The 144179-nt window shown below is 44.1% G+C and overlaps 2 protein-coding genes across 5 annotated transcripts; both read right to left on the minus strand.

Moving 5' to 3' along the window:
- Positions 1-251: 251 nt before the first annotated feature.
- LOC135528569 (cytochrome c1-like) lies at positions 252-10609 on the minus strand. Of its 2 annotated transcripts, XM_064957741.1 has the most exons (4): positions 10164-10607; positions 4233-4565; positions 3825-3933; positions 252-1746 (listed from the first exon to the last, which is right to left on the minus strand). In XM_064957741.1, the coding sequence occupies exons 1-4, from the start codon at positions 10228-10230 to the stop codon at positions 1740-1742; spliced, it is 516 nt and encodes a 171-aa protein (XP_064813813.1). In that variant the 5' UTR covers positions 10231-10607; the 3' UTR covers positions 252-1739. The 2 variants fall into 2 exon arrangements, with proteins under 2 accessions (XP_064813813.1, XP_064813814.1); XM_064957742.1 differs by lacking the exon at positions 252-1746 and having other exon boundaries at positions 3821-3933; positions 10164-10609.
- A 4446-nt stretch (positions 10610-15055) lies between these two features.
- Positions 15056-104048, minus strand: LOC135528570 (forkhead box protein J3-like). Of its 3 annotated transcripts, XM_064957743.1 has the most exons (13): positions 103797-104048; positions 80063-80166; positions 76529-76953; positions 55177-55251; positions 43325-43408; positions 37640-37732; positions 37415-37534; positions 31266-31458; positions 29022-29330; positions 25801-25902; positions 20108-20296; positions 19729-19830; positions 15056-19649 (listed from the first exon to the last, which is right to left on the minus strand). In XM_064957743.1, the coding sequence occupies exons 3-13, from the start codon at positions 76853-76855 to the stop codon at positions 19537-19539; spliced, it is 1707 nt and encodes a 568-aa protein (XP_064813815.1). In that variant the 5' UTR covers positions 76856-76953; positions 80063-80166; positions 103797-104048; the 3' UTR covers positions 15056-19536. The 3 variants fall into 3 exon arrangements, with proteins under 3 accessions (XP_064813815.1, XP_064813817.1, XP_064813816.1); XM_064957745.1 differs by lacking the exon at positions 29022-29330; XM_064957744.1 differs by lacking the exon at positions 15056-19649 and having other exon boundaries at positions 19728-19830; positions 20108-20288.
- Positions 104049-144179: the final 40131 nt, after the last annotated feature.

Below are 144179 nucleotides of genomic sequence, written 5' to 3' on the forward strand. Positions count from 1 at the left end.
CATGCTGGGTAGTGGTGTGTGCTAATTTTACACTAAAGATTGTGGGGAAACAGTTGTGTAAAAAGCAGTGTCATGAGATAATGAATTACTTCCTGTGTCAGCACCTCGTTTGGCTTGAGATTTTTGGGAAAATTACTTGGGGAATCTGACTTTAGACAGTGTCATGAAAACGTGATTTGATGAGCAACAAAGACAATACAACGTCTGAATTCTACCAACACACACAAATAAAAACATGTCTCAAGCCAGTGTATATTTGGAGTGTTTTCACTTGTTTATTGAAACAGTATGAACAAAAACACTGCAATTAAATAAAAGGACAAAAAAAATCTGACAAAATGAAAGACCTAGATTTGATAATATGGAGCAAAAGCAGAAACAAACATCGTTGCAAACGATTGCAGTGTCTAAAGTGGATCCATTAAACAATTGTCATCCCTCATTCAGTGCACTTATTAACAGAGTTCTTAAAGCAAGCGGAGCTAAGCTGAGACTGAATAATTTTTACACCCATTAATGTCCACTAACGATTATGAAGAAAATGTGCCAAAAACTGGGTGCAACCATGAAAGTCAAAACATCCTTTGCATGCATTCAGGGGGGAACCTGTATTTAAAGATTGTGTGTGCTTGCTTGGTATACTCATCCAAACTAAATTAAGCAGAAGTACAGTGAATACATTGTAAAGGACAATGCTAGCAGAATGGGGGCTGATGACTTGTACCTGTATACGGAACACATGATTTTGTGAGAACCTGAAGTTGTCAAAGCTGTCCTATTGGAATGGGTGACAGTTAAAGTACAGTCCATTCACATTAATGCACTTTAATAAAAGTAAAATCTCCAAACTATCCAGGGAATACCAGAGACAGTGGCACAAACCCTTCTGCAAAATTTCACAGATCTGTATTAGGTTTTTATGTCAGTGTTAAAGCTGGCAGAATGTCACGTTACACTTGCAAATGAGGTGTCTTTTCATTAGCCCCTCGCTAACCCTCAGAACATGAGCACAATGTCGAGACAACTTCTGCATACAGTGCTTCATATAGTTGTTGAACATTTTGGTAGGTAGGGACTCATTGGCTAGGTGTTAAGGTGAGAAAATACTATGTGGATGTTTTTGGCTGCTTTCCAATGTCCCATTAACTGAATGCTATAGTGAGCAACTGCAACATATAATCAAGTACTAACCGTAGTCCCTTTGCATGGTATATACACCCTATTAAATTCACCACATTCTCTCCCGCCTTTCCCCCCCTCTGTATTCAACTTTTAATTTCCATTTTCTGTTTCTTTTGTGTCGTGTTTCTAGGTCGTCTTCAACTTAAATGCAAATTGGAATTAATGTACACACCACTGCATAAGAGAGCGTTTTCTACCACAAGTTAAATAATCCCTTACTTCCTTTCTTTTTTACAAACACATAAAAAATCCTGAAATTCACTGACATCCTGTGGGTCACTGTGGATGTCAGTGGGGGGTGGGTCATCCCCCTGTTTGGAAATTAGCGTGGAGGGTTGCTGTGTGGTTAGGCAGGGCCATTGATATCAATGGCTCTGTCTGGGGGTTGGGGGAGAAACATTCTTCTCCCCCCCCCCCCCACCCCTCCTTTTGGCAACAGTAGATCTTGGTTAGGTTCGTGCTGGTAGCATGCTTGTTTAATGACAGGAAATTACGTAGTTCAGCAGTTCAGAATTGCCAGAACTTTTTTGGGACTTCCTGTCTTGCAGCCTTTCTCCTCAGGGGCTGAGGGATGAAGAGAAGGAGAAAGAGTAAAACACACAGGCCAACACACAACTGAATCTGCTCATGGCTCATACATTTCAGATGATTGAAAAAAATGGTTTGGATAAATGAGATTAAAAAGCTGCTTGGTTTATGATTTTAAAAGATACCACAGCACATGGAGAACATTACTTTTAGTAAATGTTTCATGAAATGTGATAATTCGTAGAGGGGGAGACCCCAAAATTAGGAAATAAATACATGGGTGATTGTAACTGAATTAATTCCAGTCACTCATATACTGCATGCTGTCTTAGTTATGGGCACTACAGCCATTCGGGAAGTTTAAGGACATAGTTAGTTTTGAATGATTTAAAGGAGAAACAGACTTAACATAATGGTATTTATTTAATACATGTACTAAACTTGACAGTTGAGGTCAAGTTGGTACAATAAAAAACAAAAAAGTGATTCAAAACGGACCAACAACAAATCTGTGTTATCCTGATAACTAATTAATTCAAGATGACAGCCTTGAGTTGCTACTCCGCTTCGAACTATTATGCCATTGAGACAGCCAGCCTAATCAATCAGAACTGATGTAAAGCCAAACAGCTGGGAAACCGTTTGTCAATGGACCCACTAAGTCCATACATGAGCCCTTTGACTGAAATTGAAGTGCAAATAACGCCACTTGTTTCACTGAATGAACAATGCCTGATGGCTCATTGGCCCATGAGTGGATGTCTCAGAGAGCAGTAGCAACCAACAGCCTGTCGATCGGCGATGGACAGACACAAAGTCTGCATCCTAAATGGCATTCTCCTTTATGGAGCACTACTTTTGACCAGGGCCCTAAAAAAGGAATAGGGTTCAATATGAGACGCATCATTTGTTTTGTGTCTGTGACTTTGGACCACAGAGAGTCATGGGGTTAAGATGATTAACTGGGAAAACAATCAAAGAGAAAATGACAGAAACCAAGATGCTCTCTTTTGTGGCAGCCTTTTTCTTAGCAGCAGCCCTATGGCATAATTTTTTTCTCTCCCTGTTAGCAGGCAAGCACATCCCCAAACATAACAATATTTTCAGAGGAAAAAGGTGTGCGGTGTGGTAAGCAGCTGTCGTGTCCAATATTGGAAGACACTTCTTGTTCCCATTTAAAACATCTATAGATACATTTAAAAAATGACCAGCCGGCTGCGACAGCCTGGACTCGGAACTCTAGTGGCACAGCTAGCACTGCAGTGCCTTAGACCACTGCGCCACTCGGGAGGCCAAAACATATTTTTTTAAAGGAATACAGACACTTCTATTTGAATCTATGATTCAAATGTGTTATTTTCAGAGGACCAATTATGGTTGACAAGTGATGCAGGTTGTCTTATCTATTAAACCATGTGCTTCATAACACCAATTGCACCCACTTCACCATAGTATTTTGGCAATGAAGCCCTTTATCTACTTCCCCAGAGTCAGATGAACATGTGGATGACTAACAGTGTAGGCTGCTGAGGGCAGGACAGCTGATAATAATGGCTGGAATGGCATCAAACACACGGAAACCATGTTTTTACGCATTTGATACCATTCCACTCCAGCCATTACCACAAGCCCATCCTCCCCAATTAAGGTGCCACTAACCTCCTGTGATAGCAAATGTTATGTCTCTGCGTCCAGTATAACGGATGCTAACTGATGTCGTAGACTTTCAGGGTTTGCACATAGCTAGTTAGCATTGGCTTGCTAAACTACCTCCAACCTCCCTCATACTGGATGCAGAGGGAAAAATGGTTAAAAAAATGATTCATCTGCCTCTGGGAAAGTAGATAATGGGCTTAATTTCCAAAATCCTAAACTAGCCCTTTAAACATGTATAAGTTGTGAAAATGAGAGTATAGCTTCATGCTTCTACAGCATGCTTAGTCCTCTAAGATCACAAGGCAAACAGGACATGCAGAGTGTGTGTACATGTGCACATGAGTGTGTGTGTGTGTGTGTGTGTGTGTGTGTGTGTGTGTGTGTGTGTGTGTGTATATATTCATAGAAATAAATTGACCAATTCTAGTTCAATGGGTGTATCCCTTGGAGGAACTTACGAGTATTTGCCCATTCTCCTCACCAAGGCGATCACCACGGCGATGACAATGATCACTGCCACCAATGCGCCAATCACAATACCCACCACTTGTCCAGAGCCAGTGCCCTCTGTGGAAGGAACACAAAGACCAAATTACCCAACCAGACTGACCTTGATAGGGAATCAACAACCCGTTTGGTGAAACAGGAAGGAAACTGAGAGAAGGGGAAAAAATTATGGAAATGGGGAGAGAGACAATTGACTAAAAGGCAAGGATAGAAATTTAGAGACTGGGGGGCAGAGCAATTTCATCTTGAGCTCTACACATATCCTTGCCCTCTTTGATTCCCGCCTATGGGAGCACCTACAGACTGTAGCATTGACATTCATGATCTCTACATCTGTAGCTGACATCTCCTATCCTTACCCTCCTCCACCACCAACTCCTCCTCCTCAGCCTCTGCAGCTGCCGTGGCTTCGGGATTCGCCGGGGCCATGGTGGCAACAGCAGGGGCCTCCGTTGTGGCCGCCTCCTGCCCGGCAGCCTCAGTGGCCTCGGTCTCCGTGGGAGCGGCCTCTGTCACATTCGGGGCAGCCTCATCGACCTGAGTAGTGACGGGTTTATCGGTGGCAGGGGCTTTCGTTACGACCTCATCGGTCGCAGTCTTGGGTTCAGCCGTGGGGGCATCGGTGGCGCCTTCGAGGATATCGGTGGCAGCAGGGATATCCGACACCCTTTCTAATGGGGTCACTAGTGTGCCTGGGGGGCAGCAAAGAGGTCAGAGACTGCTAGAGGCAAATTAACAATATTCACACACGCTGAAGAGAAGGGCTACCACTTGTGATTGGATACATGACAACTGAGGTGAATTACTTTGAGTATGACCATAAAAATTGACTGTCATTTCACAATCGTTTTGAAATGTATTCGCTGGAAAGAGGGAACAGTTAGAAAGTCCCTCATTGCAAGGGCATTGTGGGAAAACTAAAGAAAAACGACAAATATGAGCTCGTCCTTGACATTTTTTTATTTCTCTCCCAGCCTATAGCTTAACACATCAGTAGCAGTAAGAACATGGCTGCCACAACCCATGACTAAACAAATGTTGGTCCTCCCTCCTCCTCCCCAGTCCCATCCACCTTGCCCCTTTCCATCCTGTCTTGGGCCGTGTTTGTGCACTCATGCCTCATCTGCTGCCTCATTTCCTGTTCATGGAGTCTCCGCCATAACAGCCCCTGGATGGGGATGGCAGGAAGTCAGCATATGAGGCCATACCATTAAAGCATAGTCACTAAGAGAGGAAAGAGGGGGAGGCAACAATGGACAATTCAGGGTAAAACAACACAACTGGGTATATAACATAACGGGATCCAAATTACATGGATGTGTTGAAATTGGTTGTTCGTGATATTACGAGAGACCAAAGACCAACATGAATCTCAACTTCAAAACATCCTCTCATCAGGCCATTTTTGGATGGCAATAAGAGTTGTAAAGGAAGCTCTGAGTTCAGTGGACTGTTTATAAATGCGATTATTTTACCAGTTAAGTTGACTGAGAACACATTCTCATTTACAGCAACGACCTGGGGATAGTTACAGGGGAGAGGGGATGAATGAGCCAATTGGAAGCTGGGGATGATTAGGTGTCCATGATGGTATGAGGGCCAGATTGGGAATTTAGCCAGGACACCGGGGTTAACACCTCTACTCTCTACGATAAGTGCCATGGGATCTTTAGTGACCAGAGAATCAGGACACCCTTTTAATGTCCATCCGAAAGACGGCACCCTAAACAGGGCAATGTCCCCAATCACTGCCCTAGGGCATTGGATATTTTTGTAGACCAGGGGAAAGAGTGCCTCCTACTGGCCACTTCAACACCACTTCCAGCAGCTTCTGGTGTCCCATCCAGGGACCTACCCTGCTTAGCTTCAGGGGCAAGCCAGCAGTGTGATGCAGGGTGGTATACTGTTGTCAATGCTTGAAGTGAAATCTACCATCATCTATCCTATAATTGAATGAAACCCTCTTGTAATAAGAATAGCCTCTTTGATCAAAGGGTTGGACCGCAAAGTACAAGCTGAGTGAGACCTTAATGTTGTGCTCTACAACACGTCCTATCTGTGCCTGTTGGAAATATTCCCCTCCACACCACAACTGAAAGCTTTGCTTGGACAGCGCAGCTTCGAAATTAAGAAGCAGAAGTCAATTTCAGTGAAGGACTGAAATTATGGTTAACTTGCAAACTGGCAACATGTCCTTTTGCAATCCCTCCTTTTTCCTGAAAGTACTTTTTGCCCTTTTCGAATGTGCAGTTCAAAACTTCTCCCAACTCCAGAAATAAGAAGCTGAGTGATCGGTCTAAACTTAGAACCTGACATAATTTCTTCGTCCTTTTCCCTGATTGTTTGAGACCTTTCGTAATAGAGAATGCTTTACGAGTTAAATAACATTGAATGGAGATCTCTCTCTCTCTCATTCTTAGTTCCCTATTTGCTCTAGCATTCATTAGAAACAAGCAGGTTTAAATATAACAAAGCAGTTGTTCTCCCACTATGGATCATGAAGCACTTGAAACTGCAACGTTTATCATCACAGACATTCCAAACAAACAAAGTGCCTTGCGCTATATGTATTCATGTCCCCCCCCAGACCGCTAACAATTGCTTCATTATGTCTGCTGTGCTCACAATTAGCTCTAAGTACCATTTCCTTTCCACTGTTGGCTAATACAGATGCGCTAGTGAGTAAGAGAACACGACATCTCTCTCCCACCATACTTCTCTCTCCAACCCTACCACTCTCCCCCTATCTTCTCTCTGCCCCGCCTCACCCCGTGGATTAAGTTGTCCTGATAAAGGTTTTGGGAATGCTGTAGCTCTGCAAGAGGAGAGTGGTGTAAAAGGGTGGAGGGAAGCCCAAAGGGAACGGTATGTTTTTTACTTAGAGGGGAGAGCTCAGCGGCAGCCCATTCCATTATTTTGCTCTCTAGCTATTTTGTGAACAGGGGCCTAGTCCCAGTCTGTCTCTGATTTAATGTCCCATGATAGCCTGACCTCAGAGCAGATGTGTGCATGTGTGAGTGCGTGCATGCTTGAGTTTGAGTGTGTCATCAGCTCCCTTAACCACCGCTGGGCATTAAGTCTCTCAATCGCCCTGCATTCAAATTTCTCTCAAACAAGCTCTTTGGAGAGAAGGGGAGCATACAAGGCAGGCAGGCAAAGGGGCGAGAGTGAAAAGTGAGAATACAGCAAAGGGCCAGGAGAAGCGGTGGGGCCCGTATGGGGTGGAGACCCTGCCTGTCGGACAGTAATGGCATCGTGAGAGAGAAGAGAGGGGGAGAGAGAAAGATAGTGTGAGAGCGAAGGAGGGAGCAGGACACATCCATCACCATCACAATCAGCTGCCACTGAGGCTCCCCTGTGTGTGCATATGAGAGTGTGTGTGTAAGTCTGTGCTAAGCTGTCTGTAGACAGGAAGGGCCCATCTCAGACTTGTGAGGGAGTGTGTGTCTGCTGTGGCCCCGGAGCCCAAGAATGTTGTTCCTTAGCTGGGGAGGGATGTATCTGCCCATCTCATCACAGTATGCAGCACAGCTAGCCTCCCACGCTAGCTGTAGGAGTCACGCATAAGCATGTAGCGCGGCACCTCGCTGCCTGGCACTTTGAGTTGAGTGGGAGAGGTCCCATAGAATATTCCACTCTGGCTAACTGGCTCTTATCTTAGACACAATAGTGTCCACATACAGGCCGTGTTTATTTTCTCATGAGTGGAGATACAGGCCATTAAATGTTTATCTTCTGGACAACATCACTGAGGCAACCAATGGCGCAAGACTTCTTCGACACGATGGGCCTATATGAAATGTACTTGAACAATATATTAGGCAAACAATAATCAATAACAGACTTGTGAAATATCAATTAATCACAGAAATAGGCCAATTTATTAGATACACCACCCCATTCACTAATGTTCGCTCCTACAGTGAGTCACGTGGCCGTGGCTTATTAAGCAGGCAGACAGGCGTTCAGTTACAGTTTGATTGAACGTTACAATGGGCAAAACAAGTGACCTAAGCGACTTTGAGCATGGTGCGATCAACGGTGCACTGGACAATTGAGTTGTGGAAAAACATTGGTCCGACAAATCCTGGTTCCTGTTGCATCATGCTGATGGCAGAGTCAGGATTTGGAGTAAGCAGCATGAGTCCATGGCCCCATCCTGCCTGATGTCAGCGGTACAGGTTGGTGGCAGTGGTGTAATGGTTTGGGGAATGTTTTCCTGGCACATGTTAGGTCTCTTGAGCAACATTTGAATGCCGCACCTTGTAGAACCCACGCCACTAAGAATTCAGGCTGTTCTGGAGGCAAAGTGGGGTCCAACCCCGGTACTAAATGAGTGAACCTAAAACTGGCCACTGAGTGTATAGAGAAAAATATATTCCGTGAAACTCAATCTATTATTCATTACAGCAAAAATGAATTGAGATTACTTAAAAAGGGAGCCACAATAAATATCATGGAACATTAGTAATATATCAAATTATTCTCAGTTCACTGGTGTATATGTTTCTATGCAGCCCTGTGGATTTTTCTTCTTCGCTCCTTGTCTGTCACAGTGGCATAGGTGCTAGAGACGTTCATGCTGACAGTGAAGACACACAAACCCTTGGTTCGGCCATGTTGTGGGAGTGCCCCCTTGATCTAATGGCAGGGCTGAATTACCCTCTGTCTGTGCCTGCCACACCAACCCTACAACTACGTCTGGGGCTATCTCGTTCGTGAGCTAAAATGGCCTCTGCCTGGGCTGACTCAAAAAGACGTTTGTTTTCTCAACGCACAGATTTTTCTTTACAGAGGTAGGCTTACAACTTTCAACTCTACATTTTGGATGGCTATTTTTTTTTTTAATCGATGTAAGCAATGCTTTTCCTGAGTGGATTTTACATCGTACGCCTCATATTTGGCGAATGAGCACACACATGAGTCACTTTACAAGCCGGCACGGACAGTGAGCATTGACCCGTGTCTGCAGCCAGATGTGCTGGATGGGGTCTTTTAAAAAGGGGAGTGGCTCAGACAAAGCTCATTATGAGCTGGAATGGGCGTCGGCGAGGAATGTAGGGGAGTCAAGAATCAACAGGCTTTGTTCGGAGTGTGTGCAAGTTGTTATATTTGTTTATTTTTGTCAGGGCATGGAGCAGAGAGGAGAAGCTTGAGGAGTTAACACTCTTTCCAATGAAGGCCTGTTTGTAAGAGGCACGTCTGGACGGTAAAGGTTGCCGTTTAAAAATAAATCCCACCAACTTCCTCCGCCCCTAGACTTATCAACCGGGAGTAGGGGGAATAGAATCAGGGGGCGGCCGGAATGAGGGGTGAAGGGGGCCTGTAAAGCTTGATACCCTGCCAAAGATGGGTAAATGTGGAGGGGGCGGTGGGTCCTGGCAGTCTAACAACATGTGGTAGGGGTGGGGCAGCAGCAGCCCTCACTGTTAAGCCCTCACGTGTTCGCTCTCCCTGTCCCATCCATATGGCAGTCTTAAAATATAGAGCCACCCTCTATTAATACCCACACGCAAACCGGCCCTGCCCTGCAGCACTCAGTCTCTGCCCCCTCTTCTCCTTCCCTCCCACCCCATGGGGAAGGTCTTTGGAACCCAGGATTGGCGAGGGAGAGTGGGAAAGAGAGAGCGATGGAGAGGTGTAAGCTTTCCGATAAACGTGTACAGTGTGTATATTTGTCGAGTCAGACCCGAGCACTATTTGGGAGCCTTCCAAAGGATATTCCTTTCACTCCCTGCCGGGAGCCAAGAACTCATGTGCACGAGGCACAAGACCTAGCACCATTACATCACATTCCCCCTAGTCTCCAAATCAAACTTTTCCTCCTCTGCGAGGCTTTGGGGGGGGGCGATCCACCCAGTCGGCCCTCTGTATTACATTAACACTCTCAGCCAAGGCTGGTCTTTTTCCATCCAGGATGAGCGAAATAAATTCACTGCTAAATTAACTTCAACCTAGAGGAGTATACATGTGTCCTATACCATAACTGAGCAAATGTTAAATGACAAAGACTACTGTGAAGAATAAAATAAAACCAACATCAAACAAACCAAAGAGAACATGTGTAAGCTCTTCCTTGAGAGTGGAACTTTTGAACTAAGGACAAGGAGCTAAGAGCAGCCCGAGATTCAAATTCAGAACGCTCCCGGATACAAGCCATACAGACAAAGGGTGTGTGAGTATGGGAAGAGACGTGTGGTGTGTGTAAGTAAGTGTGAGAGCCGAGCAGAGTGACCGGACAGAGAGGACACGGTGTGCTAGGAGGGCTCGAGCCCTGGATGTTGACTTACTTGAGTGTGCGACAGCACAGAAGGGGCCGACCAGGCCCAGCAAGAGCAGCAGCTGAACTTTGATCATGGTGACAAGTAGTCTTCTCCTCCGGTCAACAGCGTACAGAGACCCCGAGGGCGAAGAGCAACACTAGCCCCTATCACACACAGCACAACCCACACTGGAGTCTCAAGGGAGGTAGCAAAAAAAAAGTAATTGAGGAAAAAGTTTCTGAAAAAGTCCCAGGAAACTTGTTGAAGATTGACGGTCCAAGTCTGTCTGAGGCGGCGAGGGCAGACGGCCACGGCTGAGGAGGCTGAGGGAGAAAGGCGTGGAAAGGCGAGGGATGTCGACAGGGCAGAAGAAGAGAGGTCTGGCTGGCTGCTTGGTAGAATGGAGAGAGACAGGCACAGGGCAAGGGAGAGAGAGTGTGAGTGTGTCGGGAGTGGAGGAGGGGTGCTGGTGGAGGGTGTGATGGGTGGGTGGGGGGCGGGCGGGCTAAGCAGTGTAAGGTGGTCTCAGCCCCGGTCCTGCCTCCCTACTTGAACAGGCCAGTCCTGAGTGAGCCCCAATCTTCATGTAGTCCACCCCTCTCCAGTCCACTGAGGCTGCTGACTGCCTTGCAATACCAGCAGCATACACACAAATACTGTACGTAAATAAATACACCAATATATTTATACACACAAGGTAGACACCACAAAAACATAAGCAATATGTTACATACAAATATACCCTCAAAACAAACACAAAACCTTTACAGTGAGTGGAGAAACACATTCTCAAATGTTTTTGTTTGTTTGAATTCACCATCTAATGATATGCAAGCAATCCAATTGGATCAAATTACACCAGGAAATAAGTGACCATGTACTTAATCAGATTGTGATTTTAGATTCAGCTAATGGTGAGTTTTCCCCAATATACATAAATACATTTGACTAAAAGGAGTGCCCATTAGTTCTATAGAGAAGTCTATAGGCATTACACTACTGTTTTAATAGATTTATCTTGTGGTTTCACTAAATGGTTTAGGTTAACTTACAGGCATTGTTGACAGAGTGGCCTCCACAGTAAATGCAGTTGGAACACTATGTGACTTTAACACATGCGGTCATGGTGGTCCAAAGAGTTGACGAAAGTGCAAACATGCTCCAGCTTTGCACACTAGTGACATCTGTTGGATGAAAAAGCAGCATGGTGTGTAAAATGTAGGAAATAAATAATCAAATCAAATGTTATTTGTCACATGCAGCGAATACAACAGGTGTAGTAGACCTTAAAGTGAAATGCTTACTTGCAAGCCCTTAACCAACAATGCAGAAAAATAAGAGTTAAAGAAAATATGTACTAAATAAAAGAGCAACAATAACATAACAAAGCTATATACAGGGGGTACAGGTACCTAGCCAATATGTGGGGGTACAGGTTAATCAAGGTAATATGTACACTACCGGTCAAAGTTTTAGAACACCTACTCATTCAAGGGTTTTTCTTTATTTTTTTTTTAGCATTTTTAACATTGTAGATTAATAGTGAAGACATCAAAACTATGAAACACATATGGAATCATGTATTTTATATTTGAGATTCTTCAAATAGCCACCCTTCGCCTTGATGACAGATTTGCACACTCTGGCATTCTCTCAACCTGCTTCATGAGGTAGTCTCCTGGAACGCATTTCAATTAACAGGTGTGCCTTCTTAAAAGTTAAAATTGTGCAATTTATTTCCTTCTTAATGCGTTTGAGCCATCAGTTGTGTTGTGACAAGGTAGGGGGTATACAGAAGATGGTCTTTTACCAAATAAGGCTAAGTCCATATTATGGCAAGAATGTTTCTTCAAATGCACAAAAACCATCAAGCGATATGACGAAACGTTCTCTCATGAGGACCCCCACAGGAATGGAAGACCCAGAGTTACCTCTGCTGCAGAGGATAAGTTCTTTAGACTTACCAGACTCAAATAAATGCTTGAGAGTTCAAGTAACAGACGTCAACATCAACTGTTCAAAGGAGACACTGAATCAGGCCTTCGTGGTCAAATTCCTGCAAAGAAACCACTACTAAAGGACACCGATAAGAAGAGACTTGCTTGGGCCAAGAAACACAAGCAATGAACATTAGACCAGTGGAAGTGTGTCCTTTGATCTGGAGTCCAAACGTGAGATTTTTGTTCCAACCTCTGTCTTTGTGAGACACGGTGTGGGTGAACGGAATTACTCCGCATGTGTATTTCCCACCGTAAAGCATGGAAGAGGAGGTGTTATGGTGTGGGGGTGCTATGCTGGTGACACTGTCTGATTTATTTAGAATTCAAGGCACACTTAACCCAGCATGGCTACCATGCCGTGCCCTTTTCACAACTGTCTTGGTGTGTTTGGACCATGATAGTTTGGTGACGTGAACACCAAGGAACTTTTTCCTGTAGTCCACAATCATCTCCTTTGTCTTGATCACGTTGAGGGAGGGGTTTTTATCCTGGCACCACACTGCCAGTTCTCTGACCACCTCCCTATAGGCTCTCTCAACGTTGTGTCGTCAGCAAACTTAATGATGGTGTTGGAGTTACGTTTGGCTACGCAGTCATGGGTGAACAGGTAGTGCAGGAGGGGACCAAGCCTGCAGCCCTGAGGGGCCCCCGTGTTGAGGATTTGTGTGGCAGATGTTGCCTATCCTTACCACCTGGGGGTGATCAGGAAGTCCAGGATTCAGTTGCAGAGGGAGGTGTTTACTCCCAGGGTGATGAACAGCATTCTCACGTAGGTGTTCCTTTTGTCCAGGTGGGAAAGGGCAGTGTTGAGTGCAAGAGACTGCGTCATTTGTGGATCGATTGGGACGGTATGCAAATTGGAGTTGGTCTAGGGTTTCTGGGATGATGGTGTTGTGAGCCATGACCAGCCATTCAAAGCACTTCATGGCTACAGACGTGAGTGCTATGGTTCGGTAGTCATTTAGGCAGGTTACCTTGGTGTTCTTGGGCACTGGGACTATGGTGGTTTGCTTGAAACATGTTGGTATTACAGACGCGGCCAGGGACAGGTTGAAAATGTCAGTGAAGACACTTGTCAGCTGGTCAGTGCATGCTCAGAGTACATGTCCTGGTAATCTATCTGGCCCTGCGGCCTTGTGAATGTTGACCTGTTTAAAAGGTCTTACTCACATTGGCTACGGAGAACGTGATCACACAGCTGGCACGTTCATGTATGCGTCAGAGTTGCTTGCCTCGAAGCGCGCATAGAAGTGGTTTTGCTCATCTGGTAGGCTTGTGTCACTAGGCAGCTCGCAGCTGGGCTTCCTTTGTAGTCCATAATAGTTTGCAAGCCCTGCCACATTCGACAAGCATCAGAGCTGGTGTAGTAGGATTCAATCTTAGTCCTGTATTTATAATTTGCCAGTTTGTCCAAGGGCATAGTGCAATTTCTTATAAGTGTCTGGGTTAGAGTCCTGCTCCTTGAAAGCAGCAGCTCTACCCTTTAGCTCAGTGCAGATGTTTCCTCTAAACCATGGCTTTTGGTTGGGGTACGTACGGTCACTGTGGGGACAACGTCGTCGATGCACTTATTGATGAAGCCAGTGACTGATGTGATATACTCCTCAATGCCATTGGATGAGTCCCAGAACATATTCCAGTCTGTGCTAAGACATACAGTACAAGTTGACAAACTCATTCCAGAGTTTCTTTATTTGTATTATATTCTACATTGTAGAATAATGGTGAAGATATCAAAACTATGAAATAACACATATGGAATCATGTAGTAACCAAAAAAAGTGTTAAATCAAAATATATGTTATATTTGAGGTTCTTCAAAGTAGCCACCCTTTGCCTTGATGGCGACAGCTTTGCACATTCAGGCCAAAGAGTTCAATCTTGGTTTCATCAGACCAAAGAATCTTGTTTATCATTGTCTGAGAGTTATGTGCCTTTCGGCAAACTCCAAGCGGGCGGTCATGTGCCTTTTTACTGAGGAGTGGCTTCCGTCTGGCCACTAACATAAAGGCCTGATTGGTGGACTGCTGCAGAGATGGTTGTCCTTCTGAAAGGTTCTCCCATCGCCACAGAAGAACTCTGGAGCTCTGTCAGAGTGACCTCTTGTTCACCTTCCTGACCAAGGCCCTGCTCCCCCGATTGCTCAGTTTGGCCAGGCGACCAGTTGTAGGAAGATTCTTGCTGGTTTCAAACTTCTTTCATTTAAGAATGATGGACACCACTGTGTTCTTGGGTACACTTCCCCAGATCTGTGCCTCGACACAATCCTGTCTCGGAGATCTACAGGTAATTCCTTCGACCTCATTATTGGGTATTGTGTGTAGATTACATACATTACAGCCTTATTCTACAATTGTAACAAAATGTGGAAAAAGTCAAAAGGGTCTGAATACTTTCTGAATGGACTGTATTGGATAATTTCTTGTGAGCAAGAATCATTCCTATGTCTCCCGAGTGGTGTAAGGCACTGCATCGCAGTGCTAGCTGTGCCACTAGAAATCCTGGTTCCAGGCTCTGTCGCAGCCGGCCGTGACAGGGAGACCCATGGGGCGGCGCACAATTGGCCCAGCGTTGTCCAGGTTAGGGGAGGGTTTGGCCGGCAGGGATGTTCTTGTCCCATCGTGCACTAGCGACTCCTGTGGCGGGCCGGGCGGAGTTCGCGCTGACACGGTTCCAGGTGTACAGCGTTTCCTCCGACACATTGGTGTGGCTGGCTTCCGGGTTAAGCAGGCGTTGTGTCAAGGAGTAGTGCGGCTTGGCTGGGTTGTGTCAAGGAGGACGCACGGCTCTCGATCTTCGCCTCTCCCGAGTCCATACGGGAGTTGCAGCGATGGGACAAGACTAACTACCAACTGGATACCACGGAATTGGGGAGAAAAAGGGGAGAGAACATTTTTTGGCCCAAAAAGACAATTTAAGTAAAATTGATCAATACCATTTTAATAAACATTTAACTAAGACACAGTACAAGGAAGAGTGTCACAAAAAAGCCAATGCATTTGATCACATTTATATATACACACACAAGGTTTCTCTCTTGAAAGAACAAAATACTACCCCTCCCTCCATTTGTTTCATTCATGAGTCATCATTCACTGATGATTTGAAATGACATACAGTCAGCACAATAACACACTGACATACAATATATTGTTTCTGCTCGTCATCAAAAACCAGCACGTGACAGAAATCAGGAATCAGAAATCTTGACCATAGATGCGGTAAAGAGGTCAATGGAAATGCCATATAAACATATGGGGAACATTCCCGAATCTCATCATTACCCCCCAGCAAAATGATACGACACTTAAGTGTGAAATACACATGTAAACAATAGCCTATGTCGAGGTAAAAATTGGAGTACCATGCTTGTATGGATGTCAAGCCCAATGCATGTCCATTCATCGTCACCAGTCAAGTGCATTATGCATTATACACTGCTCAAAAAAATAAAGGGAACACTAAAATAACACATCCTAGATCTGAATGAATTAAATACTTTTCTTTACATAGTTGAATGTGCTGACAACAAAAATCACGCAAAAATTATCAATGGAAATCAAATTTATCAACCCATGGAGGTCTGGATTTGGAGTCACACTCAAAATTAAAGTGGAAAACCACACTACAGGCTGATCCAACTTTGATGTAATGTCCTTAAAACATGTCAAAATGAGGCTCAGTAGTGTGTGTGGCCTCCACGTGCCGGTAGGACCTCCCTACAACGCTTGGGCATGCTCCTGATGAGGTGGCGGATGGTCTCCTGAGGGATCTCCTCCCAGACCTGGACAGTCTGTGGTGCAACCTGGCGTTGGTGGTTGGAGCGAGACATGATATCCCAGATGTGCTCAATTGGAATCAGGTCTGGGGAACGGGCGGGCTAGTCCATAGCATCAATGCCTTCCTCTTGCAGGAACTGCTGACACACTCCAGCCACATGAGGTCTAGCATTGTCTTGCATTAGGAGGAACCCATGGCCAACTGCCTCAGCATATGGTCTCACAAGGAGTCTGAGGATCTCATCTCGGTACCTAATGGCAGTCAGGCTACCTCTGGCGAGCACATGGAGGGCTGTGCGGCCCCCCAAAGAAATGCCACCCCACACCATGACTGACCCACCGCCAAAGCAGTCATGCTGGAGGCTGTTGCAGGCAGCAGAACGTTCTCCACTGCATCTCCAGACTGTCACGTCTGTCTCATGTGCTCAGTGTGAACCTGCTTTCATCTGTGAAGAGCACAGGGCACCAGTGGTGAATTTGCCAAACTTGGTGTTCTCTGGCAAATGACAAACGTCCTGCACGGCGTTGGGCTGTAAGCACAACCCCCACCTGTGGACGTCGGGCCCTCATACCACTCTCATGGAGTCTGTTTCTGACCATTTGAGCAGACACATGCACATTTGTGGCCTGCTGGAGGTCATTTTGCAGGGCTCTGGCAGTGCTCCTCCTTGCACAAAGGCGGAGGTAGCGGTCCTGCTGCTGGGTTGTTGCCCTCCTACGGCCTCCTCCATGTCTCCTGATGTACTGGCCTGTCTCCTGGTAGCGCCTCCATGCTCTGGACACTACGCTGACAGACACAGCAAACCTTCTTGCCACATCTCGCATTGATGCGCCATCCTGGATGAGCTCCACTACCTGAGCCACTTGTGTGGGTTGTAGACTCCGTCTCATGCTACCACTAGAGTGAAAGCACCACCAGCATTCAAAAATGACCAGAACATCCCCACCTGCAGAACCACTCCTTTATTGGGGGTGTCTTGCTAAATGCCTATAATTTCCACCTGTTGTGAATTCCATTTGCACAACAGCATGTGAAATGTATTGTCAATCAGTGTTGCTTCCTAAGTGGACAGTTTGATTTCACAGAAGTGTGATTGACTTGGAGTTACATTGTGTTGTTGAAGTGTTCCCTTTATTTTTTTGAGCAGTGTAGTTAAAAACGACTAACACCACCGATTTCACTCATAAACGTGAGCTAGCATTTAGCAGTCACTTCTTCTAAACCTGAAAAGGGACTACTTCCAAATGGTATGTAAAAACATCCAAATATATCTAAATATTTCTAAATCTTACTGATTGTGAGCCTGTTACAATAAATCCATCATTGCGGATTTGCCGAATATCCACTTTGTTAGAACAGATTTGTTGAACGTGAGGCAATTGGCCTCTTTACCGCATTTATAAATCATTTGAGTTCTTTAAAAGACACGAGCACTTTGGGTCCCGTTTAATAATCATCCCTGTATATATTCAGTTAAATACTGATTTACATTGTTCAATGGATATGATTTCCATTATGGAACTGTAGGTATACTAAATGGTTACAGAGAGAACAAGACACTGAAAATTGTAAGTATCACAGTTCAAATGCAGCTCATTAGATCATTTTGTCTGTTTATTTATTGTTTCTACTGCATTGTCCACCACACTCTTTCCCTCACTGAGCTCTTTTTACGATTTTTTCCCCCCAGAAGATAGGGACAGGTTAGGCCCACCAGTCTAACCATTTTCTCTACTTGATGCTACCGTACCCAGTACACGGCTTACCCTCTCCCATCCTATGACTAGGCACCTTGGAATCATCTGTGTCCCCGTCCATTCTGATTCTCTACCCTCCAAAAGTGTACACTCATTCACCCCCCCCACATAACTGGATTGGTGCAAGTTAATTCCTTTTAAATCTATGAGGGGCAATTCAAGGATACGATTGCACACTTCGGGAGAATGGGAATGTAGCCAATCTGTAACCATGTGATCATTTTGAACAGGAGGACTACATGTTATTTATTGTCAGGCCAAAGACTAAAGTCACGTTATAGTAGTCTCGTTCACCTGGCACACGAGTCTACTATATACTGTAAGTCCTAAAGTCCTAAATCCACATTATTTCACTTAATTTAGCTTATAATGTAGTACATTGGGTGTACCTTTCCGCCACAGTTGTCAAAGCACCTGCCAACAGGTACATTAAACCACACATACCCATTTCACCTTTGACGTTTTGGTAATGCTAAGAAAGGAAATAGGGGTTATGCATTATTCTGAAATAATAGGAAACAGGGACCCGGAGGCCTTCGTACCATGGAGCTAGTAACAGGACAGTCCTGATGAACGCTAACACATACTTGCACACTCTCACACAGGCACAGGCGCATGCACGCACACAGACACAGAGCTAGATAAAACTGTAGACACCATAACACCACCAGTAAGGGATTGACAGGCGATACATACATAGCATTGGCCCAGCGTCACAATTTTTTTCATGAGCACAGAGTTAAGTGGTGACATACGAAGCACAAAATAACCGCTGCAGTGGAAGTGTTTTGTTCATCAAACCATTGAAAGATAAAGCAAGTTACGTAGACATTAAGGATAAAAAATAAAAATATAAGGGTGCAATTCATACATGGATTCAAATCATATATAAAACTTCAGCTGTGCTTGATTTAGCATGCCCTTTGCGATGGAACCAATAGAACCGTCCTTAAAGTGCAAGCCCCGCCCATCTGGCACTCAAGGCGGGCTGAAACAAATGCTCAAAGAATTTGAATGATTTCAAAAAATCATTTGAACCGACATCTGGTGCAATGTGATTTCTCCTCTGACCAAATACGGTCAATTCCCTCTGCAATATAAGCCTGCAACCACAAGATGGTGCTCAATTCCATACAGTTGGCATTGTTTGAGTCAGTCAAAGAGATCAGACACTTGTTGGAATGAGCATCCTTATCTGGTCTTTCCTTATCAAATTTCAAACTAAATTTATTTCTTGGAAGTGGCGAAAGTATCATTCCATGGATCACTCCTGTCAGATAGGTGAGGGGTGCTACATTGAGGGACAAGGAGTTGCAATACTGTCCGGACTAACTGGCAAGATGCCAGATGTCTGTGTAGTGATGGAACAAAAATGTATCACTTTGAGACAAGTCTTGTTCATATGTATACTAGCACTTATCTTTTTCATCCGCGCCCATTCCTTTCAGTTGTGGCAGGCGGTCATCCCTTGAAAACAAAGTTATTGTGAATCACAAACTCTAGCTTCCAATGTCAGCTTTCAGTGGAAAGAAACGAGAATAGAAGCATGAATACAAAAATATATACTTCACCGACACTTGTAAAACTGTTGGCCCTCGGAACATTGAGATGAGACAATGCAAACCATTCTAAAAGTGTTTGTTTCTCGAATGTGACCATCCGACTTGTCGACTGGCAAACGCTGACTTGTCTCCTTCTGTATGATTGTCGTCAAAGTCACTCTCTATACTCTCGTATAAAAAGACCAAGATCATGGGATTGATATTCCTCTTCTGGAATGTCTTTTTTCTGGGCAGGTGGTCGTTTCCTCTCTTCTCACATCCTCTCCCTATCCCTCCTTTCCTTCCTCTTTTCAGGGAGATCCTAAACGATGGCGTCCCAGTCAAAGTCGTCCTGGATGTCGTTGGTGGGCAGCCTCCTCATCTGGTAGTGCCCGGGTGGCATCATGTGCTGCTGGTTCATCTGGTCATGGTGCCCTGAGAATGGAGGTAGATGTGTAAGGCAGCTGGACGCATACACACACTACAAGAGGGTCTGAGTAGTTAGCAGTAGTACCTGTCACCGTGGAGCCTGCATTGCTCATGGGGGGCATGTGGGGGTAACCCGGGGGTCCCATCATTGAAGACATGTTCTGTCTGGAGTCCATGTACAGATTACCTACAGGTGATGAAGACATCCAACAGGAAGCAACAGTCATTCAGTTCTTACCTCACAACTCCATTGACCTATACACTGTTATAAGATCAGTAAAAGGAGACTTAGTTTTAAGCAATCCAACCCTTTCAGATCTAAGGGACGCACGTCAGAGGTTGCCCTTAGGCATAGACCTAGGATTAGCTACCGTCCTCAATTCTGACAGTTACCATAGGGGAAACCGCAAAACTTAACTTCGATCAGTGTCTAGTGAGGCAACGCCATCCTAATGGCCACTTACCCGTGTTGATGTGCTGGCTGGGCTTGCTGGTGTGCATGGGGTTGTGGCAGGTGGGCATGGGTGGCCCCTGTGGTGGGATGATCCCGGTGCGTGTGAAGAACTGGTTGATGGAGGAGCATAGGTCTGCTATCTGGGCCAGGTCCAGGGACCAGTTGTTCAGCTCCGCCTGCCTCATGCTCTCCTTCAGTCCTGTCATAGATACACAGACAGGGGGTCGTTCTCATTTCAATAGACCATAGTGGTTTCCTCTTCTCCTAGTCTCCTTTCCCCCACCTGCACGACAATCATACCCATAGCATGATGCTGCCACCACAATACTTGAAAACACAAGTGTTTCACTCTGTTGTATTTGATCCAAACCTGTAGTTTAATTTAGCCAATTCACATCCTTGTACTTTGTTTAGAACAATATCAAAATGCACTTAGACAATTCACATTGACGTTTTAAGACTGTCATTATCTATCATACTTTCAGTGTCAAAGTTGCGATTGAGAAAATGAAGAAAAAAATGTTAAAACAACATGTAATGTATCATGAGCTGAAATAAAAGATCCCAGACATTTTTTAATATGCACAAAAAGCTTATTCCTCAACTTTTGTACACATTTGTTTACATCCCTGTTAGTGAGCATTTCTCCTTTGCCAAGATAATCCATCCACCTGACAGGTGTGGTATATCAAGAAGCTGGTCAAAAAGCATGATCATTACACAGCTGCACCTTGTGCTGGGGACAATAAAAATGTTCAGTTTTGTCACAACATGATGCCACAGATGTCAAGTTGAGGGAGCGTGCAATTGGAAGAGAATTTGAATGTACGTCCAACCGGCCTCACAACCGCAGACCATGTGTTTTTTTATATTTTTTAAATCTTTATTTAACTAGGCAAGTCAGTTAAGAACAAATTCTTATTTTCAATGACGGCCTAGGAACAGTGGGTTAACTGCCTGTTCAGGTGCAGAATGACAGATTTGTACCTTGTCAGCTCGGGGATTTGAACTTGCAACCTTTCGGTTACTAGTCCAATGCTCTAACCACTAGACAGCTGATGAAACTGTTGGTTGGCACAAGCGAAGAATTTCTGCACAAACCATCTAAGGGAAGCTCATCTGAGTGCTTGTCATCCTCACCAGGGTCTTGACCTGACTGCAGTTCGACATCAGTGGGCAAATGCTCACCTTTGATGGCCACTGGAACGCTTGTGAAGTGTGCTCTTCACGGATAAATCCCGGTTTCAACTGTACCGGGCAGATGGCGTGTATGGTGTTGTGTGGGCGAGCGGTTTGCTGATGTCAACATTGTGAACCTCTCCAAGGTGTTGGAAAAAGTGGTTGCCGTACAGCTCCAGGATCATCCCAATCGAAACAACCTGTTTGAGAAGTTCCAGTATTTGCACACAATGCAAATAGTCTGGGTAACCATTTGGTTACCGGTTCAGGAATCTTATTGGTTTGGGGGTAAAAACTGTTGAAGCCTTTTTGTCCTAGACTTGGCACTCCGGTACCCCTTGCCATACGGTAGTAGAGAGAACAGTCTATGACTGGGGTGGCTGGGGTCTTTGACAATATTTAGGGCCTTCCTCTGACACCGCCTGGTGTAGAGGTCCTGGATGGCAGGCAGCTTTGACCCAGTCATGTACTGGGCCATACGCACTACCCTCGGAAGTGCTTTGCGGTTCGGAGGCCGAGCAATTGCCGTACCAGGCAGTGATGCAACCGGTCAGGATGCTTTCGATGTTGCAGCTGTAAAACCTTTTGAGGATCTCAGGACCCATGCCAAAACTTTTTAGTTTCCTGAGGGGGAATAGGCTTTGTTGTGCCCTCTTCATGACTGTCTTGGTGTGTTTGGACCAATCTAGTTTGTTGTTGATGTGGACACCAAGGAATTTGAAGCTCTCAACCTGCTCCACTACAGCCCCGTCGATGAGAATGGGGACGTGCTCGGTGCTCCTTTTCCTGTAGTCCACAATCTCCTTAGTCATGTTGAGGGATAGGTTGTTATTCTGGCACCACCCGGCCATGTCTCTGACCTCCTCCCTATAGGCTGTGCCGTCGTTGTAGGTGATCAGGCATACCACTATTGTGTCGTCAGCAAACTTGGTGTTGGAGTCATGCCTGGCCATGCAGTCATGGGTGAACAGGGAGTACAGGAGGGGACTGAGCACCCCTGGGGAGCTCAAGGGGTTGAGGATCAGCGTGGCAGATGTGTTGCTACCTACCCTCACCACCTGGGGGCAGCCTGTCAGGAAGTCCAGGATCCAGTTGAAGAGGGTGGTGTTTAGTCCCATGATCCTTAGCTTGGTGATGAGCTTTGAGGGTACTATGGTGTTGAACCCTGAGCTGTAGTCAATGAACAGCATTCTCACATAGGTGTTCCTTTCGTCCAGGTGGGAAAGGGCAGTGTGGAGTGCAAAAGCGACTATGGTGGTCTGCTTGAAGCATGTTGGTATTACAGACTCGATTAGGGACATGTTGAAAATGTCAGTGAAGACACCTGCCTGTTGGTCAGCACATGCCCGGAGCACACGTCCTGGTAATCCATCTAGCCCCGCAGCCTTGTGTATGTTGACCTGTTTAAAAGGTCTTACTCACATTGGCTATGGAGAGCGTGATCACACAGTCGTCCGGAACTTCTGATGCTCTCATGCATGCCTCAGTGTTGCTTGCCTCGAAGCGAGCATAGAAGGGATGTAGCTCGTCTGGTAGGCTCGTATCACTGGGCAGCTCGCGGCTGTGCTTCCCTTTGTAGTCTGTAATAGTTTGTAAGCCCTGCCACATCCGACGAGCGTCGGAAACGGTGTAGTATGATTCAATATTAGCCCTGTATTAACGCTTTGCCTGTTTGATGGTTTGTTGGCAGGGCATAGCGGGATTTCTTGTAAGCTTCCAGGTTAGAGTCCCGCACCTTGAAAGCGGCAGCTCTACCCTTTAGCTCAGTGCGAATGTTGCCTGTAATCCATGGCTTCTGGTTGGGGTATGTACGTACAGTCATTGTGGGGACGACGTCCTCAATGCACTTACTGATAAAGCCAGTGACTGATGTGGTGTATTCCTCAATGTCATCGGAAGAATCCCGGAACATGTTCCAGTCTGTGATAGCAAGGCAGTCCTGAAGTTTAGCATCTGCTTCATCTGACCATTTTTTTAATAGACCGAGTCACTGGTGCTTCCTGCTTTAATTTTTGCTTGTAAGCAGGAATCAGGAGGATAGCGTTGTGGTCAGATTTACCAAATGGAGGGCGAGGGAGAGCTTTGTACGCATCTCTGTGTGTGGAGTACAGGTGATCTAGAATTCTTTTCCCTCTGGTTGCACATTTAACATGTTGATAGAGATTTGGTAGAACTGATTTAAGTTTCCCTGCATTAAAGTCTCTGGCCACTAGGAGCCCCGCCTTGGTGAGTGGTTTCCTCTTTGCTTATTTCCTTATACAGCTGACTGAGTGCGGTGCCAGCATCTGTCTGTGGTGGTAAATAAACAGCCACGAGAAGTATAGCTGAGAACCCTAGGCACGTAGTGTGGCCTGCAGTTTATCACAATATACTCTACTTTAGGCGAGCAAAATCTAGAGACTTAGATTTCGTGCACCAGCTGTTTACAAATATGCATCTTTTCGGAGTGTGCTGTTCTATCCTGTCGGTGAAGCGTGTATCCCGCTAGCTGAATATCCATGTCGTCATTTAGCCACAATTCCGTGAAGCATAGGATATTACAGTTTTTGATCTCCCGTTGGTAGGATAGTCGTGATCGTACCTCATCTAGTTTATTGTCCAATGATTGCACGTTGGCGAGTAATATTGACGGTAACGGCAGCTTTCCTAGTTGCCTTCTGCATGTCTGGACGAGGCATCCGGCTCTTCGTCCTCTGTGTCGCTTCCTTTTGCGAATAATTGGGATGTCTGCCCTGTGGGGTGTTTGGAGAATATCATGTGAGTCCTGCTTACTGCTGTTGTTGTTGAAGAAATCTTTGTGTACTCCGAGGTGAGTGATCGCTGTCCTGATATCCAGAAGCATTACATACAAAATAATTTACAAATATCGCGAAAAACCCCTACATAATAGCACAATTGGTTAGGATACCGTAAAACGGCGGCCATCTCCTCCTCATTCTTCCATTCCACTACTATGCTGATGTAAAAACTGCCCCAAGTCCCTCTGCTGCGTGTGCCTGTCTGAACACCTGCCTTGAGTAGGGATGGCAATTTGAAATAATTTAATACAACATTTTCAGATACCCGGTTACTCAAATCGATGTAAAGAAGCTAGCTAAGATAGCTAGCCGGCGAGTTGAGGCTATTTGGCTGCACTCCCCATCCTTGTCTACAGCAACTCCATTCAGATTAAACAGCCTACCTGTCGGTTGCTCATTGTAGCATACTCCTTCCATTTAGCTAACTTAATGCCATAATTTTAACTCTGTTGCATTGATTAGAGATCTACCAAGTCATGTTGCTACACATTTTTTTATTTTATTTTACTAGGCAAGTCAGTTAAGAACAAATTCTTATTTTCAATGACGGCCTAGGAACAGTGGGTTAACTGCCTGTTCAGGGGCAGAACGACAGATTTGTACCTTGTCAGCTCGGGGATTTGAACTTGCAACCTTTCGGTTACTAATCCAACGCTCTAACCACTAGGCTACCCTGCCATGGAGCCTCTGACCAGTGCCAACAATAAGCTACTGTACATGCGGTCCAGCACTCACCCATAACACACCTCACCATTGCAGGCCAGAATATTGATCTCATCCTCAGTCTAAAATCTGGGTGTTAAGCTCGATTCCTCTCTGACCTTTGACGAGCACATAAAGCATAATTCTTTCACCTTAATAACATTGCCAAACTCCGTCACACCATTACTCAGTCTTATGCTGAGAAGATCATCCACGTCTTTAGATGCCAGGATGGGGGCGAAATGTTAGTGTTCATGCCCTCATCAGGATCCTGGCAGCACTATTCTGAATATACTGGAGCTTTTGGAGACTCCTGATCCCGATGAAGTGTGTGTAACAATAGTCCAGCTTGAGGAGACAAAGCATCTCTGGACTGGCTCCCCGTCTCAATCAGAATCAAGTTCAAAACACTCCTGCTGACATTGCATCCATTTTTTTTAAACCTTTATTTGACTAGGCAAGTCAGTTAAAAACAAATTATTTTTATTATTTTGACGTCCTACCCATGGCAATGCTCCTCCATAGCTCAAAGAATTGTTCGTATCCCATAACCCCACCTGTAATCTCAGAGCGATAGCCTGCTCCTCTACGTTCAAGCTTTGCTCCATGGGGGGAAAAAAACACAAAAAAATCTGCTTTCTGCTCGACTGCCCCCCCGCCTCTGGAATGCACTCTCAGACCACCTGAAGGCATCAGACTCCCTTAAAAAACACTCGTTAGGAAGGCCTTCATTAGATATTGCGGTGTTCCTTGTTGTCCTTGACCCTTGCACCGTCAGCTATGTTCTTTGTGTAAGATGCCCTGCCTAGTTGTGTCCTTTGTCTATGTCTTGTTTTTATTTATTGTAATGCATTCACTGTAGGACTTTGAGAAAGTTTTTCAATGAAAAGTGAGTTATAAATTCAATGCATTATTATTATTACTCTTGAGTGTTACAGACGTTATAATAGCATTATACACATGGTGGTCCAAAGAAAGCGTTACCACCATTTCCTCACTTTAGGATAATGCAAGTCTTTGTTACCTTGGAATGGAGAGAGGTCCACGTCAGCCCAATTGTAGCTGCTGGCAATGCGACAGCTCTCCTTCAGCCAGTCCAGGTTGGGGTACCAGTTGGCGGACAGACCTGCGCAGGCAGGCAGAAACAGACACACACCATGCAGTGATTCCTCCTGATTTCTTCTAAGACAAATTATTTCAGGTAAGGGGAGTGGGTAAGAGCGCTAAATGGGCTAGGCAGGAAGACCCAACTAAGTAACGGTAGGGGAAATGTTAGTCTTGTCCACCAGCCAGCTCTCTATAACATTGTAGCAATTACCCTGGGGACGAGGTTAGGGAAATGTTGACAAGAGCACAGTGCTGTAATCAACAGAGTGACATTCAAGGACCAACAGAAGTAATGTCATGTTTGAGTCAGATGCAGTGATGCTTTTGACCACAAGATGTAATTTCACGTCACAGACATTAGTGAAGAGGAATGATTTTCTGCCTTTCATCACAAACCCAAATGGCAACACATTTGAAGCTATGGATCTAAGACGGGGATTGCTTTTATTCATCCCAGCCATTGTGGAGGGAGAACTAACCCAGATAATGGAGCGTCTATTTGTATAGGGCTTTTCTCTGAGCCGAAAGCACAGTGCAGGGACACAGTAAAAACAAAGTCTAGGCAAATGAAAAAAGTCGGCGAGGTTCAGAAATGCCCGTCTCTGAATTTGTCAGCTTCACACAGCGTAATGCGAGTTTGGGGAGTAGCAGAAAAGCAAACGACAGTAACTTGCAAAAGTATTCATCCCCCTTGGCATTTTTCCTATTTAAAAAAAAATTACAATCTGTAATTTAATGGATTTTTATTTGAATTTCATGGAATGGACATAACCAATTTGGACTATTTTGTGTAAGTGAAATGGAAAAAATTACTTGTTTAAAAAAATGTAACTGAAAAGTGGTGCGTGCATATGTATTCACACCCGTTGCTATGAAGCCCCTAAATAAGATCTGGTGCAACCAATTACCTTCAGAAGTCACAATTAGTTAAATAAAGTCCACCTGTGTGCAATCTAAGTGTCACTGTCACGTGGTCTCAGTATACATATGTACACACATACACACACACACACACACACGTTCTGAAAGGCCCCAGAGTCTGCAACACCACTACACAAGGGGAACCACCAACCTAGCGACACCGTGGAGACCAAGGAGCTCTCTAAACAGGTCAGGGACAAAGTTGTGGAAAAGTACAGATCAGGGTTGGGTTATAAAAAAAATATCAGAAATGTTGAACATCCCACAGAGCACCATTAAATCCATTATTTTTTAAAAATGGAAAGAATATGGCACTACAACAAACCTGCCAAGAAAGGGTTTCCAACCAAAACTCATGGACCAGGCAAGAGGGCATTAATCAGCAGTGCAACAAAGAAACCAAAGATAACCCTGATGGAGCTGCAAAGCTCCACAGCGGGGATTAGAGTATCTGTCCATAGGACCACTTGAAGCCGTACACTCCACAGAGCTGGGCTTTACAGAAGAGTGGCCAGAAAAAAGCCATTGCTTACAGAAAAAAATAAGCAAACGCGTTTGGTGTTTGCCAAAAGGCATGTGGAAGAAGGTACTCTGGTCAGATGAGACTAAAATTTAGCTTTTTGGCCATCAAGAAAAACACTGTCTGGCGCAAACCCAACACCTCTCATCACCCCAAGAACACCCCCCCACAGTGAAGCATGGTGGTGGCAGCATCATGCTGTGGGGATGTTTTTCCATCGGCAGGGACTGGGAAACTGGTCAGAATTGAAGCAATGATGGATGGCGCTAAATGCAGGGAAATTCTTGAGGGAATCCTGTTTCAGTCTTCCAGAGATTTGAGACTGGGTCGGAGGTTCACCTTCCAGCAGGACAATGCCCCAAGGCTTTCTGCTAAAGCAACACTAGAGCAGTTTAAGGGGAAACATTTAAATGTCTTGGAAAGGCATAGTCAAAGCACAGACCTCAATCCAATTGAGAATCTGTGGTATGACTTAAAATGGCTGTACACCAGCAGAACCCATTCAACGTGAAAGAGCTGGAGCAGTTTTGCTTTGAATAATGGGCAAAAATCCCAGTGGCTAGATGTGCCAAGCATATAGAGGCATAACCCAAGAGACATGCAGCTGTAATTGCTGCAAAAGGTGGCTCTACAAAATATTGACTTGGGGGAAGGGGGGGGTGAATAGTTATGCACGCTCAAGTTTTCTGTTTTGTCTTATTTCTTGTCTGTTTCACAATAAAAAAATGGTAGGCATGTTGTGTAAATCAAATGATACAAACCCCCCCAAAAATTTTATTTAATTCCAGGTTGTAAGGCAACAAAATAGGAAAAATGCCAAGCGGGGTGAATACTTTCACAAGCCACTGTAATATAATCAGTGTTGGAGAGTATGAAACTACATTTTGTTCAACTTGCTACATTATGCAGTAGCTTGATGGTAGTTCAGCTAAATTCAAATCTAGGTCCTGTTTTCAGTAGTTAATTACTTTTTTTTATTACCATGTAGCGGTGTAGCAAACTACTGGAACTAAACACTACTGTTTTACCATGTTGCAGTGTAGATAACGACTATAATTACACTACTGTTTTTGCACAAAAAAAATGAAAATCTGGGCAATGTAGAATTTCCTTTTTCTGTATCAGACCTGCTTAATTCTCACTTTAAACAGTGTGTTTAATAGGCTAAATTACACATTCTGTTAACATATGATCCCAAAGTGTTCTGTTCTTGCAATTTATAGTCTGACATTTCAGATTTTGATATGACCATTTTTCACAAAGTAGTTTGGATGTAATGAACTACTTTTTAAAGTAAACAACATTTTTCTTAGGGGTAGCTTTAGTGTAGTTTAACTTCTTACAGTGTGAAGTAATTGGTAGCTTGATAAACTATTTTCAGAGTAGCTTCCCCTACACTGAATATAAAGGAATCCATGTAGATATCAATGCTATATATAGTAAGGGACTAGCATTTAAAGATAGTCACTGTTCCTGAGGCCTGCCTGTAACTCCAGACACACCGCAACGATGAACAGCTAAAAGCTGCTGGGTGACGACAAGTGGTGGTTGTTTGCGCTGATGATTCAACATATAGAATCAGCGGGAAATTAACGGAAAACTATGGCCAATAGTCTAGCCAGAGGCACTCTGCTGTCTATCGTTTGCTCTCTGATAGTACAGTAGTGTGTAGTGTGCACTGTACTGTCATGTCTTACAAGTGTTAGTGCAGGTTATCTGTGGTGGCTGGCCAGTATGGTGCTGGGACTGCTGCCCACTGTTGGGGTGCTGGCTGTGTTGAGGGTGCTGCCCATGTTGAGTGTTCGGATGAGGTTGATGTTGGTTGTGAGTCAAGTGGGGAGAGAGGTGCTGTGAGAGAGGCGGGTGGTGGTGGGGGTGGTTATGAACGTGACCGTGGTTGTGTTGGTGGCTGTGGGCACTGTTGCTGTTGCCCACACAGGGGGAGTGCTGATAGGAGCACGACGTCCGCGGCTGCTGGCTCAATTCACGGGGCATACCCGTGATACCTGCAGGGCCAAACACACACAAGGACAGACAGACAATTAACTAACCATTCTGCCTACCTGTAAATCATTTTGCTTATGCATTTTCCTTGACTCTCCTTTTTTTCTTCAGTGTTTGTTGTTTGCAGTAACGTCTGTTGTAAAATCGCAAACAGACATGGCAGTTTCACCATTAAGGATTCCAGCTTTTAAACTATGTTTATAACAAAACAAATGCTACTATAGTGCAGCATGTGACTGACAGCTGCAGAGATGTTACCTCCATTAAATAATACTGAAGCAAACCAGAGGGATTTCATTCAGATGGTTTTAAGGGAATTTACTCTTAAAATAGAACACAGAGCAACAATTTCTTCACACAAAAGTGCAGATTGGTGAAAAAAATATACCATAAACCTAATCTTGATCTGGCAACGTGATTTAATTTGTAACATTTAAATGTATATAATATTAATATTAAGGAGGCGATTTATTTAACTCGACCAGTTTACCAAACCGAGTAATGCATAAATAGTTGCCTCTTTAAATTAATGCACATTAACGCTAGGGGTGTAACGGTACACATATTTATATTCTGAATACATTTTTTGACTGCACTGGGCCTTTAACCTCAGTCATTGTATCATCTAAAATCCAAAGTGCTGGAGTACTTACCTGACAACTCAAACTGAATTTATCCTCTGCTCTATCATTAGCTACATACTTCAGTCTGAGACTGCCATAATTGAAGTTGTTTGAGGTTGCATCAAAATGAGGGGTGTTGTACAAAAAAAAAAGTAATCAGCGATTGGATGATCTCTAACCAATCAGAGTATCAAAGCCAATGATTAACGTTCAAAATGCTGCTTTAGTCAAGTGTGTTATGGCTCTGGCCCAACACATCAGTTTCTGGGACCAATCACATCTAGAAAGGATTTCCATTCTAGAAATTGCCTGGAAGGCAGACTCATTGCGGAGAAGAAACTAATGTCCATGGGCGTAGTGTAGCGGTTGGCCCGAGCAAGGAGTTTGGGTAGCCAAGCAACTGGAGTACAGAGCCAAAACAACAACAAAATGTGTCAACTACTTTTGAACCTCACTGTATGTGTTTTTTGCATGATACATTTCCCCATATTGTATGGTGGGAGTACAGCAAACTGCCAATTCACAAAAAAGGGGCTTGGACCTTATACACTGCAGGATGGAGCGCTATCGTTGCAGTGCCATTCCAGCCATTGGGTTTCAATGCTCCCTAGAATGTGTCAGTGTTATTTATTCTCGTAGTGATGTATATTTGTTAAGTTTTGATATTTCATAATTGTATTGCTGTACACAATTCAGCTCGTTGCTGCGACTTAAATTATTTTTAAAAAGGTTGATTTCAGGCAACAGTGAGACGATCGACAGAGCGTGTCCATGTCTGGGGTTAAAAAGGTGGGTCGTAATAGAAGCAGGAGGAAGGCTGTTGACCCAATAGGAAGCAATTACAGAGAAGCGTCACAATCTAATTAGCAAGTTTCAAAGCTACTCCCACATCCACTGCACTTTACTCCAACTCAAGTGTCAATACAATGTTTTGTTCTCCAAATTCGCCTCACTCGTTTGACTGAGTAACGCAACGATTGTAGATATGTGGCACAATTCATTATTTGTATATGCAAGTACAAAAGAGGAATACACACAAATGCTTTTAAGTGTCCAATCTGTGGTGTAGGAGATTATCTTATAGGTTAGCTAAAAGCACAAGGTAAATATTCCCACTGGTGTTAGCCATACTGTTTTCTCATCAACCGGATATGACGTTTGCTGTGCACATGCTTGTTTTCTTTCAAATACTTTGAAGACGTTTGATAGAGCTTGATTGGTTGCAAAATGCACCCATCTGTCACACCAAGCAGGCTCATCGAAAACACTATTTCAACCCCTGTCCGCTTCAGAGTACTGTTTCCCATGACCCACCTTGCTGGCTGAAGGACTGCTGAAAGACAGACTTATAGAGGTTTTGGAACGAGACACTGAGGTCCTCGAAATCAGAGAAGAGGAGCTGCTTGTCCTGCTCGGCCACACTGCACTGGGGTTGCGGAGGAGTAGAGGGAGGGGGAGGAGGCTGCTGTAGACTTAGAGACTGGGAGGGCTCCAAGTTACTACTGACCTACAGAGAGAAAGAGAGAGTCACTTATTTTCATTATTTTAGGTCCAATCACTAAAAAGGCTGAATTCTAACTTGAGATATCCACACTGTCTGTTTTGGGCATGGTAAACGGGTATTCAGTATGCCTGTGTCCTTGATGGTCATTCACCCTTCTAACCCGAGCGCCCAGGCCGATTGTACCTACAGTATAGTCATGGGCGCCTGACTGTCTTAAAGTGGTGATACAAATATATATTTTTTATTTTTAGGGTTTGCCACAAATTATATTGAAATAGAGTACTCAAAAAAAAAATCTCATCCAGAAAAATAAATGCTGCATTTATCTATATGACAACACTGCACAACAATGCCTAATTTATCATAACTATTACAGGGATCGAATTACTAAAATGCCCCATACACACATATATATGGAGTTACATTGTGTTGTTTAAGTGTTCCCTTTATTTTTTTTGAGCAGTGTATATACACACACAGCAGGGCTGCCTAACCCTCTTTCTGGAGATCTACCATCCTGTGGGTTTTCAGTTGAAACCTAATTCAACACACTGGATTCTATTAAAATGTATATATCCTGGAGATATACTGTTCTGTAGGTTTTCATTCCAACCCTAATTTAGCTTATCTGATTCTACTAGTTAAGGTCTTGTTGAGCAGCTAATTAATAGAATCCAGTGTGTAAATAAATTTCACATGCTGTTGTGCAAATGGAAGACAAAACAGGTGGAAATTATAGGCATTTAGCAAGACACCCCCAATAAAGGAGTGGTTCTGCAGGTGATAACCACAGACCACTTCTCAGTTCCTATGCTTCCAGGCTGATGTTTTGGTCACTTGAATGCTGGCGGTGCTTTCACTCTAGTGGTAGCATGAGACGGAGTATACAACCCACACAAGTGGCTCAGGTAGTGCAGCTTATCCAGGATGGGACATCAATGCGAGCTGTGGCAAGAAGGTTTGCTGTGTGTGTCAGCGTAGTGTCCAGAGCAAGGAGGCGCTACCAGGAGACAGGCCAGTATATCAGGAGACGTGGAGGAGGCCGTAGGAGGGCAACAACCCAGCAGCAGGACCGCTACCTCCGCCTTTGTGCAAGGAGCAGCAGGAGGAGCACTGCCAGAGCCCTGCAAAATTACCTCCAGCAGGCCACAAATGTGCATGTGTCTGCTCAAACGGTCAGAAACCGACTCCATGAGGGTGGTATGAGGGCCTGACGTCCACAGGTGGGGGTTGTGCTTACAGCCCAACACCGTGCAGGACTTTTGGCATTTGCCAGAGAACACCAAGTATGGTAAATTCACCACTGGCGCCCTGTGCTCTTCACAGATGAAAGCAGGTTCACACTGAGCACATGTGACAGTCTGGAGACGCCGTGGAGTACGTTCTGCTGTCTGCAACAGCCTCCAGCATGACCGATTTGGCGGTGGGTCAGTCATGGTGTGGGGTGGCATTTCTTTGGGGGGCCCCACAGCCCTCCATGTGCTTGCCAGAGGTAGCCTGACTGCCATTAGGTACCGAGATGAGATCCTCAGATCCCTTGTGAGACCATATGCTGGTGCGGTTGGCCCTGGAACCTGAATCCAATTGAGCACATCTGGGACATCATGTCTCGCTCCATCCACCAACGCCACGTTGCACCACAGACTGTCCAGGAGTTGGCAGATGCTTTAGTCCAGGTCTGGGAGGAGATCCCTCAGGAGACCATCCGCCACCTCATCAGGTGCATGCCCAGGTGTTGTAGGGAGGTCATACAGGCACGTGGAGGCCACACACACACACACACTACTGAGCCTCATTGACTTGTTTTAAGGACATTACATCAAAGTTGGATCAGCCTGTAGTGTGGTTTTACACTTTCATTTTGAGTTTGACTCCAAATCCAGACCTCCATGGGTTGATACATTTGATTTCCATTGATAATTTGAGTGATTTTGTTGACAGCACATTCAACTATGTAAAGAAAAAAGTATTTAATAAGAATATTTCATTCATTCAGATCTAGGATGGTGTTATTTTAGTGTTCCCTTTTTTTTTTTGAGCAGTATATATGTATATATATGTATACATATGTATATATATGTATATATATAAAACCTACAGGACAGTAGATCTCCGAGCACATTGTCTATGCCAGGTGCAATTGGGCCTCATTTGCTTGAAAACAGCTTAAACAAATGCAGCTACTTTGCTGTTATTCTGGCTGCACTTTTTAACATGACTAAGTTAACCCTTGCTTGCTAGCTAGCCAACTATGGCTAAGAACGTTAACAGCCAGTATGGCAATGGAACATTTAGAATCAACGACTGGGTCGCGTCCATAGATACAGGACAAAAATTGAATGACTGGGTCGTGTGTCTAGCTGGATACCGCCCAACCGTAGCTGGCAACTCCAATGGCCTCTCTTTTCCATCGTCTCCCTATTCCTCTTATAACTCTTGAATCAGTAGCCTAGCACAACGCACGTCCCAGTAGTAGCAATATAGTTTGGCCACTTATTTTGAGCAATTCAAAATAAATAAATAAATAAAATAAATATATATATATATATATATATATATATATTTTGAGCAATTCAATAGCAATATATATATATATTTATTTTGAGCAATTCAATAGCAATACACATATATATATATATATATATATAAATAAATGCTGGCGGTATATATATATATATATTTTCAAGGAAAGAAACACCTTGCTCTTCCTTGCTGGATATAAAGTAGGCTACAGTGTTCACAATGAACTGACAGGGAAGTTTGAATGGCGAGAGCTTCTCTGATGTGCTGTGATCACATTGCCTTGTGGTAAAAATGCAATGAACAGGAATCCTCTGTTCTCCACACAACCAATGTTAAAATGTTTCAAATTAAGTTAGAACATATTCTTATCAGTCTACTTTGCATAAACATTGATTGGATGATGTGAGGGTTATCGAATCAGGATCAAATCCTTTGAACTCCTCGAGCTCATTAATGATAGAATGTTCAGAATTTAAGATTGCCGAAAGGCCAGTGTCTTTGGCAAATGGCAAGAAGCGGAATATAATAGCTGAACAGAAACAGCAACCAGGCTAAGGAGGGTGGGTGGGTGGGGGGCAGTGATTGGTAAACAAAAAGGTGCTCAGCTACCTCGTCCACTCAAAAAATGGTCTAAAGCAAAGAATTCAGTCAGGTCCACATTGTCTACTCAGTCACACAGACCCGATGACCTTTTCTGAAAACCAAAAAACAGATTGGTTTCCACACGGTGGCAAAAATAGTCTATTATGTACTAAGTCTTTGGGGTTAATTTCTTTGGCTGACACTACAGGCAACGAGAGTCACAGTAGACAAACACCACAATGCCACAGGAGTGCCTTAGTATAAATAAACTGCCTGTGGCAATCCTGAGGGCACCGAAGAGTTGAGGTGCTGGAAAGTATCTGTAGAGTGTGAGGGGAAAGAGGAGACAAGCAACGGCATAAAGTTGCGTCTTAAACACGTTCAAGAACACAAAATACTGGGGCAGGTATTAGGGGATGGTTTCCTGGAAACCGGGCCTACCGTAAGTGCTCCGTGCTGGTAAGGCAGAAGAACATTAGGCCTACTGAAGATTTAAGTTTCCGGGTGCCCGGTGTAGAATAAAACACAGGCTCTCAGGAGCATTTTTTCTGTATGTTTTCTACCCCGTAATTCCCTAAATAAACGGTCTTTGCCTCAGTAGGTATTGCCACATGGTGTGTGCGACCTGGAATAGATCAGGGGTTGTGTGTAGTGACTGTCACAATGCCGTGGCCTCAGACAAACAATAACACAGCCTTAGACAAGCAGCATTGCCGCAATTACCACTGAGGTAGTGAGTCAGCAAACACTGATTCAAGACGAAGTTCAAGTACAGCAGTAAAGGTCGACTAATATAGTACTACATTATGAATCATAATACCCATAAAACCTAGCGTTCAAACAAGAAAATGGTTCCAATCGTTTTTCCATTATACATGTTTCCCATAGGAAAGAAAGAAACACTTAAAATAAGGACTGTGTTTTGTGACGTTTTGATAAGTGTCAATCTAGGACAAGGTGACTTATCAATTTATTTTCCTGTATTTACCCCCACAAAATGAAATGCTAATTAGCTGCTAATGTGGCATCATAAAGAACTACAAATGCCAAAATGATCTGGACGAGATTGCCGAATCGAGGCAAAGGTAAGAATCTTTGGATTAAACTAACTAATATTAGCTACATTTTGTAATTAATAAACTGGCAACATTTATTTAAATAACTAATTGTGTGAAGGTCTTGTGCAAGCTAGAGATGACGTGCAGGAGCTTGTAGGGATTTGTAGTCTTGCTTTGATACTAATGAGCATTTTTCAATCAGAGAGTAAATAGAGCCGACTATATTGATTAAAGTCTCCTTGTCCGAGAGAGATTTACATGGTTATCAAAACTTCATGCCATGGTAAGCCTACATGAAACACAGCCCATATTTTAAGTGTTTCTAAAATTCTCTATGGGAAAAATGAACGATGGAAACACGATTGGAAACGTTTCGCTGTTTGACCGCTAGATTTTATGGGACACAACCACTGTGGGGCTCTATAGCAACAATGGACAAATAAAATAAAATGAGCAGGGGGCTCTCAAAGCTACAATAAACAAAAATATAAACGCAACATGCAAAGTGTTGGTCCCATGTTTCATGAGCTGAAATAAATAAAATAAAAATCACAAAATGTTCCATACGCACAAAAAGCTTAATAATAAAAAAAAAATACACAACTTTGTTTACATCCCTGGTAGTGAGCATTTCTCCTTGGCCAAGTTAATCCATCCACCTGCGAGTTTGTGGCATATCAAGATGCGAATCAAACAGCATGATCATTACACAGGTGTACCTTGTGCGGGGGAAAATAAAAGGCCACTGAAATGTGCAGTTTTGTCACACAATGCCACATATGTATCAAGTTTTGAGGGAGCATGCAGTTGGCATGCAGACTGCAGGAATGTCCACCAGAGCTGTTTCCAGAGAATTGAATGTTAATTTGGCAGTGCGTCCAACCTGCCTCAACCACAGACCACATGCATGGCGTAGTGTGGTCGAGCGGTTTGCGGATGTGAACGTTGTGAACAGAGTGCCCCATGGTGGCGATGGGGTTATGGTATGTGCAGGCATAAGCTACGGACAATGGAACACAATTGCATTTTATTGATGGCAATTTGAATGCACAGAGATAGCGTGACGAAATCCCGAGGCCCATGTCGCAAGGACCTGTACACAATTCCTGGAAGTGGAAAATGTTCCAGTTCTTCCATGGCCTGCACTCACCAGACATATCAACCATTGATCATGTGTGGGATGCTCTGGACCGACGTGTACGACAGAGAGTTCCAGTTCCCGACAATATCCAGCAACTTCCCACAGCCATTGAAGAGGAGTGGGGCAACATTCCATAAGCCTCAATCCATAGCCTGATCAACTCTATGCGAAGGAGAAGTGTCGCGCTGCATGAGGCAAATGGTGGTCACGCCAGATACTGACTGATTTTCTGATACACACGCCTACTTTTTTTTTAAGGTGTCTGTGACCAACAGATGCATATCTGTATTCCCAGTCATGTGAAATAAATAGATTAGGGCCTAATGAATTTAATTCAATTGACTGATTTCCTTATATGAACTAATTCCTTAATCTTTGAAATTTTTGAAATTGATGCATTTTGCATTTATATTTTATATAGTTTGGGTTACATGTTCCCTACCTCTACAAGTTGACAACACTAATTGTGTGTCCCAAATGGTACTCTATTCCTTAGATCGGCATTGGTCAAAAGTAGTGCACTATGAAGGGAATAGAGTGCCATTTGGGAGTATCATCTTAGTATATCTATCTACCTCCTCCTCAAGAAGTTGTACATGAAACATCCTGTTGTGGCAGTGGTTAGTGGTGACTCCTAAATGGAGGCGTGACGTACCGGGGTGTAGCGGTGCATGCTGTTGAGGTTGACGGAGGCAAGGCTCTGGTCTGAGAGGCTGTTATTGAGGCTGCTCCGGGGGCTATCACTGCCCTTATTCTCTGTCTTGTACAACGCTACCTGGAACAAAGATGGTCGACGTTAATATATCACTTGCTGGTATAACGATGGCCACCATTAACATATTGACAAAGAGGTTTGCATGTCATTATGACAGACGATTACCTTGTTAGTTACTGTGTTGATTGCCAGAGTGGGAGAGGCATCTCCATACATTATACAGTCCATTCGCAGGGTCTCCGATTCTAGGCTGTACGCCTGGAGAGAAGAGGAGACATATGAGAGCGCTCTGCAGAACATTGATGGAATGGGATAGCATCTAATCTGGAGTAGGTACCACCCTCAGAGTCTGAGGCTGTGTTATACAGTAAACCATCACATTAATATACAGTACATTTAGATACATTTGTGCATAAGGGAAAAATCTGACGGCCCGACAGTCAGTTGTCTCCCAAAACTGCTAACTGAAAGAAGATTGCATTGTTGCAAACCAATCTTTATGATAAACTCTAAAAGAGAGGTGCGGGTTGAAGCTTCCCTGACAGGTGCATATATAGAATTAAGGGAACGGCTTGACTCAAGTTGTATGAACATAGGAGCAAATGCAGGAGGAAAGAAGGAAGGAGACAGTGAGAATTAGTGCTACTGTATATTTGCGAGAGGATGGCAGTTGGTGTTAACTCAAAATGACGACGACAAGGTTCCAGTTTAACAACGTTTACTCTACCGTATTAGCACAATACATGGTTGCCATTGCACTCATCTACAACGAGACTCCTGCGCAGGCGCACTAATAACAGAGTGATCGCCCTGTAATAAGGGATACTTAAAACATGAACTTAACAATCTCCCACTTTAAAACATTAAAAACATAATTAAACTGTCCCAAGTATTATTTAAGTTACCCATTACAAAATGGGTTGTGTGACAAAGTTTTTATTTGTATTACTCAAGCTGCTACTTTCCATTACTGAATGCCTTTAGGAGCACAAGACCGGGTGCTCCCTTTTTAGTCAGACAGTCAGCAAGCTGTTCCTTTGTGGCCGACCACAGAATCCGCTGGATTCTCTGTGCTTGAATAAATTCCTTGATGCTGCTAATCTCAAGACAAAGTCTTTTCTCTGTGACAGACTTGGTTGACTTCACAGCATCAACTAAGGAGTAGTTGTCAGTGACACAAACTACAGGTAGAATGTGCCGTTTTGTCACACCAGTGGTAAGCTCAGAACAGAGTTGCAGGTAGAATGTGCCGTTTTGTCACACCAGTGGTAAGCTCAGAACAGAGTTGCAAGAAAGATAGCAATGTCAATTCCATCCGCAAGAGCAAGTGTTTCTCCAGCAAGTGTGCTTCGGACAACCCTTCTGATGCTTTTTGACTGCCAACTGATCAGTGAGAATCTATTAACACGATTAGATGTCCACCTTGTGTGCCTCCATCTGCAAGGTTCCCTAGAGAAGCATCACTGAAGGCAACTCATTTCAGAGAGTCACCTTTACCAACATGCTGAAACTTTTTAGTCACTTGTTATTTCAGTTGACGAACAACTGTTTTCCTCATGAATGGTTTGTACAGTGGCGTGTTTTTCCAATTGGTAGTTACAGTCTTGTCTCGCCGCTGCAACTCCCGTACGGACTCGGGAGAAGTCAAGAACCGTGCGTCCCCGAAACACAACCCAACCAAGCTACACTGCTTCTTGACACAATGCACACTTAACTCGGAAGCCAGCCACACCAACACGTCTGAGGAAACACCGTGCACCTGGCGATCATGTCAGCATGCACTGCGTCCGGCCCACCACAGGAGTCACTAGTGAACGTTGGGACAAGGACATCCCTGCTGGCCAAAACCTTGCCTAACCCGGACGACGCTGGGCCAATTGTGCGCCGCTTCATGGGTCTCCCGGTCGCGGCCGGGTGCGACAGAGTGTTCCTTCACTCTTAGCTTCAGGCAGAGGTCCGATGTGAATGTCCCTTGACAGCTCGGTTTCCTGCAAAAATGCAGATTTGATGTCTATGGAATGAAGGTTCCATTTTTTCTGGTGGATCACGGTCAGCGGCAATGAGTAACTAAGGCGCATGTCAGTGAATCTTTTGGGAGTTCTTTAGCAGCCAGCTCCTCAAAACCTCTAGATGTGCTTTTGGCACTATTCCAGTTAAGGATTCTTTAAGGGTGCAAACCCACCCTGTTGAGACACATTTTTGGCCAATGTCTTTGACTTCCTCAAACACTCATTTTTTCCCTCCAATTACTGAGCTCGTCTAGCTTAGCTGAGTCAAATGACACATCCTTTATTTCATTCAATTTTGAATGTCATTCTGCTTTTCTCAATTTTCCATTAGTTCAATTCTGAGATGATCTACAAGTGACAGGTCAGCTGACCCTGTTGTACCAGAAAGTGTAGCTGGTTCAGAGTACTGCAAATAGTACCAGTTCTGGTGGTTTCCTTTGGCTTTTCCTGCTCGTCCAATGACGGTCGTGGCCAAAAGTTTTGAGAATGACACAAATATATTTAGATATTTTTGCCAGATGTTACTAAGGAATACTGAAGTATAATTACAAGCATTTCATAAGTATCAAAGGCTTTTATTGACAATTACATGAAGTTGATGCAGAGTCAATATTTGCAGTGTCGACCCTTCTTTTTCAAGACCTCTGCAATCTGCCCTGGTATGCTGTCAATTAACTTCTGGGGTGCAGCCTGACTGATGGCAGCCCATTCTTGCATAAGGATATCCCTGCTGGCCAAAACCTCGCGAAACCTGGATGGCGCTGGGCCAATTGTGTGCCACTCCATGGGTCTCCCGGTCGCAGCCAGGTGAGAGAGCCTGGACTCGAACCCAGAATCTCTAACATATGTGGCCGTTGTTGAATGTTTTCCTCATTTGAACGCTTAACAGTATTACTTGTGTCATGGTTGAAGGTCTCTCTTCCATTTTAAATGTCAGTCTCAGTGTCCATATCCTTGGATGCGACATCTGGTAGGTTTGTGTCTGTTAATGTGTCCTTTTCATAAGGCAACAGCGCCCCATCTTGTTGATCATTACTTTCTACACATCACCACTATCTTGGCTAATGACTACTCCCGGTCCTTTCCACTCTTGTCAGTCAACTTGTTTGTAGTAAACTTCATTTCCAGTCTCGTTCTTCTTATCAGTGGGTCGAAGCTGTTGACCCTGCACATTCTCTCAGAACACTCTGCTTCAGTGAATCGTTTTCTCGCTGCATGTAGAGCTGAGAGGTGCCGTCCCACCCATGCACACAGACCGGTCCTTTCTAGTGCTGAAGATTAGGGTTCTGCCCGAACACTAGTTGGTATGGGCTGTAGCCATGAACATTGTGCCATCAAAGCCAAATCTAGGGCCGTTTTCTAGTCACATCCATCGTCTTGCTTCACTTTCAGCATAATCTGTGAGTGTTTGATTATGTCTCTCCAGAAGTCCATTGCTCCATGGACTGTATGCAGCAGTTGTCTTTTCTCTTATTCCATTATTATTGAATTCTCCTCCATTGTCACTGTACAATTTCTAGGGTGGGCCATTGCACACTTATCCAGGAATGAATGAAGTGCTTAACGATTTCACTGGGTTTCTTTGTATTCACAGTGCTTCAAGCACTGAAGAGTGTGAAGTGGTCAATTATGTCAAGGTACCACACACTTGGTCCCAGATCATATAGATCTACAGCCACTGTTTCATTGTACTTGGAAGCCAGTGGCAAACCAACAGCTGGTCTGGGCTTAGGTTTGCTGTATCTGACATGGTCTCACAACTGTTAACCATCTGCCATAGAATGGAAATACTCATTATTCCCAGAACTGCTGAGTAATTTCTGAAGTCTGTCAACTGTAGCATGTACTCCACTTAGCACAATACACGGTTGCCAATGCACTCAGGCCAGGTTATTCTACAACGAGACTCCAGCGCAGGCGCATTAATAACAGAGTGATAGCCCCGTTATAACAGAAATATAGGGATACTTAAAACATGAACTTAACAGTTGGTGCCTCAAGCCCAACAACCTGTCAGTTTTAACACTTTGAATACACCATTAGAACTTGTAACCTTATATTAAAACAATGACTAGGACATGTTACTATAGACTTGTCACCTTATATTAAAACGATGGTTAGGACATGCATGTTGTGGATATATACCCTACCAGTCTCGACGTCAACAGTGAAGAGTTCCTCTGTCCAGTGTCTGTGTTCTTTTGCCCATCTTTATCTTATCTTTTTATTGGCCAGTCTGACATATGGCTTTTTCTTTGCAACTCTGAGGCCAGCATCCCGGAGTCGCCTCTTCACTGTTGACATTGAGACTGGTGTTTTGCAGGTACCATTTAGTAGTAGTACACAGCATTGTACGAGATCTTCAGTTTCTTGACAATTTCTCACATGGAATAGCCTTCATTTCTCAGATCAAGAACAGACTGACGAGTTTCAGAAGTTTCTGTTTCTGGCCATTTTGAGCCTGTAATCAAACCCACAAATGCTGATGTCCCAGACACTCAACTAGTCTAAAGGACTGTTTTATTGCTTATTTAAATAAGCAACAGTTTATATGTGCTAACATAATTGCAAAAGTTTTCTAATGATAAATTAGCTTTTTAAAATGATAAACTTAGATTAGCTAACACAACGTGCCATTGGAACACAGGGGTGATGGCTGATTTAAAAAAAATAAGTATGGAATATCTACAGAGGCCCATTCTCAGCAGCCATTTCCAGCTACAACCGTCATTTACAACATTAACATTGTCTACACTGTACTTCTGATCAATTTGATGTTATTTTAAAAATGGACAAAAAAGTGCTTTTTTCTCAAAAACAAGGACATTTCTAAATGACCCCAAACGTTTGAACAGTAGTGTACATGTATTCAATTGGAAACCAGACTAAAGGCTTTGTCTGTGGCCAATTGGTCTAGAGAAAACCAGTAAGAACACACATTCTCTTTTGACAGTGAAAGAAAGCTATATTTCTGAGTAAAGCAAAGTACTCTTCCTGCGAGACAATGTAACAAGCAAGTCTTCCCAGAAATGCAACCAAAGCGCAATAAGAGAGTTGAAGGGCTTGCATGTAAAAAATAAAATAAATAAAAAAGGACAAGGCTCTGAATTAATGAATGTTTGTGATCAAAAAATAATTCCAGAAGAAAATACTGTATGTCTAAATGGCAGCCTAGGGCCTTGTGTGGGGTAATTAACTAGAACAGAAGCCTATAATACTCTCTCCCCCATTTCCTTTTCTCTCACCCTCTTCTGCTAGCTCTCCCTTCCCTTTCTCTCTCTCTCTCTTCCTCCCTATACCTGCCCACCCCTCTTCCTCTTTTCGTTGGGCTGCGATGATTGTGCACTTTGCCGCTCCATGCATCCTTTGTTTCCGTGGTGATGGGTAGGGCAGAGGCAGTGGTAGATGCGTAGGGGGAGAATGGGTCTGCTGCTTCTCGGTGCTCAGTCAGGCTGATCAGACTGATTCAGATCACTGAATGCCAGTAGTGTAGTGCTAATTCTTTCGAGACGTGATTTTTCATGGCATGTCATCATCATCTCAAAGAAGATAGGGGATGACTGTAGGCCGAGATGAGACAGCATCATGAGTCGTTTAAAATTAAGCCAATAATGCAATGCTCAATGACATAGTTCAGAGTAGTCTGGCCGTGATGTGATGCTTTATTTTAGCTGACTCCCCCGGTCAATCTGGGATATTTTGTTGCTCAACCTGCTATCCCGCAACATTTGTACACGCAGTGGGTGACCATTAAATCGGAACAGTGTAAATTGTATGTCGGCCCATGCTGGAAAAGGTCGACGTTGTCGAAAGCAAGGTTTGACACCAGTCCAGTACTCACCCTTTCTCCAGAGTGTGGCCTCTTCTTTGGCCTGGTGGGAAGTGTGTCCTCTTTACGGTTGGTGTCTATAGCCCAGTAGGAACCCTGGAGACGACAACAAACCAGATATTAACACTAGGGCCATACAAATGCTATTAGTGGTTTACCAGATTCCCTGTTTGACAATCCACCCACTTGATGTTAAATAGTAAGCACTAATAAAAAGAATGTTGCAATGAAGTCATCCCACAAAAATCACTCTGCTACATATAGCAATAATACATCACTTATTTTCTACACCAACCCAGCAGCATCCCAGAGCAACAAGACATAAGTGGAGTAAATCAATTACTGTCTGCATCCCAAATGGCACTTTATTCCCCATATAGTGCACGACCTTTGACCGTCGTCCATAAGGCCCAAAATTAATGCACTATATAGAGCACAGCGTGCCCCTATATCTTTCCCTCTGTTCTCCCTTGTTCTCTCCCTAGGAGGCCCACTGCGCCTGACGGAATGAATTTCATATAGGAACACAAACATGGATTATCTGCGCTCGTCTCTTTGCGAATCTCCTCTCTTTCTAACCCTCTTTTTCCCCTCAGCATCACAACCCAGGGAGGTGGGCTACAGAACAAGTTGATAACGTGAGTACATGATGTAGATATCGTTATATCTCAGAGGTTCTCCAGTGTATAACAGGATAAATGTATGGCTATCCTCATGTTGCACATTGGGTTTCCCTTGTAGTTTTATTGATTGGTTCGACCTGTTGTGCGAGTTAAGGCTCTGGTCAGGTCCACGTAGAGCTAATCAGGTGAGAACCTCCGTGTCAAACTACAGGCCTCGGCTGCGGATTCCAGCTGAATTATTGAGTTGATTTCCTCTCAATTCATTTTTCAACGGTTCACATCCCTATGGCCATGAGAAACACTCTGGTGAAAACAAAATTGGTAAAACTTATAAAGAATGGTAGCATGGAATTCAGACTCAAAGCGCAGCACGAGGCAGATCACAGTAATTACGAGTACAGATACAGTACACTTGTCACAGTAAAAAAATAAAAATAAGATACATATACAATTTCTTAAAAACAGCACAAACAAGGTCTATAGAAACCTCTTCTATCAAACACTTTTCCTGGCACAGCAATTTCACTTTACCTTTCCAACCACTTCATAATTCATGTTGAAAAGAAGTGCCGGTTTAAACTAGAGACAATGACGCAGTAGAAGACATACTCAAGTCACTAATTTATTGCTACAAACACACACAGCATTGAATCATAGAAGTAGTAGTTGAAGTACTTTTTTTTTTTGCATTGACCCACTAGCACCATACCATGTTAGGAAAAGTGTCCAGTAAGTTTGTAGTCCGGTATGCACTACTCAGTTAAAATTGGAATCCACGTATCTGTTGGAAGAACTCTGCACTAAAGCCAGGTTAGGGTGGAACAATGTTTTTATAGTTGTCCCTGCCCATTGGCCTGGGGCCAGGTCAAAGGTGGTGATGGACAGATCAAGAGGTCCAATGAAAGATCACTGGGGAGACATGCCCTAACATGTTATTAGAGCAGAGGGCAAGCTTATCACCCCTCTAGCAGGCCTTGCACCTCAAAAGAATAAACAAGTCTCCTGAATAGAAGGACAATTTTCTACAGCCACCCCAAATTTTTACTTTGTCGGATTTACTGCGTTAGAATTTTACCAGGTTACTTGACTGCATCTCTGGAAGTGCTGCACCGCCCCGTGTGATCGGGGTTACCACATGCTGGTGTCCATTACCTGGATAGCTGCCATGTGAAAGGGTAGCAGGGTGGGTTTCATTTTCTGTGGGGCATCCATGTCTGGTGGATGCGGTCATCAGTCTTCGAGTCAGGATGCTGGTGAGCAGACAATGGAGGTGCTGGCCATCAGATGTCACAGTCTCCTGAGGATGCACCGAGCATCAGGGTGCAACCGGCCGCACCGCAGACAGTGTTTCTTGTCCTTCAGCCACTTGAGCTTCTGCTTGACAGTCATTGAGGTGAATCTCTCACACTTGAGGTAGCGGTCCCTGCCTTTGTACAGGGAGCAGTAAGCCTCTGACTTGGCCCCTGCTGTGGGCTGTGCAGGTGGTAGTTCCTGTGGAAGAGGCGCTGTTGCCCCAGAGCGTTTCTGCTGAAAGGCTGCAGGCTTCTCGTGTTGGGTATGGGCACTGGCTGCTCTGCAGCCGCTCTGGCAGTCTGCCGCCATCTTCAGCCATTGTGCTAGGTACAGCACGGTGTGGTGAGCTTGTGGCTATGTGGTGTAAATATGCCTTTTGAATTTGGCATTGTTCTGTGAGGGGAGCTGAGACAACGCAGAAGAGCTTGGTTACGGCGGGGACAATGGCTGTTGAAGTGAGTATGTGTAGGCTGCGGCACTGGATAAAACTGCTGGCCTCGGGTGCTGCCAGTCTCTGCTGGGGCTGCTGCTGGCTCAGGGGCTGTACTGGATGCTTAGCTTAGGTGGATATGTGAAGACCACAGCAGCTGCATCCGGCTGTTAAGAGTACACCCCTGGGTCCGGCCCTGAGTAGTACATTGAGGGCTGGTTACTCCTGAGCCGGATAAGCCAGGGCAGGGTGACCTGTAGCTGAGTAAGCTGGAGATGAGTAGCCAGTAGCCGGGTCCAGGTAGATTGCTGACATGGGACAAGCCGAGTAGCCAGATGCCAGGGCAGGGTGGCGGGGAGAAGTTTTCCCTGGAAGGGGAACAGTGTCCAGGTGTGGGCATAGAGGTCTGTGGCATCTGGAGGGGTTGCTCGTACAGGTACCTAGGCAGAGCTTTCCGTCCTGTATCCTGGGCCCTTGTGCGCTGTAAGCAATTGCCCATTGTCTATGTTGCTCAGCATATCTAGAAGATCTGGACGTTCGACTGAAGCCTGAGACTTGGGCTGTGAGCCTTCTGAGGATTGGGGGGCTTAACACCTTCCATCCTCTTACCGGTGTGTGCCTGTCTAACTCTGATCAGGACTACTCTAGTCCAAGACGAGGAGTTGATTGAGTTGACTTTATTAGGATCCCATTAGCTACTGCACATGCAGCAGCTACTCTCCCTGGGGTCTACATAAAATGTACAAATACAAGACAAAGTACAGAACAGCAATAGACAAGAACATTAGACATACATAAGAAAATAAGAGTTATACATTGGAAAGAACAAAAATATTAGTCATATACTATTCCTACAGTATATACAAATTCATATTCTTATATACAGGACAGTTAAATCAAATCTTTAGAAAGAGGACAGGTGCTGAGATAGAATTTTATCCATTTTTGCCTGAGTACCCTCTGGTGGCAGAGCATTCACGATGACATGGAAAGGGTATACCTAGCCAGTAGCACAACTGAATGCATTCAACCAAAATGTATCTTCCGCCTTAATCGACGTCCACGTTGTCAGCGCCTGGAGCCTAGAGAACAGTTGTTGGGGGGTTAACTGCCTTACTCACGGGCAGAATGGCAGATTTTTCCACCTTGATGGCTCGGGGAATCGAACGAGCGACCCTTTGGTTACTGGCCAACGTTTTTCCTAAACATAACTCATAGCGACGCAATAAATCTGTTTTTGGTTTGGGTACTGTGAAGAAACTCAGTGGCATGTCTGTTGGGGTATGGACAGTGTCTTCAGAAAGTGTTCATACACTGACATTTCATATTTGGTTGTGTTACAGCCTGAATTCAAAATTGATTAAATTAATGACAAAATGAAAACATACACTGCTCAAAAAAATAAAGGCAACACGAAAATAACACATCCTAGATCTGAAAGAATGAAATATTCTCATTAAATACTTTTTTCTTTACACAGTTGAATGTGCTGACAACAAAATCACACAAAAATTATCAATGGAAATCAAATTTATCAACCCATGGAGGTCTGGATTTGGAGTGACACTCAAAATTAAAAGTGGAAAACCACACTACAGGCTGATACAACTTTGATGTAATGTCCTTAAAACAAGTCTAAATGAGGCTCAGTAGTGTGTGTGGCCTCCACGTGCCTGTAGGACCTCCCTACAATGCCTGGGCATGCTCCTGATGCGGAGGCGGATGGTCTCCTGAGGGATCTCCTCCCAGACCTGGACTAAAGCATCCGCCAACTCCTGGACAGTCTGTGGTGCAACGTGGTGTTGGTGGATGGAGCGAGACATGACTAGCACTAGGGTCCTGTGTGGCTCAGTCGGTAGAGCATGGCGCTTGCAACGCCAAGCGTCGTGGGTTCGATTCCCGCTGGGGCCACCCATATGTAAAAGTAGTGGCCCCAGCCGACTTGTAAGTCGCTTTGGACAAAAGCGTCTGCTAAATGGGATGTATGTATATGTCCCAGATGTGCTCAATTGGATTCAGGTCTGGGGAACGGGCGGGCCAGTCCATAGCATCAACGCCTTCCTCTTGCAGGAACTGCTGACACACTCCAGCCACATGAGGTCTAGCATTGTCTTGCATTAGGAGGAACCCAGGGCCAACAGCACCAGCATATGGTCTCACAAGGGGTCTGAGGATCTCATCTCGGTACCGGATGGCAGTCAGGCTACCTCTGGCAAGCACATGGAGGGCTGTGGGGCCCCCCAAAGAAATGCCACCGCACACCATGACTGACCCGCCAAACTGGTCATGCTGGAGGATGTTGCAGGCAGCAGAACGTTCTCCACGGCATCTCCAGACTCTGTCACGTCTGTCACGTCTGTCACATGTGCTCAGTGTGAACCTGCTTTCATCTGTGAAGAGCACAGGGCGCCAGTGGTGAATTTGCCAATCTTGGTGTTCTCTGGCAAATGCCAAACGTACTGCACGGTGTTGGGCTGTAAGCACAACCCCCACCTGTGGACGTCGGGCCCTCATACCACCCTCATGGAGTCTGTTTCTGACCATTTGAGCAGACACATGCACATTCGGGCCTGCTGGAGGTCATTTTGCAGGGCTCTGGCAGTGCTCCTCCTGCTCCTCCTTGCACAAAGGCGGAGGTAGCGGTCCTGCTGCTGGGTTGTTGCCCTCCTCCACATCTCCTGATGTACTGGTCTGTCTCCTGGTAGCGCCTCCATGCTCTGGACACTACGCTGACAGACACAGCAAACCTTCTTGCCAGAGCTCGCATTGATGTGCCATCCTGGATGAGCTGCACTACCTGAGCCACTTGGTGTGGGTTGTAGACTCAGTCTCATGCTACCACTAGAGTGAAAGCACCGCCAGCATTCAAAAGTGACCAAAACAGCCAGGACGCATAGGAACTGAGAAGAGGTCTGTGGTTAACACCTGCAGAACCTTTGGGGGTGTCTTGCTAAATGCCTATAATTTCCACCGGTTATCTATTCCATTTGCACAACAGCATGTGACATTTATTGTCAATCAGTGTTGCTTCCGAAGTGGACAGTTTGATTTCACAGAAGTGTGATTGACTTGGAGTTAAATTGTGTTGTTTAAGTGTTCCCTTTATTTTTTTGAGCAGTGTATATTTAGAAATGTTCCCAAATGAAATACACTATATATACAAAAGTATGTAGACACCCCTTCAATTTAGTGGATTTGGCTAGTTCAACCACACCCGTTGCTGACAGGTGTATAACATCGAGCACACAGCCATGAAATCTCCATAGATAAACATTTGCAGTAGAATGGACTTACTGAAGAGCTCAGTGACTTTCAACGTGGCACCGTCATAGGATGCCACTTTTCCAACAAGTCAGTTCGTCAAATTTCTGCCCTGCTAGAGTTGCCCCGGTCAACTGTAAGTGGTGTTATTGTGAAGTGGAAACGTCTAGGAGCAACAACAGCTCAGCCGTGAAGTAGTACGCCACACTAGCTCACAGAACAGGAGCACGTAGAGTGTCCTCGGTTGCAACACTCATTCCCGAGTTCCAAACTGCCTCAATGTCAGCACAAAAACTGTTCGTCGGGAGCTTCATGAAATGGATTTTCATGGCCGAACATCCGCACACAAGCCTAAGATCACCATGCGCAGCGACAAGCGTCGGCTGGAGTGGTGCAATTCTCGCCGCCATTGGACTCTGGAGTGGAAACACGTTCTCTGGAGTGATTAATTGCACTTCACCATATGGCAGACGGACGAATCTGGGTTTGGCGGAAGCCAGGAGAACGCTACCTGGCCGAACGCATAGTTTCAACTGCAAAGACTACATCCGGCGCCGACAGAGATGGCCGCCTCGCTTCGCGTTCCTAGGAAACTGCAGTTTGTTTTTTCTTACATTGGTACCCCAGGTCATCTTAGGTTTCATTACATACAGTCGAGAAGAACTACTGAACATAAGAGCAGCGTCAACTCACCATCAGTTCGACCAAGAATATGACTTTCGCGAAGCGGATCCTGTGTTCTGCCTTTCACCCAGGACAACGGAATGGATCCCAGCCGGCAACCCAAAAAACGACTTCGTAAAAGGGGGAAACGAAACAGTCTTCTGGTCAGGCTCCGGAGACAGGTACATCGCGCGCCACTCCCTAGCATTCTACTCGCCAATGTCCAGTCTCTTGACAACAAGGTTGATGAAATCCGAGCAAGGGTAGCATTCCAGAGGGACATCAGAGACTAACGTTCTTTGCTTCACGGAAACATGGCTCACTGGAGAGACGCTAATCGGAGTCGGTGCAGCCAGCTGGTTTCTCCACACATCGCGCCGACAGAAACAAACATCTTTCTGGTAAGAAGAGGGGCGGGGGCGTATGCTTCATGGTTAACGAGACGTGGTGTGGTCACAACAACATACAGGAACTCAAGTCCTTCTGTTCACCTGATTTAGAATTCCTCACAATCAAATGTCGACCGCATTATCTACCAAGGGAATTCTCTTCGATTATAATCACAGCCGTATATATTCCCCCCCAAGCAGACACAGATGGCTCTGAACGAACTTTATTTGACTCTTTGCAAACTGGAATCCATACATCCTGAGGCTGCATTCATTGTAGCTGGGGATTTTAACAAGGCTAATCTGAAAACAAGACTCCCTAAATTGTACCAGCATATCGATTGCGCAACCTGGGCTGGCAAAACCTTGGATCATTGCTATTCTAACTTCCGCGATGCATATAAGGCCCTGCCCCGCTCTCCTTTCGGAAAAGCTGACCACGGCTCCATTTTGTTGATCCCTGCCTACAGACAGAAACTAAAACAAGAAGCTCCCGCGCTGAGGTCTGTTCAACACTGGTCCGACCAATCTGATTCCACACTCCAAGACTGCTTCCATCACGTGGACTGGGATATGTTTCGTATTGCATCAAACAACAACATTGACGAATACGCTGATTCGGTGAGCGAGTTCATTAGAACGTGCGTTGAATATGTCGTTCCCATAGCAATGATTAAAACATTCCCAAACCAGAAACCGTGGATTGATGGCAGCATTCGCGTGAAACTGAAAGCGCAAACCACTGCTTTTAATCAGGGCAAGGTGACCGGAAACATGACCGAATAGAAACAGTGTAGCTATTCCCTCTGCAAGGCAATCAAACAAGCTAAGCATCAGTATAGAGACAAAGTAGAATCTCAATTCAACGGCTCAGACACAAGAGGTATGTGGCAGGGTATGTGAGACAAGGTAAGCAATTAAGACGGTGACAAATCTGTGATTGTTGTTATAATTTAAAGATAGATGACACAGGAACACAAGACTAAAGAAGAAGAGGTATGTTGTTCCTTGGGAGATTCTCATTTGATTGTGTTGGAGTGTTTGTATTGTCAGAAATCTCTCAATAGAGAACTGTGTTCAATCAAGAAAACCTACTCCTGACTCGTTTATTCCACCGTTCCGCTTTAGAGTGACACCAAATTACTTGGTCCCATTACTTGCTCTCATTGGTGGAGAATGCGGGCATTAGGTGGACGAGTGACAAGAATAAGTGAGCAAATCAACGGCGATTAGTCAACAACCTACAGGGAGGAGGTAAGAGACTTAACAGTGTGGTGCCAGGACAACCACCTCTCCCTCAACATCAGTAAGACTAAGGAGCTGATCGTGGACTATAGGAGAAAGAGGGGAGAGCACACCCACATCCACATGGCTGATGTGGAGCGAGTCGAGAGCTTTCAGTTCCTTGACATCCACATCACTAAGGACTTAATATGGTCCACATAAACCCCGCACAGTCGTGAAGAGGGAACGGCACTGCCTCTTCGCTCTCAAGAGGCTCAAAAAGTTCTACAGCTGCACCATCGAAAGCATAATGCCAGTCTGCAACACCGCTAAGAATTGCAATTGCACTGCCCTTGACCGCAAAGCGCTACCAAAAGGTCTGTGTGGACAGCCAAGTACATCACTGGGGCTGAGCTCCCTGGCATCCAGGACCTTTATATCAGGCGGTGTCAGAGGAAGGCCCGAAAACAAACCATAGACTGTTCACTCTGCTACGGTCTGGCAAATGTTACCGGAGCATCAGCTCTCGGACCAACTGGCTCCGACACAGCTTCTACCCCCAAGCAATAAGACTGGGTACAATTAATTGACAATTTAGCAAACTATCTTGCACTGACCCTACGCCTACACACACACATACATTCTTTACACAGTCAAACACAACACACACACACACACACACACACACAATTAAAACACTCATAATTTGCTGCTTCTACTCTTATCTATCCAGATGCCTAATCACTTTACCCTGCCTTCATGTAGATATCTACCTCTGCACACTGATCTGGTACTCCCTGTATATAGCTCCATTCTTGTGTATTTTATGTATTAATCTTGTGTTAGATACTATTTTATTTGGGATTATTATTTTAGAAACTGCATCGTTGGGGAAAGGTTTGTAAGCAAGCATTTCACTGTAAAGTCTATACCAGTATACGGCGCATGTGATACATCATGGTTTCATCCAATAAAACAAAATAAATGTATGACAGAATTGGGTGTTGCATGCAATTGTGTTTGAATTTCTTCGTGTGTCAGCAAAGTTGCTTAAGATGTCACACAAATTGTGTCCAAATTTCTTTTTTGACACAGGCTTAAGAGTGTCTCAATTAGCAAATTACTAATTTTTGTTTCTGAGACTACATATATTTACATGAGCTAAATTGAACCCTTTCCAGGGTAACTTATCTAAATCTGAACTCAATGATAATAGGCTGTAATTCTAATAATTCTATTTCTGATACTTACAAAAAAGGAATTCATGGATTTGTTGAATATTATGTTCTGCAGATGCCTTCTCTGGTTTAGGTCAGCTGCAGTAGGGTGCTCTATTCTAAACATTGTCCGAGAACACACAGCGTCTAGACACCTCAGCACTGTTGCTCTGAATAATGTGGAAGGGCACAACACGGGCAACACGGCGGAAATAGTGATTTTGGTATTAGGAAATCTCTGCAGCTCTGGCTGCCACTTGCTGCATTGCAGGAGCTACATGTCCTCTCATTGCCCTCAATCATTAGAACATGTGTGAATTACAATATGTCCAGATCCATTTAAGTTGTTGCTTGACAGACTAAGGCATTTGCTGTTGTTGTGCACCATATACTGATTGACATGCCAGTGAATAGCAGTTGATCTCAAAGAAATTTCCCCATTGGAGTCACATATTTTGTCAGCAGCTGGTTGTCAAGCAAATAACTGTCAGTCTCACGGTAATTGACCGTTAATTAACAAACAAAGCATATCCTGGCTTCCACACTACATGCCACTGATGCAGACCTTTGGAGCATCTACATTTTCAAAATTCTAATAAATCCATATAATATTGCTTACACCTTCACAATAAATCCATTATTTATTTCAGACAAGTCTAAAGACACATGATGTGAAGAAAATGTAGACTTTCAGAAGAACAGAATAGCATACTTGGAGTTGTCCTTATGTTAGGTCCTGATCTGGCTTTGCCATATGGCTGTGGGCTACACTAGTTCATTTAGCGGAGAAGATTTGCTTAAATTTGGTAGCATTATTTTATAGTATGAAGAATACAATTGAACAATGTTGAAAAAAATAAAGGATATTATCTCCAAATGAGTGCACACATGCGGCTATTCTGTGTTGAGCGGGTAACAAAGAAATAGGTTCTCTATGCGCTTAATTTGTAAGTATTAATTTAACTTTATTTGTTCTACATGTTTTAATTTGAAATACATTGTAAGGCTGTATGATGCGACTAATGATGATTTGAAAAAAGTCGCTTGAAAGGCATGAGCTCTGCTTTGTTTATTGCACAGCTTGTACGCACTTCGTCAGTCTCTCATTCAGTCTCTCATTCTCTCATTTGAGAAGCTCTTGATAATGTCTTGAATTTCCTGGCAGCATCCCCTTTGTGGCTGTAATTCACCCTAAAAAAATCCATGCCTTCTGCAGCCCTTCTCCTTGAGTGCTGCCTGCACCTGCACCTCTCACGGTTCTCCATCACGTGATCGGGTTCTTTCTCACAGGCTACAAGTGAAGACAGACACATCGGGGGCGCAACTGTGCACATCCTTATGCAATTCCGAGGTGCATATTGAAGATATTGGAAGAACTGTCCACATTTACTTTGTCAGCCAACACGATGAGTAGGCCTAACGAACTGCAAAAGCACAAGCCTATGTCAGTCTACTTCCCCATAGTATGAAAGTTGACCTATTCTGTGCGAGAAATACATATTCCAAACAGTCTGGAACAGTTGTTGGATGCGATAGATCAAATTAATACAACCACTAGCATTAAAAAAAAATGTACGCAATGAGGCTGACGCAACAGTTCTGTACGCATTACTTAAAACATTGATAAACTATTAGGCTATTTCTTCACATTATAGAGTGGCAAGAAAAAGTATGTGATCCCTTTGGAATTATCTGGATTTCTACATAAATTGGTCATAAAATTCACAACAAAAAAACACAGGTTCCCTGTTATTTAGACTGGTTTATGGAATGAGTTTGGCTGTGGATGTGTTCCGTGTGATGCATGGATGATGCATTTATCTTTTACAATAAAGTGTAACATTGTGGAATACATTTTAAGACCTATTTTCCATCAGTACCAAAACATATTTAGATGCTGTTCAGACAATGGTGTTTAGGCGCATTTGTTGCATCATACGTTATGTTACTACTGTTCCAATCACATATGAGATCGTAAGCTGCAGGGATCACTCAACAATGATCACAAATATGTGATTGTACGCGTCAAAGGGTTAATGGTGAAGAGTTGATTATCAGGCTCCTCTTCAAATACCAAGATCTGTCGAAACATTAGTGATTCCTCCCTTTCTGGCATGGCCAAAGTACCTACATGCGGCAGAATACCAAGCAGCAGTATGCATTGTATAGAAGAGCAGGTCAGAGATTTAATTCTTGTCTCCAATTAGGGTATAATCAGCAATTGTCTCTGGGTTTTCCCTTAGCATCACAAACAAACGCTGCTGTTTAGAATGTTCAGAGTTCTTTTCAGCTGGTAAATCAAATGGAAAGCTCCTGCAACTGCTGCCAATATTATTTTTAGAATTTGTTTTCATTAGAGTTGATTATCATTAATGCATGCACTTATTCAAATAATGCACCGATTTTAAACAATGCACTTTTTAGCTATTAAATGTGTATTTTAGTGTAATTAACACTGTCCACATCAGTTACAATGTCCCGTATGATTCTACTTCACCTTTATGTGCTTTTGTTTGTTGTTTTTTTCTTCTTATCAGTACCGTCTTTCCTCCAGAAATCCTCAAACAATTCCTCTTTCCATTGGTTTTCCTCATTCTTCTCGTTGTACATGGAGGAGTGTGAACATGTCGAAATGACGCATCATTTTCAACCTCATTTGTGGGCGATTTGATAGAAAACACACTAGACTCTTTTCTCCTACCAAAACATGTGGTCATTTGAGATGAAATATGTACTCAGACGATAGTGGTCAGGGAATACTTACTTTTCCAGGGTCATCTTTAGAGCGAGGCACTTTGAGAAAACACTTGTTCAGGGACAGATTATGCCGTATTGAGTTCTGGGAGGGATGAGAGAGAGAGAAGAGAACAGGGAGGGCTGTTAAGCATGTCTTCACAGCAACATTGTTATTTTAATATGATTTCACCTTTAACCAGGTAAGCTAGTTTAGAACAAGTTCTCATTTACAACTGCGACCTGGCCAAGATAAAGCAAAGCAGTGTGACAAACAACAGAGTTACACGTGGAATAAAGAAGTGTACAGTCAATAACAATAGAAGAACATAAGTCCATATACAGTGTGTGCAAATAGCGTGAAGAGGTAAGGCAATAAAATAGGCCATAGTAGCGAAGTAATTACAGTTTAGCAAATTTACACTGGAGTGATGAGCAGATGATGATGTGCAAGTAGAAATACTGGTGTGCTAAAGAACAGCAAAGTAAATAAAGACTATGGGGATGAAGTAGATAGATTGGATGGGCTATTTACATATGTACAACTGCAGCGATCGGTTAGTTGCTCAGATAGCTGATGTTTAAAGTTAGGGAAATATAAGTCTCCAGCTTCAGCAATTTTTGCAATTCGTTCCAGTCATTGGCAACAGAGAACTGGAAGAAAAGGCGGCCAAAGGAGGTGTTGGCTTTGGGGATGACCAGTGAGATATACCTGCTGGAGCGCGAGCTACGGGTGGGTGTTGTATTCGTGACCAGTGAGCTGAGATAAGGCGGAGCTTTACCTAGCAAAGACTTTGATGACCTGGAGCCAGTGGGCCTGGCAATGAATATGTAGTGAGGGCCAGCCGACGAGAGCATACAGGTCAGAGTGGTGGGTGGTATAAGGGGCTTTGGTGACAAAACGGATGGCACTGTGATAGACTGCATCCAGTTTGCTGAGTAGAGTATTGGAAGCTATTTTGTAAATGACGTCGCTGAAGTCGAGGATAGGTAGGATAGTCAGTTTTACGAGGCTGTTTTTGGCGGCGTGAGTGAAGGAGGCTTTGTTGCGAAATAGGACAGTATCATTTTTCACTCTGTCTGTATGATTAAAACAAGTAAATATTTTACTTCAGGGCACATTACCTGCCACACACCCTCCCAGGCACCTGTTAGTTAGGCCAACTAAAACTATTTCGCTGTGCTCTATTGTTTTCCAGGTCAAGAAAAGTCAAACAGTATTAGATGGTTGATTATGCAATGGCGACAGTGCATTTGTGATACAGTATGTGATTAAGCAGTACTAAAACATAAAGCATGCCATGGCTAGCATCACTGAATATAATTGGATTTTGGATATATATATATATATATATATATATATAATTTTAAAAAAACACACTGAGTGTACAAAACATTAGGTACTGCTCTTTCCATGACAGACTGACCTGTTAAATCCACTTCAATCCGTTTAGATGGAGAGGAGACAGGTTAAAGAAGGATTTTTAAGCCTTGAGACATGGAGTGTGTATGTGTGTCATTCAGGACTGCTGGGCAAGACAATGATTTAAGTGCCTTTGAACGGGGTATGGTACCAGGCGCACCGGTTTGAGTGTGTCAAGAACTGAATCACTGCTGGGTTTTTCCAGCTCAACAGTTTCCCGTGTGCATCAAGAATGGTCCACCACCCAAAGGACATTCAGCCAACTTGAGACAACTTTGGGAAGCATTGGAGTCAACATGGGTAACGCTTGACACCTTCTAGAGCCCATGCCCCAAAAAATTGAGACTGTTCTGGGGGTAAAAAGGTGCACATCTCAATGCTAGGAAGGTGTTCCTAACGTTTTCTTTATATCAAACAAGATGTGCATTTGTTGGTGTGTAGCCCCTGTACCTACATTATAACACAGTAAAGCTCCAGTGCGGCTGACATGAACGGTCTCCTCCCTCAGGGCTCCTAATAATACCACTGGGGAGAGAAGACGGAGTACTGAGCTCTCGCTCTATTTCCCATTTCTCCCTCCCGCTCTATCAACAGTTGGGTCTTCATTTGCTCCTCACTGTCTCAATCCTCTCTCCACCTCTTATGTGAGCTGAACGCCTATGGTACGAAGAGGAAAAGGAGTTGGAGTAAGGCCGAGTTTGAGAAAGAGTGAAGTATGTGTCCTTTACTTGAGAATGCAGCAGAGTGACTACCTGAAATAAATTAATTTATGTCCATGGCATCCTATGCTGGACAGTTTTCCAAAGAGATTAAACCATGATCCAAAACACACACACAGACGCAAATATCCCTGTATTAAAAACCACCAGGCTTCTCACACACAAGACGACAGCTTTGTCTACTACTCCAAGTGGTGACATCATTGGTCCCCCAGAAGACAGATATAGAAAGCTGAAGACTGAGCACCTCTCCACAATGAGGCCTCTTCACCAGTCACTTTACTGTGGAAAGCCAGCCCCCCCCCAGCTGTACCAGAGCATAAACCTTTACCACGACGAGAGACAGTGCCGCTCTCACGGAATGGGCTGATTTTGTCATAACCCGACACGATGGCATTGACAATAATGCACTGAGTGGCTACAACGGGAATAGAGCTAATGTGATTCGCTGCCGCATCCGCCCATTCATGATGGAGTTGAGTGAATAAGTAGCTTATTGGGCACACCTGGGGCTTTGCTACTGCCCAGCTTCTAAATTAATCTTGGTGAAAGGCGGCATAAGGTGGAAAAGCAGATTGTCGAATTTACATCATAGGCTACTTCCTCGTTCTCTGGATACTTCCTCGTTCTCTGGATACATTTGGGTTTGTGGGGATTCGAGATTATAATCAGTGACTATTATTAGCTAGAACTCTGCTTTAGTAATATCTATGAAGAGTAAAGGGTTGCAGGCTGTTACGTAAGGCTTAAGCATGACAAGAGCCAGTTTGAAAAATGTGGGGTTTTCAGATGCACAAAAAGAGAGGCTGGAGCTTTTCTGCAGATGGCTCAAGGATATAGGCCAGAAGGTGACATAAGCGTGCTGGAGCTATTAGCTAAGAGTGCAATGTGTACAGTGCTTTTGGGGATTGACAGTATAATAGGGCCCTATAAAAAAATTGCCCAGGTTTCCATTGTCCCTTGTTTTTTCAGGTTCACTCAAAAATCACACTTTTTTAAAATAGTAAAACAACTAAATTCGATGTTTAAGTCCACAGCAATTGGATTGATGCAAATAATCATGATACTATCATTCTGCCAGGTATGTATAGACTACTTTGTAGTTAACATTTCATTGACGAGGTTTAAGGGGAAGCCTTTCCATCTTTTCCAAGATTTTTTATTAGCATCATCGCTAACGGCTACACAAAGTGGTAGCAGCGTGCACAGCACATACACAGACGGGGAATTCTCATTGCCTCAGAAAGTTGCAAGAAATACAAATCACTGATGCCTTCTGTTCATGTCTTGTGATCAACTGGGCAAATTAATACATTTAGTTGATTCAATACAGTTTTGAATATTGTTGATTTCCGTTTTATTGTCTGGATTCTGTGATTCCGTCCGCCTTCTGTATATCGCAGATTTTACAGGGCCCTAACCTAGTCAAAGTGAATGGGAGCGCTGGAGATTTATAGGTCTAAGAGAGTGATGTGTGGGCTTATGGTGAAGATAAAGGGTCTACACTGAGTGTACAAAACAATAGGAACACCTGTTCTTTCCATGACAGATTGACCTGGTTAATCAAGGTGTTGGATTCTAACTTTAAATATATACTTATTCATGTTACTATTCATGTATAATGTAATTGTTAAATCTCATGGATCTTATGGAGAGGACAAAAGGGCAACAGTCTGGTTTCAGTCACTGAGAAGGTTGGATAGCTGTGGATTAGGGAGGAGTGAACAATGTGGGCTGAGGTCAGGTCAGATGAAGTGACAAGGAACAGTTCTATTACACACACACACACACACGTTCCTGCCTAACAACAGAGATGTATTGGCTGCCTATATGTGCAAGGAGGAGACTAACAGGAGGGTATAAATAATGGGGCTGGTGGAACCATATCTTTGTCTTTTCAAATGTTTGACCCATTGGGTGAATAAACCTGGTTTGAGCTTTGACTAGTTGTCAGTGTTTCACTCTGTCTGAACCAAACAGTTGGCATTGTCAGCAGGATTTTCCACGATTAACAGTCAAACTGGAGAGTCCGAATCAGTAGAGCAGGAGCGGGCGCAAAAAAACAAAGGTAGGCACAGTTCCTACACTCATTCTGACATCTTGGGGAGGTGAGTCATAGGATAAATAACTAATATAGGATATATATAGGATACAAATCTAAAAGCTTGAGTTTATTCAGTAGTCCCATTGTGTTACGACCGATCGTGGATAAAGGGTAAGTCCAGGACAGGGTGGTCCCTGTGGAGGGCAATTTACTAATTAATAGGCACAAATACCATAACTACTCTCCGGGGAAGTGGGTATTACTATCTTCGAAAATAGTTAGTAGAGGGTGTGTATTAGAGCCGTGAATGAGGAAATCCAAACACCATAAAAAACGTTGAGGGAGGCGCAGAAATAGCCACCATTGGAATGGCATCCGTGGTTTCTGACACTCCCGAAAAGGGGGAATATAAGAGGAAAACTATAGTAAAGCCATGGATGCACTAAAAGAAGTGCACAATCAAACTAGCAATTCGGCTCAAGTAATGGTTAAATTGAGCAAAGTGGATAAAATTGGTCAGCACTTCCATGCTGACGAAAAATTAAAATCTAATAATGAATTCAGAGATGCTGTTGTGAGTTGGCACAATGACAAAGGAAAAATCAAAAGTTCAATAGAGCAGCAAACCTGTTATCAAAACGGCTATTGCGGGGGTAGTGGATGAACAGAATTGCTTATGTTTTGTTTGGAATTAAAACCTGTGTGTTGTTGATTAAGATTTAGCATATTGAATACCAATGACATCTTCTCTTCCAGGAGAGGGTGGGGTGTCCTCATCTCTCGTTGAAATTCTTCCCGAGGCTGTTGTCTTTGGAGAGCAGTTAGTGAAATTCTGCAGTGTTATAAAGTATAAAAGTACCCGGATCCGGCCATAAAGGGAGCTTTATTTTAACCACACACACAACCCAAAAGTTATGAATATTTGTTAAGTGGTGTTAACCTTTTCATACGAGAGTTCCAAATATCGCTAACGGTTGCTCCAGCGTGAGTTGTTTTATGCATGTGATGTCAGAATGCACTCACTGTTCCAAAATGTGATTGTTACGCAACAGGACAGTTAGCCTATAGATGATTGGCAGGCAGCGTGGGTTGTTTCAACTTGCCAATTTCAAATTATTTTCTAACAAGTTGTATTTTTAACAGTTTGAATTGAGGGGTGTTCCGCCTCATTAATTCGCATAGAAATAGCTCATTTCAGTGTTGGACAATTTTATGTTTGAGGCTTTACTGAGCAGGACAAACTTTGCGAGGAGAGCCCTTCCCCATTTTTTCCGCACATCAAGTTAGCAGACATTTGCGCAGTCTTGCATGAACTGGCAAATTTTTTGGCTGGTGCTCGTTTTGCCTCCATTGTTGTTTTCCTTACAAATAATAACTTTGGACATGGGTGTGTTCCAATTCTGTAAATTGTGTTGTCATTTCTAATGTAGCGTTATGTATGCATGTATGCATTTACAGTATAATTCACGTTTTCAAGTACTAGTGACAAATAATGCATTTCGATTATTGCATAGATTGTAATGGACACCAATGTGTGTAAAATACTTTTTTGATGGTTGTACTGATTGTAATGAGCTAATGCTAAGCTATTTGCCAGCTATGTGTGGTGCCATGTTTGGTGCCATGTTTGTTGACATTATACAATGCATTATGGGTGTCACGTAAACGCCGGTCAGACAAAATGTTATAATGGAGGTGGAATGGTTCCCTGATCAGTCGGGTAAACTTCTGGAAGTGAATGATCGTAGACCATACACCCCCTTCAACATGCATACTGCAAACAGCCCAAACGCATCTGGTCTCCTCTTATCTTTGGTTGATGCGAAAAACAAACATGGCGGTGCGTACAAACTAACCATCATCGGATTAATTTCAATTTCTAGAAAGTGTTTTAGTCAATTATTTCCATCAATGTTGAGCTCAACCGAGATGTGATGAATTATAAAATAGTAATTACTATTAGCTAATTCATATTGTGGTTTCTGTCAGCCGAGAGTTTTCTAAATATGTGTTAAATCAATATTTCCTCAGTTAGCGCTAGGACAAATGTAGCTTACATTTTCCAGTTTGGATGACTGGGTATGCTGTTGCTACTTCTGTGAATGTCTGAACATTGTATCCAAAAATAAACTGGTCACATTCAGGACATAACTTTGTAAGGACTGTGTTTGTGCAAAATGTGAAAAAAAGGGGGGGGGGGGGAGTGTGACTAGCTCAAACGCTGATCAAAGCTGGACGTCCTAAATAAGTGTTCTAGTCAAACTGGTTTGAGCGTAAGCTGCAGGGACCACTGTAGAATGATCACACCCGTTTGTTGGTACATGTGAAAAGGTTAATACAGTGTCTGATTTAATTGTGTGGGGTCTTTTAATTTGGTTTCTGTAGGGTCTTCACAGGTTAGAAAGGATGCACCTTAAAGGGAACACACATGACATTTTCTGAGGTATCTATTGTTCGAATGTTGGTTGCACCCACGTAAATTCTCCTGATAAAGGTACAGTACTGAATAATACAATGTAAACCAGGTATGCAGAATGATGGAAATGTTTGATTTTTTTTTTAAATAAGTCGTCTGAAGTACAGTGAAAGAAAGGGAAAAGAAAATACTTGGTGTTGAATAACCCTTGTCTTGACTTTCTGGCGAGGCCTGACCCTCACTAGAAAGGATAGAGACATTGGGAGAGATTTAAGTATGATATGAATGAGTATCGCTGCTGTTTTGTAGTTTTGTTTCAATACAAATCTTACCAGATTTCTTCCTAAGTGTTAGCCCTCTACCTCCCTGACCCTGTAACTATACGGTGAGGTCGCCAATATGATAAGGGAGTGTAAGACAATTTGAAAAATGGTTTCAACAGTGTTGGTACACTGACATTTGTCTTCGGAATTTTGTATTGAGAAAATTGGGAATGTAATAAGTGTTGTACAGTGAATAGTTGTTTGGACTTTCTGAAGTTGAAATGCCTTAAAGTGTCTCAAAGTTGAGGCAATATTATCTAGAAACCATCTGGAGTCACTAACTAGTGAGGACAGTGTGAGCTTCACACCCTCTAACTGGCTGAAGTAATGGCGACAAAGGTGTTCACTACAGCCTCGTCTTTCACCACTCCTACCCGAGACCGAACCAGCAACCTATGTACAAGTGTCAGGAGTGCGGCATGGGTCCTGAGAGTGCACTTGTGAAGTGAGCATGGAGAGAGATAATGCCCAAACTCTTATCATGCTGCTGATGCACTGGTAGGAAAATGGACGAGACACAATGGAGGTGGAGGCTCACGTGAGAGATTCAGATTATTCCCCAGATTTTGAAATTGGGATATCAAAAAGGCATGAGTTACATATGTGCCATTGGGAGATGAACTGCAATGCCGTCTGAGGAAGAAAATTAAGAGACAGCAGAATAATGACTCCCGGGAAGGAGGGGGGTGGTCAACTCTGCCCGTAAATTGATTTAGGGTTGCCCTAAACTGTTTATTTGGGGTATCAGGTTGATTGTGTTGGTCTGCACACTGGGAAATGTATTGTAATTTAGATAAAAAATGCATTGAGATACCGATCTGTCATTAACATGCCACTCACGACAGTGTAAGACAGGGATAAACGGTGGTTGTGATGAGAAGTTACTGCTGGTAATATAAATATTAAACTGTCTATATATTGTCCCCTTTTTGTAAATGTACATTCTAACAGTGTCGGTGTGTGCTAAATTGGGGGTCTTATATCCGAGTGATAGACTCAACGTGAAGCACTAAGGACTGGCCTTCTAAATTTGGGTTGGATAATTGATCAATTGTTTTAATTATGATTCAGGAAAGGGGAGAAGGAGAGAGAGAGCGCTGCCCCTAAGCTGTGGGGAGAGCACAAAGAGAGGGGAGAGTGCACTGCTCGAAGCTATTGAGTCTAGGGAGGGTTTCTTCTCAGGAAACTTAATCTTTTAGTGTCCTCAAGCGGGAGGTGATCAGAGACCCCAGCAACTCCTGTCCTCAAGGGCCTGATTGGTGTCACACTTTTTCTCCATCCTTAGCAAAACACAGCTGATTAATCAAATTGCATTCTAAACTGAAGATCATGATTAGGTGATTATTGGAGTACGGTATGTTAGCTGGGGCAAAACTGGGACACCAATCAGGCCCGAGGACTGGAATTGCCCACCCCTGCACTAGATGGTAGTTTGGGTTAACCATGATGGGGATCTTGATAGTAGGGGTTTTGTTTCACCAGGTCATCAAAATGATGTTAAAACACATCAATACATATGGCTTTCTGGATGATACAGTACAATTAACTACATACAAGGCTTGTAGTCTGCATCTCACTTTGACACCCGAGGATGAGGATGAAGGAGACTGGCATGGAGAAGGCATCCCACTGGCATAGAACAGAACGGATAGATAGTCCTGGTCCCAATTTCATCAAGGGTGGTGTGAAATTATTAAACATGTATTCCCTCTTCCCAGTTCAAGTCAATATTTTTTCTGGAACATGAGTGATCATTGTTCCAGGGGGATTGTTGGAAACTGACTAATTGACACGAGCATGTTTTAGGATGCTTATAACTATATAAGTGGCCTAGCAGTAGTTATGGCTTGGATGGAATGATTTATGCGCAAATGTATTTGTGGCTAGAGGCAAAGGACATATGGAGCGGGGCCTGTGTTTGAGACAATGTTTGCATAAATGGCGTTAGTTGCAGACTCTGGCAGGACCGACATTGGTGTATTCGATGGAGTAAAAACAAGGTATTAACGTCACAGGGAATTGGGAAAGCAGAATTGAATATGACTGGGGCGGAGATTTGAAAGGCTCAGATTAAGGAAGTGGGTATTAGAGGCTCTGGGGAACAATATCACTCCACTGTGTATAGTGATACAAGGGATAGCGCGCAGTAGATGAAGGACAGCTAACTGTGCACAACAGAGGTTACACCGAAGTCAAGTTGAACGTCACACATACCCAGATCATGGTGGGTCCGGCGACAAAAATGGCGCTGGAGGAGATGGCCGCCGTTTTACGGTCTCCTAACCAATTGTGCTGTTGTGTTTTTTGTGTGCAATATTTGTAAATTATTTTGTACATAATGTTTCTGCAACCGTATCTTACGGCAGAAAAGAGCTTCTAGATAGATATCAGGACAGCGGATTAGACAAAGATTGTTTCAACAACAAGAGCAGCAAGCAGGACTTCTCCAAACACCACACAGGGCAGACATCCCAATTATTCGCAAAAGGAAGCAACGCAGAAGAAGAAGAGCCGGATGCCTCGTCCGGACCCACAGAAGGCAACTAGGAAAGCTGCCATTACCGTAAATATTACTCGCCAACATGCAATCATTGGACAAGAAACTAGACGAGGTACGATCATGAATATCCTACCAACGAGACATCAAAAACTGTAATGTCCTATGTTTCACGGAATTGTGGCTGAATGACGGCCGGGATACACGCTGCACCGACAGGATAGAACAGCACACTCCGGTAAGACCAGGGGGGGCGGTCTGTGCATATTCGTAAACAACAGCTGGTGCACGAAATCTAAGGAAGTCTCTAGATTTTGCTCGCCTGAAGTAGGGTATATTATGATATATTGCAGGCCACACTACATGCCTAGAGAGTTCTCAGCTATACTTTCGTGGCTGTTTATTTACCACCACAGACAGATGCCAGCACTAAGACTGCACTCAGCCAGCTGTATAAGGAAATAAGCAAACAACTCACCCAGTGGTGCAGGGAAACTTAAAATCAGTTCTACCAAATCTCTATCAACATGTTAAATGTGCAACCAGAGGGGAAAAAAAAAATCTAGATCACCTGCACTCCACACACAGATGTGTACAGAGCTCTCCCTCGCCCTCCATTTGGTAAATCCGACCACAACTCTATCCTCCCGATTCCTGCTGACAAGCAAAAAATTAAAGCAGGAAGCACCAGTGACTCGGTCTATAAAAAAAATTGTCAGATAAAGTTTGATGCTAAACTACAGGACTACTTTGCTATCACAGACTGGAACATGTTCACAGATCACAGATGATGCAATCTCTATTGCACTCCACACTGCCCTTTCCCACCTGGACAAAAAGGGACACCGATGTGAGAATGCCATTCATTGACTACAGCTCAGCGTTCAACACCATAGTACCCTCAAAGCTCATCACTAAGCTAAGGAACCTGGGACTAAACACCTCCCTCTGCAACTGGATCCTGGACCTCCTGACGGGCTGCCCCCAGGTGGTGAGGGTAGGTAGCAAAACATCTGCCACGCTGATCCTCAACACTGGAGCTCCCCAGGGGTGAGTGCTCATTCCCCTCCTGTCCTCCCTGTTCACCCACGACTGCATGGCCAGGCACAACTCCAACACCATCATTAAGTTTGCTGACGACAACAGTGGTAGGCCTGATCACAGACAACGACGAGACAGCCTACAGGGAGGAGATCAGAGACCTGGCCGGGTGGTGCCAGAATAACAACCTATCCCACAACGTAACCAAGACTAAGGAGATGATTGTGGACGACAGGAAAAGGAGCACTGAGCACAACTGCAAAGCACTTCAGAGGGTAGTGCGTACGGCCCAGTACATCACTGGGGCAAAGCTGCCTGCCATCCAGGAACTCTACACCAGGCGGTGTCAGAGAAAGAACCTGAAAATTGTCAAAGACCCCAGCCAGACTGTTTTCTCTACTACCGCATGGCAAGCAGTACCGGAGTGCCAAGTCTAGAACAAAAAGGCTTCTCAACAGTTTTTACCCCCAAGCCATAAGACTCCTGAACAGGTAGCCAAATGGTTACCCAGACTATTTACATTGTGTGCCCCCCAACCCCTCTTTTACGCTGCTGCTACTCTGTTCATCATATATGCATAATCACTATAACTATACATTCATGGACATACTACATCAATTGGCCCGACCAAGCAGTGCTCCCGCACATTGGCTAACCGGGCTATCTGCATTGTGTCCCACCACCCACCAACACCTCTTTTTACGCTACTGCTACTCTCTGTTCATCATATATGTATAGTCACTTCGACCACACCCACATGTACATACTACCTCAATAAGCCTGACTAACCGGTATATAGCCTTGCTACTCTTATTTTCAAATGTCTTTTTGCTGTTGTTTTATTTCTTTACTTACACACTTTCTTCTCCGCACTATTGGTTAGAGCCTGTAAGTAAGGATTTCACTGTAAGGTCTACACCTGTTGTATTCGGCACACGTGACAAATAAACTTTGATTTGAGTAGCAGAGATAGAGTTGTCATTTCAGACACTAAATTGTCAACGTTCAGGGAGGGTTTTTTCGCTGTAATAATATAGTCACATCTCCTGAAGAGTGTGATTAAGAAACATGTGACTCAGAGTTTTGTAAGGTTGGACACTCTTCCAACCCCACTAATCTCTCCCCCATTCCTAACCACCAGCAGTGGGACTGAGTGACGACAACAGGAAAGCATCAGAAGGTGGCTGCTTAGCAACTGTTGGGACTCAAATGTTTACACTGTAACGAGGGTGTTCACAAAAGGGGTGTAGATCATGCTTGGGGTGCGAGATGTGTACCTAACCAGAGCACAAGGAAGTATTATCCAACAGATAACGACTGCAGCAGAACATAGGATGTCATTAGAGATGTTGCTGGCTAGAAAACCGGGTAGAAATATGGAGATCCTGTCCTAGCTCTATCAGTGAAACACAAAGGCAATAGGAGATTAGGAGCAGGAGACACAATCAATGCAAAAGCTATTCTCAAGGCAGTCTGCATGGACAGTAACTGAAGAAGCAGTAGTCGTTGTGAAGGATGCTATAGTAACCAAATGGAACAGGACTACAACACAAAATGAGGGGTATTTTGAAGTGTGCTCCATGGGCAGTGTTAGTTGTAGCAGGGGTTACCTTGGTAGCATTGCTGGGATATCACCTGAGGGCACTGATGTTGAAATGTACACTACCGTTCAAAAGTTTTGGGTCACTTAGAAATGTTTGTTTTTGAAAGAAAAGCACATTTTTTGTCCATTAAAATAACATCAAATTGATCAGAAATACAGTGTAGATGTTAATATTGTAGATGATTATTGTAGCTGGAAACGGTTGTTTTTTAATGGAATATCTACATAGGCATACAGAGGCCCATTATCAGCAACTATCACTCCTGTGTTCCAATGGCATGTTGTGTTAGCTATTCCAAGTTTATAATTTTATGCTGGCCTTCTAGGCAGAGTTGCAAAGAAAAAGTAATATCCCAGACTGGACAATAAAAATAAAAAGATTAAGATGGTCAAAAGAACACAAGACAGTGGACAGAGGAACTCTGCCTAGAAGGCCAGCATCCCGGAGTCGCCTCTTCACTGTTGAGACTGGTGTTTTGCGGGTACTATTTAATGAAGCTGCCAGTTGAGGACTTCAGGCGTCTGTTTCTCAAACTAGACACTAATGTACTTGTCCTCTTACTCAGTTGTGCACCAGGGCCTCCGACTCTTTCTATTCTGGTTAGAGCCTGTTTGCACTGTTCTGTGACGGGAGCAGTACACAGCGTTGTACGAGATCTTCAGTTTGACAATTTCTCACATGGAATAGCCTTCATTTCTCAGAACAAGAATATACTGACGAGTTTCAGAAGAAAGATCTTTGTTTCTGGCCATATTGAGCCTGTAATCGAACCCACAAATGCTGATGCTCCAGATACTCAACTACTCTAAGGAAGGCCAGTTCAGCTGTGCTAACATAATTACAAAAGGGTTTTCTAATGATCAATTAGCTATTCCAAGTTTATCATTTTAAAAGTCTAACACAATGTTCCATTGGAACACAGGAGTGATAGTTGCTGATAATGGGCTTCTTTACGCCTATGTAGATATTCCAATAAAAATCAGCATGTTTCGGGCTACACTAGTCATTTGCAACCTTCAAATGTCTACACTGTATTTTATCAATTTGATGTCATTTTAAAAAATGGACAAAAAGTGTTTTTCTTTCAAAAACAAGGACATTTCTAAGTGAGCCCAAACTTTTGAACGGTAGTGTATATACACAGTGCTGATTTGCCTCAAGATGAGGTAAAGTTGATTAAGGTCACTGCACGTGTATATTAGGTGGCTATGGAGAAAGAAGATGGGGAGCAAAGTGAAAATTATATGGCGTTAGAACATCTTTTGTAACCTGTGGCCTAACGGGGAGGACTGGGTGAAAGAATGAGGTTTTTTAGGGCCTTCATTTTTCTGGACCCCAGCAGAAAAGTATCCCGAAGGTATAGAGACTAAGAGTGGGACTTAAAGTTGTCAAACTTTGATTTCTTTGCATATATAATTATTAATAGCTTAACACATTAACTTCTTGAGTGTAGGGGGCAGGATTTTCGCTTTTGGCTAAAAAAAACGTACCCATTTGAAACTGCCTATTTCTCAGCCCCAGAAACTATAATATGCATATAATTGTCAGATTAGGATAGAAAACTCCAAATATTGTCTGTGAGTATAACAGAACTGATATTGCAGGCGAAACCTGAGGAAAATCCAACAAGGAAGTGCTGTTTTTCCTGAAAGCTCTCTGTTCCATTGGATGCCTTGCCTCCATGTAAAGAGATATCAACCAGATTCCTTTTCCTATGGCTTCCTCAAGGTGTCAGTCTTTAGACATAGTTTCAGGCTTTAATTTTGAAAAATGAGCAAGAAAGATCACATCGCGTCAGTGGATAGCTGGGTGTTCGCAGAGTTTTGCTTGCGCAACAGTGGGGCAGCCATTGTCTCTCCCATTGAAAAAGCTACAGTCCCGGTTGATATATTATCGATTATATATTTTAAAAACAACCTGAGGATTGATTATAAAAAATGTTTGACATGTTTCTGTGGATATTACGGATACTATTTGGAATTTTCGTCTGCAACGTCGTGACCGCTCGAGCCTGTGGATTTCTGAACATAACGCGCCAAACAAATGGAGGTATTTTGGATATAAAAATAATCTTTATGGTACAAAAGGAACATTTAGTGTAACTGGGAGTCTCGTGAGTGCAAACATCCGAAGATAATCAAAGGTAAGCGATTTAATTTATTGCTTTTCTGACCAATCTACTTGGCTGCTAGCTGTTTGTAATATTTTATCTACTGAGAGAGATGTTCTTACATAAACGCTTGTTATGCTTCCGCCGAAAAGCTGTATTGAAATCTGACACGCCAGGTGGATTAACAACAAGCTACGCTGTGTTTTTCTATATTGCACTTGTCATTTCATGAAAATTAAATAATTTTAGTAATTTAATTTGGCGCGCTGCAATTCAGTGGGTGTTGATGAGAATTATCCCGCTAACGGGATGGGTGCGTCAAGAAGTTAATACTGATTACATGTTGTGTTTCCTTTTGCTTTATGCGATCACTCTCTTAGGAACCTGAAGGAGGAAGTCAAAAGCTCCAGCTGAAATGGAGAAAAATCAAAAGCTCCAGTTGAAATGCCACTATCAGTTGTACAATAGGGAGGGGGAATAAGATTGTGGATAGTGTGATTATAGATCAGAGCCCATAAGTCTCAGAAGAGTAAATGTACAAATCAACTGTGAACGTTAATCATGTTTTAGTCATTTAAAAGTTCATGTAATGTATGTAATGTAACAGTATGTTCAAAAAGGAAGGACTGTTGGTTTCTAGCTTGAAATATATACTTATTCCTGTTACTATACTAGAACTACTTTACATGTATAATGTAATTGTCTTATGGAGAGGACAAATGGGCAACAGTCTGGTTTCAGTCGCTGAGAAGGTTGGATAGCTGTGGATTAGGGAGGAGTGAACAATGTGGGCCGAGGTCAGGTCAGGTCAGGTCAGATGAAGTGACAAGGAACAGTTCTATTACACACACACACACCACGTTCCTGCCTAGCAACAGAGATATATTGGCTGCCTATATGTGCAAGGAGGAGACTAATAGGAGGGTATAAATACTTGTGCTGGTGGAACCACATCTTTGTCTTTTCAGCCGTTTGACCCAGTGGGTGAATAAACCTGGTTTGAGCTTTGACTAGTTGTCAAAGCTTAAACCAAGTTTAGGAAAGCTATGATCCCTTATTGATGGCATCTGTAAAATCCACTTCAAAATCAGTGTAGATGAAGGGGAAGAGACAGGTTAAAACCTCTTGGTGTTAGGGGGCAGTATTTTCATTTTTTTGGAGAAAAAAACGTTCCCGTTTTAAAACGGGATATTTTGTCAGGAAAAGATGCTAGAGTATGCATATAATTGACAGCTTTGGATAGAAAACACTAACGTTTCCAAAACTGTAAAGATATACTCACAGACTAACAGAACAGATGTTGCAGGCGAAAGCCTGAGAAAAATCCAATACGGACGTGCCCCAGGTTTTGAAAGCGCTGCGTTCCAATGACTCCCTATTCAGCTGTGAATGTACCATCAAGGAGCTTACGCTTTCTACGTATTCCCCAAGGTGTCTACAGCATTGTGACGTAGTTTTACGCATTTCTGTTGAAGAATATCCATAGGCGGCCACATTGCATAAGTGGTCACATGGTGGCTCCGAGAGAGATTCTCCATTATTCCAATCGGTCCTAGTGAAAAACTAATTGTCCCGACGGATATATTATCGAATAGATATTAGAAAAACACCTTGAGGATGGATTCTAAACAACGTTGCCATGTCAATATTATGGCGCTAATTTGGAATATTTTTCGGCGTTGTGGTGACTTCAATTTCCAGGCGATTTCTCAGCCAAACGTGAAGAACAAACAGAGCTATTTTGTCTACAAAAATAATATTTTGGGAAAAAATTAACTTTGGCTGTCTACCTGGAAGTCTCGTGAGTGAAAACACCCGAAGTTCAAAGGTAAACGATTTAATTTGATTGCTTTTCTGATTTCCGTGACAAGGTTGCCTGCTGCTAGCAAGGCTATGATAAACTTACACAAATGCTTGTCTAGCGTTGGCTGCAAAGCATATTTTGAAAATCTGAAATGACAGGGTGATTAACAAAAGGCTAAGCTGTGTTCCAATATATTTCACTTGTGATTTTCATGAATAGGAAGATTTTCTAGGAAGATTTATGTCCGTTGCGTTATGCTAATTAGTGTCAGATGATGACAACGGTCCAGTCCACGGGATGGGGTGACACTACAGGTTAAAGAAGGATTTTTAAGCATTGACACAATTAAGACATGGATTGCATATGTGTGCCATTTAGAGGGTGAATGGGCAAGACAATATTTAAGGGCTCCCATATGCAGACAACCCCAGTTAGCAGTGTCTGTTGTTCCAATAACACTCTTGGAGCGTCAGCAGATTTGTCCTGGGGCTCCCAGGGCACACTGACAGATTGTCAAAGGGCGAGAGAGAGATATGGAGACTGAGACAAAGCCAGATAGAAAGACAGAGATTAAAAGGGAAAGAGAAACACAGTAAGATGGCAAACAAAATTGTTATGAGAGAGGATGAGGATACAGATAGAGAGAGCTAAATAAAGACAGCGTGTGTGGTGGAGGGGTTGGAAGAGTGTTGGGTGGGGAGTCTGGGGACGGGAGTGGCATTGTAACATCTAAATATCCTCTGGGATCTAGAGACATCACTGGGACACCTTAACGACAGGTGACAGACACATCCTGTATGGATAGGGGGTTGAATACGAGTCACTACTTCAAACACAGCCAAATAGATTAACATTCCATTTGATGGCGCACCACCCCACCCGCTTAATGGAGAATGGTAAGTCTGCCATTAGTGGAACCCATTGTGTGAGTGATGGGCACAAGGAGATTCAAGGAGACAGAGCTTCCACTGTCCCTGGGGACCTAGCGAGGATCCATGTGTGTGAGAGCTGTCTATAGGCCAACAAAAAAATACACTATAGCGCAGCAAACATGTGGTTGGATTTGAACGAATCGGCTGCCAGACTGGGAATGAAAGGAAACTTTGTAATTTCCAAGATGGCAGAAACTGGAGAAAGGTGGGCCATGGTGACCGGCTCCTTCCTTAGTGGATTTGTCGACCCAGTCCTCATTCACGTATCAGTGGTTATACATGGAATTTGTATTTTATTGAATCAGATCTACCTAAAATCCTCTTCACTGCATCAAGCATCCTTGACGTCATCTCCCTAACGTCACATCCAGACAAACATATTCTTCCTCATAAAAAAATATTTCAAAAACGAACAGTCATCCATCAGAAAAATAAACAAATACAATTTTAGTTTGTGTGACAAAATAAGCAAAATATATTTTCAATAACCATAAATATTATATTTTCAGCTGGAGTACAAAACCAAAAGTAAAAGACGCAAAAACAAACCTTTAGAACGGGAAGCATAGAAGCAGAACAGATCTACCTCTTCTTAGACTTTTGTTACGTTCTAGATTTCTGGTACAAACCAAGAAAGCTCAAACTAGATTTATTACAGCCAACTGGATGCTTCAACTGTGAACATAAAGACGCAGTCACACAGTCTTATAACTCCAATTCAGTACATGAGGTAACATCACAGTAGGATGACCCAGGCTGGGCCAGAAGGTGGTCTGGCTCGGTCTTCCCTTCTTGAGATACAATTCAGCTATCTGCATCCTGTTATCCTCACTCCTCTCCCCAGCTGTGACGTTGAAAGTCATCTCCTCACTTCCCACAGAAACTAGACATACCCCAGACAGATACAGTTTCTATTCATTTGCGCAAATGAATAGAAACTGTATTTTCCCTATGCCTAAATACATTACTCAAAGATTATTGAACCTAACCCATACCAGAAAATTTACTACTGAATCGCTAATTCTACAAGGTGCTCTGTTCATAACGGTCTCCAACACTGTCACGTCTACTCCCGCTCCTCCCCTCCAGCGTTCGACGTTGCTGGTTTACTAACCACTGGTCCTGGGAACCATCATTACACACACCTGGAATCCATTACCTAACTCATTATCTCCCCTTTATCTGGCACTCCCTTAGGTTCCTTACAAAGGCAGAATGGTTTCTGTTGCTTATGTCTAGATGCAACTCCTACGTTGTATCGTTACATGTTATATTAAACTTACCACCTGCATCTGCTTCTCGGCTCCCAGTGTCTACGGTACAGAATACTGCCTCACAAAAATTGAAGCAGCAGGAAATCAGAACATCTCCCAGATGGTCGAATAGCAGGGATACCTACTTCGTCAACACCCCAAATAGCTGGCACAACTAGGGATGGCTATGGAAGAGGTTCTTCGCAATGTTCAACGTCTCAAACGTCCGAGCTCTACCACCAGTTGACCCAGCACACCAGCAGCATGCCCAGGTCAGCAATGCCCGTTTGTCCCTCCCAGATAAAGATGACGGCACCCCATTTAAACGTCTTGACATTGCGCACCAGATAGGAGCACATATCATGAGAGGCCCAAGGTTGCCACAGTTATTAGCCTTAGGTAATTAATATGGTCAAATCCGGAAACTATCATTTCGAAAACAAAACGTTTATTCTTTCAGTGAAATACGGAACATTTCCATATTTTATTGAATGGGTGGCATCCATAAGTCTAAATATTCCTGAGCCAGGCGGCCCAAACTATTGCATATACCCTGACTCTGTGTGCAATGAACGCGAGAGAAGTGACACAATTTCCCTAGTTTATATTGCCTGCTAACCTGAAATTATTTTAACTAAACATGCAGGTTTAATAAAACATACTTCTGTGTATTGATTTTAAGGCATTGATGTTTATGGTTCGGTACATTCATGCTTTTTTCGCAAATGCGCTTTTGTTAAATCATCCCCCGTTTGGCGAAATTGGCTGTCTTTGTTAGGAATAGATAGTTCGCAACGAGCCAGGCGGCCCAAACTGCTGCATATACCTTGACTCTATTGCACAAAACACAAGAGAAGTGACACTCTTTACCACACAACCATAAAGAGTAACAAATCTCCGTAGTCTTCAACTACTGTGCAACTGACCACTAATCAACACGGTATAATTCCCACTAAAACAAATTAAAAACCGTACGCAAAAATGTTGTCAGTCGGTCAGTCAGAATCCAATCCGCCAACAGATCCAGCGGAGACCAAATGTGATGTGTAGTCCAAAAGGAAGAAATGGGTGGATCTGATCCCTTTTAAACTTGAGACCAGACTTGAGGCTTCTGTTTCTCAAACTAGACATTAATGTACTTGTCATCTTGCTCAGTTGTGCACCGGGGCCTCCCACTCCTCTTTCTATTCTGGTTAGAGACAGTTTGCACTGCTCTGTGAAGGGAGTAGTACAGTGTTGTACGAGATCTTCAGTTTCTTGGCAATTTCTTGCAGAGAATAGCCTTCATTTCTCAGAACAAGAATAGTTTGAGAAGAAAGGACTTTGTTTCTAGCCATTTTGAGCCACAAATGCTGATGCTCCAGATACTCAACTAGTCTAAAGAAGGCAAGTTTTATTGCTTCTTTAGTCAGGACAATAGTTTTCAGCTGTGCTAACAATTGCAAAAAGTGTTTTCTAATGATCAATTATCATTTTAAAATTATAAAATTGGATTAGCTAACACAACGTGCCATTGGAACACGAGTGATAGTTGCTGATGGGCCTCTGCAGACATTCCAATAAAAAAAGAACCTGCCGTTTACAGCTACAATAGTCATTTACAACATTAACAATGTCTACACTGTATTTCTGATAAATTTGATGTTATTTTAATGGACAAAATGTCCTTGTTTTTTTAAATAAAATCACATTTCTATATGACCCCAAACTTCTGAGCAGTAGTGCATGTATGTATTTCTATAATTAATATACATATATATTTCTAAGTACATATTAGATCTGGGAATTGCCAGGGATCTCACGATATGATATGACAGTTAGGTGCCGATACAATATGTATTGCGATTTTATATGTACTTGATACTCTGAATCACAATAAAATCAGTGTTTCAAACATATTGCTCACCATAGGTCAGCTGCAGAGGGAAAAGAGAGCCATGAGAAAACAAGATTCAATCAGTCATAGAAATAGAAGTGCTGAAAACAAATTGTCTCCCTGTTTAAAAAGATGATGCAGACCAAGCTAGGAAGAAAAAAAAAAAACGTTTTGGTGAGTTTTGGTGCAGGTACAGCCAACTAGCACAAAAATTATTTTGTGATTTAGTCAAAAATAATATCCCGATCTGTAACCCCCCCCCCTTTCACTAGTACATATGCAGGTATGCATGTAAAAACACGTCATCATAGCTCATAGTAACATGAAACTAAACATGTTCATTATGGCTTATAAAGCCGCAGCAGAGCACCTCTTTCCATAACAGCTGGTATCAAACGAGCTGTTGAGATCCCAAATGGCACCCTAATTCCCTTGTAGTGCACTACTTTTCAAAAGCATCGACATTGTGAAGAGAATAGGGGACCATTTTGGACGCATCCCATGTCCTGCTCCCTCATACCATGTGGACATGTTATGACCTTGACGAGTTGTCTGATTACACTCAGTGTATCCTGTGGCAAAAGCGCTTGTGTTCAAAATGGGAGAGGAGTTAGCATTGGTTTCCAGCCTCTCCTGCCTGAGAATCCACATTATCATACAAACCAAACGTAGATAACTCCCCGATACCCATCTTCTCTAGCTGAGCCGGCCCACTAATCTGTAGACTGCACACGTATGCCTACCTGAGATGGCTCTTACTCACTGTGCGTGAGTGAGTGTCTGTGCATCTCTGTGTGTGTGTGTGTGTGTGTGTGTGTGTGTGTGTGTGTGTGTGTGTGTGTGTGTGTGTGTGTGTGTAGTACAAGCTCTTTTAGTTGTACATTAACAGTATATTCTCCAAATCAAAGTACCCAGAGACTGCTTGGGCTTCATGTCTGTCTCCCACTGTGTGCAGCTGATAGTAATCACCTCGACTGTAATGAATTTGCTCACGTTCCCTTTGATGCAGATCACCGTTTCAACCACAGCATCTTTGCACTGGGCCAGGTACATCTGGGAGTAAATGTTTACAGCTTGAGGCTGAGAAGTGGGCCTATTAGTTCATGTGCCAGATTATACTGTATATTTCATCGTCTGGAGTCAACCAAATTTACATGCACAATACAGTGTGCCTGTGTTCCTAGGATATTTAATAAAGTTAGTTCCTTAAAGCAATAGTTCAATGTTATCACAACTTTCGTGAGTTCACAAAAAACTGCAGACATCAATCCCAAACAAACTGATTCTTAAGTTAACCATCCCTTTAATGCACCCTTCTCCTCCTCTGTTTCCACCCCTTACCTTCCAGCCGCTGCCTGCCTCCCAGTAGTAGGGGAAGTTGTCACAGATCCATTGGTAGATCTCGCTGAGGGTCATCCTCTTGTGTGGCGAACCATTAATGGCAAATGTGATTAGGCTGGCGTAGCTATAGGGTGGCTTGCCGTCCCGGTGCTGGGCCGCCTCCTCCTGGTCCAGTGTTGTGCCCGGGTCCAGCGGGGTGCTCTTCTTGCCCGGTCCGTGGCCATGATGCCCGTGGTGCCCTGAGTCGGACTTCTGGATGGCCGCCCGCATGGTGAGCTGGGGAAGCCAGTCCATGGAGGTCAGGCTGCTCCCTAGTTCAGTGGTCATGGTGGTGAAGGGTTGTGGGAGTTGGGAGGGGAGGGACTCAGGGGGATTCTCTCCTTTGGCTCACTGGATTGCTGTTGCACTGCAGTTCCAGCTGAATTCTGGAAGAAAAGGAGGATGTTTGCTATACAACTGCTCATTTTGATAGAACAAACTGCAAAACATATGCTGTTTTTTTTATCATATCCAAAAAAAAACAACCGTATTGGGTGGATAAAGGAGAACACTAGAATAAACATACAGATATATGGTTTGAAGCTGACTGGGCTACAGATGTGTCAGGAGATAGGATATAGTTCATTATGTTATTCTTTTCACGGAATGGTCCAGATTTCAGCACAGCAAATACTGTGTCTGGCATAGCTTCCCTCAATTTAAAGACACCATGCTAAATCGCCCTTCCATTTCCTGGTTGATACAATTCTAATAGATTGCCTAATTTCCATTTGTGACAATACAAGCAAGTATACTGTAGAGCAGTGGCTCCCAAACGTTGTACCCCCTCAAGTATTCAACATCCAGCTGCGTACCCCCTCTAGCATTCAACCTCCAGCTGCGTACCCCCTCTAGAACCAGGGTCAGCACATTCTCAAATATTGTTTCTTGCCATCATTGCAAGCCTGCCAAACACACACTCTATACGATACATTTATTACACGTAAGAATGAGTGAGTTTGTGTCACAACCCGGCTCGTGGGAAGTGACAAAGAGCTCTTATAGGACCAGGGCACAAATATAATAATCAATCAAATGTGCTCTTTATTTAGCCATCTTACATATGAAAATGGTGAAATACTCAGTACAGGTTAATGAGAAGGTTGTGCTGGAAAGGATGCACATAATTCTGCAATGATGTATTGGAGAGTCTCAGTCTTAAATCATTTTCTACACAGTCTGTGCCTGTAATTAGATTTCATGCTAGTGACGGCCGAGAATCCACTCTCACATCGGTACGTGGTTGCAAATGGAATCAGTGTCTTACGTGATTTTCCAAGGCAGGATACAATCCAGAAATCTGTCAGTAGCTTCTGATTAAATTACATTTTCACAGAACCGTTTGACGCAATTTTGATGAAGCTCTCTCATTCAGATATCGGAAATGTGGACTGGAGGCAAGGCATGAAAGGGATAACAAATCCAGTTGTGTGTCAACAGTGAAGTACCCACGTGATTGGGCACCCAACTCACTGCGGTGCTTCGCTATATCACATTTGACATTGTCCGTAAGCTTGAGTTCATTTGCACACAAAAAAAACACAAGGATGGAAAGACTTGTGTTGTCCTTGTTAATGCAGACAGAGAAGAGCTCCAACTTCTTAATCATAGCCTCAATTTTGTTCCGAACATTGAATCTAGTTGCGGAGAGTCCCTGTAATCCTAGATTCAGATCATTCAGGTGAGGAAAAAACATCACCCAGATAGGCCAACTTTAGGCTGGTTTCTCAATTCAAAAAAACCTGTCAAGACTTTGCACATTGATAAGCAGCGCACTTCTGTAGGTTGTAAAAGCGTTACATGGTCGCTGCCTATATCATTGCATAATGCAGAAAATACAAAGTTCAGGGGACTTGCTTTAAAGTTAACCATTTTCACTGTAGTGTCCAAAACATCTTTCAAGCTGTCAGGCATTCGCTTGGCAGCAAGAGCTTCTCAGTGGATTCTGCAGTGGACCCAAGTAGCGTCAGGAGCAACTGCTTGCACATGCGTTACCACTCCACTATGTCTCCCTGTATTGGCTTGTGTGCCACCGGTACAGATACCAATACATCTTGACCACCAAAGTCCATGAGGTCCCAAAGTTGTCTAGTAAACAATATCATCTCCTGTTATCCTCTTCTGCAAACCAGGACGTCTTCCTTTATTGACCCACTATAAACATAACGGACATATACCAGGAGCTGTGCCACGTCTGTTGACTCATCCAGCTGTAACGCATAGAATTCACTGGCTTGTATGCAAAGCATTGTCTGTATAGTTTTTTTGGCCTTTCCCCCCAGCATTGTCCCATCAATATCTGCGGCAGCAGGGAGAATTAAGTCCTCCACAATAGTATGAGGCTTGCCTGTCCTAGCCACTCGGTAGCTCACCATAAGACTCTTCCAGACCCTTAATAATGGTATATGTTGCTCTTATAAATGTCTTACTACTCGAAAGTCATCTTAATTCTTGCTCAAAAAACACCTGTGGCTTATTTTTTAAATTGGCATGTTTGTTTCTAAATGTCTGCGCAAGAGAGTTGTGAGAGTACTTTTGCACATATAACACACGGTGGCTGAGGAAAGGCACTACTCCCAATATAAGTGAACCCCAAATCAATGAGGTTCTCATCATCTTTGCGCCTCTTCGATGGTCCAACGTCCCTGTCTGTTGTTCGGTGCTTTCCCGGGTAAGGGAGCAGTAGCTCTTCGGCTGCATCAGATTGACAACTGTCAGTTTCCATGCTAGCTTGGCTAACAAGAAATGTAGAATTACTGATGCTAGCATTGAATGTGCTCGTGGAAGCAGAACAACTTGTGTCGTCAACAGATGCAGGTGTAGTAGTGCTGGTAGTAGCAGTACTACCAGTAGAGCTGTAAGTAGCAGTATGATGTCCTAGTAGCAGTACTACAAGTAGAGCTGGTATGTGTCTATGGACTCGTGCCTTACTTTTTTTTTAACCATTAATCAATTTTCAAGCAAACGGAATGAGCAGCAGCTACGTTTGGCTACATTGGTGGAATTCATGCGAGAGTTTTTGCCAGTGAAACGAGGCTAGTCAGGCGAGAAAGAAACTTCCCACAAATATATAGCCCCATTGAAAATTCTAAATAGACCATTTGAAAAAAAATAAAAAAATTTGCCGTACACCCAGCGGCATTGTGCGTACCCCAGTTTGGTAATACCTGATGTAGAGAATCATTGTGCCATCTAAAACATTGTGTTTGAAGCTGGTGTAGGAAACCGAAAGTATACGAAACTTAACGGGAAGCATAGAAATAGCACACATAGTTCAGATCTACCTTCTTTGACTTGCTTTCAATTAGAATGACAGATCTATAAGTTACAATTATATGTATATTTGGTTGGGTCGCCAAAAAGTTACATATCACAGCTTTAAAAAATATATTTTATACAGCCTAGCAAGTCTGAACTTCACTCAAACCTATACAATTGACCATAACAAATAAAATAAGACGGCAGCAAACATTAACATATTAACAAAATTCTTACTCTTTTCGTTTCTTGCCATCTCTCCTCTGGCTCACGCATCTGTGGAATGCACTGTATCCAAAGGTAGAGTAGTGCTATGGTGCATGGTCATTCAGGATCCAATGCTGTAAAACAGAAAGCAAGAAGGTGAGTTTGTCAAGTCCTGGCTGACAACTCTCAGAGACCCATAAATAAATGCCTTCGCAATATCACAAAGCCACCCACCACAACAGCAAAACTATTCCTCAGAGTTCTGTCTATCCAGCTTCACTCTATCATTCTCCATCCAACCAAGTGGAAATGGCAACTTAATCTGGAGTGACTAAAAGCTTGGGAATTGTTTTCACAACTGACTGCCAAAATGGGGGAACAGCTCGGGAGCAATTCCAATTCTTCAGCGGAACCCGGAAGGACAGAATAGGATTGAATATTTTCCCGGTATTTTAGAAATGTTCCATCCCGAGAATAAATGACTTCTCCCTGGTAACCCCGTATTTCCTGACGAAACTGGAAATGTCTGCATTTGATAAGAGCTTTGATCAGCATAAAATTCAGACCTGATGCTACCAGAGCCTGATGAGACAAATACATTTTATGAGCCCATGCCCAAATGATTGTGCCCTTATCCAATACATATATGATATGCTACTGCCCATTATGTACGACAGAAAAACATGAAAAGCCCATAGATGTTGCTGGCCATATGGTATCTTGGGCAAATAAATTAAACTAGCTCCAGTAGGTTCATCTGTTTGAGTGTAGCCTATTGAATTATATGGACTGGATTTACGCACATCATTTAAACCATGATAAAGCAGAAGAGAAAGTGATTCTGGTGCAGCAGATGCAGCCTACAAAGTCACAAGTATAGGCTAGTGATTTGGATAATAAAATATAAATGGGGCATTATTGTATAATTAGTAGGCTGACATTTTTCCACTAATCTTATTAGCCTATCCTTCCTCGCTTTCAACAGTTTTCCTTATCTTCATCATTCTAATGACATCCTTGAATAATATGTGACTGGAATTATATGCAGAAGGCTTTCTTTTCCTTACGAAGATTGATTGAATGGTTATGGGTCTGAATAAATAACTGCTACAGCATACCCCCAAAAGCTTGCGTCCCTCTTCAAGTAGTCCATTGGTGTAGGAAATGCAACAAACTAAATGTCCAGCAAGCTTTTCTAGTCAAGATGTTACTGCATGGGACCAAGAGCTAAGGAGCATTTAAGGAGGCCAGCGGAGCACAGGTGCTTGCGTATTGCGCGAGAGACCGAGGATAAGTTAGGCTTATTATGCATAACACAAAATTAGCAAAAAAATTAGGCTTGAATGTATTACCTGAAAAAAGTAGGTTAGGACACCTACAGTTGAAGTCTACGTACACTTTAGCCAAATACATTTAAACTCAGTTTTCACAATTCCTGTAAAAAATTACCTGCCTTAGGTCAGTTAGGATCACCATTTTATATTAAGAATGTGACAGAACAATAGTTGAGAGAACGATTTATGTCAGCTTTTATTTATTTCATCACATTCCCAGTGGGTCAGAAGTTTACATACCCTCAATTAGTATTTGGTAGCATTGCCTTTAAAATTGTTTAACTTGGGTCAAACATTTCAGGTAGCCTTCCAAAAGCTTCCCACAATAAGTTGGATGAATTTTGGCCCATTCCACCTGACAGAGCTGGTGTAACTGAGTCAGGTTTGTGGGCCTCCTTGCTCGCACACGCTTTTTCAGTTCTGCCCATGCATTTTCTATAGGATTGAGGTCAGGGCTTCATGATGGCCACTCCAATAGCTTGACTTAAGCCATTTTGCCACAGCTTCGGTTCATTGTCCATTCGGAAGACCCATTTGCCACCAAGCTTTAACCTCCTGACTGATGTCTTGAGATATTGCTTCAATATATCCATATAAATTTCCATCCTCATGATGTCATCTATTTTGGGAAGTGCACCAGTCCCTCCTGCAGCAAAGCACCCCCACAACATGATGCTGCCACCCCTGTGCTTCCCAGTTGGGATGGTGTTTTTCGGCTTGCAAGCCTCCCCCTTTTTTCTCCAAACATAACGATGGTCATTATGGCCAAACAGCTCTATTTGTGTTTCATCAGACCAGAGGACATCTCTCCAAAAAGTACGATCTTTGTCCCCATGTGCAGTTGCAAAACGTAGTCTGGCTTTCTATTGGCGGTTTAGGAGCAGTGGCTTCTTCCTTGCTGAACGGCCTTCCAGTTTATGTCGATATAGGATTCGTTTTACTGTGGATATAGATACTTTTGTACCGGATTTCTCCAGCACCTTCACAAGGTCCTTTGCTGTTGTTCTGGGATTGAATTGCACTTTTCACACCAAAGTACGTTCATCTCTAGGAGACAGAATGTGTCTCCTGAGCAGTATGACGGCTGCATTGTCCCATGGTGTTTATACTTGCGTACTATTGTTTGTACAGATGAACGTGATACCTTCATGCATTTGGAAATTTCTCCCAAGGATGAACCAGACTTTTCCCTGAGGTCTTGGCTGATTTCTTTAGATTTTTCAAGCGAAGCGGCACTGAGTTTGAAGGTAGGCTTTGAAATACATCCACAGGTACACCTCCAATTGACTGAAATGTCAATTAGCCTATGATTTTCTGGAATTTTACAAGCTGTTTGAAGGTAGTCAAGTTAGTGTATGTAAACATCTGACCCACTGGAATTGTGATACAGTGAATTATAAGTGAAATAATCTGTCTGAACAATTGTTGGAAAAATGACTTGTGTCATGCACAAAGTAGATGTCCTAACCAACTTGCCAAAACTATGGTATAACAAGAAATGTAGTGTGGCTGAAAAACAAGTTAATGACTCCAACCTAAGTGTATGTAAACTTCAACTGTATATACAGTATCAATCTAGAACAAGATGATCTATTTTGGATGCAATTTGAATGGAGTTGATAGAGAGTGAGTGCGAGAGTGTGCTTGCGCGTGCATTGATTTAAAGCAACAATACTCGAGTGACAGGCGGTTTTAAAACACTGCAGCTGCAATTTAAAAAAAAAAAAACTAGGTGACCCCCGAAAGCCAGAGAGATTACAGGCATTCGTTCTTTATATTTCTGTAGCATAGGTTATGCTGCAGCAAATGAGGCCTACCTGTCACAAGAAAAAAAAGATGCCATGAGTTAATGGGTCTACATGCGTTGTGAACTGCGCTGCATACTGAGATGGGCTGTCTGTGGCCCCCCCCCCGAGAGTCGATTAATCATGCAGAGGCCGTAGAGAAGCCAGATTAAGACATTGCATATGACTTAGCGGTTCCATTTCATGCCATGCTGTTCACATAAATCATTTACTGGTTTCTCGCAGTCATTTATCCCGAGAGAAGGGAGTGGTTTTGATTGTTAAATCCCAGTAAGTGGGTTCCCGCCATTCAATCCTAGCTTAGAACCCGCGCTGTTTTCTGTCAACGTGCCTCACTCTGCTGTCAAGGCCCGCCTCTCCATTTCAGACTTGAACACAGCACAGCTTCTGCTACAAAACAACCAGAGTGCTTCAGAAGAGAAGGCTCTACTGTTAATTTGTTAACAGAAAATAGGCGTTTCAGGAAGGTTGACAAATTGATTTAGACTAAGAAATATTGAGGGACTGTTTTCAAATCATACCTCCAACAGTGTAAAGATTCTTTTTTTATGTTAATGCCATTAGAGATTAATAGAGAATACCTCTGAATCATTAGTGATTAGGGTTGAGCATTATCCAGATTTTCATAGTTTGTTCCATACCGGGATATACTGTATTACCAGAAGTGCACACAGGGGGCGCTATTTGTAAAATAAAAAAATTAAATTAACACCAAACAATTTAGGCAACATGGGTCTTCCTCCAGGATGGGATTGATGGTCTCTGCTTTAACCAAGAAGCTTAATCTTGCCATTTAGCTACATAGCTGGCATGTTAGCAAACCAAATGCATAGCTGGAGCCCTCAGCTGGTTATAATTGATTTGGAACAGCTTCGATAGTTAACTTAAGCAGGAGGGGGGGGGGGCATTAAAGTATTGTGTGTAGATCGCTGACAAAAAAAGATAAATGGGATTTAAATGGATTTAATTAAGACAACAAAATCTTGAGTCGTCTTAACTAGAGAGTGAATACTTTCTGAAGGCACTGTATACACTGAGTGTAAGAAACATTAGGAACACCTGCTCTTTCCATGACAGACTGACCAGATGAAAGCTATGATCTCTTATTGAAGTCACCTAAATTCACTTCAAATCAGTGTAGATTAAGGGAGGGAGACAGGTTAGTCGTTTTAAGCCTTGAGATAACAGACGTGCATGTGCGCCATTCAGAGGGTGAAAGGGAAAGACAAAATATTTAAGTGCCTTTTTTTACCTTTATTTAACTAGGCAAGTCAGTTAAGAACAAATTCTTATTTTCAATGATGGCCTAGGAACAGTGGGTTAACTGCCTGTTCAGGGGCAGAACGACAGCTTTGTGCCTTGTCAGGTAGGGGGGGTTTGAACTTGCAACCTTCCAGTTACTAGTCCAACGCTCTAACCACTAGGCTACCCTGCCGCCCCGTGGTATGGTAAGTAGTTGCCAGGCGCACTGGTTTAGGTGTGTCAAGAACAGCAACACTGCTGGGTTTTTCCACACTCAACAGTTTCCCGTGTGTATCAACGACGGTCCACCACCCAAAAGACACCGAGACAACGGTGGGAAGCATTGGAGTCAACATGGGTCAGCTTCCCTGTGGAACACTTTTGACCCAAGCCCCGACGCTGTTCTGAGGTCAAAAAGGGGTGCAACTCAATATTAGGAAGGTGTTCCTAATGCTTTGTCCACTCAGTGTATATAACTTTCACTGTCAGAACACAAGCAAGGCTAAATGACGCTGTACACAATTAAGATCCTAAAATAGAAGTTTATATATTAATAAAAGCCAGTAAATAATCTCAAATATTTATTTTAGAGTATAGGATCATTTCAGTGTGGACCAAAGTCCTGCTTGAACACTGTAAAGACAATTTCTTGACTAAACCTGGTCAGTAAGTACAGCTAAGCCTCCAAAGGATACCTGCACATCTTTGAGTAATTAAAACAACCTTCAAATGTCCTTAAAACAGAAACGCACACCAGTCCACACAATCACACACACTATCGTCTCCTGAAACTTCAACGGGCCGATCTACCAGGAATACAAAACTCTGTCTCTGCGGATCCCCCTGGAGAGCAACATACAAGATAATACTCTGCCCGCAAACCAGTTTATTTTTCAGTTGAAAAAACAAAACGTGTAACACATTCATCTAGTCAAACATGCATGGCAAAACAAAAAGGGAAGAGGGAAAATGCCAGGTGAGCGTTTGCACAAGTCCTTATTTTTCCGTCATTAAGAGTAGGCTTTAGCTGCAAATCAAGCAGCCACAAGCCCCGATCTGCTGTGCTGCTGCGGTTGTTGTTGCAGTTGAGAGCGTGGGCTTGAATGTTGTGGTGGCATAGCGTTAGAGTAGTGGAGGTGTTAGGATGAGTAATACGTTACAACAGAGAGGGGTCATAGCACTGCTGCTGGGGAAAGGGGGGGAGAGCAAAAAGACGGTGATTACCCAGTCAACCAGTTCCACAGTGGCTGGCCTAACCCATATATCTGTGAGCTCTCCCCTATTGTATCTGAAGCGAGTGTGCCATTACAAATCATGCTCTTTTGTTTTCGTTCAAGTCTGCAGAGGCAAGCCTTACTGTGCTTTGCTGAGTAAAACAGCTAAATAGGCTAGCTATTGGGATGCACTGATGTCCTTACCACAGGTTTGATTGGTACACAGGGTTCAGAGCATGTCTGATTTGTGGTTACGTGTTAATACCATCAGAGGTATTTAGCTTCTGTAACCACAGCTCAGCAATGATGAAGCAAGCGCCAAAATCAAATCTCTGAATGCAACCACACCTTGAACCACAGCCATCCATAGAATAATTGCCTGTCAAGAGTGTGACTTGACACAGGAATTACAGACAATAGTGCAAGACTAGTAGGAACCCGGAGACCTTGGATAGAAAGTGCTTATGCCAAGTCCGCACATGCATTCATTAAGAGTGGTAAATTAAAACGTGATGAGGAAGCAGTTGGTGCTGTTAGCCCAACACATCACCGGGGCACACTGCCTGCCCTCCAGGACATCTACAGCACTCGGTGTCACAAGAAGGCCAAGAATAATATCAAGGACCTCAGCAACCCGAGCCACAGCCTGATCACAACGCTACCATCCAGAAGGGAAGGTCAGTATGGGTGCATCAAAGCTGGGACCGAGAGACAGGTTCTACCTCAAGGCCATCAACAGTATGTTAAAATAGTCACCACTAGCCAGCCTCTACCCAGTACCCTGCCCTGAACATTAGTCACTAGCAACCTCCCACCCAGTTACTCTACCATGCACCTTAGAGGCTAATGCCCTACATAGTCAGGGAACACTGGTCACACACTTCTCAAATCAAATCAAATTTCATTTGTCACATACACATGGTTAGCAGATGTTAATGCGAGTGTAGCGAAATGCTTGTGCTTCTAGTTCCGACAATGCAGTAATAACCAACATGTAATCTAACTAACACTTCCAAAACTACTGTCTTATACAAAGTGTAAGCGGATAAAGAATATGTACATAAAGATATATGAATGAGTGATGGTACAGAGCAGCATAGGCAAGATACAGTAGATGGTATCGAGTACAGTGTATACATATGAGATGAGTATGTAAACAAAAGTGGCATAGTTAAAGTGGCTAGTGATACATGTATTACATAAGGATGCAGTAGATGATAGAGTACAGTATATATGTATACATATGAGATGAATAATGTAGGGTATGTAAACATTATATTAGGTAGCATTGTTTAAAGTGGCTAGTGATATATTTTACATCTTTTCCCATCAATTCCCATTACTAAAGTGGCTGGAGTTGAGTCAGTGTGTTGGCAGCAGCCACTCAATGTTAGTGGTTGCTGTTTAACAGTCTGATGGCCTTGAGATAGAAGCTGTTTTTCAATCTCTCGGTCCCAGCTTTGATGCACCTGTACTGACCTCGCCTTCTGGATGATAGCGGGGTGAACCGGCAGTGGCTCGGGTGGTTGTTGTCCTTGATGATCTTTATGGCCTTCCTGTAACATCGGGTGGTGTAGGTGTCCTGGAGGGCAGGTAGTTTGCCCCCAGTGATGTGTTGTGCAGACCTCACTACCCTCTGGAGAGCCTTACGGTTGTGGGCGGAGCAGTTGCCGTACCAGGCGGTGATACAGCCCGCCAGGATGCTCTCGATTGTGCATCTGTAGAAGTTTGCGAGTACTTTTGGTGACAAGCCGAATTTCTTCAGCCTCCTGAGGTTGAAGAGGCGCTGCTGCGCCTTCTTCACGATGCTGTCTGTGTGGGTGGACCAATTCAGTTTGTCTGTGATGTGTATGCCGAGGAACTTAAAACTTACTACCCTCTCCACTACTGTTCCATCGATGTGGATAGGGGGGTGTTCCCTCTGCTGTTTCCTGAAGTCCACAATCATCTCCTTATTTTTGTTGACGTTGAGTGTGAGGTTATTTGCCTGACACCACACTCCGAGGGCCCTCACCTCCTCCCAGTAGGCCGTCTCGTCGTTGTTGGTAATCAAGCCTACCACTGTTGTGTCGTCCGCAAACTTGATGATTGAGTTGGAGGCGTGCGTGGCCACGCAGTCGTGGGTGAACAGGGAGTACAGGAGAGGGCTCAGAACGCACCCTTGTGGGGCCCCAGTGTTGAGGATCAGCGGGGTGGAGATGTTGTTGCCTACCCTCACCACCTGGGGGCGACCGGCAGGAAGTCCAGTACCCAGTTGCACAGGGCGGGGTCGAGACCCAGGGTCTCGAGCTTGATGACGAGCTTGGAGGGTACTATGGTGTTAAATGCCGAGTGAGTGCTACGGGGCGGTAGTCGTTTAGCTCAGTTACCTTAGCTTTCTTGGGAACAGGAACAATGGTGGCCCTCTTGAAGCATGTGGGAACAGCAGGCTGGTATAGGGATTGATTGAATATGTCCGTAAACACACCAGCCAGCTGGTCTGCGCATGCTCTAAGGGCGCGGCTGGGGATGCCGTCTGGGCTTGCAGCCTTGCGAGGGTTAACACGTTTAAATGTTTTACTCACCTCGGCTGCAGTGAAGGAGAGTCCACATGTTTTCGTTGCAGGCCGTGTCAGTGGCACTGTATTGTCCTCAAAGCGGGCAAAAAAGTTATTTTGTCTGCCTGGGAGCAAGACATCCTGGTCCGTGACTGGGCTGGTTTTCTTTTTGTAATCCGTGATTGACTGTAGACCCTGCCACATACCTCTTGTGTCTGAGCCGTTGAATTGAGATTCTACTTTGTCTCTATACCGACGCTTAGCTTGTTTGATAGCCTTGCGGAGGGAATAGCTGCACTGTTTGTATTCAGTAATGTTACCAGTCACCTTGCCCTGATTAAAAGCAGTGGTTCGCGCTTTCAGTTTCACGCGAATGCTGCCATCAATCCACGGTTTCTGGTTAGGGAATGTTTTAATCGTTGCTATGGGAACGACATCTTCAACGCACGTTCTAATGAACTCGCACACCGAATCAGCGTATTCGTCAATGTTGTCTGACGCAATACGAAATATAGCCCAGTCCACGTGATGGAAGCAGTCTTGGAGTGTGGAATCAGATTGGTCGGACCAGCGTTGAACAGACCTCAGCGTGGGAGCTTCTTGTTTAGGTTAGGTTATGTATGTTATGTTGTTCAGGTTATACTACATATTCTATATTGTCTATACATTCAATTATACACATAGCACATAGTGCATTCGGAAAGTTCAGACCCTTGACTTTTTCCACATTGTTAAGTTACAGCCTTATTCTAAAATTTATGAAATTGTTTTTTCCCCCTTCATCAATCTACACACAATATCAATGACAAAGCAAAAACAGGTTAATAAGTTTTGGCTAATTAATTAAAAATAATTGAAATATTAAATAAGTATTCAGACCCACAGTTGAAGTCGGAGGTTTACATACAGCTTAGCCAAATACTTTTAAACTCCATCTCTCACAATTCCTGACATTTAATCCAGTAAAAGTCCCGTTTTAGGTCAGTTAGGATCACCACTTTATTTTAAGAAAGTGAAATGTCAGAAAAATAGTAGTGATTTATTTCAGCTTATTTCTTTCATCACATTCCCAGTGGGTCAGTAGTTAACATACACTCAATTAGTATTTGGTAGCATTGCCTTTAAATTGTTTAACTTGGGTCAAACATCTCAGGTAGCCTTCCACAAGCTTCCCACGATAAGTTGGGTGAATTGTGGCCTATTCCTCCTGACAGAGCAGGTTTGTACGCCTCCTTGCATGCACACGCTTTTTCAGTTCTGCCCACACATTTTCTACGGGATTGAGATCAGGGCTTCGTGATGGCCACTAATACCTCGACTTTGTTTTCCTTAAGCCATTTTGTCACAACTTTGGAAGTATGGTTGTGGTACCTGTCCAATTGGAAGACCCATCTGAGACCAAGCTTTAACTTCCTGACTGATCTCTTGAGATGTTGCTTCAATATATCCACATAAATATCCATCCTCATGATACCATCTATTTTGGGAAGTACACCAGTCCCTCCTGCAGCAAAGCACCCCTACAACATGATGCTGCCACCTCTGTGCTTCAAGGTTGGGATGGTGTTCTTCTGCTTGCAAGCATCCCCTTTTTCCTCCAAACATAATGATGGTCATTATGGCCAAACAGTTCTATTTGTGTTTCATCAGACCAGAGGACATTTCTCCAAAAAGTACAATCTTTGTCCCCATGTGCAGTTGCAAACAGTAGTCTGGCTTTTTTATGGCGGTTTTGGAGCAGTGGCTTCTTCCTTGCCGAGTAGCCTATCAGAAATGAATTGTTGTAAGTTCATTTATATTTTTTGAGATGTGAATACCAAGTATGTCTACTTCACCATCCACCAATTTTATTGGAAAACTACACGGTAGTGTAAACACTAACGATCCGATACGTAATATGGTACACTTGTCATAATTAGGTTTGAATCCAGAAAGGCTAGAAAAGCGATCAAGATATTCAGAGACTGTGCAAGAATCAAGAAAAAAATGAAGTGTTAAACAAATGAATATATATATTTGAGATTCTTCAAAGTAGCCACCTTTTGCCTTGACAGCTTTGCACACTCTTGGTATTCTCTCAACCAGCTTCATGAGGTAGTCACCTGGAATGCATTTCAATTGCCAACTTAAAAGTTAATTTGGGGAATTTCTTTCCTTCTTAATGCATTTGAACCAATCAGTTGTGTTGCGACAAGGTAGGGGTGGTATACAGAAGATAGCCCTATTTGGTGAAAGACCAAGTCCATATTATGGCAAGAACAGCTCAAATAAGCAAAGAGAAACAGTCCATCACTTTAAGACATGAAGGTCTGTCAATCTGGGAAATTTCAAGAACTTTGAACGTTTCTTTAAGTGCAGTCGCAAAAAGCGCTATGATGAAACAGGCTCTCATGAGGACCACCACAGTAAATGAAGCCCCAGAGTTACCTCTGCTGCAGAGGATACATTAATGAGTTAACTGCACCTCAAATTGTAGCCCAAATAAATGCTTCAGAGTTCAAGGAACAGACACATCTCAACATCAGCTGTTCAGATGAGACTGTGTGTGAATCAGGCCTTCAAGGTCAAATTCCTGCAAAGAAACCACTACTAAAGGACACCAATAAGAAGGGACTGGCTTGGGCCAAGAAACACGAGCAATGGACATTGGACCGATGGAAATCTGTCCTTTGTTCTGATGAGTCCAAAATGTGAGATTTTTGGTTCCAACTGCCGTGTCTTTGTGAGATGCTGAGTAGGTGAACGGATGATCTCCAAATGGGTGGTTCCCACTGTGAAGCATGGAGGAGGGGGTGTGATGGGGTTGTGGTGCTTTGCTAGTGACACTGTCAGTGATTTATTTCAAATTCAAGGCACATTTAACCAGCATGGCTACCACAGCACTCTGCAGCGATACCCCATCCAATCTGGTTTGGGCTTAGTGGGACTCATTTGTTTCTTCAACAGGTACAATAACCCAACACACCTCTAGGCTGTTTAATGGCTATTTGACCAAGAAGGAGCGATATGGAGTGTGCAAAGCTGTCAAGACAAAGGGTGGCTATTTGAAGAATCTCAAATATATTCTGATTTGTTTAACACTTTTTTGGTTACTACATGATTCCACACATTATTTCAGTGTTGATGTCTTCACTATTATTCTACAACATAGAAAATAGTTTTTAAGAAGAAAAAAAACTTGAATGAGTGGGTGTCCTAAAACTTTTGACCGGTAGCGTATGTTTGTTAACATGTCAGCACATTTTTTTTTAATGGTTGCCATTTAGGTTAGGCTATTTGATCAGAAAAACCTTCATGACGTAAAAAGTTTGTCATAATTTCATCTCCAGCCTGTAGGCTACAAAGAAGGCCGCATTCACTTTCTACGATATGCAATCATTTTTAGGATGGAACATGGAGCACCGTGTCTCTCCAACAGCACCCTAGAGAGACGTGCTGGGAATGGAAAAGATAAATATTGAGTCCTGCCTTTGACAAAGTGGGCACTGCTTATCATAGGGTGGCATCAGCGCTCACCTAAAAAGCCAATATGACAGGCCTCCTAATAATGCCTAATGAGCAGGCCGGCCGTGATTTCAAGTTTAGCCAACTTGGATCTATTAGCTAGCGACGAAGGTTGAAGAGTTGAATTGTTATGAACACACACTTGTCTCCAACTGTTTGAAAAGCATGTTAGCCAGTCCACTTGTTCAGATATTGAAATCACGTGGCTTACCTTCTCAGAATGCCAATTCCTTATATAAAATTGTATTTATGCTTATTGCACATTTATAAAACACGGACTAGACAGCTAGTATAACATTGTTTGGCTAAAACGCTGCTAAAAATCTGTCCAAAATAAGGCCATTGCGTTTCTATGGGCTTATTTTGGACCTAAGCTTATCGCTTGCCTTCCTGCCATTTGTACAACATCTCCCATTGTTAGGGCGGAGATGTGCATCTCGTCATTATATACAGATTGTGCTGTAAAATGGGAAGCTGCACACAGCACAGAGGAGTGAAGGAAACGAGACCAAAAATGCAACATGAGAACAAGGGGACAAAACGCTCATAAAAATTAAAAACAACAAAAAGCTTGATTTCTTGCGATGCATACATTTGGAATACCGTGCAAAAACATTCATTCTAATTTATCTAATTCGATATATATTGCCCAGCCCTCGTCACACAGCAATGGCACCAATATAATCCCAGGATTTACATTTTAAGACCATGCTTTAACTTATGTTCCTTGAAAATAAACTAATTATTGCCAGTCTTGCAGTCACTGCCTATGCATGACACTAAGTAGAATTATAACACTCATGGCAGAGAAAGAGGGTGATCCCAAAGAGGATTAGATTAGCAGGAGTTTGGTAATTGCATTGTTTCCTATAAATCTTTATTATCCTGATGCTCATTATTTAACAAGTTGTGCATATATTGGTGAACAAGTTTAGATCAATTCTGAAATATGCAATTCTTTACCACCCCCCCCCCCCAAAATGTCGCTAAAAATCACACCTGCCATACGGGAGGAAAGAGGGAGTACCTTCAAGAGAGAGAATAGTGAGCAATAGAGCAGTTTTACATTCATTAGCAACTATTAGCCTACATTTAAAAAACATGACCAATAAAACATAATGAGCAAAGATTTCGATTGAAACTGAAAACATCAATTTGAACGTTGTTCAAAAAGCAAAGTGAAAGTGAAATTAATTTTAATTTCAGAGAAAATAAAATAAAAATGATTCATGAAATCAATTCACATCCCAAATCAACAGGAGAAATTGAAATGATTCACCCCAGCACTGCTTTTCAGATCAACCAATAGCTAATGAACTGCTAACACACTGTGGCCCTCGAGAACTTAGAATGAAATATCTAGCCTACACAGGTACACAGTAACACCTAAAAACAGCTTACAGGAGAGAAGAGGTTGCAACCCATCAACAACCCAAAAAAATCCTGAGAACAGTAAAGTTAAAAAGGTGTATTTTTCCATAAATAAAATATGTGAGTGCAGTATTTGGGCACACTCCCCCTACGAGAGGTCCCAGGAGAGGGAAGGAGGCTGTTTGTGAACTCGGGCTCAGCACAGTAAAGGATACAGCACTGCATCACTGAGAAATCAACTGCATTCCCACATCCACCCATGTTCAGTTGTCCTCTTTAAAAATGCATCGATTTACAGCAAAAAATAGATTAAAGCGCCCAACCTAAAAGTTTGGCTTCTGAATAGCATTAATAATGGAACAACCCCCAAAACCTAGAGGCATTCACTTGAAGGAACGGCTTTGGTTTTGTTGCACTTTAAAATGGGGAGAAATTTACATGTTTTAGAAGTATCACAGCTTTTTGATGGTTATTTATAATAACATTGTTTCACATGCAAATAGGCTGACAATTGTTACTCATTAAAAACACAACCAGTACAACACAATACACTACTGTGTCAACCCAAGGTTTTACACAATGTTCAGAAGTGGAGCATTGTGTTCTTCTCACTCAGATAGTTGGCAGCAATAAGAAGTTTGTAAATGTCAGTTCAGTTCTGCCAAACCAGTTCTATACGAGACACTTAAAATGTAGGTAGCATAAACGTAAATGACATGTAGCATAGGGATTTGCATTAGTACACACATCAAAAGTCCCAATGCAAAGTTACACCTCACTTAAAAACTGTTCCAAGTTCAATAAAACTGACCAGAATTTCAAAGAATGCTGAAGTCATGTTGGAACATTTGTTTTCCAGGGTGTGATGCAATTTGGAGGACCCGGCAAGCCAGCCTATTCCCTATAATGTAAACTCCAAATGTATAACTTCAAATTAAACCAAATTGTTTGCACTGGTTTCTTTAAAAATGTAATTTTCCATTTTTCAGCCAATTTACAAGCACATATTTTAACGTTAGCCAGCCAGTAGGGATAACATTAGCAGGCTAGTTGGCTAGAAACCTTGCAAGTTGATTGGAGTCAACCAGTTGCTATCATCAGTAAACCAATGTTTTCCAAATACATTACACCACCTCACCAGTTATGAAAGAATGTTATCTTAGCCAGCTAGCTAACGTTAGCTATTTAGTCAACTAGCTATTAGCCTAGCCAGCCAAGCTCCTCGGTTACTCTCGGAAAGCTGGAGACAAACTACTGAAGATCAGCTAGAACACAACCGAAACACAACCGCAGATTATAAGCAAAGGAGAGAGCAGAGACTTACAGATTGATGGTTAGGGCCCATCAATAGTAAAACCTTTAAAAGAGTGTCAGCTGAGTTAGCTACCAAAGCAAGGGGGAGGTGGGCGCTTCACCAGGTCAAAATCCAAAATAGATAGATTCCAGATATCAGTCAGCTAGAGCACTAGCAACAAGCCAAGGCAAAAAAATGTATAAGACTGTCATGACGTTGGCCTGGGGGGGGTTATGACAGCCATAAATACCTATTCCCCCTTTTTCGTCTCTCTACCCTACTGAGGTTAAATTTGCAAAACCCTTGGTTAACATAGAGATTCTGGGAACGTCAGAATGTGGGGGGAAATGAACTATATTCTGGTAATCTGACCAATGGAACTTAATGAATATGATGTCAGTTCGGTTGTCATCTGAGACATTATCATCAATGATAAGATGACAAACTCTACAGTGGAAAGTCTACACAGAGTTATCAGATTCACATGGAATTGTCGTTCAATTTAAATGTTTGAATATGAAATTATTCGTGATGGGATGAAATGTGATTTTAGCTTCTAAAATTTGACATTTGGGTTTTCATAAGAAAGGGCTGCTCAATCAGAGGCACTGCCCTGTGAAGGGACAAGGGCTATAAAACTTTTCAAACACTCCCTCCTCTCCCTTCCTATATAAGCCCTTGACGACAATAGAACTTCCTGTTCCGTGGAGGTAGGACGATGGTCCTATGTCAGAATAACTACAGAACGAAGCCAACATCAGCGTGAGCTTTGGTTGCGAATGGTATGGACTTTGAACTCTTATTCACTACAGAAGTGATACCTCCTAGCCGTTGAGTTAGCAACAGCTGCTGCAAACAAGGGTTAGGAAGGAACAGACAGAGTATCCCGTCTATCACACAGCGACATTACTACAACCTATCCAATTGACCACCAGAGACATTCTTCAAAAGGACAGAGGACTCGGTTTGGCAACACAGTCTTCCATCTACCACCAACCTACTGAAGCGCAGCTCAGAGTAAATATTTATTGCATTTTCCTTTTCCAAATGGGAGATAATTTAGAATGCATCAGATACTGTATTTATGATAGCACAGCTTCACACTTCGTTCCTCAGTTTTCCCGCTCTTTCACTCAACCCAGCCCTTTTCCTTTGTGTAACAAAGCTGTCATATCTGTTCCACCAGCTAGGTACGTTTTCCTTTATGACGTAATTTGTAATCAAGTTATGATTAATTGTGTGTGTGTAATTGTGTGTGATTAGCTAGGTATTTAGTAAATAAATAAACCCAATTTTGTATTGCTGATTCAACTTCTTAGCCAGGGTTCGTGCAGATAAAATAATTTACAACTTTCAGATGAGACTGAATTGAGGCGACGATTGATATTGACTGCTATTGATGTAAAATATTACTAGGTCTTTCAGAGTTTATTCTGAAGAAAACAGCTCTAAATATTATTTTGTGGTGCCCGACTCTAGTTAATGACATTTACATGATTAGCTCAATCAGGTGATATTAATTACGGAGAAATTATTTTATAGAATAGCATGTCATATCACTTAATCCGGCATAGCCAAAGACACGACAACAACTACTTCACAGAGAACATGCCGAAATGTTAACAAAACAAAAATAAGAACCAAAGCAATACTACACAATTAGCAAGCAGGTATGATTTTCGATTTAATTTTTAACCCACGGCAAGAAAGCACTAGAGCCTGCTCTTTGTTTACATCACACTTCCTCGTGATTGGTGGATTGTAACTCACCAACACTTGGATCTGGAATGTAATTACATGCTAGCATGGCTAATGGCTAACTTTAACCAGCTATTGTGCTAGCATATGAACTTGGTGGCACAGAGTATGTCCTCCATATGACGTTGACAAATTATGCATAGTGGGTAGTTTAGAAGATATCCGGAAATAAGTTAATAACTATGTAATAACCCAAAAACGGAACTGTGTACTTATAGTTCATGTAACCAGATCGTGACTACAACTACGCTACTAAGTATTTGACCACACTGTTTTACATTGGCGAGTAAAAACTCATGAGTCCTACCCTTTCAATGTAATGAGTCCCACACTGATGTCTTTCCCTAGCTTTGAAATGACAGAACACACTATTCAATGGAAATCAGAAAGGTCTTTCTAACGGTTGAAAATCTCATCAATTCGGGTGATGTGCAACAGTTTGAGGGCCCAGACCACAATCAGAGTACATAGCCCAGGTTCACAGAATGGATGTTCAGATTCATCTAGAAGTACCTGGTCTCAAATGCAGCGCCCACAGAGCAATAACACAAGGTACACGCTGACAGTAATATAAATTCCTCTCCATCGTGATGCACAAGAGGTAGAATGCATTGAAAAGGTGCAGCACACTAGTGGCCTGGGGTGGTGTAACGGTTACTGCCACGGCCTTCGAAACACACATATATGCCAGTGCTGGTGTGGGTTCAAATCCAGCCTATGCCCTTCTAGCACACCATCTCCCCTCCCTTTCCTGTCTCTCTTCACAGTCTCTGTCCAACAAAATAGGCTATATTCTGGGAAAAAATACAGCACAGTAGGTATAAATTTACTGTGAAAACATCCAATATAAAAAAGTTAGTTACAAGTTGGGAATAGCCCAAGCAGAATGGAGACTTAAATGCACATGACTCCACCTAATGGCAGATCATTTGAATAATCACTAACAAGGGGTCATTAATAATGCTTTCAAGGCAAAGGACTGGATTTCCAAATGATCAAATTGGTATGCAAAGGTGGGAATATTCCCTTGGATGAATGTCACTGGAGAGACGATTCCACATTTCAGAGCACATCATCTGATTTGGAGCTGTAATTTAAAATGCACAATTTACAGACATCTACACTCCTATGAAAATAATAGTCAGTAATATTACAGCATTACTCTTTGACCAAAGAGGATATCAAATGATGTTATGTTATACAATGGATGAGTCTAATCCTGGATGCTGATTGGTTAAAACTGCATTCCAGCTGGTGTCTATTCCACAAGTTACCACCGGCTAAAGCTATGTTGTTGAAATGCCTTTACTCTGTTCCATCTCACTGCGCAATCCAGTCTTATTAGCCAGGTCAAAAAACAGGTCAAACTAAACAAAATGCAGCTAGTCTTTCCATCTTCAGTTTGAAGTTATTGTATTAGCTGTGTTGTTGGCTAGATCTTCTGAACAACAGTGTCCTGACAAGAGAGCACATTCTTTTATGACAGGCAAAAATCGCAGATTAGCTCATTGTTATGGATGTATCCAAATAAATGTCTTAACCGAACCGATAGAACAAACAACCAGCCGGTGTGGGTAGCAACCTTAGATTTGTGTCCTGACTATATCTTGTGGAAGGATGAAAGTATGAATGAAATCAAAATACAAAGTTTCATGAAAATATGTCAATATGTTGGCAACTCATTGTATAAAAGTGATAATGCCTTCGAAGCCGGTGTTGATGATATATTGGCATGGTTTGCCAGCCCACGACTTAGTCTCAGGCCTAACAACACCAGTGCCAATATATCCAACACCAGCTTCTCAGGATTCATCACTTAAATATGGCATGGATTTGTAATCACTAAACTGGAACTTGGGCCTACAGTTTTTTTTAAAGGGATAGTTTGGGATTTTGGCAATGAGGCCTTTTATCTACTTCTTCGTAGTCAGATAAAACTGGTATTCACAACTTTATGTATCTGTGTGCAGTTTGAAGGAAGTTGCTAACAAGCGTCAGCGAAATTGCTAACTAGCATTAGCGCAATGACTGGAAGTCTAACTGCTCCTGTAGACTTCCAATCATTGGGCTAAGGCTATTTAGCAGTGGGTCATGAAAATTGTATGAACGAGTTAATCTGACTCTCAGGAAGTAGACAGTGTCAAAATCCTCAACTATCCCTTTGTCTTTTTCATATTTAATGTTGCTTAACCCAAACATTTAAATTGTATTTAACCACGTATAATGTAGTTAGTGGTTCTTCCTTTAAAAGTTATGAGATTATGCCACGACCGTAAGCGGTAGATTGTGATAGTGTGGTGCAATGACAGAATGCCACAAAGTGGAGTTAAAACGCTGATCTATCGGTAGTCTAAAATGTGGCAATTAATGGAGGCGTTTTCAGTCTGAGAGTCTCTCTTCTCCGGCACTAGAGTCCAGCATCAGGCAAAAAAATATATTATAACAATATTAAAATAAAACTGTTCGTGGTCCTGGAGTTGAGAGAACTTGGGTTAATACAGTGGGGGAATTTTACTTGACATGTGGACTGATGATTTTTGAAAAATAGCCATGGTGGGCTTTTGGTTTCTCTCGCTCCAAAAAACAGAAGTAAGGAACTTGTCTGTCAGCCCTGCATTAAAGACCAAAATTGGTTAAATAAAATTGTGATAAATAAAAATTTTTTTTTTTTATTGACAGCAGTGACATAAATTGCGTAACTTCTGACTCACTGGAATTGTGATACTGTGAAATAAAATCGGTCTGTAAACAATTGTTGGAAAAAAATACTTGTCATGCAAAGTAGATGTCCTAGCCGACTTGCCAAAACCATAGTTTGTTAACAAGAAATTTGAGGAGTAGTTGAAAAGATGAGTTAATGACTCCAACCTAACCTAATGTAAACTTCCGACGTTACCATAAATACCCTACCACCTAACCTTCCGACATTACCATAAATACCCTACCACCTAACCTTCCGACATTACCATACATACATACATACATACATACATACAGCAAAAAAGAAAACATCCCTTTCTCAGGACCCTGTCTTTCAAAGATATTTTTCATAAAAATCCAAATCACTTCACAGATCTTCATTGTAAAGGGTTTAAACACTGTTTCCCATGCTTGTTCAATTAACCATAAACAAGTAATGAACATGCATCTGTGGAACGGTCGTTAACACATTAACAGCTTACAGACGGTAGGCAATGTAGGTCACAGTTGTGAAAACTTAGGACACTAAAGAAGCCTTTCTACTGACTCTGAGAAATACCAAAAGAAAGATGCCCAGGGTCCCTGCTCATCTGCGTGAATGTGCCTTAGGCATGCTGCAAAGAGGCATGAGGACTGCAGATGTGGCCAGGGAAATAAATTGTAATGTCCATACAGTGAGAAGTCTAAGACAGCACTAGGGGGGAGACAGGAAGGACAGCTGATCGTCCTCACAGTGGCAGACCACGTTTAACAACACCTGCACAGGATTGGTACATCCGAACAACACACCTGTGGGACAGGTACAGGATGGCAACAACAACTGCCCGAGTTACACCAGGAACGCACAATCCCTCCATCAGTGCTCAATCCACAATAGGCTGAGAGACTGGACTGAGGGCTTGTAGGCAGGTCCTCACCAGACATCACCAGCAACAACGTCGCCTATGGGCACAAACCAACCGTCCCTGGACCAGACAGGACTGGAAAAAAGTGCTCTTCACTGATGGGTCGCGGTTGTGTCTCACCAGGGGTGATGGTCGGATATGTGTTTACCGTGAAGGAATGAGCTTTACAACAAGGCCTGTACTCTGGAGCGGGATCAATTTTGGGGTGGAGGGTCCGTCATGGTCTGGGGCGGTGTGTCACAGCCTCATCGGACTGAGCTTGTTGTCATTGCAGGCAATCTCAAAGCTGTGCGTTACAGGGAAGACATCCTCCTCTATCATGTGGTACCCTTCCTGCAGGCTCATCCTGACATGACCTTCCAGCATGACAATGCCACCACCCATACTGTGCGTGATTGCATGCAAGACAGGGATGTCAGTGTTTTGCCATGGCCAGCGAAGAGCCCGGATCTCAATCCCGTTGAGCACGTCTGGGACCTGTTGGATCAGAGGGTGAGGGCTAGGGCCATTCCCCTCAGAAATGTCTGGGAACTTACAGGTGCCTTGGTGGAAGAGTGGGGTAACATCTCACAGCAAGAACTGGCAAATCTGGTGCAGTCCATGACAAGGAGATGCAAAGCAGTACTTAATGCAGCTGGTGGCCACACCAGATACTGACTGTTACTTTTGATTTTGACCCCCCCATTTTGTTCAGGGACACATTAGTCCATTTGTTAGTCACATGTCTATGGAACTTACTCCATTGTTGAATCTTATGTTCATACAAATATTTACACATGTTAAGTTTGCTGAAAATAAACGCAGTTGACAGTAAAAGGACATTTTTTTGCTGAGTTTCTCTCATCATATCACCCAGCCCTAGCTGACACTTAAATAGCATGCCATAGAATTCTGTGGTAGACCAAACTGTGCTGCAGTATGACGCAACTTTGAAAGTAATCACTATACATTCTACAGTAAAGCATACATACAACAGCATACAACTTTGAAACCTTTGCAGTTTGTAGTTACATTTTATGGGAAATGTTCACAGAGAGTGGCAAGAAAAAGTATGTGAACCCTTTGGAAATACCTGGATTTCTGTATAAATATGTCATAATTTGATCTGACCATCTAGGTCACAACAATAGACAAACACAGTCTGCTTAAACACACAAACAAGTATAGGTGTTCATGTCTTTTTTGAACACACCATTTAAACATTCACAGTGTAGGGTGGGAAAAATTGTGAACCCTTGGATTTAATAACTGGTTGACCCTCCTTTGGCAGCAATAACCTCAACCAAATGATTTCCGTAGTTGCGGATCAGACCTGCACAACAGTCAGGAGTTATTTTGGACAATTCCTCTTTACAGATAGCCTTACATTCCCCTGCAAAATGTCTTGATAAACTTGGTAAATTATTTTTCCATCTATGATAGCAAGATGTCCAGGCCCTGAGGCAGCAAAGCAGCCTCAAACCATGATGCTCCCTTCACCATACTTTACAGATGGGAGGAGGTTTTGATGTTGGTGTGCTGTGCCATTTTTTCTCCACGCAGTGTTGTGTTCTCCTTCCAAACAACTCAACTGTAGTTTAATCTGTCCACAGGATATTTTGACGGTAGCGTTGTGGAACATCCCGGTGCACTTTTGCAAACTTGAGACGTGCGGCAATGTTTTCTTTGGACAGCAGTGGATTCTTCCGTGGGCCCTCCCATGAACACCATTCTTGTTTATTAGTGTTTCACGTATCGTAGACTCATCAACAGAGATGTTAGCAAGTTCCAGAGATTTCTGTAAGTCTTTAGCTGACACTCTAGGATTCTTCTTAAATTCATTGAGCATTCTGTACTGTGCTCATGCAGTATGGCCACTCCAAGGAAGAGTAGCAACAGTGCTGAACGTTCTCCATTTCTAGACAATTTGCCTTACCGTGGACTGAAGAACATCAAGGCCTTTAAGAGATACTTTTGTAACCCTTTCTAGCTTTATGCAAGTCAACCATTCTTAATCTTCGATCTCCTGAGATCTATTTTGTTCGAGGCACAGTTCACATCAGACAATGCTTCTTGTGAATAGCAAACTCAAATTTTGTGATTGCTTTTATAGGGCAAGGCAGCTCTAACCCACGTCTCCAATCTAATCTCATTGATTGGACTCCAGGTTAGCTGACTCCTGACTCCAATTATCTTTTCAAGAAGTCATTAGCCTAGGGGTTCATACTTTTTCCAACCTACACTGAATGTTTAAATGGTATATTCAATATAGACAAGAAAAATACAATAATGTGTGTTATTAGTTTAAACACTGTCTATTGTTGTGACTTGGATGAAGATTAGATCAAATTTTATGACCAATTTATGCAGAAATCCAGGTAATTCCAAAGGGTTCACATACTTTTTATTGCCACTGTAGATTAAAGCATCAATACATAAGGGGAGGGGGAGTGAATTATTGTGTGTGGTCATAGGTATTGTCTGTGCTATGTTGTGTTCATAGGTACAAGGAGAAGAAACACTCCCTCCCCCCAACACCTAGCAACCAAAAGGAACCTCCAATTTCAATTCCTGAGTTGATGCTGAATTCCTAATTTATTAGCGATGCATTTGCTGACAATGACCGTAATTATATTGACCTCAGAGATTAAAATACAAATCAGAAAACATTTGGAGGGTTCCTTTTTATCACGTTTAATGGGAATCTGCATAATATATCTTAATGAGGCACTTAATGGTCTATGAGAGATCTATTGAGAATGTCTTCATGGCAATTAGCCGAGAGTGTGTGGCAGCTGTTCTACAATTAAAATGCCAAATTACCTTCAATCAACACCATTTAAGACTGCACGTAAAACTCAACACAAAATGTGGAGAAAAATCTGTTCAGACAACTCTGATCTTGATATGAGTAAGGGGCGTATCCAAATCAGGAACCAGTGTTCTCTCTTTATAAAAACAAACACTTCTCTTTTACCCTCTCACTTAATGGTCTGGTAAGATTAAACATTCAGTTTTTCCAGTACACCTAAACTGCAGTGTTGTGAAAGGAGTCATTCCCAACTCTATGGCAAACCTGATTTTATGAGACTTGAAACAGGCATTAACACCAAAAATGGATTAAAGATACAAGGCCAAAAGAACAAATGCACGTCTGAAGTTATAACATAATGCAACAAAAATCTTAAGGTAGTAGGTTCTGTCTGTATTTAGAGGCATACATAAAAGCCATGGACGGAGTATGCCAATAGTCATTATTCAAACAAAAACATGCCAATATACTGTAGGCTACAGATGGTATTTGTCATGGACATGAGTAGGCTGCCAGTGAATATAGCCATCAATCTTGTATTTCCGGTACCTTCCTTTTGACAGGCACTTAGTTTGAACGCTTTCAATAAAATGACTAAATAATATATTAGTTCGTACACGGCTAAATTGTAGCAAGAAAATTACTTTTCTCCGACAAGATAAAATCAGTGGAAACGTTGCAACGGACCATTTCGAAATATAAATATTGTAACTATTTACTGAATTTTAGCGTGCAACAATATTGTTGCAAACACAACATCACATCCATTTAACTGACACATAGGTGGGAAGTGACAACAGCGTAATACAATAATGCTACTCACCACACTAAAATTGCACTAGATTTTTGTTCTGTAATTTACTAGTTACTGAGAGGCAGCCCCAGTAGCCTACTTTGACATTTCACAACTGTCATCGCTTCAAAAGTTCCAGCGGGTCTAAAAAGTAGAACTTATAGCACATGTATGGTTGCATAACGTTACATGTCAATGTTTGAGCATCCGTTTCAATTTCGACCAATCGAAATTCAATGTAAAAGTAATTTTACTACTTGCAAGGCAATTAAACAGCAGAATCAATCTGAGCCGCACGACCGAGGATCACCCTGAAAAAAAGGTATAAGATATTGCTTGAAACTTGAACTTAATATCCTGAAATAACATGGGCTGTCTATCTGCATAGTATGATGACAGGGAGAGAGAACCTGTCAGGGCCTGTCCACAGCGCAACCCCGGAGCTCAAGTACATTTCTTTGCCTATGTGAGATATTAGGCCTAACGTTACGACATTCCCAAATTCGCTTTACTTACCCCGGTGGATGGTTATTTAACCGGTTCAAATTTCAGAGGTTCAGCTGTTCCAGTGCTGCACTTGAACATTTCCTCCGAGGACGGAGCTACTTCACCTTCTCGGGCTGTCACTGAAGTTGCACGCCCCATGCGATACTCGTGTCATATTGACCGGTTCTGTGGTCAGTTGCGTCCCTTGATTTGAAGACTTCCTCACCCAGCTATTCGCATTTGCTTCTCCAACAACAGAATCCCGCCGGGTTTCCCCGCTCCGACTCCGTTCTCTTGCAAAAACCACCGGAACTACTTCCAATGCCAGACGGAGCACGTTGAAGGCAAATCCATGCACCACGGTCAGACAACATCACATAACTAGTTCCCATATTCAATACTTAATTAACTTTTCATAGTGAATTCACTGTCGACAACAACAATAACGTGACAATAATAATAATAACCATAATCATCATAATATGTTAATCATTATTCATGTGTTTATTTATTTATTTTAACGTAACTAGGAAGCTAATTCACATCCATAGTCACTGGGCAGGTGAAAACAGACCATCACAACATAAATACATAAACATAGCATCATAACAAACAAGTAATATATAAATGCATGCATCAAACTAGTCATGATTACAGCAGCTAATGGAGATCCATAAAAAATACAAATAAAATGTAGATTCCTTTTGAGGCACTTCTTCGGTTTGTGTTAACAAAAGCCAGTTAGAAAAGCCTATTTCTGTAGTGTGTCCCAGTAGTCTGTGGTACAATGAATGTATGAAGGAAAGGAAGGATGAAAGGAAGAAAGGAAGCAAGAAAAATGTTGTCCCATAGGGAATCTGGCACACACATCACTTCAACATATCACAGGATATCACAAGACATAATCAGACAGACATACAGTACATTTGCTGTGGAGCTGCTGGGTTATAGTTTATAGTCCTTATAGTTCAGGAAACTGATGCTGGTTGGTGTGAACAACTTGTGTGCTAGGTTTGTCCAACACAGTCCCTCCCCTCTGTTGGTTTCTCTTGTTGTCCTGCTCTCCCTTTGGTAAAGAACCTGGCTCAGGGCCGGCCCCAGGCATAAGGAGTTCTTCTCTTCTTATGTCAGTCACTGAGAGTCACTCAATTAGCCATGTCAGCTAACAATTTTTCGATTGGTAAATGAGTTTAGCCAGCTATCTAAACTTGTAGTAATCATGGCAGAATACCAACCTTGCTTACAGGTCACGTGCCCAAGGGCTATTCTCTCTAGACATCTGCATTGCTTCTTACTTTTTTCAAATGCTCCGGTTGCCTAAGGTCTGGTATTCGAGAATACACAGGGGCCCTGACCTCCAGGGGGCACCCATTGATTTTGTAAGTCACTCTCACTCAGATATAATTAACATGGCATAAGTCATGGCAGCATGTGTAGAATTACAGAAAATTAGATGTAAAACTAAAACATTTCCCTCCACCCTATGGCAAAATTGGTAGAATTACAGGAAACCTGTACAACTAAAAATGTTCTCTCCTCCTCCATCCTCCTGGCTCTGATGCCTCCTCTGTCCCTGTTTCATTCTCTGTGGCCCCCTTAGAGACCAAACCTCAAGTCCCCGTAAACCACGTTGGGCCTACTCTGGAAACCAACAGATACGTGCAGACATACAGTTGAAGTCGGAAGTTTACATACACTTAGGTTGGAGTCATTAAAACTTGTTTTTCAATCACTCCACAAATGTATTGTTCACAAACTATAGTTTTGGCAAGTCGGTAGGACATCTACTTTGTGCATGACACAAGTCATTTTTCCAAAAACTGTTTACAGACAGATTATTTCACTTATAATTGATCACAATTCCAGTGGATCAGAAGTTTACATACACTAAGTTGACTGTGCCTTTAAACAGCTTGGAAAATTCTAGAAAATTACGTCATGGCTTTAGAAGCTTCTGATTGACATCATTTGAGTCAATTGGAGGTGTACCTGTGGATGTATTTCAAGGCCTACCTTCAAACCCAGTGCCTCTTTACTTGACATCATGGGAAAATCAAAAGAAATCAGCCAAGACCTCAGGGAGGCTTGCAAGCCGAAGAACACCATCCCAACTGTGAAGCACGGGGGTGGCAGCATCATGTTGTGAGGGTGCTTTGCTGCAGGAGGGACTGTTGCACTTCACATAATAGATGGCATCATGAGGCTGGAAAATTATGTGGATATATTGAAGCAACATCTCAAGACATTAGTCAGGAAGTTAAAGCTTGGTCACAAATGGGTCTTCCAAATTGACAATGACCCCAAGCATACTTCCAAAGTTGTGGCAAAATGGCTTAAGGACAACAAAGTCAAGGTATTGGAGTGGCCATCACAAACCCTGACCTCAAACCTATAGAAAATGTGTGTGTGGGCAGAACTGAACAAGGCATGTGCAAGCAAGGAGGCCTACAAACCTGACTCAGTTACACCAGCTCTGTCAGGGGGAATGGGCCAAAATACACCAAACCTATTGTGGGATACTTGTGGAAGGCTACCTGAAATGTTTGACCCAAATTATTAAACAATTTAAAGGCAATGCTATCAAATACTAATTCAGTGTATGTACACTTCTGACCCACTGGGAATGTGATGAAAGAAATTAAAACTGAAATAAATCACACACTAAATCACTATTATTCTGACATTTCACAATCTTAAAATAAAGTGGTGATCCTAACTGACCCAAGACAGGGAATTTGCACTAGGATAAAATGTTAGGAATTGTGAAAAACTGAGTTTAAATGTATTTGGCTAAGGTGTATGTAAACGTCCAACTTCAACTGTAGATGGTGTACAGTTTGATATCGACTTTGGCAGCCAGTTGTTTCTTAGATACAGTTCAGGCTGTCAATTTGGAGCAGTGGGACAGTGTGTGTGTGGAGGGGGGTGGGGGGTAGGTGTAGGAGCACATTCAAAATGTCGAGACTGACTCAAACTAGATTGCCTGTGATCTTTGTAGTCAACATATTTTACTGAATTAACTTCCATAGAGAATTATGTGTCCTATCTTACCACCCTGTGCCTGTAGATGTCAGTAACATATGTAAATACAGTATAATACCATTTCCTGTATATGTATGTACAAGTACCAAGTTCCTGCGTGTTCATGAAATGAGGTACTCCAAGTATAGCTCCCTAGAATGTCCATTTCTTTATTTTTATTCCATCCTTTGCAACGAGTATAGCCCATCTGTCTTACTATCTACATATCTGTATACAGTAATCAATTTCATTCCTGGGGCTAGGCTAAAGGGCAAAGTTATGATCAGGACAACAGGATTATTCAATCAAGCAAGCCTACTCATACAGGACTGGAAAATGTTTATAAAACAGGCAAGTTTAACAGGGACAGTGCAGAATCCATATACATGTGCCGTGGTTACCAAAGAGCTAATTTGCACCCATAGTCCCTGGTGAGGTTACACAGCCATAATGCAAATTAAAATATTCACTAAAAACAATACATTACATCCAATACAATATGTATTAGGCGGAGCAGCACAGGGGAACCCAAGAGCAGACTCAGACCAAGAAACAGGAATGACTGAACCAAGATATTTATTGTAACACAGGGACAGATGAAGTGCAGTTCCAGTGAAGCTCGGATGAGTTGTAGGAAATCAGATGGAGGCTGAGGTTAGAGTGAGGTGGGCTGGGACAGGGTAAACAGGTTGAGGGGAATCCGAGGGAGTGATGGTGGAGAAGGAGAGAACTGGGTGAATGGCTGCAGGTCCAGGAGACAGCGGATGTCCATTAGGGGGTGTGGCAGGAGCAGATGTGACAGTACACCCCCCCTCCCCATGGGCGCCACCTGTTGCAGGACCCGGCTTGTCAGCGTGTGAGGTATGGAAATCCTGTAGGAGGGAAGGGTCCAGAATATGATGAGGCACCCAGCAGCGCTCCTCAGGCCCGTATCCCTCCCAGTCCACCAGATACTGCCAACCGCGACCCTGACAGCGTACATCCAAAAGCCTCCGGACAGTATAGGCAGGATGGTCATTGATGAGCCGAGGGGGTGGAGGAGCAGCTGTAAGGGGGGGGGTGATTTTGAGAGAGTCTGGGAGTTTCAAATGCACACCATTGAATTGGGGTGCTAGTCCTTAGACGAGAGCCATAACTTTTGGCCTGAAGTGCAGACTGGAGTTGAAGCACGGCGACGGTTAGCTTGGGATTGGGTCCTGGTGGAGGCACGAAGAGCAGCCTGGGCCCTCTAAACAGGTGAGGTGACTATGGCGCATGTGGTCCTGAAGCGAGGGCACTTGGGAGTGAGGACACTTGGGCAGGGAACAAGGGGGGTTGGTAACCCAGGGCACACTCAAAGGGTGACATACCTGACAAGGCGTTGATGAGGGTATTGTGGGCATATTCCACCCAGGGTAACTGGGCACTCCAGGGGGAAGGGTTAGCCAAAGTCACACAGCGTAGGTTCAGTCTTCATCTCCTGGTTGGCCCGCTCGCACTGGCCATTGGTCTGGGGGTGATAACCAGATAAAAGGCTAACATGTGCAGAAGGCTCTCCATACCTGGGATGTAAACTGGGGTCCCCTGTCAGAAATGATGTCAATAGGGATGCCATGCAGCCGCAACACATGGGATACCAGTAGGTCCGCATTCTCCTTGGAGGAAGGAAGCTTGGAGGGGAATGAAGTGAGCCACTTTGGAAAATCTGTCAATTATAGTGAGGATGACTGAGTTACCGTTAGATGGGGGAAGACCAGTGACGATGTCCAGGGCTATGTGTGACCAGGGGTGACTGGGTATGGGAAGATGAAGAAGTAGACCGAACGTAGGTTTGGTGGAGGTTTTGTTCCGGGAATAGACCGAGCAGGCTGAGATGAATTCCCAAAGTATCTTTCTCCATGGTGGGCCACAAATCACTGATGCAGGAAGGTGACAGTCCGGTTCATGCCAGGGTGATAGGTGAGGTGAGTAGAATGGGCCCACTGAAGAATATCAGAGTGAACTGAATCTGGCACAAACAGAGCCTTACTATGACCGTTATCTGGGTCAGGTTGGTTCTGCTGAGCCTGGAGAACACGGGACTCAATCTCCCAGGAGACAGCGGCAATGATGCAGGAGGATGGCATAATAGTTTCTGGCTCGGAATGTGTTGTCTGTGATGAACTGATGGAAGAGGACGTCGGGCTTAGTATTAGATCCGGGGTGATAAGTGAGTGAAGTTGAATCTTCAAAAAAAAGCCCATCTGGCCTGCCGAGAGTTCAGACGTTTGGCAGTCTGGATGTAGGATATTTTTTATGATCCGTCCACCAATGAATGGGATAACCGAGCCCTCTAACCAGTGACGCCACTCAAGAGCCAGCTTCACAGCCAGAAGTTCCCTGTTGCCCATATCAAAATTTCTCTCTCGAGAGGAGAGCTTGCGGGTCAAGAAGACACATGGATGGAGCTTCTGAGAGGGTGAACAGGACAGCATCTGGTGTTGGAAGCGTCCACCTCGAGGACGAACTGGAGTACTGGGTCTGGCTGGGTAAGGATTGGAATTGAAGCGATGCCTCTGCCTCGGGGAACCAGTGGAACGGAGTGGAGGTGGAGGTGGAGGTGAGAGGAGCTGCCAAACGACTGTAGTCAGATGAGACATCTGTAAAATTTGGCAAACCCCAGAAAACGCTGTGGCTGTTTCAGATTAGTGGGCACAGACCACTGTGACTGCCCTAAACTTGGCAGGGTCCATTCGTAGCTGTCCTTGTGCAATAATGTAACCCAAAAAGGACACAGGAAACATGAACTCCCATTTCTCAGCCTTAACAAAAAATGTGTTCTCCAACAGCCGTTGGAGGACTTGGTGAACTTGGTTGCTTGTGAGCCTCAAGATCCTTTGAAAAATAAGAATGTCATCCACTGACAAAAATAAAGCATCCAATAGCATCCCTCAAAAATCATTCACCAGGCTCTGAAAAACAGTGAGACCAAACGGCATGACCAAATACTCAGTGTCCAAGAGGTGTGTTGAATGTCATTTTCCACTTGTCCCCCTCTCTGATGCGGACAAGGTGGTAGGCATTCCGCAGGTCGAGTTTAGTGAACACCGTGTCACCATGGAGGGGGCAAAAGCAGAACTGTTGAGTGGCAAGGGATACTTATTCCTGACAGTGATACTATTCAACCCACGGACGTCTAAGCACGGCCTCAATGACCCATCCTTTTTCTTGACAAAGAAAAACCCAGCTCCCACCGGAGAGGAAGAAGGCCTGAGATGTCCGACAGCCAGGAAATCATGTATGTATTCCTCCATAGCCTTTTTCTCGGGGTGAGAGAGGTTATACAACCTGCTACTGGGGAGAGGAGCTCCAGGCTAAAGCTCAATAGCGCAGTAATAAGGCCGATGAGGCGGCAGAGATGGGGTGTGGTGCTTACTAAACACATGAGCTGGACCGTGGTACTCTGGAGGAACAGAAGACCAGTCCGGGGGATCTGGAATGGACTGGGGTACAAACAGGGCAGGTGGAAGGGCAGAATGTAGACGATTGGAATGACAAAATGTACTCCAAGTAGTTACCCTTCCGGTGGCCCAGTCAATCTGTGGGTTGTGTCGTTTTAACCATGGATGGCCCTGGGTTTAGTAGCCACTTTCCTAGCTTCATCTTTTTGCATTTTTGCTATTCTTCTTTTTTTAGATTGAGAGGACATTGTTGTAGACTTTGACTCACCAGGTACCAACTTCAATGTTTTATTCAGTCCACCTTTGTCCTTGGGGAATTATCCTCTTCAACCTCAGTCTCACTTTATGTCATTTCAACTGAGATTTGTGGTACGTCTGCGATACTCATGGGTACAGGATTGTTGTCCTGTACATGGTGTGAAAAAGTTTCCTCTATATGCACCTAATGTTTTCCTGTGTAGTAGGACTGTACTCTAGCATCTCCTGACTGCCTTTAGAGTCGGGTTGTGTCTGCCAGTATTAAGGTTTTCTTCCTTCGAAGGAGAGGAGGACCAAAATGCAGCGTGGTTATTTTGATTCATCTTTAATAAAGATTATAACGAACATTACAAAACACTAAACATAACGTGAAAAAACCAAAACAGCCCTATTTTTTTTAAATAAAAATAATTTATTATCTTCAATACCATTCATTCTTTACAACTCATAATTTACATACATACTCAAATAATGGTATTTTAATTAAACTAATTAAATTAAACATAAACCCCAAACAAAACCTCAGGGGAGCATCTTTCCTCCCTGTCACCCTACAAAATACCTTTCCCTATCTCCCCGTCCCTAATCTATCCTCTTACAAATCTAAATGACACCCAGCCCTAAACCCCCCTTCCACCTCTCCCGAGCAGCATGCTGCCCCCACTTCCTCTCCTCCCTCTTCATCCTCCCCCTCAAATCTCCTTCCACCCTCCTCACTATCCCTTCCACCCCCCAATCTCTCCCTGTCTTCACCATGTTCTGCCTTGCTTCCCACAGCCCCCGCTTAAAGAGACTCATGAGAAGCCAGAGCAGAAACCTGTCCCTATCCGTCCCTCTCGCTCTCCCTACACCCCTCTCTAACCTGGCCCACGTCAATACAAAATCCCCCTTTACCAAACCTAACAACACCCGTGCCCTAGCCCATACTACTCCGGCAAAGGCACAGTCCCAAAAGACATGGCGCACAGTCTTCTCCCTGCCACAAGAGGATCTTGGACAGGTGGGGGATTGCACCAAACTATACCGGTACAAGATGGAACGTACCGGCAAACACTTATGAAGGCTCAACCAATTCAGGTCCTTGAGCCTGTTGTCCAGACCCCGCGCCTGCACTCCCTCCCAGACCACTTCCGAGATGCCCACTACAGGCGCCGGACTCCCTGGCTTTCTGACCTCCTCGTACAGGTGCCTATGATTTAAACCTACTCGGGCAACTTCAACCTCAGGGTGCGCACGCAGCCACTTGGCCGCATGACCAAAGTGCCACGGCAGCTGTTCCGCCCGAGGACCCGTGTTAGACCACACCATTATGCTTCTCGCCTGATACGAGAAAAATACCAGCAGGAGGTAACCGGACGGGTGTATCACTGGCTGAGCAAGCTCCATTAACAAGAAAGAAACAAAAATTGTGTCCAGCTTGAGGGGAAATGCGGTAACCCCCTACCTCCCTCCCCGATGGGACAGATCATGCGTGCCCTGGCGACCCACTCGCACCTGCCAATCCACATAAACTGAAACACAAGCCTCACTAGAGGCCTCCTCAGACAAGCCGGCAATGGGTAGATGTATGCCAAATACAAAAGAGACGGCAACACATCCACCTTTAGGACCAGGACTTTGCCCATAATAGACAAATACCTAGCTTTCCACATTGCTAGCTTCCTCTGTACCACTGCGATACGCATGTTCCAGTTTAGTGTCGCTGAGCCGGAGGTCTCAAAATGGACCCCGAGAATCCTCAGGGCCCCCTCACAGAGAGAACCCCCCAGGCACATCCGTTCTACCGCGCCATCTTCCGAAAAACTTGACGGAAGACTTTGCATGGTTCAGAACTGAAATCCCCAAAGATGGCAAGGGACATTGTCAGGCACGAGTCCTTGCACAACAGCAAGGAAGTGTCGTCGGCGTACTGCGTCATCTTAACACGCAGCCCACCACTTCCAGGGATCAGCAAACCTTCCACCCCTGTGTCTGCCCTAATGGCAGCCCCCAGAGGCTCCATGTACAGAACAAAGAGGAGAGCCGAGAGTGGGCACCCCTGCCTGACCCCAGACGAGAGGTCAAAAACGTCACCCAAGTGACTATTTACACTAACTCGGCACCCCGCTCCGACATATAATGTACGAATCCATCCTATAAACTTCTCCCCAAATCCTAATCGACCTAACACTCTGAATAAAAAGGATCTATTCAAGCGATCGAAGGCTTTCGCCTGATCTAGCGCTGCTACCATAAAAGGCAGTCCTCTATCTTCAACCCAAGCGATGGAGTCCCTGATTAACTGTAGGTTCCATCTAATAGAGCGGCCCTCTACCCCGCACGTCTGATCCTCATGAACGACGTAGGGAAGGGCTGTGCGCAACCGGTCTGCTAAAACCTAAATTTTATTAGCATATCGATTGCGCAACCAGGGGTGGAAAAACCTTGGATCACTGTTACTCTAACTTCCGCGACGCATATAAGGCCCTGCCCCGCCCCCCTTTCGGAAAAGCTGACTACGACTCCATTTTGCTGATACCTGCCTACAGACAAAAACTAAAAAAAGAAGCTCCCACGCTGAGGTCTGTCCAACGCTGGTCCGACCAAGCCGACTCCACACTCCAAGACTGCTTCCATCACGTGGACTGGGACATGTTTCGTATTGCGTCAGATAACAACATTGATGAATACGCTGATTCGGTGTGCGAGTTCATTAGAACGTGCGTTGAAGATGTCGTTCCCATAGCAACGATTAAAACATTCCCTAACCAGAAACCGTGGATTGATGGCAGCATTCGCGTGAAACTGAAAGCGCAAACCACTGCTTTCAATCAGGGCAAGGTGTCTGGTAACATGACTGAATACAAACAGTGCAGCTATTACCTCCGTAAGGCTATCAAACAAGCTAAGCGTCAGTACAGAGACAAAGTAGAATCTCAATTAAACGGCTCAGACACAAGAGGCATGTGGCAGGGTCTACAGTCAATCACGGACTACAGGAAGAAATCCAGCCCAGTCACGGACCAGGATGTCTTGCTCCCAGGCAGACTAAATAACTTTTTTGCCCGCTTTGAGTACAATACAGTGCCACTGACACGGCCTGCAACGGAAACATGCGGTATCTCCTTCACTGCAGCCGAGGTGAGTAAAACATTTAAATGTGTTAACCCTCGCAAGGCTGCAGGCCCAGACGGCATCCCCAGCCGCGCCCTCAGAGCATGCGCAGACCAGCTGGCTGGTGCTCGTCATCAAGCTCGAGACCCTGGGTCTCGACGCCGCCCTGTGCAACTGGGTACTGGACTTCCTGACGGGCCGCCCCCAGGTGGTGAGGGTAGGCAACAACATCTCCACCCCGTTGATCCTCAACACTGGGGCCCCACAAGGGTGCGTTCTGAGCCCTCTCCTGTACTCCCTGTTCACCCACGACTGCGTGGCCACGCACGCCTCCAACTCAATCATCAAGTTTGCGGACGACACAACAGTGGTAGGCTTGATTACCAACAACGACGAGACGGCCTACAGGGAGGAGGTGAGGGCCCTCGGAGTGTGGTGTCAGGAAAATAACCTCACACTCAACGTCAACAAAACTAAGGAGATGATTGTGGACTTCAGGAAACAGCAGAGGGAACACCCCCCTATCCACATCGATGGAACAGTAGTGGAGAGAGTAGCAAGTTTTAAGTTCCTCGACATACACATCACAGACAAACTGAATTGGTCCACTCACACAGACAGCATCGTGAAGAAGGCGCAGCAGCGCCTCTTCAACCTCAGGAGGCTGAAGAAATTCGGCTTGTCACCAAAAGCACTCACAAACTTCTACAGATGCACAATCGAGAGCATTCTGGCGGGCTGCATCACCACCTGGTACGGCAACTGCTCCGCCCTCAACCGTAACGCTCTCCAGAGGGTAGTGAGGTCTGCACAACGCATCACCGGGGGCAAACTACCTGCCCTCCAGGACACCTACACCACCTGATGTTACAGGAAGGCCATAAAGATCATCAAGGACATCAACCACCCGAGCCACTGCCTGTTCACCCCGCTATCATCCAGAAGGCGAGGTCAGTACAGGTGCATCAAAGCTGGGACCGAGAGACTGAAAAACAGCTTCTATCTCAAGGCCATCAGACTGTTAAACAGCCACCACTAACATTGAGTGGCTGCTGCCAACACACTGACACTGACTCAACTCCAGCCACTTTAATAATGGGAATTGATGGGAAATGATGTAAATATATCACTAACCACTTTAAACAATGCTACCTTATATAATGTTACTTACCCTACATTATTCATCTCATATGCATACGTATATACTGTACTCTATATCATCGACTGCATCCTTATGTAATACATGTATCACTAGCCACTTTAACTATGCCACTTTGTTTACATACTCATCTCATATGTATATACTGTACTCGATACCATCTACTGTATCTTGCCTATGCTGCTCTGTACCATCACTCATTCATATATCCTTATGTACATATTCTTTATCCCCTTACACTTTGTATAAGACAGTAGTTTAGGAATTGTTAGTTCGATTACTTGTTGGTTATTACTGCATTGTCGGAACTAGAAGCACAAGCATTTCGCTACACTCGCATTAACATCTGCTAACCATGTGTATGTGACAAATAAAATTTGATTTGATTAGATTTTTTGCAAGTAGCTTGTAATCTACACACAGCATGGTCAACGGCCGCCAGTTGCCAAGGTCTGTTACTTCCCCCTTTTTATATAAAAGTGACAGCACACCAACAGCCATTGATCCCCCCGGGACCCCCGTCTCAAGGATGGCCTTCAAGACTTCGAGGACCACTGGTCCAAGTATACCCCAAAACTTGAGATAAAACTCAGCCGGCAGCCCATCCATCCCAGGCACCTTCCCTTTTCCCATCCTCCTAAGAGCGCTCTCAACCTCTTCTAGTGAGATCTGGTCCTCCATCACTTCTCTAATGTCCTCCGGCAACCGCCTGGACAAGTGTTCTAAAAACACATTTCCCTGCTCTACATCTATTTCCCTTTCCTTAAATAAACCTTGGAAATGATCAGTTGTCACCCTGACCATATCCTCTGGTTCTCTAACTATACTACCATTTTCTTCCCTAACACCATGCATTACCTTCCTACTCTGTCTTGCCCTAACCAACTTAAAGAACATAGCAGAACAAGTCTCATTATGTTCTAGAAAGCCACTATGCGCACGCTCCAGGAAAGCTCGAGCCTTCCGCTCCTGCAACTCCCTGAGTTGCGCCTTTAGGGTTGCGGATCTCTCCCAGTCAAACGACCCGCCGAGGTTGCCTGCCTCGTATTCGAGTTCAATTAACCTTTGGATACGATCCACCTCCCTCCTCTCCTCCCTTTTTTCCTCTTGCAATACCCTATTATAAAAGCCCTAATACTGACCTTAACTAATTCCCACCACCCTAACACCCCCTTGCACATGGACCGGAGGCCCTCAAGCCTCCAAAAGAAACCATAAAACCCGTCAACAAAAGCCTGCTCCTCCAGCACATCCCGATCTAGCTTCCAGTACCCCCTACCAAAGAGGCAGACTGGCGACCCCACCTGCAGGAGCACCCCGTCGTGATCCGAAAAGAAAACAGGCAACAGCTGCCCAGACAACTTACCCAAAGACCTGGGTACAAAAATATAGTCGAGCCTATGCTCAACCCCCCTGGAGTTGTGCCATGTAGGACCGTCCATTTTCGGAGTAGTGTGCAGACCACCATCTACCAGACCATGGCAAGCCATTAGCCTGGCAATGGCGCCTGCACTGCTATCCCCCCTCTTCCTAAATCTGTATTAAACTCCCCCCCTATCACTAATTTCCTATTTGTGACACACAGGGGCATCAGACAGTCCACCATCTCCCTCCTGTCTGCCACCACCTGTGGCCCATACACCACCACTAATCTAAATTTACAATCCCTTATCGTGACATCCACCCCTATAACCCTCCCCTGCATTACCACAAAAGAATCCTCCACTTTTACCTCCCTGTGCCCACACAAAATCCCTACCCCCGATGAGTGCACCCCCCCAACACCCCAAACCGACTCCCCCTTGTCCCACTCCCTCTTAAACCTACTAACATCCCCTCCATCCCTCAGGTGAACCTCCTGTAAAAAACAAAAATCAAACCCCACACCCTCCAAATAACTAAAAAATGCCCTCCTCTTAACAAAATCCCGTAAACCCCTTACATTTAAACTAACAAAAGTAAAATTAGACTCAATGAAAAAATAAAAACTTGTAATACACTCAAATTCTAAACCCAGACAGAAAAAAACAAAAAAACAGGAGACTCACCCGATGCTCCCCTGCTCCATATCTACCGGTGAGAACACCATCCGTAATCCCGACATCCCCCCCTCTTCCTCCATCACACCATCCCAGGATGCAGGAATAGTGTTTGGCTCTGGGGTGCCCTGCACCCTGGGTCTACCCCCACAATCCTCCCCCTCCCCAGTGTTGCAGCTGGTTTGGAAAAAAATTGGGGAGGCTAAGTCCCCAAACAGAAAACTCCCCACCTCCTCCTGTACCCAGTCCTGAGTCTTGTTAGGTGTGTCCCCACCCAACAGAAGTTGAGGGCCTGGGGAAACCAGCAGCAACCCAGAGGTTTCTCCCACCCCCATCACTCTCTTGGCCATCCCCTCCCCCTCACTGTCGGCCAATCGCACCCTCCTCTTCATTCTCTTCTTTGGTGATGGCGGCAGTGGAGAGATACCACCCTCCCCCCCCGCCAGCTCCTCCACCATACCCCTCATCTCTTCCACCAGGGCACTTTCCCCCAGTCCACTTGCTCTTCCACCGTCTCCTTCTCCACCACTCCTCCCTCGCTTTCTTCTCTCTCATGCTCCTCCACTCGGTTGCCTTCTTCCGCCGCTTTTCCTGGTTCTCCTACTCCCGTGCCTTCCGTTTCCTTCTCTCTTCCATCCGCCGCTTCTTGCTCCTCTTCCTTCCTTGTGGCCTTCCCCTCTGGACCTGTACTCTGGTCATGAGGCGTGCTTCCTTCCCCTCCTCTTCTTCCCCCATCCCCCGCTCCTGCTCCCCCCCCAGCCGCAGACGCATATGACCTCTGACGGGCCGGGCACCCCCGCCACAGGTGTGCTGACGAGCCACACCCATGGCACGTCTTAGGCTTGTCACAATCCTTCGCCTCGTGATCCTCAGATGCACAAAATCTGCATTTCCTTGTACTGCACGAGACGAATATGTGACCGTAGGCCATACAGCGCCTGCAAAATGGGGGCTGACGTGCATAAAACAACGTCCCCCTGTCAGCCCCTAGGGAGAACATAGCAGGAGGATGGAGGTAGCCACCATGTCCCTTTGGGTCCTCTCTGAGGAGGGCCTGGAAGCCTCTCCTCCCATTCCAAAACCCAAGGGAGTCTTTGAGGTGCCTTGCTGAGGAGACGTTATCCATGTATCTCCCCAGAAAAGCCCTCACCTCTTCGTCCTTAACGTAAGGGTTGTAAATGTTGACAGTTACAACCCTAAAGTTATTCTTCGCCAGGCTTGTTATTTCGTAGTGGCACATCGGCCTCTCACCTCCCACTGCTCTTGCCCTTCTCAGGATATCATTGTGTTTTTCCTCTGTATATAGTGCCACATCGTATGCTCCCTCCAACGAGTTGCCTTGGAAACAAAACACGTCCTTCACCGCCAGCTTTAGAATCCCCATCAATATTATCCTTCCAAAAGATTCCCGTCCTAAAGGCTCCAACTCCTTTTCCTTCCAAGCAAAACGAATCGTGTTGGCCAGCCCAATCCCAGGGACCGACCGTGTTGATGTATTTAGCACCATCTCCGCAAGGAGAATGGTGCTCGTTCTCTTCTCTTCCAAAACAAGTAAAAAGTAAAACCGAAGTGACCGAGCCTATCTGGTGAAACTACACAGAGACAGGAACAATCACCCACGAAACACTCAAAGAATATGGCTGCCTAAATATGGTTCCCAATCAGAGACAACTATAAACACCTGCCTCTGATTGAGAACCACTCCAGGCAACCATAGACTTTTCTAGACAACACCACTAACCACAATCCCATTACCCACAAAAAACCCTAGACAGAACACACCACATAAATAACCCATGTCACACTCTGGCCTGACCAAAATAATAAAGAAAACACAAAATACTAAGACCAGGGCGTGACAGCCAGTCCTGTCTACGAGCAGGGCATTGTCCATCATAAAATACTTTGACCCAGTGTGGGCCAATCTTTACAGAACATGTTGTGGGAGTGATGGGTGCTGCTTCAACATATACAAATCTCCATTTGAGACGTTTTTGAGTTGACCCTTGTATCGTTTCATGTGCCTCATCGCCCTCCCCACCACCTTGCATCCAGCTTTATCCAGAAATTCAGTCACAACACTATCATCTGCTGATTCAAGTAGTTATTTAATTGCAACTTGAATTGATTTTTGGTCAGCCATGCATGACTTCAAACTGAAAGGATTGTTCTCTTTGAACACTATGTTTTGCTCTGACTGTTATTCTTCTGATCAGAAGCTTTGCCCTTGCTTCCTTACTTAGAATATATATATTCACATACTGTCTGTACTGACCTCATGTGGGTTGAATTAATTTCATGTATGAGACTGAAGTAGAGCTCTTCCTCCTTAATGGGGTTGGCTAAGGCCTTCTCCTTTGTCAGGATTTCTCTCTCCAAGATGAACATGGGTAAAGCATTCTTCTTTGAGGCATTTCGTCCCACAACCTTCCTCCAGGACTCATTTTCCTTGACATCATCAGCTTTTGCATCGCTGGAGATATGCACAGTTACTGCAGCCATTTTGATTTGATCAAGATGTATTGTGTTAATGTGTAAAGTAATTTGTTTATCTTTGAAATATATAAAAGTTGGTTATGAACATAGTTAGTCGTTACTGAAAATTTAGCAAGTAAGTGTAGAAAAATGTCAGTCTTTACCATATACTTCTAACCAAGTTTCACTTCAAAACAAAGTTACTAAGAAGGATCAACTAGAGGGTGTCATGGTGGCGTGCATAGTTGGACTGCAGCACCTTTCCTCTCTGTCTCTCCCTGCTCCACTCTCTGAGATAGGACCCTGTGAGAAGGTCTGTGATAGGGTTTTGTCCATGCAAGAACAGTCATGTGCTTTTTTACATATTAGTGTGGTTTAACAGGACAGATAAATCCATGCCTTGTTCATATCAACATCATATTGAATTATCAATATTGTTGCCCACCACTACAATATATCATTAACCTCTAGCGTCGAGCAATCCCGTATCCGGGAGCGTAATCATAGCCTCAAGCTCATTAACATAACGCAACGTTAACTATTCATGAAAATCGCAAATGAAATGAAATAAATATAATGGCTCACAAGCTTAGCCTTTTGTTAACAACACTGTCATCTCAGATTTTCAAAATATGCTTTTCAACCATAGCTACACAAGCATTTGTGTAAGAGTATTGATAGCTAGCATAGCATTAAGCCTACCATTCAGCAGGCAACATTTTCACAAAAACAAGAAAACTATTCAAATAAAATAATTTACCTTTGAAGAACTTCGGATGTTTTCAATGAGGAGACTCTGTTTAGATAGCAAATGTTCAGTTTTTCCAAAAAGATTATTTGTGTAGGAGAAATCGCTCCGTTTTGTTAATCACGTTTGGCTAAGAAAAAAACAAACAAATTCAGTCATTACAACGCCAAACTTTTTTCCAAATTAACTGCATAATATCAACAGAAACATGGCAAACGTTGTTTAGAATCAATCCTCAAGGTGTTTTTCACATATCTATTCGATGATAAATCATTCGTGGCAGTTGCCTTTCTCCTCTGAACCAAATGGAAAAGTGGACGCAGCTGGAGTTTGCGCAATAATTTCGACGGAGGACACCAAGCGGACACCTGGTAAATGTAGTCTCTTATGGTCAATCTTCCAATGATATGCCTACAAATACGTCACAATGCTGCAGACACCTTGGGGAAACGACAGAAAATGTAGGCTCATTCCTGGCGCATTCACAGCCATATAAGGAGACATTGGAACACAGCGCATTCAAAATCTGGGGCATTTCCTGTATGAAATTTCGTCTTGGTTTCGCCTGTAGCATTAGTTCTGTGGCACTCACAGACACTCTTTGCAGTTCTGGAAACGTCAGAGAGTTTTCTTTCCAAAACTGTGAATTATATGCCTAGTCGAGCATCTTTTTGTGACAAAATATCTTGTTTAAAACGGGAACATTTTTTTATCCAAAAATTAAAAGAGCGCCCCCTATATCGAAGAAGTTAATCTAATCCTAACCAATGACAAGCATATCAAACCCCTAACCCAACCCCAACCACTGGAGCTAGCATGCTAATAACTGTTGTTCCACTTCTCAAACCCAACACAAGTATTTTGTAATATAAAAGTAGTTATTTGACATATTGCCATATCACCATATACTGAGTGTACAAACCATTATGCTCTTTCCATGACATAGACTGACCAGGGGAATCGAGGTGAACGATATGATCCCTTATTGATGTCACTAGTTAAATCCACTTCAATCATTGTTGATGAAGGGGAGGAGATGGGTTAAAGAATTAATTTTAAGCCTTGAGACAATTGAGATATGAATTGTGTATGTGTGCCATTCAGAGGGTAAATGGGCAAGGGAAATTTTAAGTGCCTTTGGGCACATGCCTGCGTTTTTCATCCATGATAGTACAAGTTCAGATATCTGGCTAGACTACACTCCTACAAAAATAAGTGCTATCTACAGCCTAAAAAGGTTATTTGGCTGTCCCCATAGGAAAACCATTTGAAGAACCCTTTTTGGGGACAGCCCAAGAACCACTTTGGAACCCTTTGTGGGAAACTTACCAATAAAAATATTGTTAGCTCACATGGTTAATTGAGTGTCTGTCAGCGACTGACATAACAAGAAAAACACTGGTGATGCACAACCAAATGTTTAACTTGCACCTTGTGTATTCTACGATTCTAATGTTCAACAGTAAGTTGAGACCCCAAATGAGTTATTTTTTTGCTTTTGGTCGGGATCCCCCTAGACCACCTATGTTGCTTATGCCTGGGGCCAGCCCTGCTGGAAGGTGAAACTTCGCTCCAGTCTGTAACGGTCGTCGTATGAAGGAGAGGACCAAAGCGCAGCGTGGTACGTGTTCTTGACGATATTTATTCAACTCAGAACACTAAAACAAAAATAACAACTAGAATGATACGAAACGAAACAGTCCTGTCTGGTGACATACACAAAGACAGAAAATAAACACCCACGAAACACAAGTGGGAAAAGGCTACATAAGTATGATTCTCAATCAGAGACAACTAACGACACCTGCCTCTGAGAACCATACCAGGCCAAACACAACATAGAAAATGGAACATAGACAACCCACCCAACTCACGCCCTGACCATACTAAAACAAAGACATGAATAAAAGAACTAAGGTCAAAACGTGACACAGTCTGAGGTCCTGAGCGCTCTGGAGCAGGTTTTCATCAAGGAACTCTCTGTACTTCGCTCTGTTTATCTTTTCAGCGATCATTGGCTAGTCTCCCAGTCCCTGCCTCTGAAAAACATCCCCAGTCAACATTCCTAAAACGGTTTCTATAATCAACATTTTCATGTCCTAAACAGCCAGAGCATCAGATATTATATGCTTTTACTGTTAAAGGAGCAGTCTAGGATTGATACATCCATTTTCAGACTGTGTGATGTACAGCCATTGATTCTAAAATAATTATGAACATTATGGTTCTTATCGTTCAAATGTCTAAACCCATCAGAACCCAACATATAAGCAAACACTATAAAGCTCGGCAGCCCCCGTACCTCTCTGATTCAGAGGGGTTGGGTTAAATGCAGAAGACACATTTCAGTTGAAGGTATTCAGTTGTACAACTGACTAGGTATTCCCCTTTCCCTTTCCAAAACATGGTTAAAACTACAGACGCAGGATCTTCATTTGATTACCTTGTTGCAGGACAACTTTCACAGGAAATGTAAAGTTTGAAGAGTATTTGAGGTTTAAAAAGGATTCTGAAGTTTGTAATTTCCACCTTCAATTTTCAGACTTGATTTTCCCTTCCGAAAAAAATATATCAACCCCTACAAAAATGTCCATGAATTTTGATTCACATAATAATTCACATTCCCTGTCGATGCAGGATTATTTTCCTGCTGTAGCAAACTGGCTCAAATTAAGAGCCTACATCTGTATATTTTAATATCTTGGATGGTCAGTCATTGCCTCAGCTCTGTCTATGGATTTGGGAGTGGTTACATGTCTCCAACCCCATCCGTCAGCTGTTTACCAAAACAAAACAGTGTATTGTTTGTTGTTTTCTGAATCCCAAATTGCACATTTTAATGTAAATTATTATCTCAAAAGGTACTAGCACATTTGAATTAAGGTGACATGTAATAAGGGTTATTAAATTGTATTTATAGTACACACCAATTGTGGTGTGTACAAATATTAAAGACTGCAATACAATATTATTATACATCTGCAATCACTCATTACCTTGTGTTTTGTTGATGATCTTATCCCCCAGAAATCTGATGGTCCTCGTCCTCTCCTCCAGCTGTGCTGGTAGGCAAGTAATAGATAACATCTAAACTCAGCAAAAAAAGTCCTCTCACTGTCAACTGCGTTTATTTTCAGCAAACTTAACATGTGTAAATATTTGTATGAACATAACAAGATTCAACAACTGAGACATAAACTGAACAAGTTTCACAGACATGTGACTAACAGAAATGGAATAATGTGTAACAGTCAGTATCTGGTGTGGCCACCAGCTGCATTAAGTACTACAGTGCATCTCCTTCTCATGGACTGCACCAGATTTGCCAGTTCTTGCTGTGAGATGTTACCCCACTCTTCCTGGACATTTCTGGGGGGAATGCCCCTAGCCCTCAACCTCCGATCCAACAGGTCCCAGACGTGCTCTACGGGATTGAGATCCGGGCTCTTTGCTGGCCATGGCAGAACACTGACATTCCTGTCATGCAGGCAATCACGCACAGAATGAGAAGTATGGCTGGTGGCATTGTCATGCTGGAGGGTCATGTCAGGATGAGTCTGCAGGCAGGGTACCACATGAGGGAGGAGGATGTCTTCCCTGTAATGCACAGCGTTGAGTTTGCCTACAGTAACAACAAGCTCAGTCCGATGATGCTATGACACATCGCCCCAGACCATGACAGACCCTCCACCTCCAAATCGATCCCGCTCCAGAGTACAGGCTTCGGCGTAACACTCATTCCTTCGACGGGAAACGCGAATCCGACCATCACCCCTGGTGAGACAAAACTGCAACTCGTCAGTGAAGAGCACTTTTTGCCAGTCCTGTCTGGTCCAGCGATGGTGGGTTTGTGCCCATAGGCGAAGTTGTTGCAGATGATGTCTGGTGAGGACCTGCGTTACAGGCCTACAAGCACTCAACCCAGCCTCTCTCAGCCTATTGCGGACAGTCTGAGCACTGATGGAGGGATTGTGCATTGCTGGTGTAACTCGGGCAGTTGTTGTTGCCATCCTGTACCGGTCCCGCAGGTGTGATGTTCGGATGTACCGTTCCTGTGCAGGTGTTGTTACACATGGTCTGCACTGCGAGGACGATCAGCTGTCCATCCTGTCTCCATGTAGAGCTCTTTTAGGCGTCTCACAGTACAGACATTGCAATTTATTGGGACCCTGGGCATATTTCTTTTGCTGTTTTTCAGAGTCAGTAGAAAGAACGATTTAGTGTCTGTGACCTTAATTGCCTACCGTCTGTAAGCTGTTAATGTGTTAACAACCTTTCCACCAGTGAGTGTTCATTAATTGTTTGTGGTTCATTGAACAAGCCTGGGAAACAGTTTTAAAACCCATTACAATCTGTGAAGTTATTTAGATTTTTACGAATTATCTTTGAAAGACAGGATCCTGAAAAACGTTTCTTTTTTTGATGGGTTTATCTGTTTATCCTGACCTAATTTGCTCTATAGCTTTCAGTTTTGCTTTCACTTTGTTGCGCTTGTAGCCTCTAGCTCATGATAACGCCCCCACAACAGTGGATTATCACCACACTACTCCCATGATTCAGCTGCTTTTTTTTATTGGATCTATGATTCAACGGAACCATGACAAAGTCATTGACTCCTGAGGTGAGCCTATTCTGGATGGTCTCCAGCTCTCCTTTGTCTTGATCAGTAAGTGGACAAACATGGATGACCAGGAGGGAAGCATGGACTCCAGGGTCACAGAGAGAAACACAGCGGCTAGTCTCACGCATCACTTCCTCCTGAGGTGAGCAGATATCTCCACCAGAGTGATCAGGCATCCACACACCTCTCCTTCTAACCAGGAAAGGGACTCTGGGCTTAACTTTGTCTGACCCAGTATGGTGTTGACTGCTCATGTGCACTATAAACATCACACCCCCTCAAAGCAGGTTAAGAAATGAGTGGCTATAAAATGAAAATGTATCGTAGGCATGTCAAACATGAAACAGAAATGTCTACTGTAAGTGTTGCAATAAACAGTAAGGTCGTGGCCAAAAGTTTTGAGAATGACACAAATATTAATTTTCACAAAGTCTGCTGCCTCAGTGTCTTTAGATGTTTTTGTCAGATGTTACTATGGAATACTGAAGTATAATTACAAGCATTTCATAAGTGTCAAAGGCTTTTATTGACAATTGAAGTTGATGCAAAGAGTGAATATTTGCAGTGTTCTTTTTCAAGACCTCTGCAATCTGCCCTGGCATGCTGTCAATTAACTTCTGGGCCCCATCCTGACTGATGGCTTCCCATTCTTGCATAATAAATGCTTGGAGTCAGTCAGAATTTGTTGGTTTTTGTTTGTCCACCCACCTCTCGAGGATTGACCACAAGTTCTCAATGAGATTAAGGACTGGGGAGTTTCCTGGCCATGGACCCAAAATATTGATGTTTTGTTCCCCGAGCCACTTAGTTATCACTTTTGCCTCATGGCAAGGTGCTCCATCATGCTGGAAAAGGCATTGTTTGTCATCAAACTGTTCCTGGATGGTTGGGAGAAGTTGCTCTCGGAGGATGTGTTGGTACCATTCTTTATTCATGGCTGTGTTCTTAGTCAAAATTGTGAGTGAGCCCACTCCCTTGGCTGAGAAGCAACCCCACACATGAATGATCTCAGAATGCTTTACTGTTGGCATGACACAGGACTGATGGTAGCGCTCACCTTGTCTTCTCCGGACAAGCTTTTTTCCGGATGCCCCAAACAATCGGAAAGGGGATTCATCAGAGAAAATGACTTTACCCCAGTCCTCAGCAGTCCAATCCCTGTACTTTTTGCAGAATATCAGTCTGTCTCTGATGTTGTTCCTGGAGAGAAGTGTCTTCTTTGCTGCCCTTCTTGACACCAGGCCATCCTCCAAAAAGTATTCGCCTCACTGTGCGTGCAGATGCACTCACACCTAACTGCTGCCATTCCTGAGCAAACTCTGTACAAGTGGTGCCCCAATCCCGCAGCTGAATCAACTGTAGGAGACAGTCCTGGCACTTGCTGGACTTTCTTGGGCGCCCTGAAGCCTTCTTCACAACAATTGATTCGCTCTCCTTGAAGTTCTTGATGATCCGATAAATGGATGATAAATGGATGATTTAGGTGCAATCTTACTTGGCAGCCTGTGAAACCATTTTTATGCAAAGCAATGATGATGGCATGTGTTTCCTTACAGTGACCATGGGTGACAGAGGAAGAACAATGATTCCAAGCACCACCCTCATTTTGAACCATCCAGTCTGTTATTCGAATTCAATCAGCATGACAGAGATATCTCCAGCCTTGTTCTCATCAACACTAACACCTGTGTTAACGAGAGAATCACTGGCATGATGTCAGCTGGTCCTGTTGTGGCAGGGCTGAAATGCAGTGGAAATGTCACCCAAACTGAGGCAGCAAACTTTGAAAATTGATATTTGTGTCATTCTCAAAACTTTTGGCCACGACTGTCATGCCCTGGTCTTAGTATTTTGTGTTTTCTTTATTATTTTGGTCAGGCCAGGGTGTTACATTATGTGGTGTGTTTTGTCGTTGGGTTTTTGTAGGTATTGGGATTGTGGTATACTGGGGTTTTCTAGAAAAGTCTATGGTTGCCTGAAGTGGTTCTCAATCAGAGACAGGTGTTTATCATTGTCTCTGATTGGGAACCATATTTAGGCAGCCATATTCTTTGAGTGTTTGGTGGGTGATTGTTCCTGTCTCTGTGTTTGTTTGCACCAGAATAGGCTCAGTCACTTTGGTTTTTCTTTTTTCCTTGTTTTGGAAGAGAAGAGAACGAGCGCCATTCTCGTTGCGGAGATGGTGCAAAATACATCAACACGGTCGGTCCCTGGGATTGGGCTGGCCAACACGATTTGGTTTGCTTGGAAGGAAAAGGAGTTGGAGCCTTTAGGACGGGAAACTTTTGGAAGGATAATATTGATGGGGATTCTAAAGCTGACGGTGAAGGACGTGTTTTGTTTCCAAGGCAACTCGTTGGAGGGAGCATACGACGTGGCACTATATTCAGAGGAGAAACACGATGATATCCTGAGAAGGGCAAGAGCAGTGGGAGGTGAGAGGCCGATGAGCCACTATGAAATAACAAGCCTGGCGAAGAACAACTTTAGGGTTGTAACTGTCAACATTTACAACCCATACGTTAAGGATGAAGAGGTGAGGGCCTTTCTGGGGAGATACATGGATAACGTCTCCTCAGCAAGGCACCTCAAAGACTCCCTTGGGTTTTGGAATGGGAGGAGATGCTTCCAGGCCCTCCTCAGGGAGGACCCAAAGGGACATGGTGGCTACCTCCATCCTCCTGCTATGTTCTCCCTAGGGGCTGACAGGGGGACGTTGTTTTATGCACGTCAGCCCCCATTTTGCAGGCACTGTATGGCCTACGGCCACATTTTCGTCTCCTGCAGCACGAGAAAATGCAGATTTTGTGGATCTGAACGACATGAGGCGAGGGATTGTGACAAGCCTAAGGCGTGCCACGGGTGTGGCTCGTCAGCACACCTGTGGCGGGGGTGCCCGGCTCATCAGAGGTCATATGCGTCTTCGGCTGGGGGGGGAGCAGGAGCGGGAGATGGGGGAAGAAGAGGAGGGGAAGGAAGCACGCCTCATGACCAGAGTACAGGTCCAGAGGGGAAGGCCACAAGGAAGGAGGATGAGCAAGAAGCGGCGAATGGAAGAGAGAAGGAAATGGAAGGCACGGGAGTAGGAGAACCAGGAAAAGTGGCGGAAGAAGGCAACCAAGTGGAGGAGCATGAGAGAGAAGAAAGCGAGGGAGGGGTGGTGGAGAAGGAGACGGTGGAAGAGCAAGTGGAGTGGGGGGAAAGTGCCCTGGTGGAAGAGATGACGGGTATGGTGGAGGAGCTGGCAGGGGGGAGGGTGGTATCTCTCCACTGCCGCCATCACCAAAGAAGAGAGTGAAGAGGAGGGTGCGATTGGTCGACGGTGAGAGAGAGGGGATGGCCAAGAGAGCGATGGGGGTGGGAGAAACCTCTGGGCTGCTGCTGGTTTCCCCAGGCCCTCAACTTCTGTTGGGTGGGGACACACCTAACAAGACCCAGGACTGGGTACAGGAGGAGGTGGGGAGTTTTTTTGTTTGGGGACTCAGCCTCCCCTATTTTTTTCCAAACTAGCTGCAGCACTGGGGAGGGGGAGGGGTGTGGGAGTAGACCCAGGGTGCAGGGCACCCCGTAGCCAAACACTATTCCTGCATCCTGGGTTGGCGAGATGCAGAAAGAGACGTCGGGAGTACGGATGGTGTTATCACCGGTAGATATGGAGCAGGGGAGCATCGGGTGAGTCTCCGGGTTTTGTTTTTTTCTGTCTGGGTTTACTATTTGAGTGTATTACATGTTTTTATTTTATTCTTTCATGGGGTCTAATTTTATTTTTGCTAGTTTAAATGTAAGGGGTTTAAGGGATTTTGTTAAGAGGAGGGCAGTTTTTAGTTATTTGGAGGGTGTGGGGTTTGATTTTTGTTTTTTACAGGAGGTTCACCTGAGGGATGGAGGGGATGTTAGTAGGTTTAAGAGGGAGTGGGACAAAGGGGAGTCGGTTTGGGGTATTGGGGGGGGGGGGTGCACTCATCAGGGATAGGGATTTTGTGTGGGCACAGGGAGGTAAAAGTGGAGGGTTCTTTTGTGGTGATGCAGGGGAGGGTTATAGGGGTGGATGTCACGATAAGGGATTGTAAATTTAAATTAGTGGTGGTGTATGGGCCACAGGTGGTGGCAGACAGGAGGGAGATGGTGGACTGTCTGGCGCCCCTGTGTGTCACAAATAGGAAATTAGTGATGGGGGGGATTTTAATATAGATTTAGGAATTGGGGGGGATAGCAGTGCAGGCGCCATCACTGGGCTAATGTCTTGCCATGGTCTGGTTGATGGTGGCCTGCACACTACTCCGAAAATAGCCGGTCCTACATGGCGCAACTACAGGGGGGTTACGCGGAGGCTCGACTATATTTTTGTACCCAGGTCTTTGGGTAGGCAGGCTGTTTCCTGTTTTCTTTTCGGATCACGACGGGGTGCTCCTGCAGGTGGGGTCGCCAGTCTGCCTCTTTGGTAGGGGGTACTGGAAGTTAGATCGGGATGTGCTGGAGGAGCAGGCTTTTGTTGATGTTTTCTTTTGTGTCTTTTGGAGGCTTGAAGGTCTCAGGTCCATGTGCGAGGGGGTGTTAGAGTGGTGGGAATTAGTTAAGGTCAGGATTAGGGCTTTTATAATAGGGCATTGCAAGAGGGAAAAAAGGGAGGAGAGGAGGGAGGTGGATCATATCCAAAGGTTAATTGAACTCGAGTATGAGGCAGGCAACCTCGGCGGGTCGTTTGACTGGGAGAGATCCGCAACCCTAAAGGCGCAGCTCAGGGAGTTGCAGGAGCGGAAGGCTCGAGCTTTCCTGGAGCGTGCGCATAGTGGCTTTCTAGAACACAATGAGACTTGTTCTGCTATGTTCTTTAAGTCGGTTAGGGCCAGACAGAGTAGGAAGGTAATATATGGCGTTAGTGAAGAAAATGGTAGTATAGTTAGAAAACCAGAGGAAATGGTCAGAGTGACAACTGATCATTTCCAAGGTTTATTTAAGGAAAGGGAAATAGATGTAGAGCAGGGAAATGTGTTTTTAGAACACTTGTCCAGGCGGTTGCCGGAGGACATTAGAGAAGTGATGTAGGACCAGATCTCACTAGAAGAGGTTGAGAGCGCTCTTAGGAGGATGGGAAAAGGGAAGGTGTCTGGGATGGATGGGCTGCCGGCTGAGTTTTATCTCAAGTTTTGGGGTATACTTGGACCAGTGGTCCTCGAAGTCTTGAAGGCCATCCTTGAGACGGGGGTCCCGGGGGGATCAATGGCTGTTGGTGTGCTGTCACTTTTATATAAGAAGGGGGAAGTAACAGACCTTGGCAACTGGCGGCCGTTGATCATGCTGTGTGTAGATTACAAGCTACTTGCAAAGGTTTTAGCAGACCGGTTGCGCACAGCCCTTCCCTAAGTCGTCCATGAGGATCAGACGTGCGGGGTAGAGGGCCGCTCTATTAGATGGAACCTACAGTTATTCAGGGACTCCATCGCTTGGGTTGACGATAGAGGCCTGCCTTTAATGGTAGCAGCGCTCGATCAGGCGAAAGCCTTTGATCGCGTGAATAGATCTTTTTCATTCAGAGTGTTAGGTCGATTAGGATTTGGGGAGAAGTTCATAGGATGGATTCGTACATTATATGTCGGAGCGGGGTGCCGAGTTAGTGTAAATAGTCACTTGGGTGACGTTTTTGACCTCTCATCTGGGGTCAGGCAGGGGTGCCCACTCTCGGCTCTCCTCTTCGTTCTGTACATGGAGCCTCTGGGGGCTGCCATTAGGGCAGACACAGGGGTGGAAGGCTTGTTGATCCCTGGAAGTGGTGGGCTGCGTGTTAAGATGACGCAGTACGCCGACGACACTTCCTTGCTGCTGTGCAAGGACTCGTGCCTGACAAGGTCCCTTGCCATCATTGGGGATTTCACCCGAGCATCGGGAGCGGTTCTGAACCATGCAAAGTCTTCTGTTAAGTTTTTCGGAAGATGGCGCGGTAGAACGGATGTGCCCGGGGGGGTTATCTCTCTGTGAGGGGACCCTGAGGATTCTCGGGGTCCATTTTGAGACCTCCGGCTCAGTGACGCTAAACTGGAACATGGGTATCACAGTGGTACAGAGGAAGCTAACAATGTGGAAGGCTAGGTATTTGTCTTTTATGGGCAAAGTCCTGGTCCTAAAGGTGGATGTGTTGCCATCTCTTTTGTATTTGGCGTACATCTACCCATTGCCGGCTTGTCTGAGGAGGCCTCTAGTGAGGCTTGTGTTTCAGTTCATGTGGAGTGGCAGGTATGAGTGGGTCGCCAGGGCACGCATGCTATGTCCCATCGGGAGGGAGGTAGGGGGGTACCACATCTCCCCCTCAAGCCGGACGCAATTTTTGTTTCTTTCTTGTTAACGGAGCTTTCTCATCCAGTGATACACCTGTCCGGTTACCTCCTGCGGGTGTTCTTCTCGTATCAGGCGAGCAGCGTAATGGTGTGGTCTAACACGGGTCCTCGGGTGGAACAGCTGCCATGGCACTTTGGTCATGCGGCCAAGTGGCTGCGTGCGCACCCTGAGGTTGATAGTGCCCGAGTAGGTGTAGATCACAGGCACCTGTACGAGGACGTCAGACAGGCAGGGAGTCCGGCGCCTGTAGTGGGCATCTCGGCAGTGGTCTGGGAGGGAGTGCAGGCGCGGGGTCTGGACAACAGGCTCAAGGACCTGAATTGGTTGAGCCTCCACAAGTGCTTGCCGGTACGTTCCATCATGTACCGGCATAGTTTGGCGCAATCCCCCACCTGTCCAAGATCCTCTTGTGGCAGGGAGGAGACTGTGCGCCATGTCTTTTGGGACTGTGCCTTTGCCGGAGTAGTATGGGCTAGGGCACGGGTGTTGTTAGGTTTGGTAAGGGGGGATTTTGTATTGACGTGGGCCAGGTTAGAGAGAGGTGTAGGGAGAGCGAGAGGGACGGATAGGGACAGGTTTCTGCTCTGGCTTCTCATGAGTCTCTTTAAACGAGGGCTGTGGGAAGCAAGGCAGAACATGGTGAAGACAGGGAGAGATTGGGGGGTGAAAGGGATAGTGAGGAGGGTGGAAGGAGATTTGAGGGGGAGGATGAAGAGGGAGGAGAGGAAGTGGGGGCAGCATGCTGCTCGGGAGAGGTGGAAGGGGGTTTAGGGCTGGGTGTCATTTAGATTAGTAAGGGGATAGATTAGGGATGGGAAGATAGGGAAAGGTAGTTTGTAGGATGACGGGGTGTGAAGATGCTCCCCTGAGGTTTTGTTTGGGGTTTTTGTTTAGTTAAATTAAAATACCATTATTGGAGTATGAATGAAAATTATGAGTTGTAAAGAATGAATGGTAGAACAGGTAATAAATGATTTTTTATAAAAATAAAAAAATAGGCTGTTTCGATTTTCGCGTTACGTTTCTTGTTTTGTATTGTTCGTGTTCTTTCGTTATTAAACATGTATCAAAATTACCACGCTGCATTTTGGTCCGATCCTTGCTACACCTTCTCTTCAGAGGAGGAGATAGAAGAGAACCGTAAGAACGACTGTAGTATAAGACGGAATATAGATTTACCACAGGGCCTATGTATTTCAATGTGCGAAAGCAACCGCAAATATTTCAACAAGAGAACAAAAAGCACTGTCCACTGTTGGGAGTTTAGAGACTGCAAGTGAAGAGCAGCGCCTATGCTGCATCTTCCCCGCAGTAATATTTGATTTGAACAAATTCCAAATGCAAGCTTCATAAGTAAATTATTCATCACGTTTCAGTTAAGACCCAGATACAGACAGTCTTGAAGTAACAACATTTATTGCTAGTACAGGGACAGGCAAACGACAGGTCAAGGGCGATAGGGTGCAAAAGGACCAGAACGGCAGGCAGTCTCAGGGTCAGAGCAGGCATTGGTCAATAATACAGATGGGATTCAAAAGGTCCAGAACGGCAGACAGTCTCAGGGTCAGAGCAGGCATTGGTCAATAATACAGATAGGATTCAAAAGGTCCAGAACGGCAGGCAGTCTCAGGGTCAGAGCAGGCATTGGTCAATAATACAGATAGGGTGCAAAAGGTCCAGAACGGCAGACAGTCTCAGGGTCAGAGCAGGCATTGGTCAATAATACAGATAGGGTGCAAAAGGTCCAGAACGGCAGGCAGTCTCAGGGTCAGAGCAGGCATTGGTCAATAATACAGATAGGGTGCAAAAGGTCCAGAACGGCAGACAGTCTCAGGGTCAGAGCAGGCATTGGTCAATAATACAGATAGGGTGCAAAAGGTCCAGAACGGCAGGCAGTCTCAGGGTCAGAGCAGGCATTGGTCAATAATACAGTGTGGTGTGGCAAGGTACAGAACGGCAGGCAGGCAGAATGGTCGAAACCAGGAAAAACTAGAAAACAGGAACTAGAACAGACAGGAGCAAGGGGAAAACTGCTGGTAGATTTCACAAAACAAAACTAACTGGCAACGGACAAACAGAGAACACAGGTATAACTACACTGGGGAAGATCGGCAGCACCTGGAGGGGGGTGGAGACAAAGACAGGTGAAAAAGATCAAGGTGTGACAAATATGAAGCAGTTGTTACGTACCAAAAAGAACAGGGCCCTGTTTCAGAACTCTGAGTTAGTTGACTCAGAGTTGAAGGAAACGCTGGGTTTTCGGAGTCAGTTACTATGGCATCATACTCCGTGAAGCTAACCTGCTCGCTGGCAGGTTTTCAACTAATCCTGAGTTTCTCCTCTTTAGCTCTTTAGCACAGATACTCAGCAGAAATCTCCATTGGGAAGAGGGTGCTCAGACCCCGCTTGGATGTTTTATCGTTCCCCGAAGATGATCTGTTTGAGTGTTTCTGTTTTTCTGCACAATCATTCATCTGAACAATATTCTCAACCCTCATATCATTCATATGGCACATGAACATGCTCTCAGTTCGGAACAAATCTTTGTGTTTTTTGCCAATGGGAGTTTTCTATATAACGTCAGTGACACTGAGCATATTTCCAAGGCAACTGTCTGTCGGGCTGTCAGAAATGTGACTCTTGCACGGAAACGTTTACTGTACACTTGTGGTGTTCCCAAGTCACAGACCCACAAGACTCAAAGAAGAATTCCACAGAATTGCAGGTATCAGTCTAAGCAATAATTAATTGATTTAGTATGAAGCTTTGAGACTTGAAGCCCGAATCAGTTAATTTGATATATTTGAGGGTTTCCAGGATGCATAGATGGCACTCATTTTCCTATCACAGCTCCTTCAGTAAATGAAGGAGATTATGTGAATAGGAAGCCTTTCCACAGCATTAGTGTGCAGGTAGGACTAAATACTAGCCTTTAGCATTCCAAATGAAAGATACGTCACAATACAGCTAATTATTGTGAAGATCATGTGATGCAGCCCACATCATCAGCAACCTGGTAGCAAAGTGGCCTGGGTCTGTGCATGACTCGCACATTTTTTGAGAATGTATACTGAGCACCTCCCCACCTTTAACTGATGTTCTACCTGTGGACACCTCACTCACCTTTAACTGATGCTCTACCTGTGTACACCTCACCACCTTTAACGGATGTTCCAGTAGTTGTATTTCCATTTTTATCTTTTGCATCTGCAGGCTTATGTGGTCAATTTCTGAATTATATTTTTCAATTTGTTTCTCTAAATACACCTTGTACAGCTGTTTCACAGGGAGCTATAGGAACACACAAAAATGACTGAATTTCATAGTGTTAGGTCTACTAAGTTTCATTGTAAGTCATGGGCAAATGCTGAACAACATCTTACTGAGGGAAGTTGTGCTGTGGAGGTGGATGGACCCTGTTCCTCCTGTAATTTCCAGCATTGCTCTGTTAGAGAAAAATAAGGTGCATGTTTTATTATGGTACAACACTATCATCAACTGTTAGATGTTATTTTTAAGGTGTAAACCTCAATAGGCCTCTCTGTATCTTTCATCTCTGTGGCCGCTGAAAAGGTGTCTTCATCATCCCCCTGTAATGAAAATGAACACTTTTGGTGTTCTACTCTAACCCATTAAATCAAATTTATTTGTCACATACACATGGTTAGCAGATGGTAATGCGAGTGTAGCGAAATGCTTGTGCTTCTAGTTCCGACAATGCAGTAATAACCAACGAGTAATCTAACCTAACAATTCCAAAACTACTACCTTATACACACAAGTATAAAGGGATAAAGAATATGTACATAAAGAAATATGATTGAGTGATGGTACAGAACGGCATAGGCAAGATGCAGTAGATGGTATCGAGTACAGTATATACATATGAGATGAGTAATGTAGGGTATGTAAACAAAAGTGGCACAGTTTAAAGTGGCTAGTGATACATGCATTACATAAAGATGCAGTAGATTATATAGAGTACAGCATATACATATACATATGAGATGAGTAATATAGGGTATGTAAACATTATATTAAGTAGCATTGTTTAAAGTGGCTAGTGATATATTTTACATCAATTTCCATCAATTCCCATTATTAAAGTGGCTGGAGTTGAGTCAGTGTGTTGGCAGCAGCCACTCAATGTTAGTGGTGGCTGTTTAACAGTCTGATGGCCTTGCGATAGAAGCTGTTTCTCAGTCTCTCGGTCCCTGCTTTGATGCACCTGTACTGACCTCGCCTTCTGGATGATAGCGGGGTGAACAAGCATTGGCTCGGGTGGTTGTTGTCCTTGATGATCTTTATGGCCTTCCTGTGACATCGGGTGGTGTAGGTGTCCTGGACGGCAGGTGATGCATTGTGCAGACCTCACTACCCTCTGGAGAGTTTTACGGTTGTGTGGCGGAGCAGTTGTAGGTGGTGATACAGCCCGACAGGATGCTCTCAATTGTGCATCTGTAGAGGTTTGTGAGTGCTTTTGGTGACAAGCTGAATTTCTTCAGCCTCCTGAGATGGAAGAGGTGCTGCTGCGCCTTCTTCACAACGTTGTCTGTGTGGGTGGACCAATTCAGTTTGTCCATGATGTGTACGCCGAGGAACTTAAAACTTACTACCCTCTCCACTACTGTCCCATCGATGTGGATAGGGGGGGTGCGTAAAAGGGTCCCTCTGCTGTTTCCTGAAGTCCACAATCATCTCCTTTGTTTTGTTGACATTGAGTGTGAGGTTATTCTTCTGACACCACACTCCGAGGGCCCTCACCTCCTCCCTGTAGGCCGTCTCGTCGTTGTCGGATCAAGCCTACCACTGTAGTGTCGTCCGCAAACTTGATGATTGAGTTGGAGGCGTGCATGGCCACGCAGTCGTGGGTGAACAGGGAGTACAGGAGAGGGCTCAGAACGCACCCTTGTGGGGCCCCAGTGTTGAGAATCAATGGGGTGGAGATGTTGTTACCTACCCTCACCACCTGGGGGCGGCCCGTCAGGAAGTCCAGTACCCAGTTGCACAGGGCGGGGTCGAGACCCAGGGTCTCGAGCTTGGTGACGAGTTTGGAGGGTACTATGGTGTTAAATGCTGAGCTGCAGTCAATGAACAGCATTCTCACATAGGTATTCCTCTTGTCCAGATGGGTTAGGGCAGTGTGCAGTGTGGTTGAGATTACATCGTCTGTGGACCTATTTGGGCAGTAAGCAAATTGGAGTGGGTCTAGGGTGTCAGGTAGGGTGGAGGTGATATAACAAATCTGTGGAGTATTAGAAGTACTTACAACTGCATGGAGGTCTGTAATGGCAGAAGGCTCCATCAGACAGATTACACCATCAGTAACTGGTAGAAGATGAAGAATATTAGACAGTTAAATTATAAAAGGCACCCAGAAAATTGGCCCACCTAATTTAAATTGAGCTTTTACAACAGTGTGCAGGCCATATCACAATTTTTCAAATATATAACTGAGTCACCCTAAAATAGATGTCTGAAGGACAACTAAGAACAGCAGTCAATTACAAAGAATTGTACCGCAACAAGAAAATCAATTTGCCAAGTTGTCTAAAATGGATGGGTGGGGTCAATTGAAAATGTCCTTGTTTTTTAAAAGAAAAGCACATTTTTAGTCCATTAAAATAACATAAAATTGATCAGAAATACAGAGTAGACATTGTTAATGGTTGTAAATGACTATTGTAGCTGGAAATGGCTCATTATTATTATTACAGAGGCTCATTAACAGCATCCATCACTCCTGTGTTCCAATGGCACATTGTGTAAGCTAATCCAAGTTTATAATTTTAAAAGTCTAATTGATCATTAGAAAACCCTTTTACGATTATGTTAGCACAGCTGAAAACTATTGTTCTAATTAAAGAAGCAATAAAACTGTTGTCACACCCTGACCATAGTTTGCTTTGGATGTTTATATGTTTTGTTTGGTCAGGGTGTGATCTGAGTGGGCATTCTATGTTGTGTGTCTGGTTTGTCTGTTTCTGTGTTTGGCCTGATATGGTTCTCAATCAGAGGCAGGTGTTAGTCATTGTCTCTGATTGGGAACCATATTTAGGTAGCCTGTTTGGTGTTGGGTTTTGTGGGTGATTGTCCTTTTGTTCCTTTTCCTGTCCTTATGTCTGTCGTGTACTAGTTTGCACCAGTATTAGGCTGTTTCGGTTTTCTTGTTACGTTTGTTGTTTTGTATTTGATTCATGTTTACTTTTGTTTCATTAAACATGGATCGTAATAGCCATGCCGCATTTTGGTCTGACTCTCTTTCACCTACAGAAAACCGTGACAGAATCACCCACCAACACAGGACCAAGCGGCGTGACAACAGGCAGCGGCAGCAGGAGATACAAAGTCTGGATTGTACGACTTGGGAGGAAATAGACAGGTGGGCGGTCGACCCAGGGAGAGTGCCGGAGCCCGCCTGGGATTCGCTGGAGCAGTGCGAAGAGGGGTATAGAAGAATGGAGTTGGAGAAGCAAGCACGGCGGCGCGGTAGGAAGCCCGAGAGTCAGCCCCAAAAATTTCTTGAGGGGTGGCTCACAGGGAGTAGGCGACGCTAGGTAGGAGACCTACGCCAACTTCCTGTGGTTACCGGGGGGCTAGAGAGACCGGACAGGCACCGTGTTATGCTGTGGTGCGCACGGCGTCCCCAGTGCGGGTGCATAGCCCGGTGCGGTATATTCCAGCTCCGCGTATCGGCCGGGCTAGAGTGAGCGTCGAGCCAAATGCCATGAAGCCGGCTCTACGCATCTGGTCCCCAGTGCGTCTCCTTCGGCCGGCTTACATGGCACCAGCCTTGCGCATGGTGTCCCCGGTTCGCCTGCATAGCCCATTGCGGGCTATTCCACCTCGCCGCACTGGCAGAGCGACCGGGAGTATTCAACCAGGTAAGGTTGGGCAGGCTCGGTGCTCAAGAGCTCCAGTGCGCCTGCACGGTCCGGTCTACCCAGTACCACCTCCACCCACCTGCCCTCCGGTGGCAGCTCCCCGCACCAGGCTTCCTGTGCGTGTCCGCTGCCAGTACCACCAGTGCCAGCACCACACATCAGGCCTACAGTGCGCCTCGCCTCTCCAGCGCTGCCAGGGCCTTCCTCCTCTACAGTGCTGCTGGAGTCTCCTGCCTGTGCAGCGCAGCCAGAGCTGCCAGTCTGCATGGAGCAGCCAGAGCTGCCAGTCTGCATGGAGCAGCCAGAGCTGCCAGTCTGCATGGAGCAGCCAGAGCTGCCAGTCTGCATGGAGCAGCCAGAGCTGCCAGTCTGCATGGAGCAGCCAGAGCAGCCAGTCTGCAGGGAGCTGCCAGTCTGCAAGGAGCTGCCAGTCTGCAAGGAGCTGCCAGTCTGCAAGGAGCTGCCATTCTGCATGGAGCAGCCAGAGCTGCCAGTCTGCAAGAAGCCGCCAGAGCTGCCAGTCTGCAAGAAGCCGCCAGAGCTGCCAGTCTGCAAGAAGCCGCCAGAGCTGCCAGTGTGCAAGAAGCCGCCAGAGCAGCCAGTGTGCAAGAAGCCGCCAGAGCTGCCAGTCTGCAAGAAGCCGCCAGAGCAGCCAGTATGCAAGAAGCCGCCAGAGCTGCCAGTGTGCAAGAAGCCGCCAGAGCTGCCAGTGTGCAAGAAGCCGCCAGAGCTGCCAGTGTGCAAGAAGCCGCCAGAGCTGCCAGTGTGCAAGAAGCCGCCAGAGCTGCCAGTCTGCAAGAAGCCGCCAGAGCTGCCAGTCTGCAAGAAGCCGCCAGAGCTGCCAGTCTGCAAGGAGCCGCCAGAGCTGCCAGTCTGCAAGGAGCCGCCAGAGCTGCCAGTCAGCATGGAGCAGCCAGAGCCGCCAGTCAGCATGGAGCAGCCAGAGCCGCCAGTCAGCATGGAGCAGCCAGAGCCGCCAGTCAGCATGGAGCAGCCAGAGCCGCCAGTCAGCATGGAGCAGCCAGAGCCGCCAGTCAGCATGGAGCAGCCAGAGCCGCCAGTCAGCATGGAGCAGCCAGAGCCGCCAGTCAGCATGGAGCAGCCAGAGCCGCCAGTCAGCATGGAGCAGCCAGAGCCGCCAGTCAGCATGGAGCAGCCAGAGCCGCCAGTCTGCCAGGATCCGGCAGTCAGCCAGACTCTTCCAGATCCGCCAGTCAGCCAGGATCTTCCAGATCCGCCAGTCTGCCAGGATCCGCCAGTCAGCCAGACTCTTCCAGATCCGCCAGTCAGCCAGACTCTTCCAGATTCGCCAGTCAGCCAGGATCCGCCAGTCAGCCAGACTGTTCCAGATCCGCCAGTCAGCCAGGATCTGTCAGAACCGCCAGTCAGCCAGACTCTTCCAGATCCGCCAGTCAGCCAGGATCTGCCAGAACCGCCAGCCAGCCAGGATCTGCCATAACCTTCCTCCTCTCCTGTGCTGCCGGAGTCTCCCGCCTGTCCGGCGCTGCTGCCGGAGTCTCCCGCCTGTCCAGCGCTGCTGCCGGAGTCTGAAGAGCCCCTTTGTCCCGAGCTGCCCCTTTGTCCCGAGCTGCCCCTCTGTCCCGAGCTGCCCCTCTGTCCCGAGCTGCCCCTCTGTCCCGAGCTGCCCCTCAGTCCAGTGGGGTTATATAGTAGGGTCGCCGTAGTTAGTCTTTGTCCGCTTCCTTGGCCTCCTATGGTGAAGTGGGGGCCACGTCCAGCACCAGAGCCGCCACCGCAGACAGATGCCCACCCAGACCCTCCCCAATAGGTTCAGGTTTTGTGGCCGGAGTCCGTACCTTGGGGGGGGGGGGTACTGTCACACCCTGACCATAGTTTGCTTTGGATGTTTATATGTTTTGTTTGGTCAGGGTGTGATCTGAGTGGGCATTCTATGTTGTGTGTCTGGTTTGTCTGTTTCTGTGTTTGGCCTGATATGGTTCTCAATCAGAGGCAGGTGTTAGTCATTGTCTCTGATTGGGAACCATATTTAGTATTTAGGTAGCCTGTTTGGTGTTGGGTTTTGTGGGTGATTGTCCTTTTGTTCCTTTTCCCGTCCTTATGTCTGTCGTGTGCTAGTTTGCACCAGTATTAGGCTGTTTCGGTTTTCTTGTTACGTTGTTTTGTATTTGATTCGTGTTTACTTTTGTTTCATTTAACATGGATTGTAATACCCACACCGCATTTTGGTCTGACTCTCTTTCACCTACAGAAAACCGTGAAAACTGTCTTTCTTTAGACTAGTTGAGTATCTGGAGCATCAGCATTTGTGGGTTCGATTACAGACTCAAAATGGCCAGAAACAAAGGACTTTCTTCTGAAAATCGCCAGTCTGTTCTTGTTTTGCGAAATTATTATATAAAATGTTGAATAAGTGGAACACTCAAGATAACTTTTTTTCAATTAATACTCACGCATTGACTTGGTCAGCAATTTACTGCCACGCAAGCTCACGTTCTTTTGCTGCTCCTCGTGTATTGATTTTTTTTTCTTAAATATATACTCAGTTAGTCAACCCAGAGTTCAGATTTAAAGTCTGGAGTCATTGACAATGTTAGGGCCTCTGACACCGCCTGGTATAGAGATGCAGAGTTTGTTAAACCTGCTTTCTGAAACAGGGCCCAGTAGATCAATGCTAGTTATTGTTGCCCCATTGCTGGTGAGCTTGCCTAGTAAAGAGTTAATATATTTGATCACCAAACAATTTTTGGAGCTGCATATTTATTTATTACAGCAAACCTCTGTCTCTACAATTGGACGTTTGCGCTGGACCCGATCCTATAGCTGTTCAGCAAATCAGCAGTCTGTTCGCTACCTCACCCAGCCTGTGTTGATTGACAGTTAAATGTTCCACTCAGAGTGCCGAGTGTGCATTTCATTAGCCAATCTGTTGCAGTTTTTTTCCAAGGGCGATTCTGCGGCTACTGTCTCTGCGTTTAGATTAATCCACTTAGACTCTGTGCTGCAAAATGAGTGAAAAAAACATTACAAAACCTGGCCAGATAACTTCAAGTCATCAGGTGTAAGTCAAAGTCGAGTCCCGGGTCTTGAGAGTCCAAGTGAAGTCTGAAGTTATTTTCTTTTCTATCAAGTGAAGTCTCAAGTCATCAAACTTGTGACTCCCGTCCAAGTCATGTGACTCGGGTCCACAACTCTGGAATGTATGCATGTGTGATCTCTCTAATTGCACAAGTGTTTGATTTACAATGACAGTCTGGTCACAATAATTCCCATCCAATATATTTTGGCTAGGGAAATCCCTTATTACCCAATAACTCTCCCTCTGACCACCACCTCCTTCCTCAGGATGATGATATCCATCCCCTGTTGATGGACACTATACTTCAGGACGCAGAGAAGATCACCAGCTCAGCTCATCAAACTGTCCAATCTCTGGAGGTGACAACAGACACTGCTCAATCTGTGCTTTATTTGGCCCAAGTGGAACCCAGCCAAACAGACTAATGTTATAACGCATCAATCCTTTAGCTATTGTCATTTTTACATTGTGTGTGTATTTCATAAAGTCTTGCAGGTTGTTATGATATTATTGGTTTGTAACTATCAGAAAAATCTGTAATCATATCCTGTGTCACGACTACCGCCGAAGTTGGTCCCTCTCCCTGTTCGGGCGGAGTTCGGCGGTCGAAGTCACCGACCTTCTAGCCATCGCTGATCCACTTAATTTCCATTGGTTTTGTCTTGTCTTCCATCACACCTGGTTCCAATTCCATCCATTACATGTTGTGTATTTAACCCTATGTTCCCCCCCATGTCCTTGTCGGTAATTGTTTCTTGTAGTGCTTATGCAACGGTATGCTGGTATTCACCGGGTTTTGTTTGACCCATTTATTGTATTGTTCTGTTGACGGTGGTTTATGGATATTAAACGACACTGTTGTAAATCAGTTTTCGCTCTCCTGTGCCTGACTTCTCTACCGCTAATACGCACCTCACTACATCCTGTCGCTCGGCTTCAATGATAAACATCAAACTCCATTCTCTTATACACTGAACTGATGGACAGTGGACCAGCAGCACTCAGTATGTAATCTGACACCACTGGAGGTGTTGATGGTATTTCTGTAGAACAAGAAAGAAAACAAGAACAATATAGAAAACATGAGTGAACTATTTACAGATAAAACATAATCCATATAAGTAGGAGCAGATCAGCCTATACTGTTTGGTATTTTATTAGGATCCCCATTAGCTGTTGCAAAAGCAGCAGCTACTCTTCCTGGGGTCCACACAAAACATGAAACATGACATACAAAATACAAAATATTAATAGACAACAGCTCAAGGACAGAACTACATGAATAAAATAACAAATGTAATACAAAAGGCACAAGTAGCCTACATATCAATACATACACACAAACGATCTAGGTCAAATGGGGGAGAGGCATTGTGAGGTGTTGCTTTATCTGTTTTTTGAAACCAGGTTTGCTGTTTATTTGAGCAATATGAGATGGAACGGAGTTCCATGCAACAGTGGCTCTATATAATACTGTACACTTTCTTGAATTTGTTCTGGATTTGGGGACTGTGAAAAGACCCCTGGTAGCATGTCTGGTGGTTTACATCAACATGAACGTGATGTCAGCCAACACCATTTACTCAGACCACTCCATCCCAACCCGAATATCCACATACCCCAGAACTCCCTCATCCTCATCCCACCACTCCTCCTCCTGTATGTCCTGCTTGCCCATCAGGATGGCCCACTGAAGCGCCCTGCCCTGACTCTTTCCCTTTACACTGGCCTCCAGCGGCGCCAGCACCTGCAGAAGCGGAGCTCGTGAGCTGTGCTGGTGCTGCGAGGCGAATCGATGATGGCATCCACGAAGCATTGGAGGACGTTTGGGGACACCATTTATCCACTTTGACATTCATACACAATGGCACGGGAGATGCAGCCTGTCCATCTCCCGCATGTCATGCAACTTTTAAATGTAACATGCACAAACTTTTATGTAGAACCAACAGCTCCTAAAGATTCAGCCTGCATAACTATGGTTATGACCATACCTATATAAGCTCTTTGTATTGTACACTTCTGTCACTTATGTGAAGACAATGTACACTTACCGCATGTATTGTAAAGATAATAGAGTAGTGTAAAGAATATGGTGGAGATTCCTTCTTGGAAAGGCCTACTCACTTTCATCTTTTCTGTCACGTTCTGACTTTAGTTATTTCATTATGTCATGTGAGTTGGGATGGTTGTCTATGTTAGTTTTTCTATGATTTGCTATTTCTGTGTTTGGCCTGGTACGTTCTCAATCAGAGGCAGCTGTCAATCGTTGTTCCTGATTGAGAACCATATTTAGGTAGCCTGATTTCTATTATGTTTCTTGGGTGATTATTTTATGTTGTGTGTCTGCACCAGCCAGAACATTTTTCGGTCGTTTCTCTTTGTTATTTTGGTTATTTCCGTGTTCATTCTAATAAATGTGGACCCATACCACGCTGCACCTTGGTCCTCACCTTCTTCAACCAACAACGGCCGTTACATTTTCATCCTCCCTGAAAGTCCTGCGTTGAGAGTGGTTGACTCCAGATGGACAGCGTAGAGTAGGGACAGCAGTTTGCAGGAAGAGGAAGTATTTACATGATAACGCAAATGATGTCATAGCCTTGATAATGTATCCCCCTAGAGTCTTAGCCTGGAGGAGGGGCAGGTGGGGGATTCTACTAAACTAATATATATTTAGCTATTTGATTTAGAATTTTAGGTATCAATCCCTTTAGGTATCAGACCCCTTTAGGTATCAAAAATATACACTATCACTCAAAAGTTTGGGGTCACTTAGAAATTTGGTGGTTGGGGACCACTGCTCTAATGTACTTATCCTCTTGCTCAGTTCTGCACCGAGGCCTCCCACTTCTCTTTCTATTCTGGTTAGCGCCAGTTTGCGCTGTTCCGTGAAGGGAGTAGTACACAGAGTTGTACGAGATCTTTAGTTTCTTAGCAATTTCTCACATGAAACTGATGAGTTTCAGAAGAAAGGTCTTTGTTTCTGGCCATTTTCAGCCTGTAAACAAATCAAATCGGATTTTATTAGTCACATGCGCCTAATACAACAATGAAATGCTTACTTATGAGCCCATAACCAACAAAACAGTTTAAAAAAATACGGATAAGAATAAGAGATAAAAGTAACAAGTAATTAAAGAGAAGCAGTAAAATAACAATAGCGAGACTATACACAGGGGCTACCGATACAGAGTCGATGTGCGGGGGCACCGATTAGTTGAGGTAGTATGTACATGTAGGTAGAGCTATTAAAGTGACAACAGAGAGTAGCAGTGGTGTAAAGAGGGGGTGAGGAGGGAAGC

The sequence above is a fragment of the Oncorhynchus masou genome, chromosome 33, assembly GCF_036934945.1.
Source record: "Oncorhynchus masou masou isolate Uvic2021 chromosome 33, UVic_Omas_1.1, whole genome shotgun sequence".
Classification (NCBI taxonomy): Eukaryota; Metazoa; Chordata; class Actinopteri; order Salmoniformes; family Salmonidae; genus Oncorhynchus; species Oncorhynchus masou.

Bases quoted from the DNA above. Each gene is read 5' to 3' on its own strand.
- LOC135528569 (XM_064957741.1), bottom strand. From the start codon at position 10,230: ATGATCAAAGTTCAGCTGCTGCTCTTGCTGGGCCTGGTCGGCCCCTTC. The intron at 4,566-10,163 runs GTAAGTCAACAT...GCTGCCCCCCAG, and splicing joins CTGTGCTGTCGCACACTCAA to GCACACTAGTGACCCCATTA. The intron at 3,934-4,232 runs GTAAGGATAGGA...TTCCTTCCACAG, and splicing joins GGAGTTGGTGGTGGAGGAGG to AGGGCACTGGCTCTGGACAA.
- LOC135528570 (XM_064957743.1), bottom strand. From the start codon at position 76,855: ATGACCACTGAACTAGGGAGCAGCCTGACCTCCATGGACTGGCTTCCC. The intron at 19,831-20,107 runs GTAAGTGGCCAT...CATCACCTGTAG, and splicing joins CAGCCAGCACATCAACACGG to GTAATCTGTACATGGACTCC. The intron at 19,650-19,728 runs GTACTACTGCTA...CTCCATTCTCAG, and splicing joins TGCAGGCTCCACGGTGACAG to GGCACCATGACCAGATGAAC.